The 131,460-nt window shown below is 41.0% G+C and overlaps 8 protein-coding genes and 1 long non-coding RNA gene across 12 annotated transcripts; 5 read left to right on the top strand and 4 right to left on the bottom strand.

The window, feature by feature from the left end:
- The first annotated feature begins 4,349 nt into the window (after window positions 1-4,349).
- Window positions 4,350-8,527, top strand: LOC105357216 (uncharacterized). Its single transcript, XR_002293262.3, has 3 exons — window positions 4,350-4,485; window positions 5,065-5,117; window positions 8,418-8,527. It is a non-coding gene; the product is annotated as an uncharacterized LOC105357216 (long non-coding RNA).
- On the bottom strand, window positions 8,375-39,313 carry LOC101169753 (serine/threonine-protein phosphatase 2A 56 kDa regulatory subunit gamma isoform). 4 transcript variants are annotated; one of them, XM_011491962.4, is made up of 16 exons: window positions 38,963-39,313; window positions 35,094-35,153; window positions 33,864-34,026; window positions 16,915-17,114; window positions 13,558-13,668; window positions 13,389-13,481; window positions 13,184-13,314; window positions 13,042-13,101; window positions 12,841-12,949; window positions 12,709-12,762; window positions 11,834-12,004; window positions 11,618-11,745; window positions 11,443-11,544; window positions 10,194-10,266; window positions 9,993-10,109; window positions 8,375-9,863 (listed from the first exon to the last, which is right to left on the bottom strand). In XM_011491962.4, the coding sequence occupies exons 1-16, from the start codon at window positions 38,987-38,989 to the stop codon at window positions 9,729-9,731; spliced, it is 1,734 nt and encodes a 577-aa protein (XP_011490264.1). In that variant the 5' UTR covers window positions 38,990-39,313; the 3' UTR covers window positions 8,375-9,728. The 4 variants fall into 4 exon arrangements, with proteins under 4 accessions (XP_011490264.1, XP_020570115.1, XP_011490265.1 ...); XM_020714456.3 differs by having other exon boundaries at window positions 9,993-10,266; XM_011491963.4 differs by lacking the exons at window positions 33,864-34,026; window positions 35,094-35,153; window positions 38,963-39,313 and adding an exon at window positions 21,844-22,076.
- A 541-nt stretch (window positions 39,314-39,854) lies between these two features.
- On the bottom strand, window positions 39,855-44,299 carry hsp90aa1.2 (heat shock protein 90, alpha (cytosolic), class A member 1, tandem duplicate 2). Its single transcript, XM_004083771.5, has 11 exons — window positions 44,108-44,299; window positions 43,095-43,244; window positions 42,442-42,808; window positions 42,225-42,358; window positions 41,818-42,141; window positions 41,570-41,735; window positions 41,290-41,480; window positions 41,064-41,211; window positions 40,713-40,981; window positions 40,300-40,633; window positions 39,855-40,211 (listed from the first exon to the last, which is right to left on the bottom strand). Exons 2-11 carry the CDS (start codon window positions 43,242-43,244, stop codon window positions 40,102-40,104), a joined length of 2,193 nt encoding a protein of 730 aa, XP_004083819.1. The 5' UTR covers window positions 44,108-44,299; the 3' UTR covers window positions 39,855-40,101.
- A 298-nt stretch (window positions 44,300-44,597) lies between these two features.
- Window positions 44,598-50,474, bottom strand: hsp90aa1.1 (heat shock protein 90, alpha (cytosolic), class A member 1, tandem duplicate 1). The gene is made up of 11 exons (XM_004083770.4): window positions 48,907-50,474; window positions 47,806-47,955; window positions 47,359-47,725; window positions 47,113-47,246; window positions 46,613-46,918; window positions 46,348-46,513; window positions 46,044-46,234; window positions 45,815-45,962; window positions 45,464-45,732; window positions 45,043-45,376; window positions 44,598-44,949 (listed from the first exon to the last, which is right to left on the bottom strand). The coding sequence occupies exons 2-11, from the start codon at window positions 47,953-47,955 to the stop codon at window positions 44,840-44,842; spliced, it is 2,175 nt and encodes a 724-aa protein (XP_004083818.1). The 5' UTR covers window positions 48,907-50,474; the 3' UTR covers window positions 44,598-44,839.
- A 145-nt stretch (window positions 50,475-50,619) lies between these two features.
- On the top strand, window positions 50,620-56,447 carry LOC101168835 (WD repeat-containing protein 20). Its single transcript, XM_011491961.4, has 4 exons — window positions 50,620-50,871; window positions 51,913-52,095; window positions 52,178-53,509; window positions 55,417-56,447. The coding sequence occupies exons 1-4, from the start codon at window positions 50,620-50,622 to the stop codon at window positions 55,471-55,473; spliced, it is 1,824 nt and encodes a 607-aa protein (XP_011490263.1). The 3' UTR covers window positions 55,474-56,447.
- A 7,246-nt stretch (window positions 56,448-63,693) lies between these two features.
- Window positions 63,694-93,418, top strand: filip1b (filamin A interacting protein 1b). The gene is made up of 6 exons (XM_023953032.2): window positions 63,694-64,080; window positions 82,879-83,155; window positions 84,611-84,781; window positions 85,889-86,067; window positions 88,304-91,010; window positions 92,910-93,418. The coding sequence occupies exons 2-6, from the start codon at window positions 82,886-82,888 to the stop codon at window positions 93,108-93,110; spliced, it is 3,528 nt and encodes a 1,175-aa protein (XP_023808800.1). The 5' UTR covers window positions 63,694-64,080; window positions 82,879-82,885; the 3' UTR covers window positions 93,111-93,418.
- Window positions 93,419-96,988: 3,570 nt separating this feature from the next.
- cox7a2a (cytochrome c oxidase subunit 7A2a) lies at window positions 96,989-100,064 on the top strand. The gene is made up of 4 exons (XM_004083767.5): window positions 96,989-97,146; window positions 97,440-97,529; window positions 99,548-99,632; window positions 99,802-100,064. The coding sequence occupies exons 1-4, from the start codon at window positions 97,129-97,131 to the stop codon at window positions 99,858-99,860; spliced, it is 252 nt and encodes an 83-aa protein (XP_004083815.1). The 5' UTR covers window positions 96,989-97,128; the 3' UTR covers window positions 99,861-100,064.
- Window positions 100,065-101,153: 1,089 nt separating this feature from the next.
- Window positions 101,154-112,895, top strand: LOC101168262 (snake venom 5'-nucleotidase). The gene is made up of 9 exons (XM_004083766.4): window positions 101,154-101,983; window positions 103,297-103,519; window positions 103,638-103,826; window positions 108,161-108,358; window positions 108,721-108,875; window positions 109,097-109,205; window positions 109,418-109,567; window positions 112,379-112,579; window positions 112,655-112,895. The coding sequence occupies exons 1-9, from the start codon at window positions 101,630-101,632 to the stop codon at window positions 112,819-112,821; spliced, it is 1,746 nt and encodes a 581-aa protein (XP_004083814.1). The 5' UTR covers window positions 101,154-101,629; the 3' UTR covers window positions 112,822-112,895.
- Window positions 112,896-123,746: 10,851 nt separating this feature from the next.
- On the bottom strand, window positions 123,747-125,270 carry LOC144990214 (uncharacterized). Its single transcript, XM_078943239.1, has 3 exons — window positions 125,217-125,270; window positions 125,100-125,175; window positions 123,747-124,930 (listed from the first exon to the last, which is right to left on the bottom strand). The coding sequence occupies exons 1-3, from the start codon at window positions 125,268-125,270 to the stop codon at window positions 124,281-124,283; spliced, it is 780 nt and encodes a 259-aa protein (XP_078799365.1). The 3' UTR covers window positions 123,747-124,280.
- Window positions 125,271-131,460: the final 6,190 nt, after the last annotated feature.

A 131,460-nucleotide genomic window follows, 5' to 3' on the forward strand; every position in this document is an offset into this window, starting at 1 on the left:
CTGAAAGACACAATAGCGCACCCCTTAAAATGCGCCTTGAACGGGACCCTCCTGCCAAAGACACCTCCACGGCCCTGTATGACCCAAAAACCCACAGCATCCGTATGAGTCAACCCCCATATTGGAATGGAACATATGACTATACCTTTAGACTCCTTTATCTTTTCCCATGCAGGGTCCATGAAATGTAAGTTTTTTTTATTTTTTGTAAATAAGATTGCGAATGTAAGTTAAATGTACCTAAATGTATCGTTTCTCAAAAAAGATTAATACAATCCTCATTTTTACAGTTTTACTTTTATTTTTTTTGCATCTTTTAATCTGGAGCTCCTTGAAAATCATTTCTTTAGGCACATATCTGGATGATTTGTTGCCAGGAGCTTTTGGTTATTCATGTCAGGTGCCTCCAAAGATACAAATATTAGTAGTTCAGTGCATCCACTGTTAATGCAGACAACAGGTTCTTATACTCTATTCTCTCTGAAAGCATGACGACTACATCTGCAGTCTTGCAGCTGCATGCTTCTGCACGCACAGCCTGTTTATTCTGCTGCGTACTCAGCTGTGACGGAGCTTGTGGCAATAAAAGTCAATCAGTTTGCCGCCGACACTCTCCAGACCTCAAATGCACCTTAAAATCTCGATTGAAAGAGGACAGTCAAGGCCAATCTGCCACGGCTCATGAAAGCAGCCGGAGGGAGAGGAAGGTTTTTAAGAGTTCACAGCTCAAACAAACCTTGAACTAAAAGCCAAACAGAGGAGAAAAGCATGCAGCTCAACATCCAGCTGATTTCTGTAAGTGTTCAACTAACTCTCCTGCTTTCAGTTTATTAGTGGCAGATGAAAGTCCTCTAGATCTATTCTATGATCTTATGCAGCTGCGTGACTTTTGCAGAGAAAATCGCATAGGAACTGTTTGAAATCACCTTTTTTTTTACAGTTTGTTCACATTGTTGTCGTGTATCCATTCGCCAGGGTGAAATGAGGTTTATTTATTTGTTGATTTTACACGCCGTACCAACACATGACTCATTACGCACCAACTGACACACACACATGCATCCGACGTCAAGTTGTCATGTTACAAACTCTTTTACAGGAATTACACAAAACAACCGCAAACACTGTTTAAACAGCTTTATGTCTTCAAAGAGGATATCTTTATCTTTAATCAAAAAACTGATGGCATTCTCTTTTTTCTTTATTAAATTGATGTTTTCGCTAATCTTGTTAGACATGATGTCCAATCTGTGATACATTTATGTTTTCAGAGTATATGTGTATATGTTTGTTTTTGGTGTTTTCAACTTGTTCTAGATGCAAATTTCTTAGGATGGAAATCAAATATATAGAAAAATATGCTTAAAATTGTATTTCTGAACACTGTATTTACTGCACTGTATATCGCTTTAGGGTATAAGTCGTAGCAGTCAAAAAATGCATAATAAAGGAGAAAAATCATTTAAGATCCACTGGATAAAGAGACATTTATTTTAACAAAATATGGCAACAAGAACGGATATTCCATCTTGAAAGGCAAATCATGATAACAGAATACATAACAATAATAAACTGAATATATACACGCTTCATTACTGTAACACATTGATAGTAAATTAGCGCAATAGGAACAACCTATTAGTACAGCCATTTTTCCAAACCCGTCGGCAGATTTTTGTTGTTGTTGCTTATTTAAAGGTCTATATCATGCTAAATTAACTTTCTGAGGCTTTAAGTGTTTTATAATGTTCATTCCTCACAAAAGAAACCCCAGGCAGTATTTTGATTCATTCCTCAGTATTCCTCCAAAAACCTGTGCTCTGCGTAGCAGCCTCTCCCAACATACAAAAACGAGTGGGTTTTTACATTGTGATGGATTGCCTGGATTAAAACATCCAGGATGAAACATCCAAGATGCATGAGTACATCAAGCTCAAGGCCCCAACTGACAGTGTGCTCAGTGAATGTCTCAGGCAATGGAGAGCAGAGGACACAGTGCTGGAGGACAGATCCTCATGGGAGGACAAACCCCTGCATGGGATGTACCACCGGACCATAACTGAAGTGGCTGATATCAAGAAGTCCTACCAATGGCTAGAAAGGGCTGGCCTACAGGACAGCACTGAAGCACTCATCCTGGCAGCTCAGGAACAAGCCCTGAGCACCAGAGCAATAGAGGCTCAGATCTACCACACCAGACAAGACCCAAGGTGTATGTTTACAGGGGCTCTACGGTGGCGCAGTGATTAGCGCTCTTGCCTCACAGCAAGAAGGCCCCTGGTTCAACCTGAAAACAGAACAACAATGGGGGACCTTGTTGTATGGAGTTTGCATGTGTGGGTTTTCTCCGGGGACTCCGGCTTCCTCCCTCTGTCCAAAAACATGCTTCATAGGTTTATTGGATACTCCAAATTGTCCATAGGTGTGAGTGTGCATGGGTGTGTGATATGTGTAACAGACTGGCAACCTGTCCAGGGAATCCCCTGCCTTTGCCAATAAGTGGCTGGGATAGGCTCCAGCAGCCCCATGACCCCAAAAGGGACAAACAGATAAAAATGAATGATAGAAAAAAAATGAGATGCTTCTCTCACCCAAGCTCAGGTCCTCTACCAGAGGCCTGGGAGCTTGAGGGTCCTGCAGTATCTTAGCTGTTCCTAGAACTGCACTTTTCTGGAGTGAGAGGTCTGAGGTCTTTCCAGGTATCTGTTGTAGCCACTCCTCCAGCTTGGGGGTTACTGCCCCGAGTGCTCCAATTACCACAGGCACCACTGTCACCTTCACTTTCCAGGCTTTCTCCAGTTCTTCTCTGAGTCCCTGGTATTTCTCCAGTTTCTCATGTTCCTTCTTCCTGATGTTTCCATCGCTTGGCACTGCTACATCCACCACAACGGCTTTCCTCTGTTCTTTATCCACCACTACAATGTCTGGTTGGTTCGCCATTACCATCCTATCAGTCTGGATCTGGAAGTCCCACAGGATCTTTGCCCTCTCATTTTCTACCACCTTCGGAGGTGTTTCTCATTTTGACCTTGGGGTTTCCAGTTCATATTCTGCACACATGTTCCTGTATATTATTCCAGCCACTTGATTGTATGCTTTCACTGCCAGCATCTTACACCCTGCAGTTATGTGCTGGATTGTTTCTAACAAAGTGAATCGAGTAATAGGTGTTTAAAAAGAAGTCTATAGGATTTTGGCTTCTTGGAGCCACCAGGGACAGGTACTCTCCAAGTCATGTTTGGTAAGCCATATGGGATGAACTTGATCTTGATCTGACGGAATGATCCTGAGGTTTGAAGCTTTACTGCAGCTGAAACAAGTCCTCCATCAGGTTCATCCTGCAGCCTTCACTGTGAGAAGAGGCCTATTAAGACTGGACAAACCTAAACAGGGTGTGTGTGTGTGTGTTCGTGTGTGTGTGTGTGATGCCAGGCCACTACTTGCTACTGGGTCTCATCCCAACTCCTCAGCTTTGATGATGAGGACTTTGAAGCCTAGTGTCAGGCATCAAAGACATCAGAACTGAGCTGCAAAATTGAGGAGCCTCTGTGTGTGCGTGTATGTGTTAATGTCATGGGGGTGCACGACTCAACACCTCCACACCCACCCCATCCCACCCCCAGGTGCTGCACTTCCTGAGGGGGAAGACGAAGCAGCAGTGGATCTGAAATCTCTCAGTGATGCAGTTAGTCTCTTTTTGCCCCCCCCCCCCATCACTTAAAATCTGGGGTGGTGTCCGGTCTGCACACGTGACCGCAGCAGACCTCACATACACAAGTAATGCAGCAAAAAAAAAACAGATCGCTCCCTAAAATCTGATTGGATGTGGCCACAATGGGGGTTGTTGCTACAAACTTTTGAGCTCTGTTTCCATGGCGATAAGCTCTGACATCTCTGGTCCTGATTGGGGTGGGGGATTATTTGGACGGAGGAACATGTGCCCTCTTTCAGACCGTCCAGGTTAAAACCAAAACAAAAATCCAGCCTCATGCTTCTACAGGCGAAACTGGTGAACTCGTGTGACCTCGTCCTGGAGGGGCGGGGGAGCCGTTTAACCCACCCACGCACACACCACCCATCCTCAGTGACGCATCAGCCCAAAGGGATATTTCCTTTTAGATAATTGGACTCCAATACCTGGATAATTAGGCGAGCGAGGGTTTGCGATGGAGGCCGTCGCAGCATCCTCGTTAAGCCTGGTAAGGTGGAAGTTTTTGCTTGTGAATATAAAATCAGAGGTTTGATCCAGAAGGAGAAGAAAGAAAAACCGGAGGAAGACGCGTTTACAAGCAGAAATGTGCAGCTCCTTCTCTGATCCCAGCAGGTTCATTTGAGTTCAGCTCAGAGACCAGCAGGGGTGCTAGACACAGGAGAGGGAGGGGGGAGCTGTGTTTGGAGATGAAGAACTGAAATGACCCCGACGTTGAGAAAAAGGCAGCGATGGAGAAGATCTGTTTGTGTCGGCTGTGTGAGCTCTCTGTTCAGGTTTGAAATTAAATTCTGCTAATAATCCCAGCAATTTTATTATTATTTTTATTATTCAAGACCATATGAATCCAAATCATATTTTACGTCACTTCAAGAGTTTCTCATTTTCATCCAGCAGATGGAAGCAAAGTTTTTCTTTCTCCAAGCTGAGTTGATCAGTTTTGAAGCCCACATTTGAGTTTAAATGACTATAAAATAACTTTTATTTGTATTAAACAAATATAAAGGTTTTTGAGCCACCCGAAAAAAGGCGGATAAGAATTACAAAAAATGTTTTTTTTTTTAATTTATATAAATTCCTGCATTGAACTAGCAAAAATATTTATTAGTGCAACTCTTTAAATATTAAAAAGTTTAAATTATATTATATATATATATATGTATATTTTTTTTCTTTCTTCCAAATTGTTTTAATCAACTGAACGCCAATGAAAATCTAAAATTTTGAATTTTAAAAAATATTCTAGTCTTTAACTCAAGAGTCCATCCTTCATTGAGGCTCTTTGCATGAATTCCTGCAGAATGTCTTGGTGACTCAGAGGCCGACCTAACTGACCTGCTCCTCTGTGTTGGCAGGTTTGACATCTCACACTTCCTCTACACACAGATGCCTTTAGCATTAAAGGCGGGTGAGTTTGGCGGCCGATCACATGATGGTTACTAAACCAGGAACTGGTGCTTTCAGCCATTAAGCTGTAAAATAAAAGGAAGCATGTTTGTTTAATGAGGTACAAAAGTATTTGTCAGTAAGCGATTCTGCAAGTTAAAAAGTTGAGCAAGAATTGTGTCCTTCACAAAACCCACTCCATTGAAAATTGTGGGTTTTTTGTATTTTCTTGTAGGATTTGCTCATTGAGGACATGTATCAAGAAAATTAAGATTAAAATTGTGTTTCTGAGTATTTACTTATTCAAATTGTGGTGAATCAAAATCAGATAAAAAATGCTGTTTGTAAAAGCTTGTAGTTGTTAAGTACAAACTACAATTGGCAAGTCACACGCTTCCTGTTTCCCTTCATTTTGATCATCCACTTGCAGAAAAACAGATCCATGCGCGTCTTTGTTTTCCTCGTCTGAGCTGGAATCTGGATCAAAGCCGTACAGTTTGATAGCTCTGATCTACCCCACCATTTCTGTTGCACCGGTAATTTTAGGTTGGGGGTGTGAGGGGCTGTCAGTTAGCGGGAGAGAGTGTAAACAAATGGATGATGGGAGATGAGGGTAAACTTATCTGTGCCAACGGTCCCGCCCACAACTCAGAAGTGAATTTCTAATAAACTCCTGCCGCTCTGCAGAAACTATGTCCTAAAAAAAATGACAGTTTTTTGATTTTGGCTAAAAATCACAATTAAAAGACCGACAGGGAACGCTTTTCAAATACATCAAAAGGTGATTGGAGTGCAGCTTTAACCCTTGTGCTATCTTAGATGACCCCACCCTTACTTTGACGTGTTCTCCCTACACGACAAAGGTGGATAAAGGTGGAAAGATTTCATGTAATCCGTGGACACCAGTGAAGATCACAAATCATTGAAGAAAAAAGGTTCAGAGCACGGTCTAGTGGGTCTAGATCAGTGTTTTTCAACCAGTGTGGGAGATGGTCAGGTGTGCCGTGGGAAATTGCCCTCATTAACTGAAAAATTAAACATTTTCCATCTCCAGGATTTCAGCTCTCTGTTCATCCAAACAGGCCCTGATAAAACACTGATGAGTTAGGAATATAAAAGATCGTAAAATACTTTTTCTTTGCGTTCATTTTATTTTATTGATAAGAATGACGTACCGCGATTCAGCTGCAACTCCGGCTGTATTTTGGAAAAGTCCCGCCCCTTTAACTGTCTCCACCAATCATTCTTGGGGAGCTTAATCACATGTCATCAGTCTGACCAATCAGAAGTGGTTCAAGTCTTCACTTCCTTGTCCCGATTTAGCTCGTAAAGTCGCTCAGTTCTAACAGAAATACCAGCTAAAGCTCGTCTTTATCGGTGTAGCTTCCCACAGAATCCGGTATCAGACCGTGGAACAAGTGAACAAAACAATGAAGCTCCGAAATCCGATCTCCGCCGGCCGTTTAATGCACTACATCTCCCATGACGCATTGGGTTGTGAGAGTCACAGCGCTCAAGGAGATCTGTTGTTAAACGTCTTGAAATCAACGAACACACATCAAACTGTTTTTAAATCGTCTAACTTAAATTTTATTGCATCTTTTAGAAAAAAAACAGCTGCAGTTTCAAGCTTTCTCTGCAACAATTATCTAAAAAATGCATATGAGATTGTGGAGGGGCTGTAGATCAATACAGACTATGAGTTTCTCCGTTTTTTTTTTTTGTTTTTTTTTAAATATTTGGATCCTGGTGTGCCGCGGGATTTTTTTTAAGGTTAAAGTGTGCCGTGGCTCAGAAAAGGTTGAAAAACACTGGTCTAGATGACCCAACTCCCAACGTTAAAGTGTCTAGGATAGCACAAGGGTTAAAGGATTGGGGGCATGCCATGTGATCAGATGGGACCAAAATGGTCCTCTATCACCCGGTGTCAAACATGTCCCAGTATCCAATGAGCTCAAAGCCCCACCCCCACCTAAAATTAGACTCAACCCTAGAAAAAATGTTGTGTTAAACAGACGTTTACGATTGCTGGTAACATAAAAATAATTAGAATAACTTTATTGCCTAATACAAATGAGAAAGTATTAGATCCTGCCATATTTAGCAGGATTTCTGACTCCCATCCGGTAACTATTACTTCTAATCTCAGATTAGTTGAATCAAAACTTTTCTGCAGATTTTAACTCTACTGCAAAGATCTCTGAAAGGATGTCAGGGACAGGACTGTGGATCTAAAGAGATCGGTGTTAGCATGGAAATTTACCAAGGGTGTTTACCCATTCATTTGAACAAATCGATTCATGTCGCAATTTGTGGTTTCCGATTCGATTCCTGGTCGATTTTATAGAATCCAGTTCACTGAAATAAAATGGATTCAAAAAACTTTAGTCAAAACTTCAACCAGTGTAACTGAGAGAAATACCTGTCCAGGGAGTCCCACAAGTGGCCGGGATAGGCTCCAGCAGCAATCCATTCACATTTTAGTTTCCTAAAGTTTAGCCCACTGTTGTTTTTCCACATCCAAAGAATCCAAAGGGAACATTCTTAGAGCAGTCCACCACACTGGATGGTCACATGACTTTGCTGAATTCAAAGCGTTTCCACACATTGGACTATCATGACTGATTAGTTTTGCTTACATCACGTGTGTGTTGTCTGCTTTGATGCACTTGGTTGTATTTGCTTGTAGTAACATAAATCTACTGTACCTCAATCCAAATGGTATTTTCCAAAATCGATGATAGATTTATCCAATTATGAAGAAAGAAGAAGAAGAAACTCTTTCGGCTTTTCCCATCTGGGGTCGCCACAGTGAACGAGTCGCATGGGAAACTTGGCAATGTTTTACGCCGGATGCCCTTCCTGACGCAACCCTCTCAAAGCAACCGGGCTTGGGACCGGCATAGAAGTAGAGAAGGGAACAGGGAGCAGCCCGGAGTTGAACCTGGGTTTCAGGGATGGAAGGCACCGCAAACCAGCACGAGCTAAACTGGCTCCCTGCGGATTTATCCAATTATAAAACATTTTATAATATTTGTCGATTCAGTTAACAAGTTGCCTCAGACAGATCGATCTAGTTGGATCACAGGAATAGAAATCGATTTATCAGTCAAGTCAATTAATCGTTACACCCCTAATATTGACTGAGGAATAGCTCTTTATTTTTCATAAGAAGTCAATGGGATTTCGGCTTTTGGAGCCAGCGGGTACTTCCTGTTCTCATATACAGTCAATGGTTAAACGTGTGATGGTGTTTGTCAGTGAAGGACTCAGGAATCCTTTTAGGATGAAAATATAAACACTCTTTATTTGTTGTTTATAGGTAGATGTACAACACTGGAGGTCTGGATAAAAGCCCACATGAAAAGCTCATGAATGCAGTAGGATGAAGAAAACAAGAGGATAGATTACAATGAAATAAAGGAACCTCCAGGTTAACTTCCTCTCTAAATGTTTTGTGCCACAAACAAACTGTCTGCTCAAAACTTCTGTACAAAATATGAAATCTACCATTTATTTAGAGCTAGAACGGAAAAGTACATCATATGTACAAATGACGCCTTTTAGTATCAGACACTAAAGGACACTTGTAATATTACCTCTTCAAAAATAAAAATAAAAAGTCCAGGGAGTGTTAGCTTCTGCGAAGCAGGGGGTTTGATAGTCGATCATCATGAAAACATGGAGGTCAAAGTTCACGTGTTCAGCCCACAAACAGAAGACGACGGAATAGACGAGCATCCGGACAGACTGAGCGGGGTTACCACGGAAACCTGAAGGAAGTGACAGAGCGAGGGGCTGGGTGAGACGAGCAAACTGCTCAGCTTTTACTATTCTCTTCATTCAAGTTTTATCAGGAAGTGCTTCTTTTGCTTGAAGCGGCTCGGGGAAAACACCATGTCGCCCTCCGGGATCCCTGCCTGTGAAACTCCAGAGCGGCAAACTGAGTCCTGCTGCCGACTCTGACAGAAAACACAAAAAAAAAAAAAAAGACCCAAAAACAAGGTGGAAGTCTGAAAACACACACCAGGCGACATCTTTGACGACAAAGGCACTGAGAAAGGAAAGGCTGATGTTAAAACCTTTTCCATCAAGCTCGTCTGTCCTTAAAGGGGCTAAGAATACAAATCCGTCAGTTTGAGACCTGGCCTGCGCAGCCGCACCAAACCTTTACAAGTAATGGAAGCAGTTGGCACCTTGTAGGTTGCTGCACCTCCTCCAGATTCATGAAGGATGGGATGATTTTTAGGACTTCTTTTTTTCAAGATTTTGTTTTGAAAATCCAAAAACTCATAAAAGCTTTTTACAAAGTAAAATAAAACTTAATATGTGCTTTGATCGGAGGGGATGCTACTGTAAAAGCACCTGACGAGGCAAAAGAAGGGGCCAGGAGACTGGACAGCTCACTCAGAACAGAGCACCTGAGAAGAATGACCAGAAGGGAGCAGCACAGCCCCCCTTCAGGAGAGTGAACATTGAGATCTTAGCTGAGGAAGAGGCCCAGGAGCTTCCAGCCCTGCAGACGTCTCTGTGACCAGCAGGGGGCGACAGATGTCAGCGAGCGGCAGGACAGCTCCGTGCTGGCCCTCTGCGGCCCATCTGGGGAAGTTGGCGGTGGAGCAGAGACGTTCCTTCAGTGGCCGTCGTGCGGGGTCACCATCTCCTCAGCTCTGCGGTGCATCTCCAAGGCCGTGACAGTGGAGATGTCTTTGGGGAGCTCCGACTTCTTCCTCACCAGTGGGCGCTCTCGCCGCTGATCTCTTTGGATCTGCACACAGAAGCAGAAACAGTAACAGCCACAGAAAACTACCAAAGCTCTGCTCCTCTGGATCCACCGCCTGAACAACCCGGTCCTAGTCCTCCAATGTTCTAGAACACCTTAAAGAAGGCCTCTCACCTGTGTGGCCTCCTCCTGCGCCGTCTTCTTTAGCAGGCCCACGTCGTCCAGCACCAGCCCGTCCGCCTCCACCTCCATGGGGCTGCCTGGACCCACCGGCTCGACGTAAACCAGGAACTGTGCAGGAAGGAGATAGGCAAAGATCACCACGCGCTGTGTGGAACGGGGCCCCGCCTCCTCCACATTGCAGGTGATTCTCACCTGTGGGTTGGACTTTGCGAGGTTCTCAATCTTGATCCAGGCTTCTTCTCGCTCCTTCCATTTGGCCTTTTCTCTGAGGACGCAGAATAATCCGTGATGTAAATGTGAGGATTTCTACCAAATCCAGTCGGTTAGAAAAATCTTAAAATCTAAACTAAAAGACAAGGTTAAGGCTTAAAAAAAAAAAAAAGGGTACTTAAAAACTCAATAAAAAAATCTAAAAACATTTTTAAAAATATTCAAACGTGGGTTTTCTCTGAACATCATTTCTGAGAACTCAAATTTTTTAAAAATCTAACAAAATAAAGGTTTGGAAAAAAAAAACCTGTAAAATAAATTTTTTAAAACAAATTAGATTAAGTATTTCGTTGGCCGTGAACACGTTGAGAACAGAAAAAGCTGACAGGAAAGAATGCAACCTCACTCTCACGCTATGCTTTAAATCTAAAAAAGGAGATGTGATATTATAACCATACAATAACAGAAGTAAAATATTAAACAGAAGAGACAGCACAGGAAGTGATGTAAAAATCCAAACAATGGAAAAAGAGTGATGGAGGGAAGTGGCGAGAAAAAGGAGGTGATACCTTTAAGGACGGAGTGAAAAGCGTCATCCTTGGCCAAACAGAAATCTGATAAAGCCACTAGTTGTGCTCATCTTTAACTAAACGGCACGTTAAAGAGTAACACAGTTAATTTAATTCGTGTATTTTTGTTTTCATCTTTAAAATGTAATATGAGCCTCAAATAAGTGTCGATACTTTGTGCACTATATAGGGCCTGTCTGGGAAAACTAAGGCGCATCAATGCTCACTACGTTAACAAATTTACACGATTTGTCATTTAAAAAAAATTGCATTGAAATGTATTTCTTTGACAAATTATCTAAACCGTCACCATAACAAACCGTCGATCCATAACAATTTAAATAAAGACATTTTCTGAAACGGAGTTTAAACTGGATATTGATAAATCATGTAATGAAATGGTTACGGTATAACAGGGTGGGATTATTTAAGTTCACTTCCTTCCACTCCCTTTCAAGGAATATTTATTAATATGTATAATTATCCTCAGTTTGATAGGTCATTGTATGAATGTATAACCGATGATTGTAATGTTTTTGTGCATTATTCTTATTTGATTGCTTGAAATAAACCATTTCAAATCAAATCAAATCTAAAATTCTTTTCCATATGTCTGCCATCAGGAGAAAAATGCCATGAAAACAAACAGAGTGTTGACTTACTTGCTTTTCTCTGCCCTGAACTGCTGCGTACAATCATCAAACAGCTTCTGGTTCATCTCCATGAAGAGCTTCAGAGCGTTGTAGATCAAACCGTGGATGGTCCTGAACACACAGAGACGCCCGTCAACCTTTGCTTGTATTGACCAAGACTGCATCGTTTCCACAGTCGACTCACTTGTTCCAGTGGCTCTTGGAGTTGCGATAAAGTGCTGGGAACATGATGGGCAGGATCTTGGCGGCATTGTCGCTGATTAAGCTCATGATGTATTCGTTGTTCCAGTAGTAGAGCGCTCGCTCAGCCACCTAGTGGCGGTTGGTGGCAGACCAGCATGTCAGCAAAAAACGGTTAAAGAAAAGAAACCGTGCGCTGCAGAAAAGATCGGACCAGAACCTGAAAATGCGGGCTGGACACACACTTGGCGAGCTGACGGAAGAGGGGCTCCATGACCTTCACAAACTCTGAAGGCTCGATGACGTCCAGTATCTCCTCCAGTTCGTTGAGAAACATCACCTCTTTTGGACTGTGAGTCTTTGGCCAGTACTTTAATAAAGCCATGACTGTCTGCGCACACACAAACACACAAAATGAGGATGATCAGCAGTGCACATGGTAGGTTTGGTGGTCTCCCCTGGTGAACTTCATAAACGTGTCTATTATTCTGCTTAGAAGACATACAGATAAGTTGTTTTCGTGTTTTCATGTGGCAGTGGATTCAATTTATTATTTTATTTTGCCAAACACAGCTGTGAAGGTTGTTGGACATCTGTAAGCAAAAGTAAACGCAACAAAACAGAAAGTGTTATAACTGGCCAGGAGTCTGCTGAAAAAAGAAGTCTGCACGCAGTTTCTGAACAAAACGGTGTTAGCATAGCAGGGAAAAAAAGAAAAACCCTTGTAAATGCATACTTCTGCTTTTTACAATCGCATAAAACTGTGAGGGATTGAATGATTGAATGAACAAGACTAGAACAGCACAAATACATTTTTTTCCGTAATATTTTTTCTTTGACGCATGGGATGGTTGAGACTTTGCAGATTAGGAATTAGAAAATAATCTTAATTTGGGCACAAAAAGCACACATTTTGGCCTACTATTAAAGGAAATCTGTCATAAAAATTAATTTGAGATCTTCCCAAGTATGAGCTTTCCCATTTTTTATTTGAATAAAAGATGAGAAATGTGTTGTCCATATGGTGACCCGACTAAAGCGACAAAAAGCCGTCATTCTGTCAAGTGAAGAGCTTGTTGCTAGCATTCAACTTACCGGTTCTGTGAGTGTGCTGTCCTTCTCCAAAAACTGCACCACACAGTAGGCCAACTGTGAAAGACACACATGCACGGTTATCTCCACTACCCCCTTCTGATGCAGCAGGGAGACAAAGGGGACAATATCTACCTGGGGGTGATACACACTCAGAGACTTGACTTTGTGCAAAGGCAGCAGGACCTTCAGGAGGAAGATTTTGTGCTCTTCTTTTAATGGTAACGCAAACCCATTGATAATGCTGGAAGAAGATGATGACAGTATCAAAGAAGTTCAGTTTATTTGAAGCAGGTGGACAAACAGAACCTTCTGAGGCTCCATAGAAAGTCCTACCTGCCAAGTATTTCCAATAATTCTGCTATTCCGTTATGATGTTCAGTTTCATAAATGAATCTAAAAAGGAAAACATTTAATGATTAAAAAAAAACTGTGAAAACCCAAGACAGACTTGAATTGGAGGTTTAAGTGCACTCACGTATAAAAAATGTTGTTTATCTGTTTCCTTATGTACGCTCGCAGACCCAGGAACTTCCCATAGATGCGATGAAGAGTAGTCTTCAAAAAATCTCTTTCCCTGGGGTCTTCACTGTCAAACAAGTCTAGGAGCTAAAAAAGGTTTCAGATACTTTACTAAACTCTGAACAACACCCTACACACCATCAGACTCTACCAATGCTCACCTGCATTACAAACTTCTGGTCGATGTACTTTTTGGCTACGTTTGGTTGGAAGTCTGGAGACTCTAGAAAGCGCAGGAAGAATTCATATACCAGCTGTGGAGAAAGAGCCATAATTACACATCAGTGTGTGGCAGATATTCCTGAATGTGCGACTAAGGACCTTGTGTACCTGTAGGTGAGGCCACGCCGCCTCCAGCGTGGGCTCATCCTCCTCCGGGTCGAACTCTGCGCCGGTGGGGTTGGATGATGGTGGCAGCGTCCGAAACATGTTCACCGAAAACTGTAAAACAGAGACCACAGATCTAAATGACCATTCAGGGTACCACAGCACGCACCAACCACACAGGTCAACCAAACCAAGGTTGAAAGGTAAACATAGCTCACTTTGACCCTACACAGTTTTTGGTAAGAACTTATGCACTGCAGTGATCGATTTGACAGGGAGAATAGAGGCAGAGTCCAGCCTGATTGGGTTCCAAACACCAAACCTGGTCGATCATCTTTGATTTATTCTAAAAGTGTTCTCTGTGGTCTTGTAATTATAATTTTGCTATTTTTTTACCCAAGGTCAGAAAACCTGTTGTTTTCTTGGACATAGTTTCAGGACAGAGCGGCAGGAGTTCATTAGAAATTCCCTTCTGAGTTGTGGACGGGATCGTTGGCGTGGAGAAACTTCACCGCACTTTACCATCACCCAATCTTGTCACACGCTCTCCAGGTTGCTTACAGTCCCTCACACCCCCAAGCTAACGTTACTGGTGAGCAATATCAGAGCTATCCAGTTGTACAGTTTAGATCCAGATACCAGCTCAGACCAGAAAAATGAAGACGATGGAACACACAAAGAGGGGCTCTTTTTCTATCAAGAATGTACATGCAGCTCTAACAATATGATTAGGTGTTGCAGCACTTCTTCAGCCCAAATAAATTGCTCCACAGCTGTTCTCACTTTCTTTAGAACTTTTTTTTGTCCTGGAAGTATGAAATCTCAAGTCCCAAATCCAGTTTCAGTCACGTTTCTGTCTGTGAGTCATGGGGGCGACTCATAGTGAACCAGTTGGGTTGATTACTCGCTGTTCCAAGCTCCAATCAAACTCCTTTTGCTATCAGTGTCCAGGCAAGAATAAGACGTACAATAGGGGGCAGTGTTTTCTCCTGTAGGAAGCAAGATCCATCACGATTTGCTCTCAGAGCAACCAGTATTTCATTCTTAAGCACACCTCTGTAAGACGGGCCAGATGGCACCAGAGTGATCACAGGTGCCAAAAGAGCCAGATGGACTCTGGCACGGCCTCTTCGTGGTGTACACAAAACACTGTTATACAACACTATAATTGGTGAAACAAACCAAGTCCATGATGAGGATCACCCAGACAGGAAGTTGAGGCCAGACAGAACCTAGCTACCGGTATTTCCAAAATAAAATCCAAGAGTCAACTCTGCGTGAGATTGGTTGACCCGTGAAATCCAACTGAATGGCAGCTCACACCACCGCAAGGGACCCATAAATGCCCCAAAGCATCACAGTATTCATCACTAGGTTTATAAATTCACTGAAAATGGCCCATGGAGCACATGCCTAATTTAAAGAATAATTTAAAAAGCAAAAATCAATCACATTTATTCTTAGAATGACTTTAGTACAACGATTCTCTTAACTGCGACAGATTTCCAGTATTATAGTTATTTTATGCTAAAATACAAACCTGATGTGTTTATCTAATAGCAAATGCATGCTTAAGTACAAATTTACTTCTCTTTTTACTCATTGCTGCTCATTTTCTCACCTTCTGGACCATTCTGTAAGGAACTGTCTGTCCTAAACAGAGACAACTCTCCACCAAACATAGTTTCTCTGTGGAAATGTGTTAATTTCCTGCAACAAAAAAAGAGCATGGACTCCATCTATAGACCCCTCCTAGAGCCAAAACACTAACATGTTGATGTTTAACCCACAAAAAAACCCACAAAACTTAATACGGTTTTCATAGCATGGAGGAGTTGGTTGCATCAGGCTCTGTACTTTAAAGATAAAAGCAGTCGGATGGTTTCAAAGGAGCTGCCGCCTTTAAAAGGTCAGGAGGAAGCTGCAGTTCAGAGCAGCGTTGATGCTGTGATCATCATCAGAGGAGTTTCGTTTGGCACCACGTCCAAACCTCTGAGGAACACTCGGAAACACATTTAGATGAGCTCATTCTGACTGAGACGTTTGGATCGCTGTTGATGAACAAGGAAAACAGAAACCTTTAATGCTTTAATGGCTGATGCAAACAATTTTTGCTTTTTTGTTTTTAGGAAGCTTTTAAGGTCTCATCTTTTCTAGCTATGTATATTTTTTTCTAAAATGAGGAAAAACAACAATGAATGCTGTTCTGAATGTTTCTATGTTGTGACATCCGGCTCAGAACGAGCTGTAATTGAAAAAAAAAGCTCAAAAAAACAAAACAAAACATGGCATGATGAGAAAAAAGATTCATTAAGTTTTATTTAAAGGGATTTATATTTAAGAATCTTTTTTCATTGTAAAAAAAAAGGAGACTTTTTGTTTGCACTTCATTTACAATTATTTCATTAAAGAAATTAAATTTCTTTATATATACTCACTGGCCCACCTGTCAAATTGCTAATTAATGCACATTGTTAACAGAATATATGCAACAGAAAATAGTTCATTTTAACTCCTCATTTGGAATTTGGCATGAAACACAAAGTGCATCTAAATACACAGAGTAAAATAATGCAGCAGGTGTTGTGTGAGCTGCAGCTTGCTTGAGCATCTCAGAAAGAGAAACATTTCTGACACTCGACTGCGTACCTGTTTCAGGTGTTGAAACAAATTTGTGGTACTCCCACTTTTGTAGCAACAGCCTTGAAACAGATTTTGCATTGCAAGCGTGTGTTTTATTGAAGTCACAACACTGAACCAGTTCCATATAACAGAAGAAACTGTTCCTGTTTTGGGAAGCAGCTCCTCTTTGCTAGCTGGGATTTGAACGTCTGCGCATAGCGAGAAACGGAACAATGGAAGCCCAAGAAAACAGAGTGTTAAGAAAATAAAATCCGGATTTTCCCAAAAATAACAATTTCTGTAACAACAAATTTCAAATTGGTTTATTACCTAGCCTTAGTAGCCAATCAAAATAGACTTGGCCCCAAAGTGGGTGGGACTTGAATGAAAACAGGTAAGGGGCACAAAAGGAGCAAAACAAATTAATTTATGACGTAAGCTTTTTTCATAAACACCAAATCATTATGTTAGATTCAAAGTCTGATTTAGATTTGAAAAACTTTAACAGCTGATATGATTTAGCCCGTTTTTATGTAACTTATATGATAACTAATGATGATTAATAAATAAACAAATAAACTTCAACAGCTAAGTAGAAACAAGCCTAGCAGCTGTCATCTATTTTCCATTTTATTTTTCTGTAGAGTTGCTCTATTTAGATCACAACCCGTCAGGTTGGACACAAAAGGGCACCGTCTGTAGACGTCGGTGTGCGACAGCCTGCGTTTTCGCACTGACCATATGAACCACCTCCGGGTAGATGGGCTCGGTGATGACGTTCCTGTTGTGGGTGATGTACTCCACCATCTCGCTCAGCGCCGCCCGCTTCACCTCCTTCCATTTCAGGTCGCTCAGAGGGTCTGAGATGAAGTCGAAGAGGACGCAGCACTGACGCAGCTTCTGGATGAAGAGCTTCTCCTCTTCCTCGGGGGGGACATCTAGGAAACACCAAAAGGAATGTCAGTGTTGAGAAATACACAAAGAAACCACAAACTAATGCTTTATAAGAAAAACAAAAACAAAGTGATTTTCCTCACTTTGCCATAACACAATCAGCTTTCTGCCAAACTAACAAATTCAAACTTTCCATTCAGCATCACTACAAAAAAACCTTCCTCCACTGAGGGAAAAGGGAAAGTCACATAGGGGTAGATAGATGGGGGGAGGGCTTTCATGTTGCCTTGATCCTCCCGAACCACAAAAAGCATGCAAATGCTAAATCAATCATTTAGAACGTCAAAGAGTGAATCAGGTGAACATTAATAATGCAAAGGCTTTAAATCAGCCCCACCTGTGTGCATGCATCCTCATCATCTTCCATTACTATTCATAAATATTAAATGATTGTTTTTGCAGCCTGGATGCTCCGTCTGGCTTATTAATTTGCTTCACTGCAACAATAAATGACAAATTGCTGCTCAGTACAACACAGTGTAGGGGACACTGTGTGTTTCTAAACACACTTTGTGGTAAATATTCATGAGTTCTTTTTAGGGATGCACATTATGTGCAGAGAAAAAGTAAAATAAAAAATAAAACAAGTTTGGAACTCAAGGTGAAAGTTTTACATATTTGATTTTAATACCAGTTTATACCCAACAAATATTTGAAATGACTGATGCACAAGACCAACAAATATCCCAAAATGATTTGAAGCAAAGTCATGAAAATGTCATGCAGTAGTATTTTATAAAATTATTAAAAAGAGCAATCTGTAATGTACAGAGCACTTTTGACATGGGACAAAAAATAAACAAATTGTAGCCTTAATTACACCATGCCTATGCAATAGGCTATTAACTAACCCTTTAACAACGGATATGTTGCCAGCCATAACTAAATGAGACACGCTCTATCACCAACAATGACCGTTCACATGTTCTCATATTGCTCATCGGCTTTGTATTGCCGTCCGACACATTACCAACATAAAACGTTGCAGGACGGCGCAAAGCCGCTTTTCTCTGCGACAAAATCAGCTGATTGACATTTATTGTGTAAACATTTCACGACAGGAAAGTGTTGCTTTTCTCTGCTTCAGAATCCACTAGAATTACGATGGTTGTGTAAACGGTTGGAGAGCTATGGTAGTTGAAAACACTGAAGCTAAAGCTCCAATGCTAAAGGGTTAATCCTGTTGACATAATATGTGGTCTGTTGGGTGAAAAAATTGATAAAAGAGCAAAGCTACACGAAGGACAGAAGACCGAGTTCATTTTAGGCTGGGAAGGAGCTACAATGCATTCTGAACAGGAATCATCATTTCCGTGAGTTATTTACACAGAATAGTGTTTACCAGGTTGCTTTCCTGGCAAAAGTCTGCTCGATTTATTTACCCAGATGTCTACTGACGGGGTCGATATCTGTATTTTGTGGCCACAAATTAGCATTTTCTTTGAAGTACTTCTCTTGAGTATTTTATGTCCCATTTATCTTAGAGAATTTACAAAGTTGAGGCGACTAACTAGTATTTTGCATGATAAGCTATTTTGTTTGTACAATGTAACTCTTGTGGCCACAAATGAACATTTTACTTGTACAGTTCAATCATTTTGTGACCACAAATTGGTATTTTCTGTCTGTAATTTATGTATATTTTGTACCATCCCATGGTCTCCAAAGGATGAGAGTTTCCTCAATATATTTACTTTAAAAAGCAAAAATATATCATTTAGTTTTTGAGTCTATGATTATTTGTTTAGTATCAACTGAGGTTTGAAAATGTGAAATACAAGAATTATTATTGAAAAAAACAAGCACATGTTTTCTGAACTAAACCAGAATACCATTAGTATGTTTTACATCTCCCTCCTCTTTCTGATAGTGTGTTGAGTTGTCTTTGAGTGTCAATCTGTTGACACTGAAGTTTTAGGAAACAATACAAAATCAACGGCGATTCTACAATGTTGGGGGACATATTCTGTTCAGTTACTGTTATACAAGTGCTTGGCTTGATTCAGACACTCTAACCTGCTAACCAATTAAAACAGTTGTTTGAAACCAAGATTATGTTGAGCGCTGTCACCTAATCAGAATTCAAGCAGTCACAGAATAATTCAGAGAAATCTCTGTTGTGCAGAGAAAAGATCAGATCACGAGAAGATCAGATCAGATCATCGGGTCCAACTCAAGACAAAAGTGACGGCATTTTCTCTGCCTCTTTTTAGACTTTAGGTTTCCTTAGAGCAGATGTTCAAACCTTTAGGTGCATTCAGACATTACTGCTTGTGTTCAAAGATTCCACAACCAAGCATATATACACACACACAAAATCTATTGATACTCTGAACAAACTCCATTGTCAACACTGCTTTCAAGGTCCATCCAACACTGACAATTACACCTCTTTTCTAATCCAACACCTCTTCCAAACTTTGATGTGTGGTTATCAAAGTCATATGGCTCATCTCTGCTCCTGTACTTGGTTGTGGATCCTGCCTCTGGGTCGTCTCACGCCCCCAGGCGCCCCCCACCCATCTGGATGAAAACTATCTGCTGTACTATTTAAACATGTAGTTGTAGAGTTAGATATGCTAATTCTTCTCTAAGAGTTCTGGAGGTTTCTTCTTTTTTTTTCACAGAATCTGTTTTTTAAGGAGTTTTTCCTGACAGAGAAGAAGGGGCTAAGGGCAGGGATACCCAGTTTAGCTTATTCTGTTTAGTTTAGCAATTACCCATTGAATTCTATGACTTCATTCTCTTTATGATTTAATGTTTATCATACAATTACCGGTATGAAGCCCACTGAGATGATTATTGTTGTAATGCTGGGCTATATAAATAAAATTGTATTGAACATGTGTTCAGATCTTAGAACGTGTTTGGAAATGTAAAGTTTTTGCCAAGTTTACTGAAAAAAACAAAAAAACATCTGCAGTTAAATTAGTCCAAACCGCTCATACAACATGATACTTCAGGCCTGCTCCACCTACGCCTTTCTGCTCGGTACTAAAAGTGAAAGCAAGAGCACCAAACGGTTGTTGAGCTCTTGTTATACAACAGCACTAGAGTTTCTGGGCAGGCCTAAAATATTCAAAGACATGCTGTGTAGCTGCAGGCTTCATACGCAGACGGACCAGAGCGTAACATTTTACCTCGAAAGGCTCCTGTGTACATATAAGCCCTTTAAATGTTTGCTTTTTTGTGACCAAAATATTTTTTATGTAGTAAATATTGAAGATTATATACCAGTAAATCTCCATTTCTCTCATTTCCACTGACTTGACAAAACTGATTTTCTTAATTTTGAAGGAAACTGTTTTTTACTGTAACAAAAAATTCTGTGTTCAGGTAACTAGTTACTTTTAGAAACAAACTTAGTTACTTTTTGTATCAAGTGGTGAGTAACATGAATTATTACTTTTTTATAGACCCTTTGCAATGAAAATTGAGGTTTTTGTGTTTTTTAAATGTTCTTGTGTCATTTTTCTGATGATAAAGGACTTATAAAGTAAACAATTGTGTATCTGAGTATTTAACTAAATAGTTGTGAATCAGAGGCAGACGAACGAAAAATAGCTAATTTTTTAACGCAGAAAATACACTGGCTAAGCAGCGGGCCACAAGCCCCCTCTCGCCTTTATTCTGATGCAGCCACTTGTAGACAAATACATCCATGTACGACTTTGTTTTCCTGGATTAAAGCTGTACAGCTGGGTAGCTCTGATATTGTTTGCAATTGTTGTTGCACCAGTAATGTTTGGTTGTTGGACAGTAGAGCTGTAAGCTAGCAGGAGAGTGTGTAAACACTGCTCAGTCGTGGGTGATGGGAAGGGGGGCTGGTCTTGCTTTGGATTAATGGTCTCGCCCACAACTCAGAGGCAAATTTTAGAAACTATGTCCTAGAAAACGACACAGGTTTTATGATTTTGGCTAAACTTGACAAAACCACAATTCAAAGACAACTAGGAACACTTTGACAATAGATCAAAAGATGATTGGCCACAACCCACAGTTATAAGGAGCTTGCTTACTAGAACAGCGCTCCTTTAAAACACGAGTGGGAACAACGAGATTAAGTCTCAAACTTTCCATTCCAACTGCTATGAAAAACAGTCTCTACATGACTGTTGAACAAATGGGAAACTTGCATTAAAATAAGGAGGAAGTCTAATGTTAAAAACCAGCAAAAAAAAGCTGCCACTGGACTTTATTTTGAACCCAGCCCTTCACATTACCAAACGCTATTTACTATGTCTGTGGACCGCAAATGTAACCACAAGGAGACAGGGAAAGCCCTCGATTATGAACAGAATGAAAAAGTTGTTTCAATCAGTGCTAATCAAAAATAGCTGGTTGATGGTAAAAAAGTGTCATCAGGTTTATTTTCATCTGGCAAATAGCACGTAGTGCAAAAACACATGCGCGTGTCAAATCACATCACACACAAACAGCCTGAAACACACTGACCGACAACAATGAGACATCACTTGTCTCGTAGCAGATGGGGGAGGGGGGGCAGTAATCCGTTTCACTCTCTCACTCTGCCTCTGACAAGGCAGCGTCTCAGCAAACAAACACACACTTCCTGTTCAGACCGTGACGGATATCTTCAGGTGCTAAACGCCCTCCGTCTTCTCAACAAAAGAATTTCGCTGCACGAAAGTAAAGTTAGCAGCTCCAGAAAAACAAGCAGCACTGCCCCAGCAGAGGACCTCCTCTTCTCACCTCTAAAATGCATGAGGGCCACAGGTTGGAAAGGCCCGTTGGAGCTGGGCATGTCCGGCGCCGTGCCCCCAGCAGGACTAGCGCATGCCAACATCAAGGAGCTGAGCCGGGAGATGGGTGAGAGCAGGGCAGCCCGGGCTACGGCGAGAAAGCAGCCTCCATTTTAGCACAGGGCAGAAAATGAAGCTCCACTGCTGCTGGAGGGAAGCAGCTAGTTGGAGACGTCATCCCCCACAGCAGCCACCCCATTGGCTGGATGAGGTCACGAGGGCAGGCATCAACTAACATGAGGGAAAGGATTGGCTGGTGGATTGGGGAAGAGGTGGAACAATCCCTGACTGGGACTAAACTAGATGCATGTGTGGAGACTTGTAAAGCCTAAACACAGACACACATTGGGTTATTGGAGACGCACACAAGAGTCATACCAGGAAACACACAGCCCTCAATGCTTGCAACCCCACAAAAAAGGGCAAGAAAAATCCCTAAAATAGTCTATTCAAAGTCGTTCAGCACATAAGAAAGCTGCTATTTGAGGAACATGCTTGGATAAATTTTCTGAACATTTTCTGTGAGATACATGGCCTCCACCCAAGCCCAGGTGTACAGCAACACAGGAAGCAGGAAGTCAGCACAGGATGTGCAGCTCGCTGCAAAGTTTCTAACAGAAGCACGTCTGCAGTGATGCCCACAGAAAACGCTGCAAAAGCAGCAATCGTGGCTAGAAGAATGACACGAGAGGAGGACAGATGGAGACCGAGAAGCAGCTCCATTCATGTCCATTAGCGAAGCACGACCATGAGGCTGCAACACAACAATTCACAGGAAAGAAACATGAAGCATTAAGTCTAGAAACCAAAATCAGAAAGTGTTTTGTCTTTGTTTCCTCAATTTTTTTGTCTTAAAAGACCCATTCTGATAATCTGTTGCTCTATTATAAAATGGTAAAGCGGTTTTCTAGGACCTAGATACAGAAATGCAGTATTTCATCAGAAAGTTGCCTCTGAGTTGTGGGTTGGACTATAGCTGTGGAGCTTATTTTACGATAAGGTAAATACAAGCAAGTGCATCACAGCGGACAACAAACATACATGTGATGTCAGCAAAAGTGATCAGTCCATCATTCCAGTCTAATGTGTGGAAACACTTTGAATGTAGCAAAGACATGTGACCATAGTGCACTAGAATGTTCTAAGAATGTTCCGTTTGGATTCTTTGATGTTTATTTTGACATTCATTCTTGTTTACTTGTTTGTTTGTACACATAACTAATCAAAACTTGAGTATAGGCTTTTTTATTGTTTATTTTACCTTCTTTTAACCAGGTAAAAAACATCGAGAACAAGATCTCTTTTGCGAGGGTGACCTGGCCAAGATGTCAGCAGCACACATCACATAACTACAGCTACAATATAGAACAAAACAGCTTTGTGGTGTTGCTTCTTCAAGGCCTTGAAGACGAAGTGATGAAATGGATGAAACCAAGAAGGGGATGAAGAACAAGTTGAGACATTATTTCAATCCTCTTAAACCTGGTTTTCCCAAAAAAGACCAAAAACAAAAACAGGGAAGTCTTTAACTCTGGGAATTTTTGGATTACTTTACTCTGAGGCTAAGAACCCTTTCACACTGAGCTCCTTGGCCCAAAACAAAGTACCGTACTTCTCCTGAGACAGTTTGATCAGTCTGAAACCTTATCTGAACTCAGGTTTCAGATCACACACATGAAGGACAGACCCAGCTGAGGACCTCCTCTTTTAACCACTAAAATCCTGTATATGACTGTATATGAGATATTGACTGTATGTACTACCGTATACTGACTGTAATGAGAACTGAATTGAGTGTCACGTGACCCACAAAAAATGGCTTACTTCCGGATCCAACAAAATGAAGTCAAATCAGTCGCCATTTTTTCGGACACCACAATGTTGGAGCCAGAAATCATCAGTGGGTAGTGATTTCTCCGAGTGGGTCAGAGTCAACGTATCTATGGCAACCACTCTCACCAATGCGGAGTGAGCTTGTTGGTTCACACCCCCTACCACGTGGAAGTGGGTTACACGAGATCTGTCAATCAATTGCTTCTAAGATTTTCCACTTAATAGCTTGAAAAAACTTGTACTACAGAAAAAAATACCAGGAAAAATATGAACATATTGAAAATAAAAAGAAAGGGTATTCTGACTATTATTTTCAGCAATAAAAGTGTAACAGAAGTTCAACCAGCGTGTCCTTCCTGTTTGGAAGGCGAGGGGGAGGGATCACTCGGTCCAGTTTTCATATACAGTCAATGAAAATAACCCCTAATGGAGAATGCAACTAAACTTTTCAATGTGTTGAAAAATATAACCTTGTTTTAATTCTGAAAAAAATCCTAAGCACAAAATGACTTGTAAACATAGAAACACCAAGTATTGAAGAGGTGAAGGATTTATCATTCAATGATTTTTAAACTAGTGGAACTAACCCATGTTGTGCTTTTACCGTTTCTTCCTGGTCAATTCAGGCAATATCATCCTCAACCAAGCAGTTGATTAAACCAAGTCCACTAAACTTCTTTGTTCACGAGCACTCAAACATGAAATCACAAAAGCGCCTTACCAATTTAAGAACACTTCCAAAGGGGTTAAATGTCTGTCCTGATAATACGATTCCTGCATTTTTCCATTGACTAGTCAATGGATCCAAGCTTTGTAAGAAGAAACCGAGGGCAAATTAAAAATTTTCAATATTTTCAATTCAAATGTTCCCTCGGAGAATTGCTTTTACAGATCCTCAATGGTCTTCATAAAAGCCATAGCTCCTCCCTGTGGGTTAATATGTTGGCTTTGGGGTGCAGGATCAACTGGGTCGGTTCACATTGAGGCATGTCGCCTGGTTTCAAATGCTGACAGGTTGTGAGTGAAGTCAAGTTTGACTTTGTGCCAGTGAACTCTGCATGTGTCAGGAAGTGTACGGGCATTAACCCTTCAGCATCACAGATGTCACCAGCAACACCTAAGTAACATTAGCTCTTTGACGTACCGCAACTTTTTGACGGTTTACGAGATCAACGAGAACCAGCTGCTTTGACGTGGAGAAAAGCGGCTTTTTGCATGTCAGTGCAAAGCTACAGAATATGATGGAATTACATTAATTGCGTAAACAACGGTTAAAGAGCTATGGTGTTAAAAGGTTAAATTTGTGTGCAAATTTGTGTCATTAACTGTGTAACAAGAAAATAAAGTCTCCTCTGACATAGACTCCATCACTTCAAGATTCTGCATTAGGGAGTTTTGTCTCTTGTTAGCTTTCCACAACAACAACAACTCACACTGGTGCTTTTCTTGTTCACACACTCCTGTTCGTTTTGCTGTTTCAGTTTTATTTTTGGCAGGGGAGCGAGAGTGAACTTGTGAGGTGTCACGAGTCCAAATGGGATGGAGGGAGTGCTGCTTGTTCCAGCAGAGCGGTCAGACATGCTCAGATAGGCTGATCATCAGTGCTGTACTGGAGGGCTCACTTTTTATTTGCAGACATGGACCAAACAGAACAGCTGAGAACAAAAGGCCAGTTAGACCTGCTTTTCCTGCTGTGACCACTGGAAGAAACATGGCTGCTCACTCAAACCTGACCAGTGGATCCACAGAACTGCACGGGTGTCTCGGAAGCCTTAAAACTTAAGGCCGCTGTTGGTTAAAGTGAAGAGAAGATGGCATCGGGACCCCGGATCGCATCTGTTCCAATTGTGGAAAATGTGCATTACTATAATTTAAAAAATAAGAAAAATGTAAAAACCTGGAATTTTACATGCAATGAAAGCACCATAAGAGAATGAACTTACATGAAGTTACACAGGTCCCGTCTTATAATGTCATAAAAGATTAATAAGCCAAAATAACTTTTTTTTCATGTTAATAGTTGTGAAGTGGGTTGTGAAGAAAATAGTGATGGTATTTTGTTCTGAAATATTCAATCCTATTGCTGCAGGTATGACATAATCCAAATACAGTACTTTTGGCCTCAAACAAACATAGTTGCAATACTATTTCAACTCTGTTCTATTTTCCTTCTGCAATATTGTTATCAAAACAATGTTTTGAGTTAATGCAAACATATGTCTCAATAATCTATTTGACCTGCCGTTTCTGGATTTAATAAAATTTCAGATATATTAGAATTTTTTTTTGTATTTCCTTATATTAGAGTTTGCATTATAGTTTGTGATGCCACGGTTACTACGGTGAGCACTTTCAATGGGCACCTCATGCCATAAATGTTGCTGACCCCTGATTTAAGTAAACAAAATAAAGTATTTCTGGTATATGTCGATTACATTCCTGCGTGAATTTCAACAGCTGAGCAGAGCCGGTTCCATCCCCAGTCAACTGTCGTTGTGTCCTTGGGCAAGGCACTTCACCCTCCCTGCCTCCACTGGTGTGTGAATGTGTATGAATGACCTGGTGATGGTCAGAGGGCCGTGGGCGTGAACTGGCAGCCACGCCCCTGTCAGTCTGCCCCAGGGCAGCTGTGGCTACATCAGTAGTTACCATCACCAAGTATGAATGAGGAGTGAATGAATAATAGACACACTGTAAGTGCTTTGAGCATTTTTTACTAGAGCTGGGTATCACCATTATTGTACAGAATCATTTAATAAACATTCGCCCTTTGTTCAGTTAAGAAAAACATCTATTTGGAATCCGTTTTTTCAATCCAAACAAATGTTATTTTTGATGAAAATGTGATTTTTGTTCCTCATAATAAGTAACTAGAACCATAAAACAGATTGATTTAGTATTTTCTGCTTTGATACACGTCCCTAGTGAAAAAAACTAAAAGAGTCAACATAACAGTTGCTTAAAAGCACCTGAGGCATTTAAGTTCAGAAGCAAGACATGAAAAAACAACTTCCATCAATGGTTTGACTGTTTTTGAAATTTTTGCAGAAACTCTGTTAACCTGGCATTTAGAGAGGTCACACTGACATGAAGCAAAAGCTGAAGCATTACACAACACAACGTTAAGCAAATGCGTTTCACATGAAGCATTCTTGTCCAACAGGATTGTCTCTATTAGCGCATGTTGAGCATCCAATCAAGCAGACTTCCCAAAGACGCACGTTGGAAACATTCCAGACCACTGTTCCAAAACAGTCTGCATTCATCCAGGAGAGCCTGCAACACTCTGGCAAATCCTGTCCTATCAGCCTTCAAACTTAAGAAATCCATCAAAGCATAATATGTATTCCCTAATTCACACTTTTCAAAGGGCAAAAACAATTTTCTTGTTGCCCTAACACGTTTTTGACCAATAATCTTGAAATTAATATAATTTTAGGTTTAAGAAACTATTTTTTATTTAGCAAAAGGAAAATTAATTTTAATTATTAACAGACAACAGATAATTAAAAAAAAGAATCCTGTCAGCTTTAGTTCAACTAAAATAGTGAATAAATATTTTTTGTGCCTAAATTTACTAGAACCATATTAAAATACACATTTATATCTTGAATAAATGTGTATTTTGAGCTCATATTTTAAGATAAAGCAAGTAAAAAAGTATCAGGCATCAAAATGTTTACTACTTATTACCAGCAGATGGCGGCAAACGTCATGAAAGTCTTACTGCCAGCAGACCAAATAACTCAGATGCTGACACTGCCATGAAGAAATGAGAATGAAGATCACCTGGGATAAACTGCATCATTTTTGTACATCAAAAATAGTATTTATTTAACTAACAGGGTGGAATTGGCTCAGACTGAAGGGAAATTGTGTTTCTTGGTCTCTGCAGTTTGTGTTTTTAAAATCAAGAGGAGGTAAAGAAGCCTCAAAAGAGAGCCAGACCAGCACAAGCTTGTTGGACAAGCGTGAGAACATCTACATGGTCTCTGTGGCACCGGCCTTTGCAGATCTACATCAGGCCAAAGGGACGGGAGAGCACAAGACAAGGTCTGGTTCCATGTTCTGAGAGTCAACACCTTTGTGGACAAGATGGCCATTATGGAAAATCCATCATAAAAAGATGACAAAACAAATTTGAAGTGTCTTTGAGCAAGACACTGAACCCCCACGTTGCTCCTGGTGGTTATAGGTTGGCGCCAGTGTTCAGGAGCAAAGCCACCATCAGTGAGTGAATGGGACAGTACCTAAAGCATTTTGGGCCTTTTAAAACGGTAGTAAAGCGTTATACAAGTACGTCATTTACCATTTACGTCATTTACATCATGGGGGGAAAACAGGAAAAAAAACAAAAAACAAAAAAGTGCTTAAAGACTGTATCGTACTATTCTACGTTCAAGCCAAACGTGATTCTTGGGCCAAATTTACAACTAATACCTCTTTTGACACGCATCACACAACTCTGAGGTGAAATTTCAGCTAAAAACAGCAACAGCTCTGCAATCTAAGGCTCCTTTATCGCTCTATTGCGGCTCTTGAGCTTTGAAGTAAAATGCAAATGATTTTAATCAATTAAATTTGCGTCCACCGCCTTTGTTACGACATGCATCTAAGTCGCTGCTCGACGCTTGTCCAAAGTTGTGTTCAACCTGATGCTCCTGCTGCGTGTGGGAGGAGCTACCAACAAAAGTTTTTCTCGCCTTTATTATGAGAGACACGGAAGATGTTGAGAGATCCGATTTATTTAATTTGAAGAGCTCCTCAAAGGCGTTAGAAATCATGACTCCATGTGTGGGTTCATGACATCATTCAGAGACTCTCCCGGTGCATGAAATCTTAAGTTCAACGATGTCACTTGTGCTTTGTTTATATAAATAGGCATCAATGAGCAAAAATTTGGTGTGATACATATAAGTATACTTTGAAGTACATTATATGTTTTATTAAATATGTATCTTTTGAAGCTTTTCACAAAAAAAAAAAATCATCTTGTTATTTTGTCCTTGTTTTCTCTTTTTACTGATCCAAAAAATGACCCGAACCACGACTCCAAAACCATGACACAATCCGTCAGTTTTGTGATCCGTTGCACCCCTAGTTTTGCTATATGGTCCTTTGCTATATGGTCCGGCTCCATCAAAGACCGCATAGTGCCTTACCATCCAAATAGAAGACTTCGCTCCCAAAATGCAGGACTGCTTGAGGTTCCTAGAATTCTAGAATTAGTAAAAGTACAGTTGGAGGTAGAGCATTTAACCACCAAGCCCCTGTTTTATGGAATAAGCTCCCAGCTCATGTAAGAGAGGCCGGCACAGTTTCTACATTCAAAGTTAGACTGAAAACATTCCTCTTTGGACAGGCTTATTATCAGACTAGTTAGTATTCAGAGATTATTTAACTTAATGTTAATGTGTTTAAATTAAATTTAATAACAATAACGATTAGTTGTAAGTAGGCTGCTAGAAGTTGAAGCTGGGGTAACTATGGTGCACTGGGGTTCTGTCTTCTTTTCTCATCTACTTCTACCCTCCTTCTCTTCTCTATTCTTGATCATTATTCATCATTTTGCTCCCTCTGTTTGGTGCAGTGCGATTCATGTACTGTTCCTCTTTCCCTCTCCCCTCCTTGTCAATGAGCTCTGGTAAATCGCCTGTCTGTCCTGGGGGAGGATCCCTCCTTCATGTGGGCACCCCTGAGGTTTCTTCATTTTTTTCGGAATCCGTTTTTATTTAAGGAGTTTTTCCTTACTGCAAAGGAGGGTCTAAAGGCAGGAATGTCCAGTTTAGTTTAGTCTGTTTAGTTAGTTCAATTTAGTATTTTCCTATTGAATTCATGAACCTTTTGATTTTAAGTTTTACTTTTTCAATTACCTATACGAAGCCCATCCAGACGACTGTTGTTGTGAATTTGGGCTATGCATTCATTTTCGTAACCGTTTTTCCCTTTCGGGGCTATACAAATAAAATTGAATTGAATATCACAAGATATACTGTCATCTCAATACTGATCACTAATATCTCACAAGGCGAGATTTCCTCATACTGTGCAGCTCTAACACCTTAGTGTGCACTCTCCCTTTTCTGCTGGAAACAGATGCAGGTGAAAAACCCAGAGGTCCAACACCCGAGACGAGCAATATTAGCAGGCTACACATCCAATAACATATGCACTAGAAGAAAGAAGCAGCCGTCTGTCTTCCTTCCATGCCGTTGCAGCCTTCAATGAGACATGGCAACTTTAGATTTAAAGATTTATCCGTGGATTACCACTAAATATAGACGTTGGGTTAAATCCAGCACAAAATCCATGACATGCATGTCCTTTGTTTCCGTGTGTTGTGTTATGTCATGCTCGACTTAGTGTGAAAATGACAGTGACGCAGCCCGGGATAATCAGGAACATGTGGCAGACGAAACGGTGAGTACACTGTTCGTGCGTTTGACAGCACTGCGATCCTGTGTGGGGACGAATACAGTCGATATACAGCAAGCTCCCCTTTCTCTGGTTATTTCTTTTAAACCTTTAATGCACAGACAAACATCTGAACCAGTTCTTATCTGGGTATATTTTCTATAAACTCATCTACAAACTGTATCTCTTGCCCTCAGGAGAATCTATTAAACTTAAGTTGACCACCTTTATCAGTTGTAGAATGCAACCCCTGTGTATTGTTGGCAAGTTTGTTGATGTTTCCACAGTACCGACACTTGGTCCTTCTACATCTTTTCGGGCTCTTTCTGCCCCGTGCTGATTCTTTCAAGTTTCAACGTCATGTCCAACTGCTGCTTCTGTGCATTCCTACTTTTATATCAACCACATGTTGGTTACATCTACATGTATCTACATGTACAGGGCTGGCCAAAAATGATTCATGTCTGGCAAATGTTGCTCATGAGACATTTTATTCAAATGTAAATGAAAAGCCTATTTAGTTTTTACAATGTCTCATGTTTATTGGCTCATTACAGACTCCTGAGACATTTTCAATGAAGAGAAAACTTGTTGGTCGACTAAAATGGACTAAATCAGATTTTGCCCACAGACAGGATCAGTAATTTTAGCAGTACTGTACAATTTTGCTGTAAAGAACATTGACTGTATTAAGAAATGGACTAAGTAAGAGTGACATCCCCCATAGAAAATGGCTTACTTTTGGCTCCAACCAAATAAGGTCAATTCGGTCGACAAAAGGTAAAAGAAGAGCAAGAACTGATTATTCTGGAGTCTTGGGAGCAAGGGGTACTTCATGTTTGAAATGCCGGGGGGGGGGGGGGGGGGGGGGGGGGGGGGGGGGGTCAAAAAGTCCATTTCTCATAGACATTCAATGTTAAAGACCCATGGCCTGAGCTACCTCTGGTCATAACCAGCATCTGGGACAGGCCATACCCATCACTCTAGTTCCTATCCAATGCTTGCAACAGCTGCAGGCCGTACCTAGCACAGGACACAGCTGTAGTCCATACCCAGCACAGGACACAACTCCAGTCCATACCCAGCACCAGACATACCGGTAGCTCTAGTTCATACCCAGCACCTGACACAGCTCCAGTCCATACCCAGCACCTGACACTGTTGCAGTTCATACCCAGCACCTGACACTGTTGCAGTCCATACATAGCACCGGACACAGCTCTAGTCCATACCCAGCACCGGACACAGCTCTAGTCCATACCCAGCACCTGACACTGTTGCAGTCTATACCTAGCACCGGACACAGCTCCAGTCCATACCCAGCACCTGACACAGCTCCAGTCCATACCCAGCACCTGACACAGCTCCAGTCCATACCCAGCACCTGACACAACTCCAGTCCATACCCAGCACCTGACACTGTTGCAGTCTATACCCAGCACCTAACACAGCTCCAGTCCATACTCAGCACCGGACATAGCTCTAGTCCATACCCAGCACCCGTCACTGTTGCAGTCCATACTAAGCACCGGACACAGCTCCAGTCCATACCCAGCACCTGACACAGCTCTAGTCCATACCCAGCACCTGACACTGTTGCAGTCCATACTCAGCATCTGCAGTAGGGTTGGGCGATGTCCCTTAAATTGGCCGTTGACGATGTTTGCTGTCAACCATCGGGATGGACGATGACATCGTCGGGGGGGGGGGGGGGGGGGGGGGGGGGGGGGGGGGGTTATTTTTACATTTTTCGTTCTTATATAACTGCTATTCGTTTTTTTGCTTTTTTCATTTTATTTCCCAACTGATGACTAATCCGCGATGATCCAGTATAAACGGAGGGAAGTGACTTTAACAAAAAAAGTAACAAACAAAATAGAAAAGAAGTAGTCCGCTCCCGCACTTCCGGGGGAGTGCGGACTTACAGCTTTGTGTTTGATGGGAAGGGGGGGGGGGGGGGGGTGTACATGAGCGGTATGTGTGGGAGATTTAAGACTGCGATCCGTCCCGCAGCTCTAGGGGTACAAGCAACCGAACTCAGAACCGGGTCTGAAAGTGTGTGTCTGAGCACAGCTCGGATCGTCAGCACACACACAGCGGTTTGAGCTTCAAGCAGAAATGTCGCTCAGTCCTTAGAAAACATTCAAACAATCACGCGGATTTGTGTTTCCAGTCGTGTCCCGACTAAATAAAGGCTGATGTTATTCTTACATGTTTACGTGCAGCCAGCAAGCAGCGCCACCCAAAGCTAATGTTGTTAGCCTGTCTTAGCATACTGCTAATCCTGGCTTCGTTCAGAAAAAGCACTGACCACACGGATTAAAATTCAAATGATGAGCGAACAGGTGTTTCATAATAACCGTAACATTATTAAAAGCACGTTTAGAAGATCATCTCGTATTTTACCGAGCTGACATGTCAATGTATATAGCCGCTCGGCGCTGTTTAACAATGTTTTGTATTGAATTGTTACATACAATAAAGTTTGGAAAAAAAAAGCCGCTCGGCGGAGTTTATATCCTTCCGTTTTTCAAACCCTACTGCGCATGTGCGAATGATTTATTCCGACGGAAAGTGTGACCTTAGTGAAAGTTTGTTATAATCTGAAAACATTTTTCTGGGCCCATGTACACGGTTGGATTCTAATCTGACCATTGATCCCATCAAGATATTTTGTACATGTAACCGCGGCTTATGGTGTCGACGCGCAACGTGGCGGGGGCGTGGCATCACGATGGTGGTCTCTCCATCGGGATGTCAGTCACCCATCACGATGGACGATGATATCGTCCATCGGCACAACCCTAATCTGCAGCACATCCAGTCTATACTGAGCACCTGTAAAAGTTAATGTCCCAATTCAGTGCCTGTGGAAAAAGCCAATCCATACCCCACACCTGCAACTAATGCAGGCTTTTCCTTGTTCATAAACAACATATACACCACTTTAGATGCCATAACAGGAATAGCTCCTTTGATAGTGGGCAGAGGAATGGTGAATTAAAATGTTGAATTGGTGTTTCATTGGAAAAATGGATGCAGAAGTCAGTAGGTGCATCAGGACAAATCGTAAGACACTGAACTCTGTCACATAAACCATACCATCAAACCCACTGCTGTGATAAGGGAGTTGTGACAGCAATCAAAACCACCTACTCAACAGCATTTTGGGTAAAGCAGAAAGATATTTTCTCCTGCTAGCTCCTGTAAAATGATAACTTCCTAATGTACTTCATAAAATTATTGTTTAAAACAATAGTTGATAAATATCACAGATCTATGTCTGGAAGGAGGAAGTTTTAGGGTTATCTTTGCACAGCCTTTGCCTGATATGGAGAATTCTTTCTGCATGCACCTATGCTCTGACTCCAGAGCTTATAATTCATATTCTAGTCTGTTCTCAAACCTGATTTCAGGCATTTTCATGCAGTATTTCTCCTTTTTTAAACTCTTTAAGAGTTTTTGTATGCAAAATTTCAAACATTACTATATAATTTTTTTTTCAAACGCTGTATATGACTTCTTCATAAATTACCACATGCTTTTTTTTATTACAGTCTTTAATTTGACAAGCTGCAGACTTAGAACAGATTAAAATGTGTTTTGGTCATTATTTCTGCTGAAATATCAAATCAGGACTCAGGCTGAATCTTTTTGTTTCACACTGAAAGTACCGGTTCCTCTTATTCCAAAATGCTAGAGAGGAAGGTTGCAGGTGAGTACCTTCAAATGCAGGCAGCTTCTGCAGCTCCCTGTTGTTGCTCAGGCTGAAACGAGTGGAGTTTGGCCTCTTGTCCTTCTTGGCAGACGTTTGCGATCCTGGCTGCTTTCCTTTTAGCAGCTGAGTGGTTGGAGGAGCACTGTTGCCGCTCTTCCTGTTTGAGCTCTGCCAAAAGGAAAGCCTGATTAATTTTAACAATATAGAATCAATGGGTATTTCAGCACAGCAACAGTGGTTAGCGCTCTTGCTTTACAGGATGACGGCCCCTGGTTCAAGTCCTGGCTGGGGGAACCTGAAACCGAACAGAACTTTCTGTGTGGAGTTAGCATGTTCTCCCCGTGCATGTATGGGTTCTCTCCGGGGACTCTGGCTATTCTACTACAACAAAAAAAATCCAACTTTTCCAGACATCAGATTGAATTTGACACAAATGGGAACAGACCTTCTTTCAAATGCAGGTGTGAAAGTAAAACCACAAACCAGCGGAAGCAGTTTTAAACACTCAAGTGGCTGACAACGATAACCAGCCGGGAATAAAGTCATTAGGATGACAGATTTCCTGAAAACGCCATGTTGAAAAAATATAAATATACCAAATTACAGGACGATTTTGCGATGGGTGGACATGACGTTTGTTGAGTAATGAAAGAAGTTAGTTTGGATTTTGTTGTTTTTCCAGTTAAAAGAAGGGTTTTTGATTTGTGGTTGGTGCTAAACCAGATCCAACTCTATTTTTAAAACTGTGTGAAATGTGGGACAAAGGTGATAACAGCAGATTCAACACAATCCAGAAGTGCCAGAATATTACAATTTGGGTCAGTCTGACTCAGAGATTTGTGGGATTCTCTACACTTTATCTGCAGATCCTTACAAACAGATCTACGATCATTTCAGCCAAAAGAAGATAACTGGATTAACCTTGGTAAAAGTTACATAAAAGGTCAAATGATCCTAATGAAAAAAAATACTTTTCTATTAAAAAAAAGCTTTTATTTAGTTTCAGCTATAAGGATTCATCATTTTATTGATTTTAGATACATTTTTGCTTTAGTTTATATTACTATAAATTTGAGCAGTTTTTAAAACCAGATTATTTTTGTTCCTAGTAGCAATTTTCTAATTGATATTTATTTGGTTTACTGGTTCGCTGATCAGTTAACATGTCTGTTTATATGGAGTCATTTGAGTGTTTAGGCTGTGATGGGTTTTTTTTTGGTTTCTGGTGTACTCACCTCATGATCTGAATTCTCCTGTCCTCCCCCTTTTCCTCCTCTGCCAGACTTAAAAGACTCCTGAAAAAGAAACCCTGTTAATGTCATTAAACTGAAAATCGCATATGGAAGCGATTCTGTAGCATAATTAAAAATAAAAGTCAAAACCAGAAATGCTTTTTCATTTTCAAAATGTAGCTGCATCAAATGACTCAAAATTAAAATGAAAAAGCAATCCACCAAAATGGTTTTTCATTTTATACTTAAAAGCTGCTTATTCTGTATCATAATTAAAATGAAAATGCAAAGAGGGGATTGCATTTTCATTTTAACATCCACCCTCTAAACATTGTCGCAATAATCATTTCAATTTATCATTTCCAGAGGGGAGGCGGGGCGATGACATCACTGCTTTCTCCGTGTGTCCGGCTGCTAAGAGGCACAGACACTTTGTGTTAGCGGCAGAGAAGACGGCTTGGTGATGGTTGTGAACTTCTGATGATTTTACACAGATTCTCAGGACGACGTAGCAGCATGTCCGCCTTCTGCGGTTTCTTCGGACGCACCGCGGTTCGTAGCAGTGACGTCATCGCCCCGCCTCCCCTCTGGAAATGCTAAATTGAATTGAATTATGCAACACTATTCCCAGGGTGGATGTGAAAAAGAAAATTCCATCCTCTCTTTGAATTTTTGTTTTAATTATGACACAGAAAAAGCGTTTTAAGCAGAAATGAAAAAGCATTTTGAAGTATTTATTTTTCATTTTAATTTTGACTCATTTGCATTTCTGTTAATCCATTTGAATTGTCAAATTAGACATTTCTAAATGAATTTTGCTACAAATTTACGAGAGGCCCTCAGTTCTCATCTGCCTGCCCAGCTGTTGGACAGGACAAGTTAAAAAAAAAATCTACCAGAGAACTTTTTGAAAATTAAATGTCAAATACTATTTTCATTATCATTTTAATTAAGTGACAGAATAAGCAGTGCTGAAAAAGAAAATGAAAAAGCATTTTGTCGAATTGCTTTTTCATTTTAATTTTGAGTCATTTCTGGTTTTGACTTTATTTTTAATTATCCTACATAATCGCTTCCATACACGCGGAGTTCCTCAGGGATCAACCCTTAAGGCCTGTCCACACCGGGACGAATTTCGCCGGCGATTTTCGCCGACGTTTAACGCCTCGTGACTAAACAAAGGGCACCAATGAGAGTGTGCACACCGACGCGAAAAAACGCCACGCGTTAAAGCGTCAAAAAAAAAAACGCCTCGGGTTCGCGTCGCGTCGAAATCTACTCGACCAATGAGAATGGCGCTTTTGCTCACGTGTCTGGAGCTTCTGAAGTTACAGTAAAACACAACTTGGGGGCGCTCAAACACAAAACTGCCTTGCTGAGCACACATACCAGCGAAGAAGATAGACGCCAAGTAGGGTCTACACAGCCGCGAAGCAATAATGACGGACATTCTAAAATATCCCCGAACCAAGCACCAGTTGGAGCTACTGGTGCTTGAAATATTCATGTTTTCTTTGTTTGATTCTGACAAGCGTGTAAATACTTGCTCTCTTCTTCTGAGTGAAAAGCGACTTTAAGAAGCGTAAAGTTGCGCAGCGCCACCTTGTGTACAGGAGTATTTCTGTTTTACATTAAGCGCCATCTAATGTCAGGGAATGAAATTGCATGTTCACTCCACTCATCGTCAGCGAAAATCGCCTGGGTGTGAACACAAAAAACGTGGCGAAAAACGCTGGCGAATAACGCCTGGCGAATATTCGTCCCGGTGTGTACGGGCATTCAGACATCTGCCATTTCTCATGTCTTTTGACTTTAGCAACATTTCATAGTTAGGAAGATGACACTCGATTTCTCAATAATACAATTTACTCGGTATTTGCTAAGAACAAGTAAAGACCTGGATGAAATGCACATTTACAAGTAAACTTGACAAAACAGAAGTTATTGTTGAGAACAATGAAAGGGTGAAAGTTATTGAGTCTCATTACATAACAAAAAAAATCCACTAAGTCAAATGTAAAACAGTTGAAATTCTATGGACAGCTTTCTTTAACAATGCAACAGAATTACATTTTCTAAACAGAAAATTTAGTTTTTTTAATAATCTGGGTTCTTTTATAAATGTGTACAACTTTGTTTTATTCTACTTATGCTATAAAAGCTCAAATAAATAAAGTTGGGTTGAAAGTTATATGATTTTTGAAGTTCTCAATTAAAGATAAATGTGTCGGATTTCTGGGTCAGCCCCTTTAAGATTTTGGGATCGCACTAATTCCAAGGAATTTTTCTCGACGCAACAACTTTGTTTAATCACAGCAACAGTAAATCATGTTGAGGCTCAAACATAAACGCCAGTCTAGGTTTGAACTTGGAGAGTTTAAACAAGAGAGAAAAGTCTGAAAGTGTGTAGTGAGGGGGTTTACTGCCTTAAACATCTATAGTTCTACTTTGTGGATTTCACTTAATGATAAACGAAGGAACATGACACAGAGAGGACATATGCTGAAGAACCTTTAGAACCGCTGTGAAAAAATACATATGGATGGATCTGCGCTGTCAGTTTTCCTGAAACTTTTCTATTCGAGCATGTTTGTTGTCAAGTGTCTTTACAAATCCGTCCTTGACTAACTGGAGGATCTGCAGATGAACTTAGCAGAACTTAGGGCTCTTTGAGGAGCTTGACTTGTCTTTTACTGAAATACTCAGCACTATGAGAATGCTGAAGAAAAACTGGACAAAAAGATGTCAGAAGGTCAACCAGCAGTCAGTTTTCTAAAAGAGATGAGGGTGTTTGGTCCTCATCATCTACAGATAGTAAGTAGTGTGTCAGTGACAATAAGGTTCTAGAAATAAAGAAAATACTCAGAAATGCAATTTAAGCTTCTTCTTTTTTTTGGTATATGACCTCCATTATCAAAACAAACACCAAAAATACATCTTCAAACACCAAAAAACACAGTTTTCATCAGTCTTTAAGTAGAAGCGGGACAACATTTGTTTGTTTTTGTTGACATTTTCAAACCAAAACTGTTAATTAAAGTCTGTTAAATCTTTTTGACATAAATATTAATGTTTTTGTGTAAACTGACAAAGCGTGCCCCTTGATCTTAATTATTCACAATTTCACAGTTATTCTTGCAGGACAAGGACAAAAGGTTTGCTCTATTTTAAAATAACGCTCTGCTTCATAAGGAATTCATTCAAAGATGGGATTTTCAATTGTGTTTAGTAAAACTGAACTATAATAAATAAACAAACCTAAATAAATAAATAAAAACTGCCGTAAATTGAAGCGCTCTTGTCGCAACCCAAATAAAAAAAAAAGATGCTAGTAGTGGAGAATGATGGACCCCACCCCCCAAATTTAAGTGGATTCACGCGCGCGCGCACATACACACATACACACACGTCCCACATTTGAAACGTTTCTGGAGACGTCACCGGCTCGGTTTCCGGTATGTATATTAACGGTAAACGGCCCTTTTACTTCTCTATCTGATCTATTTTCATCACTGAAGGGGAACAGCGGATTAACGAGCATGTATTTTTACTGCTGCATGAATTAAAGCTGGTTTCTCATCCTCCTCGCCTTAGATAAGACGCCAACAAATTAGACCCAAACGAATAAACAACAATATGGAAAGCGCGGGCATTTTACTGCCTTTTTTCATTTGGGCCAGATTTGAAGAAGGGCGAAAGCAGAGGCTCATAACTTAACACCCGCAAATATATGATGATTGCTCTTCTGCTAGCCTAAGTGCTGGCTGCTGGATAAATAACGTGGCCCAGTTTGTCGATGAAAACAGTTTTTTGTAACTCATACAAATTTTATTCACAACCGATATAAACTGGCTAATAGTTGGCTACCCTACCTTATCTTTCTTCGGTTTGTTCGGCATGGTAGGTCAGCAACCACCCTGACTCCTGCGTGGATCCTCTGTAAGCCGGACCCCACACTGCACGGCGGGTTGGGGCTTTCCTTGCGCTCTGATTGGCTGTGGTCGGTCAGCTGACTCTGAATCGTTGCTAAAATCGAGGAAGCGCCCCCTTTTGGAAGCATTAGGCTATTGCTATGCACACAAGTGTAAAGATAACCTAGTTTTTTCTCTCTTTTTTTCATTTCTTGTACGTCGATGTTGGATACATTTGTAAACGAAATAAAAACAATTGTTAAAAAAAAGTTTCAGGGGTGCCCAAATCCAGGCCTTGAGGGCCAGTGTCCTACATGTTTTGCAACCATTGAAGCTTCTTATTGGAGCTGATCCACCTGTTCCAGGTGAAGATCAGGCAGGATTTCTGGAAGACCAGCAGGAAACGCCTAAAACATGATTCGGTCCTTGTTTTCTTAAAAAAAACCTGATAGCTCTGTTTATAGATTTGCTGTTACCCTTATATCAAAAGGTTAGGACAAACAAAATTAGTGATAATTAGATGGCAATATTGTACTATTTATGTTGTGAGGACTTTGGACTTTTGCAGCATTTCAAGTGTTTCTCTTAACACTTCCAGTGTTTGCATGTCATGCAATTGTAATTACAATTAAAGATCCAATAAAAATAGGTTTGTTTGAAGTCTCATAACTTAGAAAACTGATAACCAGTCACTTCAAGTTTCTTATTTTTGTTAGATCTTTATCTAATTATTGGCAGCATTCATTCAACCTTCCAATTACTTCCTTTCCCAATTTCCCCTTCACAATAAAAGCATCAATACGTCTCCCTTCCAAAAATCTCTTGTATTTGAAAAGAACCCCAGAACAAAACGTTTTTGCTTTAGAGTTTTATTTCTGTGCTCTGGTATTCCAACCTCCAGTAATATTTACAAATTAGAGCAACATTAGAATGTCAATAAATACAAAAACAATTACATTGTTACATCTGAAGAATAAAGAGTTTCAGAACAGCTCTGAATGAGCAAATGCAAACACGTGAGGAATAAGGAAAGAAATGATGACAACTCGTTTTAACATTTGAACTGTACATGGAACTATCTCAACACTGCAGCCGACCGATCAGTCCACCTCCTCCATTCTGGACGCGTCGTCGTCGCCTTCCAGAGGCGGCATGTCCTCAGTGGGAGCAGAAGTGGTTTCTTCTACCGGTGTGTCGTCCTCATCAATGCCTGCAGTAAAAATGAAAAATATTAGTTAAAAATCTATCAGGATATAAAACACAAACTCAAATATTGAACTTTTTGATGGACTCCTTACCAAGACCCAGTTTGATCATCCTGTAGATGCGGTTAGCATGTGTTTGAGGGTCCTCCAGGGTGAATCCTGAAGACAGCAGGGCGGTCTCAAACAGCAGGATAACCAGATCCTTCACCGATTTGTCATTCTTGTCGGCCTCAGCCTTCTGCCTTAGAGTCTCCATGATGGGATGGTCGGGGTTGATCTCCAGGTGCTTCTTAGCAGCCATGTATCCCATAGTCGAGTTGTCGCGCAGCGCCTGGGCCTTCATGATCCTCTCCATGTTAGCCGTCCAGCCGTAGGTGCTGGTGACGATGCAGCATGGGGAGGAGACCAGGCGGTTGGACACTGTGACCTGTGGAAGGACTAAAGCATTAGGACTGCATCCTACCAGGAGACCCCCCCGCCATCCAAAGAAGCGTTCTTCTGCTTACCTTCTCAACCTTCTTTTCCAGGATGTCCTTCATGATCTTGCAAAGGTTCTCAAACTGAGCTTTCTTTTCTTCTTGCTTCTTCTTCTCCTCCTCATCCTCAGGCAGCTCCAGACCTTCCTTGGTGACTGAAACCAGGTTCTTGCCATCAAAGTCCTTCAGCTGCTGGACACAGTACTCGTCGATGGGCTCGATCATGTAGATGACCTCAAGACCGGCTTTGCGAAGGCGTTCCACAAAAGCAGAGTTGGCCACCTGGTCCTTGGTCTCGCCTGAACCGCAAAACATGACGTCAATCATCTGCTAACACTCAGGTGAAGAATCAGCTCAGATGCAGGTGGAGCAAGGCCTCACCAGTGATATAGTAGATGTGTTTCTGGTTGTCCTTCATGCGGGTGACATAGTCTTTGAGGGAAACCATCTCATCTCCAGAGGCTGAGGTGTAGTATCTTAGCAGCTCAGACAGCTTCTTCCTGTTCTGAGAGTCTTCGTGAATTCCAAGCTAAAGGGGGACATAGTATGTTAGTGGAAATGAACTGGAATACACCTTTCAGAAAGGTTTGTGGCGTCACAAAGCTACCTTGATGTTCTTGGAGAACTGTTCATATAACTTCTTGTAGTTGTCCTTGTCCTCAGACAGCTCTGTGAAGAGCTCCAGACATTTCTTAACCAGGTTCTTACGGATGACCTTCAGGATTTTGCTCTGCTGCAGCATCTCTCTGGAGATGTTCAGGGGCAGATCTTCAGAGTCCACCACACCCCTGATGAAATCTGACAAATGAAAAGTAGAATTCAGTTTAGTCATTTTGCTCCCCGCTCACCTCAGATTAGAATAGAATCCAGCAGGTCCGGACACTTACTGAGATACTCAGGGATGAGCTCATCACAGTTGTCCATGATGAAGACTCTACGCACGTAAAGCTTGATGTTGTTCTTCTTCTTTTTGTTCTCAAACAGGTCAAAGGGGGCACGGCGGGGCACGAAGAGGAGGGCACGGAACTCCAGCTGCCCTTCCACTGAAAAATGCTACAGAGGAAGGAAAGGGGGGGTTCAGAAAATGTTTCCCTTGAGACCAGATTTCCCCTCAACTTCCATCTGAATCACCAACCTTGACAGCCAGGTGATCCTCCCAGTCGTTGGTGAGACTCTTGTAGAACTCCCCGTACTCCTCGTTGGTGATGTCGTCTGGGTTGCGGGTCCACAGTGGTTTCGTTTTGTTCAGCTCCTCCTGGTCGATGTACTTCTCCTTGATCTTCTTCTTTTTTTTCTTTTTGTCTGAGGACTTGTCATGGTCATCCTCTTCATCTGACCCCACATCCTCAATCTCAGGTTTGTCCTCATCCTTCTCTTCCTCGTTCTTCTCCTTGTCTTTCTCCTTCTCCTCTTCCTCAGCCTCGTCGTCACTCACCTCCTTGTCCCGCTCCTTCTCCACCTGCAACCACAGAAGGAACAGTTTCAGCTCACTCGGATCAGAATACATCCCCTCGAAGTAAAATACAGGGTTCTGATACGTACAAAGAGTGTGATGGGGTAGCCGATAAACTGAGAGTGTTTCTTCACAATCTCCTTGATCCTCCTCTCCTCCAGGTATTCTGACTGATCTTCTTTCAGGTGGAGGATCACTTTGGTTCCTCGGCCCAAAGGCTCAGCTAGACATTGAAACCAAGAGTCAGTCAGCACACGAGAACCACAAACACCAGAAGCTGACATTCAAAAGCCTCACATTACTTACAATTGTCCAGTTTCACTGTGAAGGAGCCTCCAGCAGAGGATTCCCAAGCGTACTGCTCGTCGTCGTTGTGTTTGGTGATGACCGTCACCTTCTCAGCCACCAAATATGCAGAGTAGAAGCCCACGCCGAACTGCCCGATCATGGAGATGTCGGCTCCGGCTTGTAAAGCCTCCATAAATGCTTTAGTTCCAGATTTGGCGATGGTTCCCAGGTTGTTGATCAGGTCCGCTTTGGTCATTCCGATTCCCGTGTCCATCAAGGTCAGCGTCCGCTCCTGTTTGTTTGGCGTGATTTCGATTTTGAGTTCCTTTCCCGAGTCGAGCTTGGCGGGGTCAGTCAGGCTCTCGTAACGGATTTTGTCCAAAGCCTGTCGGAACAACGGATCCATGAACTTCCTTTTAGACGACCTGCTCACTTTTCATTTAGTACAACTGCAGCCAAAATGCAATTCTATGGGATTTAAATGGAATTTAAATTCATAAAAATAAAAAGCAGATAAAAAAAAAAAAAAAAATTCAATCAAAAAGAGACAAAGCCCAATGAGCACTGCCTAAGAAGAAACTGTCCAAGAATAATCAGTGAATTTAATAAATTAGCATTAGATTCAGTGCAGATGAAATATAGAAAAAAATCTTAGGCTTGTGTAAACTTACATCTGAGGAGTTAGAGATAAGCTCTCTGAGGAAGATCTCCTTGTTGGAATAGAAGGTGTTGATGATCAAGGACATAAGCTGAGCGATCTCAGCCTGGAATGCGAAGGTCTCAGTCTCCTCCTCCATTGGTTGGTCATGCATCTCAGGCATCTGAGTAACAAGAAAATATATCCTTTAGCTTAAGTTAACTAAAAATTAACCTTTAGTTATTGTTCCAAACACAAACAGCTTTATAGTCAAGATAGTGGGTTTAATAGAATGAGGGACACAAAAAATGAGTAATCTGGTAAAGTAGAGTCTATTATTTTGAAAAAAAAAATAATAATTCTAATCCTTAAAATTCAGATATACAATCCCCTTTTATAATCCTCCTTTAAAATTGGTTTTCAGTTCACCAAGTCCGAAACTAAAAATCTCAAAAATATAAAAAAAATTGTTTACATTTTAAATATTTAATTAAATTTGAAAAATCTTTTGAACAAGTCTCCAATGGCCTTTTTCTCCATCTCTTCCATTTGCGCAGCAGTGTCGCCCTCTGCTGGTTACCCAGCGTAAGGCGAGTTTCTAGAAGGTACCAGGAGGAGAGCAGAGCACGCGCAGCTTCACGAGGAGCAGAAAGTCGCTGCTCTCATCAACCGTTTTCAGAGTTCGTATGAATGAGATGTCCGCACAAAAAAATAAAATAAAATACCGGGACCAGCTCGCCCGGCTAAAACAACGGCTTAAAACTATAACAACAACAATTAAATAACCCGTAAGCGCATAATGTTATACTGCTGACACATGCAGGGCAGCAGCATCTCATCATTACCACTCGACTGGACAAAAAAAGTGGTTCCTTTATTAACCCTTAGAGAAAAATTAAACATTTGAGTAAATAGTTTGTGGCTAAATGCTTAAAAAGTAATTCACCCTAATAATCAACGAAGTGTGCAAAGTTAACAGATTTAAGAACCTTATTTTAGTCTCTAATCACGACGAGTCCTGCAGCTCATTGTGAGTGCATCATTTACCTTGGTCCTCCGTGGGAGTGGAATGCTCCGCTATTGATCGCTGTTTCTCGCTTTCGTCGCTCCACTGCTTCAAAATCTGTCCCGCCGTTCGTCTCTCCGCTATTTGTACTCTTTCAGAGGCTTCGAGAAAAAACCCTGACGGGGGCTTCCAGAAGCGTCTGGAATCCTCCCGGCTGCGGCTTGGTGGTGCTCGCTGATAGGCTGAGCTACACGTCTGTCAACGCCCGGTCCCCGCCCATTTCACCATATTTGGTGTTGGTAGGTGGAGAATGTGGAGAGACTATACCAAGCGAGGAACACGTGTAGGAGTGGGATCTAGAAAGAACCACGCTGTGTGCATTGAAAATTCCAGAACTAGAAAGAAAAACCTTTTCAAGTTACGAACTTTCTTAATTAAAATGTGCTTCACATTTGCAGAATTGGTATTTGACATTTTTGGCTTTGAATATTTTAAAGTTTAGCATGCATTAGGTTAAAAAAGACAAAAGGCTCTAACCATTATATTTTATTAAAAATTTTAAAGTTTTACATACAAAATGTAAAAGTTACAAAAGAAACACAAGTGAAAGCTGAGAAACTTTTTATATAGCGAATTGAGTTTTTAAATGTTTCTATATACAGTGTTTCCATTTTGGCAAAAGTCAATTAATGTCTGTATTTGTTTTGTCCAGGCAATACAACACATGTTACAAAAATAAAATAAAAAACCTTTGAAAGGCCTGAAAAAAACATTTAGTCAACTTCTTCCATTCTTGATGTGTCATCATCTCCCTCCAATACTGGCATATCTTCATCAGTCGGCTGAATGATGTCTTCAACTGCAGAGTCGTCATCATCAATTCCTACAAAAACCAGACAGCATTCTTTAGCAACCAACCAATCTGAACTGTGGGAATTGTAATTGTGTTTGCAGGTATATAGGAAGTAAAACATACCAAGACCCAGTTTGATCATCCTGTAGATGCGGTTAGCATGTGTTTGAGGGTCCTCCAGGGTGAATCCTGAAGACAGCAGGGCGGTCTCAAACAGCAGGATAACCAGATCCTTCACTGCTTTATCATTCTTGTCCACTTCAGCCTTCTCCCGTAGTGTCTCGACGATTGGATGGAGTGGGTTGATCTCCAGATGCTTCTTGGCTGTCATGTATCCCATGGTGGAGTTGTCCCTTAGGGCCTGGGATTTCATGATCCTCTCCATGTTAGCCGTCCAGCCATAGGTGCTGGTGACGATGCAGCATGGGGAGGAGACCAGGCGGTTGGAAACTGTGACCTGTGGAAGGAGAAACAAAGTTTTTAATGATGAAATTCTGGTGATTGATCAAAATTTATGAGGTAAACCCATTTTCCAAGAGCATACCTTTTCAATCTTTTTGTCCAGTATATCTTTCATGATCTTGCAAAGGTTCTCAAACTTAGTTTTGAGTTCCTCCTGCTTCTTCTTCTCCTCATCATCCTCAGGCAGCTCCAGACCTTCCTTGGTGACTGAAACCAGATTCTTTCCATCATACTCCTTCAGCTGCTGGACACAGTACTCGTCGATGGGCTCGATCATGTAGATGACCTCAAGACCGGCTTTGCGAAGGCGTTCCACAAAAGCAGAGTTGGCCACCTGGTCCTTGGTCTCGCCTAAACCGCAAAACATGACGTCAACCATCTGCTAACACTCAGGTGAAGAATCAGCTCAGATGCAGGTGGAGCAAGGCCTCACCAGTGATATAGTAGATGTGTTTCTGGTTGTCCTTCATGCGAGAGACATAGTCTTTGAGGGAAACCATCTCATCTCCAGAGGCTGAGGTGTAGTATCTTAGCAGCTCAGACAGCTTCTTCCTGTTCTGAGAGTCTTCGTGAATTCCAAGCTAAAGGGGGACATAGTATGTTAGTGGAAATGAACTGGAATACACCTTTCAGAAAGGTTTGTGGCGTCACATCAAAGCTACCTTGATGTTCTTGGAGAACTGTTCATATAACTTCTTGTAGTTGTCCTTGTCCTCAGACAGCTCTGTGAAGAGCTCCAGACATTTCTTAACCAGGTTCTTGCGGATGACCTTCAGGATTTTGCTCTGCTGCAGCATCTCTCTGGAGATGTTCAGGGGCAGATCTTCAGAGTCCACCACACCTTTAATGAAATCTGAATGGACAAAAGAAACCTTGTTCAACTTTAAACTTATTTTTTACACTGCAATATGACAGATAGTTAAGATTATAAATTAGGACTATATGTGACTATCATGTGTTGCTTACTGAGATACTCTGGGATGAGCTCATCACAGTTGTCCATGATAAATACTCTGCGCACGTATAGCTTGATGTTGTTTCTTTTTTTCTTGTTTTCGAAGAGGTCAAAGGCAGCTCTTCTCGGTACAAAGAGGAGGGCTCTAAACTCCAGCTGACCTTCCACTGAGAAGTGCTGCAGGTTCAACAAATACATGTTAGTGTTAGCCAGATAGAGCAATAAGTATCAGCAATAATAAACAGTTAGTTTAGGCCTTTTCATAGCTAAATATACCTTCACTGCCAGGTGGTCTTCCCAGTCGTTGGTGAGACTCTTGTAGAACTCCCCGTATTCCTCGTTGGTGATGTCGTCTGGGTTACGGGTCCAGATGGGCTTGGTCTTGTTTAGCTCTTGAGCATCAATGTACTTTTCCTTGACCTTCTTCTTCCTCTTGTTTTTTCCATCCTTTGTGTCTTCATCTTCGTCTGATCCCACGTCTTCAATCTGAGGTTTGTCTTTGTTCTCAGCACTCTCCTTTTCTACTTCCTCCACCTTCTCTCCTTCCTCAAGATCCACCTCCTTTTCCCTCGTCTTTTCCACCTGGAATGTAAAGGAAGATCTCTGAGTGTTTGCTGTACTCTGATTTAACTCCTCTGTAGGTAATAAAAAGCTAGCAAGAAATGTTGAATTTTCAATTAAAATGCATGTCAAAATGGTAAAGATATTTCCTGAAAATGCTATGGTTTTCTTTTTATATTTACTGTTTTTCTGTACATTTCGGTGATCAAACTTACATAAAGTGTAATTGGGTAGCCAATAAACTGGGAGTGCTTCTTTATAACTTCTTTGATGCGCTTCTCTTCACAGTATTCAGTCTGGTCTTCTTTGAGGTGGAGGATCACTTTAGTGCCTCTGCCTATGGGCTCTCCTATAAAACAAATTAAACCATCAGAACTTTGATTAAAAAAGAATTTTACTGATGGATAAATCAATCAAATGACTGAGTCAGAGAATCAATCAAAGTGGAAAATTGAGCTAACCGTTGTCAGGTTTCACTGTGAAGGAGCCTCCGGCTGCAGATTCCCAGATATACTGCTCGTCGTCATTGTGTTTGGTAATGACCGTCACCTTCTCAGCCACCAAATATGCAGAGTAGAAGCCCACGCCGAACTGCCCGATCATGGAGATGTCAGCTCCGGCCTGTAAAGCCTCCATAAATGCTTTGGTTCCAGATTTGGCGATGGTTCCCAGGTTGTTGATCAGGTCCGCTTTGGTCATTCCAATGCCCGTGTCGTTGATGGTCAGGGTGCGAGCGTGCAGATCAGGTCTGACTTCAATCTTCAGCTCTTTGCAGGAGTCAAGTTTGCTGGGATCTGTCAAGCTTTCGTATCGGATTTTGTCCAAAGCCTTGCCAAGAAAGAAAACAAAAACATCTTAAACCAATGCATCTGCATGAAACAAGCAGCTTAAATGTCACTTCCACTTACATCTGAAGAGTTGGAGATGAGCTCTCGAAGGAAGATCTCTTTGTTTGAGTAGAAAGTGTTGATGATAAGGGACATGAGCTGAGCGATCTCAGCCTGGAAGGCAAAGGTCTCCACCTCCTCCTCCATGACATGTGCAGCATTCTCTGGCATCTAAAGAAAAGCCAAGATTTTTACTAATACCAAATCATTCTGGTTCATCGTTATCTTGTAAACAGGGTACGCATTTCCCTTGTTTAATTCTAACGTAGGTCGAGTCAGAATTCCTTTATTTCTTTCTGTATTTTATAAGCCGATTTGTTGAGGTGTCAGAATCTACAATGTAAACATCCAGTTTCTTAGAAAATCTCCCAGAAGTCTATGCAAAAAAACTAGCATGCATTGATGCTCACTAGATTGGCAAATGAAGACCACAATGCATTGCTTTTGAAAAGTATTTTGTAAGAAATGTATTTACATTTATTTTCTAAAAACTATTGAAGTTTTTGTGATCGGTACACTGGAGTTATAAATAATCCATAATAAATATTTTGGGCTAAAAATAAGTAGTGAGCAGCACGTGTTTGAATCGCGTTAAAATCCAGGGCAAGGAATTTAAAGACAGCTACAGATTATTTTCCCTAACTAAGGATCCTATTGGTCCCAAGACTACTTGGCACAGAGGAACACATGGTCCATCTGACTGTCAAAGACTGGGTGGAGATCAGGCACCCAACCCCTTATAAAGTTGGAATACTTCATATTAGTTTCAAAAAAGAAACCAATCAAATCAATTCTATGACTTGTTATAAGTTTTGATAGTAAAACTTTCTGGCCTTTTTTAGCAAATGAAAAAAAAAGGTTCAAATTCAGATGCTGCTGCTTGGAATTTCTTTTCTTATGTTATTCTATGATGAAAACGTTTTGGATCTGCTGCAGTGTCTCTACAGTTCTGCTCTCTGGAAACTCAAGGTCATCTGCCATGCTGCATGCTTCCTAATGACTATACAGGGACACTGATGGTACTAACAGTTTCCTCAAATTTTACAAGGATCTGGTCCAGAAAACAGAAGGTCATGGTGACCACTGCACGGCAAAAGAAAGCTGCAGTTTCCAGTGTCTTACCTTGACTAGAACTAGTTCTGGTTGTAGAGGATGATCGTCAGATTAATGTCTTCTGTCTCAAAGCTTAAAGCGCGTCGCTGCTGCTTCTGTAGAAAGCTGAGTTTCTCTCTGGTGCGTTCAAGTGAGTGTCTTGTGACTCTATGCAGACCCCCCCATATGCTGCTGTCTTTTTATAAGTCAGGGAAGGTTTCTCGAAGTTCCTGTTCAGAAGCTTCCAGAAGAAATGTTCAATGCAGTTGGGGGGGTAAAAGAAAGGCCGGGAAGGGGGTGCGGCGATAGCTCAGCACAGGCCTAAAGTTGACGTGACCGTATAGGGCTGCAGAGTCCCAAGAAGTGCCTGTCACTCAAAAATCTAGTTGCCCTGATAGCTCGTGGCTTTACACCCCCCTGTGAGCGTCACAGCTGTGGGCTGCCTGCATCTTCAGCTGCTGTGGCAGCCACCAACGTGAACTGACACGTGCTGCAAGGCACTTTCCTACTTGGCTTCTTTTAAGCAACTACTCTCCCAATAATCAGCTACATTTAGTTCCATCAGTGAATGTGCTGCTTGACATCCTTTCACTAATGAGACATATGGTGCTTTCAAACAGAACAGACGAACATAAAATATACGCTGACTTCAAATTTATTTGCCACATTGTCATTAATAGTTATTATTACATTGTCATTAATAATAATCCCATGAATTATGTAAGACTGAACCACTTTTAGACAGTAAATCATTATATTTTGTGACACTGAAGAGAAGTTTCTCGCCCCTTGTAGAAAAACATGATTTATTCTGACCAGTAGGGGGCAGTGTACCTATCTGTCCAGCTATGTAAAGAGGATTTTAACTAGAAAGTGCGAGAAACGAAAAAAAAGTTGTTTTAACAGTTTATTTATTTTTACCGTCAGTCACTTTTTGATAAAATTGTATGTAAATGAGAATCTACGTTGACCTTTTCTGTGTCTAATACACATATACTTAGGGGTGGAAAGGATATACAGACATGGGATGTTGGGGAATTTTATTTTTTTATTAGGGTACAGCTGTGTTCGTGATTTTATGTAATTTTTTTAAGCTTTAACTAGAAAAAATTGTATTATTTTGAGTGACAATGTTTGTAGCATATTGTGCCAACTGCTTTGGGAAAAGAAATAATAATATTAATTTAATCATTATCTAAATATAAAAAAATTAAAACAAAACAAACAAACACATATATTTATATATGTTTTGAGTTCTCTACAACGAGTATATGGGTTCCTACCACAAAACGTCCTTATAATAAATCAGATCCATATACATTTGATTTGTTTTTCCTGAAAATTAGTGAGAAAACTGTTAAAGCCGCCACAATGTTATACTGCTATAAATTGTAGTTTTTTTTAATAGGTACGGTGACCAAAATTTCTAATAATCCAATAAAATTGAACATTTGTAAATGATACTTTGCCTTTTTAGGATAAGATTTCCAATTGTTTGAACAAAATCGTACGGTTGTAACATCAGATGAAGGTAAAGCACAGAAAGGGTGATTGCATAAAAATTGTATGTTATATTAAAAAAAGCTCATAACACATTAAAATGTTAATATTAAGACTTTTCCAGATGGTTCCACCAAGACACATTCGTTTTACGCATGCGCAGTGGTTTTCTCACGTTTGTCGATTTGCGCATGCGCTGTGCAACATCCGGGTCTGGGTCGAGGATGGGCGCCAGGTTTCAAGATGGCGGCGGAGGGAGGAGGGAAGGAGGTAAACGACGTTAAAAGCCAGTTCAGCACTCGGGAAGGAGTCTACAGGCTTCTCACTCACTCCGAGTACAGCCGCCCCAACCGGATGCCGTTTAACTCACAGGGCTCCAACCCTGTCAAGGTCTCCTTCGTCAACGTTAACGATCAGTCCGGCAACGACGGAGAGCGGATCTGCTTCAATGTTGGCCGAGAGCTTTACTTTTACATTTACAAAGGTGTCCGAAAGGTAAGCAGAGCTGAATGGTGTTGTTCGAAAACAGAAGCCCGTCGGCTGATGGTGTGACCACCTTCAGTCAGTTTGGACCAGACAGGGCAGTGTTAGCGCGCATCGTTGCGGTTGTTTTGAAGAGGCTACTGTCAGTGACAAGCCGTGACATGAGGTTTCCGGTGACACACATTAGAAAGGGGCCGGCCACGCGCCGGTAATTTGGTAAACAGTTGTTAACCCAGACTGTGAGTGACAGCTCTTGACATTAAGACGAGTGTTGTCCATTTAAAACATAAAATTGATATTTATGAAGTCAAATGATTCCCATTAAAAATCGGGATGAAATACATTGCAGAGCTATAACTTAAGTTACCTTTTAAGCTATAATATAACGCATGACAGATTACTGAAATTATTCCATTACTGCCTCAGGATAATAATTTGGACTAGTGAAACAAATGTAAAATAACAGAATAAGACAAGAACGAGACAAAACTTACAAAAATCTTGTTTTTGTAAGTTTTGTCTCGTTCTTGTCTTATTCTGTTATTTTACATTTGTTTCACTAGTCCAAAATAAAAAAGACTACTACTACTACTATAATGTGTTTTATGGTCACATTACTTTTATTTTGCATCCCGAACTTATTCAAAACAAGCTGCAGTACTGGTAGTTAAGTAAAAAGCATCAAGTACAAAATAAAGTGTAATAAGTTAAAGGAAACTCCTGTTTGATCAAAACTCTAGTTTTCTTTTTAAACCTCAAAAATTTCAAACTGCTAATAATTAAATGGGGTTTTATTATGTTTTTTTTCTCACCTTCTGCCTGGGTTGTTGATGTGACTTCCATGCCTTCAGCTTAAAGCTCTTTGTTTTTGCTCGTTTTAAGAAAACAGATGTTAGGGGTTCATCCATATGCGGTCTTCTGTAAAATTCTGACACCTAAGAGTTTGATTTGCCCCCCAAGATTTTCCGTTTTTCTTTATTGTGTTCTGACTGCTCGTTGTGATTTCAGTAAACCACAGTGTGCATTTTTTTTAACCCCGACTCCCCACCCCAGGCCTCTGATCTTAGCAAGCCAATTGACAAGAGGATTTACAAGGGGACGCAGCCAACGTGTCATGACTTCAACGCCCTCACAGCAACGGCAGAAAGCGTCTCCCTGTTGGTGGGCTTCTCTGCTGGTCAGGTGCAGCTCATCGACCCAATCAAGAAGGAAACCAGCAAGCTCTTCAATGAGGAGGTGGGTTGCAGTCTTTTTGAGCGACGACTGCCTAAACCTGAAAGGGGTGCACTTGTGTCAGTGAAATGCCTTTTTCCCGCAGAGGCTTATCGACAAGTCCAGGGTAACGTGCGTCCGATGGGTTCCCGATTCCGAGAACCTGTTCCTGGTCGCTCACTGCAGCGGCACCATGTACCTGTACAACGCAGAAAACACCTGTGGGACCACGGCGCCTCACTATCAGCTCCTCAAACAGGGGGAGGACTACGCTGTGCACACCTGCAAGAGCAAGTCCACCCGAAACCCACTGCTGCGCTGGACGGTGGGCGAGGGGGCGCTCAACGAATTTGCGTTCTCTCCAGATGGAAAGTTTCTGGCATGTGCCAGCCAGGACGGCTTCCTGAGGGTGTTTGGGTTCGACGCAGCAGAACTTCACGGAACAATGAAGAGCTACTTTGGCGGCTTGCTGTGTGTGTGCTGGAGCCCCGATGGGCGGTACATTGTGGCGGGGGGCGAGGACGATCTGGTCACCGTGTGGTCGTTCCAGGACTGCAAAGTGGTGGCGCGGGGCCACGGTCACAAATCCTGGGTGAGCGTGGTGGCGTTTGATCACTGCATCACCAGCGTGGAGGACGGTGATCCCGCCGGCGAATTCAAGGGCAGCGAGGAAGACGTGCATGAGCAGGAGGGAAGGGAGCGGGCAAGTAGCACGCACTCCCTGCTCTCGCAGACAAACTCTACAGATCATCCCATAAGCGCCACTTACAGGTTTGGCTCTGTGGGACAGGACACTCACCTGTGTCTGTGGGATCTGACGGAGGACGTTCTCTTTCCCCACCTCCCTTTGTCACGCACCAGGACGCACACGAACATCATGAAGTCCACAAGTCTCGCAGGAAGCGGGCAAACAAACACTACTTTATCCAAAGCTAAGGATAATGGAAGCAATAGTACAAGCACTGAAAACCCAGCTAATTGCCTTCCCAACTCGCTACCTCGGTCCCACAGCTTATCGCACTCAGAAGACGGCACTCCCAACAGTCACCGAAGCAGCAACCCCACCACCAAAGGCAGCAGCATCATGGACGGCTCCTTCATCGCCTCCAGCGTCAGCCGGTTTGCAACGCTGTCCTTCGACTCTCGCAAGGAACGCCGTGACAAGGAGCACCAGCGGAACCACAGCATGGGCTACGTCAGCATCAAGAGCGGCGACAAGATCAGCCAAAGCGCCTCCACCCGCACCACCAAATCCCAGCCGGCCAATACGCTGGGAACCACGCTGTGCCCTCACATGAAAGAGGTGCCCCTCCTGGAGCCTCTGGTGTGCAAGAAGATCGCCCACGAGAGACTTACTGTGCTAATCTTTCTGGAGGACTGTCTGGTAACAGCGTGCCAGGAGGGCTTCGTGTGCACGTGGGCGCGGCCGGGCAAAATGGTGAGTGCGTCTGCTCTCTCCTTAATGCAATTTTTTAATTCAATTCAATTCAATTCAGTTTTATTTATACAGCCCAATATTACAACAATAGTCGTCTCAATGGCCTTTCTATAAACATGAAATCATAAAGAACATGAAGTCATAGAATTCAATAAGTAATGGCTAAACTAAACATCTAGCAAAGGAGACGTCAGCGTCTTATTCAGTTCACGGAGCGGCGAGCTCCTTACACGTGGGAGCGGCTACGGATGAAGCCGTTTAGGGAAATTGTGGTTGGTGACTTTACAGAGGAGCTGTGGATCCAACAATTCCTCACGACCTCCCGTGGCGCCCGCTGTGCTCAAAAGGTAGCCAGTTCCTACCAAGAGAAATGCGTTTAATATGAAAAAATTGCTACTTCTTAACAAGAGAAGCATTGCAAGACACAGAAAAATATAGAAAAAAGTAATCATGGAGTAGACATGTCTAAAAATTAATATTTTTATTTTTAAAGGGCCTATACTATGCTGCTCTTAAGTCCTTTTACAGTTAACAGTATCTATTTATATGATAAGAAAATACCATAGGCACACAAAAGAATGATTTTTAAAAAAATTAAATATGAGTTATTTTCCTACCTGGGAATAAAAAAAGATGATTCAATCTCAGAGGCGCCCCCTTTCCCTCCATTTTATGACGGCAACCTAGAACTGGCCTCGGCTGAGTGTCCCTGTGAACGGATCAAAAGCCGCTTTGGGGTTTTTGACGACCCTGAAGTTGGTGTCCGATTCAAAGCTCCCGATTCGCGAGGGCACTAAAGGAACGTTCTACTGCATTTTTCGCACCAAGATCACCTAAAACCAGGTCCTGTTAAACCACATGACCTGTACTGATCAAACCTGGATTCAATTATGCATTATATTCTAAAAAATACATTAAACACAGTTTCTGATTTGTGAAACCTTTCTCTGATTTGTGAAAATGTGAAATAGGATAATTTTTGTCGCATTTTACGCAGTGAGTCAACCTTAGACCAGATCCTATTCAAAAACCACACTACCTGGACGCAAATGAATACAATTGCAACGCAGTATTCTTTATTAAAAAAACCCAGTTACTACTACCTATCTAACTAATGAACTAACTATAAAGGTTTTGCAGAATGACTGTGTGTGTGTGTGTCAGCGTGCTGCGTGTGTAGGAGGAAGGTGCACACACAAGTGTGTTGTGGTTGCGTGTTGATTCTTCTGCAGTGGACCGCTCTCTAGCTGCACGCGAGGTTTCAACTGTGCTCTCTGCTACAGACACCTTCTCAGAATATTATATATTACCCAGTAATAAACAGACTGCAGACACTTTGTCACCTTTCTGGTAGCCATGAAGAACACTGGGCAGGAGGCTCCGCCTTTGTTTATACAGACAAAGGCTGCACAAAATAGTTCCCAAACAAAACATGTAGTGATATTCATCTAAATCTAACAGTGTGCGTTCGGTGTTACGGAGTGAAAGTGAACAGTAATAAACCCCCCCCCAACACAAAATCCTCCGGCGGGCGGCCGTGTCGTGCCTTCAAGAACGCACGCAGCTTGTAATGGAAATAAATACAATGGAAATGAATAATTACAACGCAGTCAATTTGTCGTTTTTCCTCGCGAGACGGAAACTTCTGTTGTAGAATCAGTGAGGATGTGTGTGTGTGTGTGTGTGTGTGCCTCTGAAAACAGCAAATGACCTGCTAATCCAATGTGGGTGGGGGGACAGCATCCTCACAGAGTGCAAGTAAACAAATGATCCCCCTTTAATCTCTGAGTCAGTCATGACTACACTCAGTTTAGTTAACTTGCAGAGTTGGATCCACTCTTTGTTCATGGACATGATTGATGCAGAACCTCTCTATTCACAATCAGTCTCTCTCTCTCTCTCTGCAGGAACTGCTCTCATCTCAGAACAACCCGGCCAGCTCCCCCGGCGGGACAGTGGTTTAGTCCAGTTTCTGTCACCGTGGGCTGCTGTTGTTCTGGGTGTTGGAGGAAACACTAACATTTGGAAATACAAACACTTTCAGGCAGGGGGTGGGGGCGGGGGCGGGGGTGGTCTCTCTGAGGGAACGTCCCACCTTGAGATTAAAAATGAACCCTCCCTCCCTTCCTAAAAACGAACAACTCTTCTTTTTCTGCAGGCGGCTCCACAAACTTCAGCTGCAGTGACACTTTACTAGTTTTCTTAGAAATCTCAAAGTCCATCTTTAAGGTGGAGTTTTGCACAACTTCCGCGTCTTGGCGTTGGGGTCGTGCGATCACTGATGTGGGGGTTCAGATGCCTGTTGGGTCGTTCCGGCTTCGTGCTAAGTGATGCAATCAGAGTTTTTACTTAGTTTGCACTTAAAAAGAAAATGTTAAGGAGAATAGCTCCCTTCTTTTGTGAGGACTCTTTGACACGGACAAACACATCTTTGTACCTGTTGAACCTTTATTTTATGATTGTTTGAGAGGATGTTTGTAAATACTGTAAATGATTTATGGGGAGATGATCTTTATCGGAGTAGTTTTCAGATCTTTGTGTGAGAAAATAGGAATATTTCTAACAGGTAAAGTAATATTTAAAGGACTCTTGAGTATGCAAGTGAGCATGTCTGTTTCTGATGTGCAGAGAGAGACTTCAGGTGTATTTTTCTTAAGAAAAGCTTCAGTGAGTGCTTGCTTGGACATCAACCACCTCTCCCAGCTCAGGTGATTCTAGTGTAACTCCACCTCCTCTTACCTGAAGGCTCTCATCCATCAACATACTTGGGAGTTCTCCTCAAACCCGGCGTGCTCTGCAGGCAGGCCTGCTGAATTCTGCTCTGCAGAATGTCGCCCCCTGCTGGCAATGAACCTGTAAACCTAGCAGCCACATAGGAAAAAGCCTTTACCCTCATCGGATGCCTATTAAAAGATTTCTTTTCTTTTTTTTACCAGCATTGTTTTGTGTTTGTTGTTATTTCATCACATCAAAAAGTAAGTGACCAAACCAAGTTTTAAAAAGATTTGCTCTGCAGGGGCTGAAAGCTCAAAGCCACAGCTCAAAACATTCAAGAACCTGGAGTTTTCAAGGAAAAAGACGCAATCCCTAAAATAGAAAAACACCTGCCATGTTGTTGCCACAGTGAGTCAACTTCCCTGTATTTTCAAGGCACCAGATAGGCAGCAGCGTGAAGGGTCTTGACATTTTTTATGTCATTATTAAAGTTATATTAAAGACACATTTTCAGCTCCTAAAAGCTGAAAATGTGTCTCGTTTCCATGGAAACTATTCTAAGTTTTTAGTCTTAAAATTCATTTGAATTATTGTTTGCTATTAAAATAATATTGTACCTGCACTTTCTTTTAAAAACATTTTTAGTAAACCATTCATATAAATGAAAAATCACGATCTCCTGCAGGCACTGTGGTGACAGTAAAGTTGTGTGAAGAAATAAACTTTTTATTAGCTTTTTAGTGTATTAAAATCTTAAATCCTCACAAAAGAAACCCTAAAGCTTTCATTCCTGCATGTCTGAGCATTTCACTCCAACCCTCGGCTCTGAGCACCAGCCCCTCCCAATTCACAAAAACGCACTAGTCCTCTCAATGAGTGAGAAGAGCCCCTTCCAGGAAGTCTGAACTGCCTGCACTGCCCCCACAAACACACACTGTCTCCACACAGCTGGCAGTGTGAGAGCGGCAAAAATTATTTCCTTTTATGTGCACAATGTAAACATCCATTTTTGCAAAAGTCCAGATGTTTCTTTTCATGGGCAAATCGCAGACATGCTCCGAGGCCGGCTCTAGGATGACATCATTAAATGGGCGGGACCCAGATCGAGTCGTCTTACTTCCGGATAGAGTTCACGAAAATAACTCCTATATCATAAATAGTTTGCTCTTTAGTGTGCCAAAGGTAATATATATATATGGATACAGATGACTCTGAATAGCATATATATAGGCCTTTTAATATTGAGTAGGAATTCATCTCTAACAAATATTTATAAAAGATTCATTTTTATTGTCAAGCATTTGGTGTCACATGGATTTTGTATTGTTTTTCTCATTCAATTTTTAAAAATGTTTTTCTTCACTTATTTAAAAAACAGTTTGTATTAATTCAGTTCCATTTTTTTTAAATAAAACCTAATATCACAACAGTAGTCGACTCAATGGGCTGCACACTGGTAACTGTATAGTAAACATAAAATCATAAGGATCATAAAGTCAAAGAATTCAATGGCTAAACAGACTAAACAGGGTATCCCTGCCTTCAAACCCTCCTTCTCGGAAAAACTCCTAAAAATAAACTGATACAGGAATAAACAAAGAAACCTCAGCCTTCCACATGAAGGACGGATCTTCCTCGAGGACAGACAGGCCATGTACCAAAAGAATTAACTTATCTAACTCTACAACTGCATGTTTGAATAGTCCAGCAGATGGGCTTCATCCAAATGCATGTAGGGATGCCTGGGGGGCGCGAGACGAGCCAGACGTGGTCCACAACCAAGAACAGGACCAGAGACGAGCCAACTGGAATCTGGAATCACTCCTACTGCCCTCCGGGGAGGGACAGTACATGAGTCGCACTGCACCAAGCAGAGGCATGGAGAACTAAATGATCAAGAATGGAGGAGAGAAGTAGATGAGAGTAGAGGACAGAACCCCAGTGCACCAAACTTTTCATAGATTCTAACTTTCTTGCAGCCTGTTAACAGCTAATTGTTATTGTTGTTAAGTGTAATAATAATAATAATAATAATAATACATTTTATTTGAAAGCGCCTTTCAGAACACCCAAGGACACTGTACAGATTCAAAAGTAAAACACAATAAAATCACAACATGTTAAAAACAATAAATAAGTTAAAATCATCAATAAAATCAGATAGAAGATGAAAAATTGTGATCTGGAAAAGCCAATTTAAACAGATGGATTTTGACTGGATTTAAAAATTTGAAAGGAGTCAATATTACGGAGGTCTGGAGGAGAAAGTTCCAGAGTCAGGGAGCCGAGTGGCTGAAGGCACGGCTCCCCATAGTGACCATACGGGCCGGAGGGACGGAGCTGAAGGGAAGAAGAAGACCGGAGAGAACGAGAGGGAGTGTTATATGGAGGAGATTAGAAATATACCAGGGAGCCAGGTTATGGAGGACTTTGAACATGTAGAGAAGGAGTTTAAGTTGAATAGGTTAGTTCAAAAGGGGCCCAAGTCCTCAATTTTTTCAAAATATAGATATTAAATGTTACATGGTCTTCAAGGGGAAAAGCTATTTGATTATGTGCAAAAAAGTCCCAAGTCTGTTGTACTGTATTGACTATGCTTGACATTTAAAATGCATTAAGTGTAAAATTCCTGGACTTGGGCCTCTCTTGCATGGGTTTTGCTTTATCCCATAGATGGCAGCACTAGTTATCCAATATGGCAGCTCCCCTGTTTAATTCACGAAGGGCCCAAGTCCAGAGACTTTAGTTTGCTAGTCTTCTGAAATGATAAAAGTGAGGTGCTTCATATTATAGCATTTGTAAGCTATGAACTGGTGCTAAATCTGGGTAAAGTATTAATCATTTGGTGTAGCCTCCCTTTAAGCTATGCAATTAAAATCATTTCCTGGAAAAACAAACCTATTGGACTTGGGCCCCTTTTGAACTAACCAATTCAATTGAATCCTGAAAGCTACTGAAAGCCAGTGCAGCTGCTTCAGAATGGGAGTGATGTGATGGAAGGAAGGAGTTCTGGTGATAATGCGGGCAGCTGAATTCTGGACCAACTGAAGTTTATTAAGAGTTTTCTTGGGGAGACCAGAGAGAAGTGCATTGCAGTAGTCGATGCAAGATGTGACCAGACTATGAACTAAAACGGAGGTGGAGTGGACGGTCAGGGAGGGGCGGAGACGGTTAAGATGACAGCATGCAGACCGAGTAATCCTGTTGAGTTGAGATTGAAAGGATAATGTACTTTACCCGGGGGGAGGGAAAAACTGGAGAGGAATCAATGGAAAGTGTAAAATTTGAAACTTTGGAAAGGGTGGATTTGGAACCAACAAGGGTTTAATTTGGTTATATCGCTGTTAAGTTTGAGGAAGTTTGAGGTAAACCATGTTTTTATTTCAGACAGGCAGGAGAAAAGGGAGGCAGGTGTAAGAGAAGAGCTTGGTTTACTTGACAGATAGAGCTGAGTATCATCTGCAAAACAATTGAAAGAAATTTTGACTTTACTGAATATATTACCAGGGGATAGTAGGTAGGTAATGAAGAGGAGGGCACCGAGAACAGGACCTTGAGGAACACCAGAGAAAACGAGTGAGGATTGAGATTTAAAAGAATTCAGTTGGATATACTGAGTGCGGTTAAAGAAGTATGAATGAAACCAGCGAAGGGGGTGGACTTGATACAGAGAGGATAGAGTGGGATATGGTGTCAAATGCCGCGCTCAAGTCAAGGAGGATGAGGATGGGGATGAGTCCAGAATCAGCTGCTAGGAGAAAGTCATTAGTGGTTTTTATTACGGCCATTTCAGTGCTATGAGGGGGGCGAAAACTGGATTGAAAGGATTGAAGGATTGAAATATATCAATTTGCTTGAGATGATGGTGAAGTTGGGAGGTGACTATTTTTCGAGAACTTTGGAGATGAAGGGGAGGTTAGAAATAGGACAGAGATTATGAAAGGAATTAGGGTCTGAGCCAGGTTTTTTTGGGATGGGTTTCACAGCAGCGGTCTTGAGGAGTGAGGGGACAATACTGGACGTCAATGAGGAGTGGATGACAGCAGAAATGAAAGGAAGAAGGGAAGGGATGCAGGATTTAACCAGGGATGTTAGGAGGGGATCGAGCAGACATGTCGATGGTTTGAACTTGTGAATGAGGCGGTAAATTTCACTGGGATCTGGGAGCAGAAAGGAAAAAAATTTATGAGAAATGGAAAAGGAGTCAGAAGGGATGGGAGGAGAGTTAGAGGAATGGAGATGCTGATGGATATCTTGAATTTTCTGGTCAAAGAATGACTGAAGAGAATTACAGTTGCCATCTGAATAGAAATGAGGAGGAAAACTGTCACGGTGTTGAAAGATGTTATTCATTAAAGAGAAAGAGAATTTTAGAATGTCCCTTATTTGTATCAATCAGTTCAGTGATCGGGGTCGTACCATGTAAGGCCTTATAGGTTAACAGGAGGATTTTGAACTTAATTCTAGAATCAACTGGGAGCCAATGAAGTGAAACTAACACAGGAGTGATGTGATCTCTTCTGCTAGTTCCTGCTAACGATCTAGCTGCTGCGTTCTGAACAAGCTGGAGACTTCTTAAGGAACTCTTAGGACACGCTGCTAACAAGGAGTTACAGTAATCCAGTCTGGATGTGCTTGGATGAGCTTTTCAGCATCACTTTTAAATAATTTATTTCTGATCTTATTGCACAGGTGAACAGAAATGCAGTTTTGTATGTGATATGTGAGCCTTAAATTCCACAGTTAGTCAGTTCTAATTGGAGGTTATACTTACACCATCCAGGGAGACTATCTGATCAGACAGAGCATCTCTGAGGTTTTTAGGATTTAGTAAAATGACCTCAGTTTTTTCTGTGTTTAGGAGGATGTTACGGCTGTGGCCGTAATATTGTTGTGTTTGTATGTTTGGAATGTTTTTCTGTATGTTTTCTTTTGGGAGGGTCTGTCTTTCCTTTTCTTTTCCCTCCTCTATAGTGCCAATTAGATTCCACCGTGTCCGGACCACCTGATTGGCTGAGGACTTCCCAGCGGCCGCTTTAAAAACTGCATCCTCATCTGTTGAAGGCCCTCCCCCTCCAGCTGGCAGCAGCAGAGCATTAGATCAAACATTGTTAGAGCTTTTTGGTCCTGGTAATTTGGATTGGTTATTTTTGTATGTTTTTGAGTTGTCATTGTAAATAAATTCCCAGCTTAATTTCAGTCTGGGTCTGGTGAGGGGTTTTCGAGTCATTGGTGTACAGTGATCCCTTGCTATAACGCGGTTTACTTTTCACGGTTTCGCTACTTCACGGATTTGCATCGTGCATTGTGTTCTGCATTCTGATTGGCTAAAAAGTCACTGCTTCTTCTCTACCTGCGCGTCAATAACGTTGCAGTTTAATATGTACACGTACGTAAATCAGCTTTCCAAATTACATCCATGCAAATCATCTTACAATTTCAAGTTTCTCTAAAACCCATAGAAAAAGAGCGACACCAACTGTCAATCACTATGTTCTTCTCCCGAACAAACACACACAGCTGCACCGCGGGCTTGAGAGAGAGAAAACACTGCAGCTTCTCAGACTGAAGAGCATTGAAATACACCTGAGCCACTATTTGTCCGTTTGTACTTTGTATTTTTTTCATGATCATTTTAAATTTCCCCCCGTTTAATTCAATTACTCTCGGGTCGCGGTGGGCGGGGCTTATCTCTGCGATTTGAAGCATTCTGTTCACATTGATGATTCAAATTATTATTTGAAAGTACAGTACAGAAGTTATTTGTTGAAAAAAAAAACGTTTTTAAAGTACTTTGATTTGTGAAACAAGTGCTTGAGCCTGTAAAACGGTTTGTTCTTTCTTTTCAATGTATAATAGAGTATGTAATTGTATAATAATTGTTAAAAAAAATAGAGGTTTCTACTTCACGGATTTTGCCTACCACGGGTTCTTTCTGGAACGTAATCCCCGCGAAAAACAAGGGTTTACTGTATTTAGTTTTTCTTTTTACCTTTATGTTAATCCCGTTTACAGACTCCTAGACAGGGGCGTAACATAAATTGGGGGCTCGTCCGGGATGGGGAAGGGAGCCTTGCTGCAACAAGTCTCCACTGCAGCTTGGCCCACTTCTCCATTTTGTTTTTGTCTTCTCCACTTGTTTTAGTTTGTGTTGCACTTTGTAGTTCTTTGTAGTTTGTGGTTTTGTCTGTGCCCACTCTGTTTAGTCCTTTGGTTTATAATTTTGTTTAAGTGAAGCTGTAGGGGTGAACCGCCATTTTCTTTAGTACATGTTTTCTCCTGTTTTTGTTAGGTTAGGGAGGTTAGTGTTTTGGCTTTGATTTCCCTTTCTTTCTTTTGCAGGTAAGATTACATGTTTCAGTTAGGTGGGGTTTTGTTTGTTATTTTGGCCCTGGGTTCACCCTGAAGCCTTTTTGCTTCACTTTTAGTTCGTATTGATTGTTTGTTAATTTGTAAATAAATTTGACATATTTTGTTTGGAGACATTCGTTTGGTGTGTGTTAATTTAACTTTGGTAGCCAAACCTTTACTTTTTTATGTTATGCCCCCTCGTCGCCCCTAGACTCGGAAGGGGGCGTAACAGAGGAGGTAGTTGATTGTCATCCTGGTCTTGATGTCTCTGATTCAGACATTCAGTTTCTCCATATGGTCATTCTGGTCAGATTTAATGGAGAAATACAGTGAAAATTAATGCTGTGTTTCCAGATTATGTTTCCTAAGGGCAGCATGTAAATCATAAACAGGATGGGTCCTAAGGATGTTAAGCTTTTAATGTACAGTGCTTTACATTCAATTTTTAATTGTGACAAAGTGCTTAATAAATAAAGATGATGATGATCTAAATTATCTGTGAAATACAGCCCTCTAGTGGACGTGGAACAGACATCGTCTGTGAGAGAATTATTCATATAAATGATGTTTTTATGTAAACAGTTGGTAAACAAGCGTCGATGAACTAAATAAATCTACAAATTGTAAATGCAAATAAATACATTTGATTACTGATGCACTATTAATTTTTTTCTTCTATGACATTTTTTCATATATTTTTCCGATTTTCCAAACTTCATTTTCTCATTGTATCGGTTTTCTCATTTCAAACATATGTATAAGATGGGTGAGTGACCTGAAAAGACACAAGAATGTCCTTTTCCTTTTTATTTCAACTCTTGTGTTAATTGTTTTGATTTTTAAATGACGTCAATACTGTAAATGATTTGAGGTTAATGTCAAATGCAATTGTTAAAAACACATTTTTAAGCTATTTAAACTTCTTTTTATTTATAAGTATCAGCCAAGAAAATGGTGTCATGTAATTAAACTCTTTTATCTTTAAGATAAAGCATTTTCAAAAGGATCTTATTAGCAAGTAAGCCAGAGGATGTTGAACAAAAGCAAAGTTGTTCTCTTTGTTAGGATGAGGAGGAGGAGCTGCTGGACCACCTCATAGTTCAGCTGTTTGCTAAGGCAGTCAGTTGAGCTGCCGGCACAGACTGAGACCAGAGGTTAAATATAGAGCCCAGTCTCACCCCTGATGACCGCCAGCAAACAGGCTGAAGCAGAGCGGCCAAACTTCCTGTGGCAAGAGGAAGAGCCCAATTTGATTTCAGCTAAAAGAAGAAGTCTGTTTATTCTCAGCTCGCCTCCTGCTCCCTTTTGACTCCAACTCTGAGGCTGAGCAGACCAAACTGAGGCTGAAGCTTCTTGTCACTCTGCTGGGGCTCCTTTAACTCTGATCTGAATTGGAGGGAAGGTTAGCGCAACCACAAGGAGACCAGAACATCATGAGGCTGTGACAATCCACAGCAGAGGAGGAAAGCCAGGACCAACCTGGGATTGAACAGCAAAGAGACGGGGTGAGTCAGAAGAAACACATTCTGGAGAACAAATCCCATCTTATGGTTCAATGATTCATGAAACATGTTTTCATTTGAGCTGCATTATTGTAATTACTTTTACAAAACCAGGCATGTTTTCGTTCACAACTGAACAAAACCAAAGAGAAAAATCAAATGAAGTCATCATATTTGAATACGTTTATAATTAAAAAGAGAAGAATCATATGTAAGCCTTATCTGATTAAAAATTAAACTTTAGAAAAACGCACAGTTTTTTATGTGTTATTGACAATAGAGATATGGAACAGGTTAAAAATAACATTTAAAACCCAAAGCTAAATGTGTTAAAAATAAAGTTAGCATGTGGAAACCTAAATATGAATTGTTAATTTGAAAAATTAACAAATTCATATGTAAATACATTATTAGAAAATATCTTATGCATAACAAAGTAGTTGTTGAACAGTAATTGCATCATTTTTCAGACGTAAAGAAGACTCTACTACTCCAATTATGTTACTGTTGGTTCCAAGTGTTGCTCTTTAAGTCATTTAACCCTTGTGCTATCTTAGATGACCCCACCCTTACATTGACGTGTTCTCCCTACCATGACAAAGGTGGATAAAGGTGGAAAGATTTCATGTAATCCATGGACACCAGTGAAGATCACAAATCATTGAAGAAAAAAGGTTCAGCGCACTGTCTAGTGGGTCTAGATGACCCAACTCCCAATGGTAAAGTGCCTGGGATAGCACAAGGGATAAAGGTTTTATTATCAGTACCATATTGGGTTTCACTGATTGGAAAAAACAAAGGAAATATATTTTTATTTTTTTGCTTAAAAAGTTGATTTTTGGAACCACAAATTGACCAAAAATGATGCAACAGTAAAGCAAAAACTTACTAGTTTTGTTACCAAGGTGGTATTTTTCTTTTTTGCATAATGTGAATTGAGCTTTGATAGATGCTCCATAATGTGTTCTGTGATTGTGAAACATACATTTCGTTTGTTCTGTTGGAGTCTGCTTCAGATATCCACTTCTTCTTTCTCTTGTGTTCACATCCACTCCCTGGTTTCCTTTGGCTCGTTTCAGTTTTCTTTTTCAAAATAACCGTCTGAATTGTTTTCTGTCTTTTCCAGTCTGTGTGATAAGCCTCTTTTACTGAAGGACAAAACAAAGTGGAATCACTCACTCCATCACTTTGAAGCCACAACCAACCAGAAAAAGCTTCTTGTTGTCTGATGTCATCGAGCTGAAGTGCAGCAGTGTAGAAATGCACCAAAGAAATGTTAGAAGCTTGATTTTGTTAACATGTGGAAAAACGTAGTAATCAAACAGTCCTTTTCTGACCAGATGTAAGCGCGGCTCCCCCATCAGTAAGGGCACGCTCAGCTGTCATAGTTGGAAAATAAATGCTTATGGCCTTGGTGATGAAAGAGCTGAAAAAAATCTGCTTTTGTTGTTGCACAGCACTTCAAAGATAAATATATATTTTAGCATTGTTCATTTTAAAAATATTTAATAAATTGTTCTAATCACTTCAAAAATATAATTAGTTTAAAAAAAGTCGGAATTTTCTGTTGATAAATTGGTCACGAAGTTTTCATCTGGAAAGTGAAATTGATTGCTTTTTATATTGATAAAGTCCAGATCTAAAACTCCGTTTTAGAAATATTAGATTTCTCGTATGAAAAATTGTTGAGGAAACATGCTCTCATAGGTTTGTGTGCATGAAGGACAACACCATTTGGAGAGGTGTGAAGTATTTGGAACATCTGGTTGGTTTTCCGCTATAATTCAGCTTTTCAAACTACATCCTGACAGTATCTGGCACATGAAGGAGGAAGTGTTGGGCAGGATATGCCTGAGATGTTGTCCAGATATCAGAGAAAGGACAATAATAAGTCACGCCCCTGAGGTCGAATTACAGCACAACATGCTCTTGGTCTCAAAGCCAGAAACTTTTGTGTAACAGTCTCTACAAAGTTTTGTAGTTTTGTTTTGCCACTTTATATTAAGTTCTTGTGTTCTCATCTAATATTTGTCATAAACATGGGATTTTGAGTGAAGGAAAGACACAAAATTTGTGGTAACACTTTCTTTTACAGTACAGTACCTACAGTGTACTCAAGTGGTATTTACATGGTACTTATTGTGTAACTACTGGGTACTTTCAGGGTACTTACATGTTGTTTTAGTAAAAGGATTGAATTACGGGATGTTTTTAAACTCTGACAAGTACAGTTAAGAAATGGCTCCAGAAATAAAAATGCATAGTGATTCAAAACAACATTTTTACAGTTTTTTTTTAATTTACTCAAAAAATATACTGTTTTAGAGCTTCAAATATTAAATACTGATAAAATCGCTGTTTAATTAACAGAACTGGGTGTGAATATACTGGCTTGTTTCCTGATAAGTGTCTTATACTGTTCACAAAGATTTATAAACACACGCACACAAAAAATCCTGAGAGTTCTTCCCTCCATCCAGATGTCTACCGTAACTTTTTAAAACGTCTAACAGGCGCAAGAAATACCAAAAACCTTTGCTAATATTCTACAAAAAAATAATCTATTTGTCTATTTTACAAAGCCACCTAATCCTTAACGGGGTCACAGGCAGGCTGTACACAAAAAAACCCCGAAATCTTTGGTGGACAAAATCCACATTTGTCCACTTGAAATTTGAAAACAAATTCTTAAAAAATGCAAACATACTTTGCTAAGTTTTGCATCAATATTTATTGCTTATCTAAACGTATTGACAATAATATTTGGTTTTAAAGCTGATGAATTAAGAAAAAATAATTTGACTTTGTGTTTGAGGTATTGGGAATTTAAATGACGCTCAAAATATCATTTGGATGGTCGAGTCAACCGGTAGACAATGTTATTTTAGAAGCTGAAGTATGACAAATAAGGATCAAAAGTTGCGTTGCTCCTTTTAGTTTGAAACGTTGACTCAAAGCAACTTTGGCTCCCTGTTTGCATGGAAAGTCTGCAGCAGAGTTACAGTCATCCAGCTGCAGGCTGAGGCCATCTGATAAGACCAAACCATGAGGTCATTCTTCGAGTTCGGCTCGCTAATCTAATCTCCGTGGGGAGTTCAGCAGTCTGCCGTCTAGTTTGGCTTCGTAACAGCTCCTTCTGTTCCCATGACAGCATAACAGGGAGCAATGAGGAGCTCTGTGTTTGTTTGGGTACAATCCCATGGTCTGAGCCCAGCATATATCAAACGCATGATAAGATCAAGATGTTATGATGGTGAAGTTAAAAGCTGTGATCTTCCGTCTGAGCATTAAAAGAGCTTATGTTTCTCTCGGATTAAAGAACATTTTGTCTTTCAAAAAAGGTACAAAAATACAATAAAGCACGAACTTCAGGCTGACGCTAGGGGCAGTCAGGCTTTTGTCCTTCATTCCTGTTGTGACTTTAATAAGAGTAGAAGAACATCAATTCATTGACTTGAAAAAACAATGAACTGACATGCCTGCCAACAAAATTAGGACTAAGTCAACTCTGAAAAAAGATTTAAATCCAAGAAAAAAATCGTAAGATTAAATAAAGTTCGACTTGCTAATTAAAATATTAACTTAAATTTAAGAATTTTCACTTTTCTTTAGGAATTCTTAAACAAATCAAGTTTTGTATCTCAAAATTCAATCTTTAAAAAAACATGATTTTTTTTCCTTTCTGAACTTTTTAAATCTGGCATTGTAAATTTTCTTCAGAATGTGGACATTGATGTCAGGAAAAAAAAACAAAAAATCAAAGTCAGACTAAAAATATTCAAATCATGTTGGGATATGGGGTGATGGAGAAAACAGAGTCTGCAACCTGAAATTGTCACAATGTACAGTTGAGGAAATATCAACCAAAAACTAATAAAAAACAACAACAACAAAGCCAATAATTTGACGAATCCCATAAAACAAGAAAAAATGCCCTAAAGTGCATAAAGGTAGAATGTAGGCCTTAATCAGGGATGTAATTATTTAAAACAGGCTGAAACTGTTTTATATTAACTAATTCTGAAAAAGGTATGCTACAAAATCCATTCAAATATTTGAAAATTTTGATTAAACTTTTTTTTCTACTGAAAAATTCAGGTAATTTTTAATTTATTTTATTCATGGAGTCATATTATATGATAAATTTGAGTTTAAGAAGCAGAAATTATTTAATTCTTCAGCGTCTTTGTTGCACTTAAAAATTGAAAGTTATATTTTTAAAGGCTAACCTTCTCCAACAAACAGAAAAAATACTTTAAAGAGATATTGGGGAATGATTTACATTTGTATTGGAGCTAAAGCAGAAGATAGACTAAAATTGCTATGGGTAGATCTTGAATCAAGGAAAAAAATGTATTTTAAAGACAAAAATCAACCAAATCAAGCCAAAAACCCTCTTGTAGGTCTGATAGGGTGGATTCAGAATGGAAACATTTGGTTCGCCTAAAGTGAACCAGAGTCTGTTTGCCCCGATAATCCCAAACAAAGTTTCAGTCTGAATACACCCAACAGGACCTTTAACATGATTCAAATTTCTTCTCACTGTTTTCCCGACAATCTATATGTCATGAACACTTCTCAGTGTATCTTCTTAGCTGTCGTCTCCATAGTAACTGTCTTGCAGCATGATGCCTCCACTGTACCAAATTAAAGTGTTGTACCGGATTTTGATACAGATGTTCAAAACTGGTCAGCAAAATATGAAGTTTGAATGAACTATCCCCACATGGACTTCCATCATTTCTGCCTCTAGTTGCTTTGCCCCGCCGTCGTAATCCCTGACCGATGATTGGAAAGATCTTTAGTCACATAGTTTTGGTTTGAAACAGGAAAAATTGCTTGACATCAGTCTGAATACAGACCAAACGCAAGGTTTAGGACTCGATCTGGACCAACAGACTTTTCCAGTCAGAAAACACCCGTGAATAAAATGTAGAACAATGTCAAACTAAAATACAGAAACAAGAAATATTGTAAATCACACAGATTTTAATTTTAAAATAAGTCGAGTTCTACTGAAAATATAATTGTTTTACAAATGTTGTGTTTTTAGAAAACTTTACTTTTTCTTTGAAAAATGTATTTGCCTAAGTTTTTGTAAAAATCCACAAGAACACAGGGACCAAACAAGTGAACTTTCTTAAAATATCAACTATCAGTTTTTCTAAAGACGAGCCACCTCATCTTAAAACCTGGGAAAAAGAAGAGGCTTTTCACCGCCTGCTGTCTGTACAGTTTTGTCCAGACAGACTTTGTGATTAGTGTGAAATTGTCACGTGAACAAGAAACATTCTGAACCCTTCATCACTTTTTCAAAATACCTTTATGATGAGACTGTGTAATACGAGTCGCCTCCTCCCACAGGAGTTTCATCACCTCTTTGGTTATACTCTCTAGACTGCATCCAAGTCCCCTTCTCCTCCCTCTCAGAGTTTAGGAGAGAAATGACTTCATACTGGGTCCATTCAGAGAGTTGGCTGTAGTTCAGCTGCACACTGAGCATGAAATCATCTCCCTCGATTGATCATTGCTGATTAAAGCTTTCGCACAAACTGCTAGGAAGATGTAAACCTGCCCAGTGTCAGCCTGAAAAAGTTCAAGGATGAGCGACATGTTCTGGGAAAGGCCAAAAATATTTGCAGCTGACACCAGTTTGGCTGATTAGAGTTTATGTTGGATGCAACAAAAGATTAGCTCTGAGAAAATCTGTGCAACAACGAACACATTTAGCTCCACACATGGAAAAAACAACTGCTGAACCAATCCATGAACATGAGTTGAACTTTTATCACGAGCTTTTACAAGAAATGCATATAATTCTAGGAAATGTCATACTGTATATAATTTTTCTTTTTTTTTTAATCTAAATGCATAAATTCATTACAGATTACCATAACTCGAAGAAGCCAAATTAAATTAAATTGAATGAAATGTTATGGTGGTATAAGCCCCAAAGGAGAACAGAATTTAATTGCCCTATTTATGATGACTCTGTCTGCAGCTTGCCTCGACTAGTGATGGGTAGATGAGGCCTCGTGAATCGTTTCAGCACATTGCTCAAACTGTATTGACACTGTGTCACTTAATACTGACTCCTGCTGGATCAAAAACGCAATTGCAGGCAACTAAGTTTTGAGAAACTCTGCTGATACACTTATTAAATTTAATATAAGCACAATGGGAATGAGGAATTGAGGAATGTAGTTCTTCACTTTGAGCTCTACACGTCAGCCGACGCATCGGTGTTGCCCAGACTAGAGCCCTGCGCTGGACTATTTTTTTCATCCCGCTCCCGCTGAATTTCTGACCAATCCCGCCCGCAACGTACGCGTGACACTCTCGCCCGCACCCGCAAAACTCATAGAATTTAGTCCCGCGCAGTAATAGAGATGCATTGATTTTGTATCGTCTCCCGTCCCGCAGAAAAAAAAAAAAACGTATTTGTATTGATATTATTAAAGAGATTCATGTCCCTCCTCCAGCCTCATCTTTTCATGCATTCCTCTTTTATGTAATGTGCAACTTAAATATTACATAAATTTTACCAAATCCTGTTCGGTTAAAAGTGTGCGTGTGTGCGTGCGCAGACAGACTGCCTGAAGCGCGCTCTTAGTAAGAGGCGGGGCGGGGCGTTGCACACCCCCAACAACAGGTTAGATGACAGAGGCCATTGGGCGTCTCGACCTGGTGCCTTCACGGAGCTTCAGTACATAAGAATCCAACAGCCGCACAGCCTAACGTAGTCCGCTAATATATATTCATGACATATTCATGGCAGCACTGATCCCGCGGGGTTTTTTTTTGCCGCCCGCTCCCGCCCGCAGCACAATTCAAACCGCCCAATCCTGCGAGATTTGGGTTGGGTCCCGCGGGACCCGGCGGGACCCAATCCCAATGCAGCCCTCTAGCCCAGACCCATCGCTAGCCTCGACTGACTACCCTGTCTCTCCTCTGATGAGCTTATGCCTGTTATCGACTCCTGCCTGCACAACCCTGATTTAGCTTTGTGGACTTTTAGCTGAGCTAATAAACCTGTTGCAAGTGGATCCACCTGCCCACCTCATGACCAGACTGGCCTCTGACAGTGATAATCTACAGTGATAATGAACACCTAAAAAGGAGTTCCGGTCACATAGCTTAAATGTTCTATATCACTGCGCTGGCTTCTTTCAACAAACTTTAGCTTCATCTGGAGAAAACAAGCAGTAAGATGTGAAATTTCACTCTGAACTGATGCTTTATTAAACCCATTGTGATGACCAGCATACATATCTTTTTCTTTGCTGCTGCACTCGAGGTTGGTGCAGGTTAAGCGGCGCGCTGTTATTTTACCATGACAACATGCAGCACCATGTAACAAATAGTCTACTTTTTGTGAAAAAATCCATCTAAACTGACGAAAACAACAAGAACAAAGTAGTAAAAACGGAATATTTATTTATTTTTTTAAACGACAACGGTATAAGCGTGTTTATGGCCTTCGAAGTGTGCATTTCATCAGAATGAACGCACTTGAACTGCCTTGTCATTAGACCACAACCAACACAAGACCAAATAGCAGATAAACAAGGTAGTTTTTCATGAAAAAAAAACGAATAAATAATAAACATAATTTTCAATGCACTTATATGCTGGATCAGGGCCTTAAATACCAAACAAAAATTAAGCAGACACCATAAACCAACAACAGCTTCCGTTTAAAGAAACATAAACATTTACAACACAAGTACAAGTAAAATATTTATAGAAATGTTTGAAAAATAAAATATAACAATATGGGAGACTGCAAGTGCTCAACCAAAAGCTATTGCAGAAATACTAGTGTAGCTACATTTACTACTGATTTTATTAGCATGTTAGTTGAATATAAATATATTAAAAATCTGACAAATATACAACATACTTTACAACAGCTCCAGATGTATCATGACTGATCACACACCGTGTGGATTCTGAGATGCCTTTGTGTCCCCCCCACAGCAGATGTCAGACATTCGAACTGGTAACTGCAGCCCGACCTCGGCATTACAAAGCTTGAGACTTTTCTCAAAGGTTTTATCTTTGAAAGAACAGATTTTTATGCAGCTGAGGGACACTCTTGCAGGCATACCACACAACACACAACTATCTGAAATCGTTCAAACATCTGACCCCAGATCCACGATTGGTGTTATGCTAAACAGATACATTTATTTTTACTGCAGAACTACTCCGCTCCAATCTGTCAAAGCCCCATGAGGACACAGGCAAAGGCTGCAGGTCAAAACACAGAAGCTGAATGCAAACTTTTGGACCACAAACTTAAATCACATTTACTTTGTCTAAGAAGTGATCCAAACAGAAAGAAACAAAAATGGGAAGAAATTGGACAAAATGTGAAAACAAAGCCAGATTGATTTCATTTCTAAATATCACAGCATTAACCATAAACTTAATTTTGTCTTCTTTATATCACATATCAGTCGGAGAACACGTAATTGTCCGATTTGTATTGTGACTACTTGAAGGTAGTAATGCAATCCTGCAGTTACACCAGCATTCAAACTGTAAGTGTGTCTATTTCAGGCACGTAGATTGGAATGAGTCATGTGCTTCACATGCTTATACCTTAGTGGTAATTTCAGATTTTAAGGATAAGGAAGTGTGCTCTGGTTGGTGCTTGTAGAACAAACCCCTAAATAGGCTGGACAGTCCTCCAGATGGAGCTGTGTTTAGACTCTCTAGTGGTGTAGAGATTTTAGATTTGCTTTATTGTCATTGTCCGTTGTATAATGACCTACAACATTAAATTTCATTATCTCCTCTTGGGAGCTGGCAACTAATCTATTTTTCCTAAAACCTCTTGATGCCTCTTTGTCGAGCATCAATTCGGAAATATCTTGGGTTTGGCGAAATTTCAGGAGATCTTGTTTTAAAATAGAAAGTGTTGACTTTTCTGTAATTTTTTGTAGCATTTGGCACTAAAGACGCTTCTGGCATCCTACTAATTTTGGCAAATAAACATTTTCTGTTGTTTCATAGTTGGTATATTACTAACATTAAGTGTTGATAATATATATATTGATAATAGGGATAAAGGAGATGGACAGGCAGTCGGAGCAGCGTCCAAAGTTATGCGATCGCTGTACCGGTCCGTTGTGGTGAAGAGAGAGCTGAGCCAGAAAGCAAAGTTCTTAATTTATCGGTCGATCTTTGTTCCAATACTCACCTATGGTCATGAGCTATGGGTCTTGACCGAAAGAACGAGGTCCCAAATGCAAGCGGCTGATATGAGCTTCCTCTGTAGGGTGGCTGAGCGCTCCTTTAGAGATAGGGTAAGAAGCTCGGTCAGCCGCGGAGAGCTCGGAGTAGAACCGCTTCTCCTCCACATCAAGAGGAGCTAGTTGAGGTGGCTCAGGCATCTAGTCTGGAAGCCTCCCTGGTGCTCCGGGAATGTGTCCCACTGGGCGGAGGCCCTGGGGAAGACCCAGGACACGCTGGAGAGAATTTCTCCCGGCTAGCCTGGGAATGCCTCAGAGGAGCTGGAGGAAGTGGGCGGGAGAGGGAAGTCCGGGCACCTTTGCTTAGACTGCTGCCCCCGCAACCCGGTCCCAGAGAAGCGGGATGGATGGAAGAAGATGGATGGATGGATGGATGGATGGACGAACAGATGGATGGATGGATGGACAGATGGATGGATGGACGGACTAATGGATGGATGGATGGATGGATGGATGGATGGACAGATGGACGGATGGATGGATGGATGGATGGATGGATGGATGGATGGATGGGTGGACGGATGGTTGGAAGAATTGATGGATGGATGGGTGGACGCACGGATGGATGGATGGACGGACGCACGGATGGATGGATGGATGGATGGACAGATGGATTGATGGACGGACGGATGGATGGATGGATGGATGGATGGATGGATGGACGGATGGTTGGAAAATGGATGGATGGACAGATGGATGGATGGATGGATGGATGGATGGATGGATGGATGGATGGATGGACGGATGGATGGATGGATGGATGGATGGATGGTTGGAAAATGGATGGATGGACAGATGGATGGATGGATGGATGGATGGATGGATGGATGGATGGATGGATGGATGGACGGATGGATGGACGGATGGTTGGAAAATGGATGGATGGACAGATGGATGGATGGATGGATGGATGGATGGATGGATGGATGGATGGATGGATGGATGGATGGATGGACGGATGGTTGGAAAATGGATGGATGGACAGATGGATGGATGGATGGATGGATGGACGGATGGTTGGAAAATGGATGGATGGACAGATGGATGGATGGATGGATGGATGGACGGATGGTTGGAAAATGGATGGATGGACAGATGGATGGATGGATGGATGGATGGATGGATGGATGGATGGATGGATGGATGGACGGATGGTTGGAAAATGGATGGATGGACAGATGGATGGATGGATGGATGGATGGATGGATGGATGGATGGACGGATGGATGGATGGATGGATGGATGGACGGATGGATGGATGGAAGGAAGAAGATGGATGGATGGATGGGATAAAAGTAAATTGAATTGAGATTTAACCTAACGTCGTGCCTCATCAGCTAGAAAAAGAGAAGACAGGAAAAATTATGTTTTATGAAGCGTGTTGCACAATTGAAAGTAAACTGTATTTTAGTCATTTAAAATACACCTTAGAAGAATATGAGCACTATATTTAAAAGCAGCACAACTTACGCAAATTGCTTGGAACTTCTTTTCTTTGCTTGTTTTAGCTTGGATATTTGTATTTCCCTTTGTTTATCATGTTTTCTTGCTGTGACATTTTTTACTTCTTTCACAAAAACAAAAATGAGTGACATCATTGTTTGTTTGACATGTATACTGGCATAAATGAATTGCACAAATGCTAAGGCAAATTTCTGGGTAAAAGAATGCTTATATTCTGACGGCTTAAATGCTTCTCCCTTCGATCAGCTGCCACTGAAATCAAATCCACCAGGTCAGTTTATGAGCGTCCTTGTGGCTCTTGCAGCTGTTTCCTTTCTCTCTCCTTTGTGGGGCTGTGGGAGATTAAGTGAGTATTTTTAGGGTCTCCTTCTTGTGCCTGGAGTCTAACATTGAGAAGTCCCAAGAGCTATCACTTTATGTACAGTAAGCAAATATCATGGAGGTTTTTATAACAGTCTGTCATGTAAAGAATCAAAAACATGGGCTAGCTGGTGCGTGTCCCTACATGTTTCCTGGATATCTTTGGAAGTGTTTTGGACTATTTATGTGTTGATTACTTCTATCAGGTGCATCTACAGGGGTCTGCAACCTGAGGTTCTGGAGCCACAAGCAGCTCTTTTGTCCCTCCATTGTTGCTCTCTGACTTTGAAGAATAACGCTAATTATGATTGACATGTAGTTTAAGTTGATTTGCTGTGTTTAAGTCATATATTTTTAAATGGAGGCGATCTTATAATATTAAATTAAAATGTGTGTGGGGTTTTTTCTGGATTTTTTTTTTTTTGGCTCAGTTGGCTGTGTTTAGGACTGGTGCCTCGGAAACCAGGGTTTGTTTCCTAGGGGTGCAATGTGCTGAATCCAGAGTGGGTCTGTAGCCAAGACCTGTCACACCTCTGCCTAACTACAATATGTAGCCACAAAGGGCCCAAGTTTGGGTCTCCCTGTGCCAGTCCCCAGCCTGGATAAATGCACGGTTGTCTCAGGAAAGGCATCCTGCGTAAAAAACCTCTACCAAACCACCTGTGTGAGTAAGTGAAAGCTGATTCTCTGTGGCGACCCCTGATAGGATATGCTGAAAGGTGAAAAACAACAACCACTGCTGACGTTATACTAAATCTAGAGGCACTATGTGGTTTATCACTCCTCCACTATGCCCACTCCAGTAAAATGATGGTAAAAGGTTTTTTACCATAAAAATAAGTTTAAAGCACATCATGTTATCTTTCGCTGCACAGCAGTTTCTAGGTTCAGTTGCTTACCTTACAAAGAAAGACAAAGAAAACAAAAAGGATGCAGATGACATATTACTGTTTTTAAGTAATATACATTCTGTAAATGAAACGGCAACAATCATTAATGAATTCTCTTCTATATCAGACTATTCCATTAATTGGAATAAATCTGTTTTATTACCACTGAACAGTAATGCGGAGCAAGGACTCACAATACCAGTTAAATCAGGCAATATAAAATATCTAGGTATTTATTTTTCCCCCAAAATATCAGAACTGGTGCTGCTAAACTACACCCCATTACTGAAAAACATACAGGACGATCTAACATGCTGGACCAACCTGCCTTTGTCCCTTATGGGCAAGGTAGCCACGGTTAAAATGAAAATCTTACCCAAAGTTAATTATCTCTTCTCAATGATTCCCACACAACCGCCATTAAAATGGTTCAAAACATTAGACTCATCCATATCAAGCTTTCTATGGAACAATAAACCTGCAAGAATTAGTCTAAAAACTTTAAAATCTGCAAAAAGCTGTGGAGGATTAGAATTACCTAACTTCCACAATTACTTTCTTGCAAATAGATTACAATACATCTTAAAATGGTTAAAAAATAATCCAGAAACCAACTCATGGTTAGACTTGGAACAGGCGTTATGTGGAAAGATCAACCTGTCAGATCTTCCATTTATTAGTCAAATAGTTAAAAGACAGGATTGTTTCAAAAGTATTAATATAAATGCCACTTTAACAGCCTGGTGGGAATTTCTCAAAATATCAAAATCATCAATTCAACCGTGCAAAATGACACCCATCTGGAACAACCCAGACATCCTCATAAACAAAAAAATTATCCACTTCCCAGCTTGGCAAGCAGGGGGCATAAAACAACTAGAGCACATAATTATTAATAGAAGATTCATAACTCCCCAGGAACTTCAAGACAAACACGGAATATATAACTTCTTGGAATATCAGCAACTTAAATCAATTATTACTAAAAAGTTTAAATACAGAGACAACGATTTAAAGCTACCAGATGTAGTTACCACTCTGATCAATTTCTCAATGAATAAAACTCTCTCCAAAATATACAAACTTTTATGTAATTTAGATAACAATATTTCACTTCCGACAACAAAATGGGATGCGGATTTGAGCATCAGCACAGATGAAAGTTTTTGGTCAGAACTTTGTCTAAACACCTTTAAAATGACAAAAAATCCAAATCTGCAGCTAATCCATTTCAAAACTCTTCACAGAATTTACTACACTGGACAGAGGATGTTCAAGATGGGTCTCAGTAACTCAGACATTTGTCAGCACTGTGACAGTAATCTACCCGACAATTACATGCATGCACTATGGTTCTGCACGCCTGTCCAGGCTCTCTGGCAGCAGGTATGTGCCGATCTATCAGTCTGGCTTAAGGTTTCAATCACAGCTTCACCGTCACTTTGTGTGCTTGGTGACATGAGTGCCATCGATGTAGAAGGAGGATTAGGCTCTATCATTTTCATAACTCTTTGCATTGCTAAAAAAACTATTTTAATAAATTGGAAAAGCAAAAAAAATATAAATATAAGTCAACACAGAAATCTGCTGCTTGATCATATCAGCTTGGAAAAAATGTCAGCCCAAAGTTCAAGTAACTTTGAAAGAATTCGGTCTCTCTGGTCTCCCATAGCTAACTCCGTGACTTAGGGGGTGGGGGGGGGCATGGTCGTCGCTGCTCCTTGCCCTTCTGCCGTGGGCCGGGGTGGGGGTCGGGGCGTCCGGTGCCTGGCCGGGGGTGGTGGGGGCTCCGTTGGTCGGGGGGTCGGGTCCGGCGCCTGGGTGGGGCGGCCTGGGGCGCTGCGTGGTCCTCTGGGCTTGGGTGTGGGGGTGCGTGGTGGGGGGGTGGGGTGGTGGTCTGGCTTGGCTTGGGGGGGTGGTCCCTTTGCCTGTGCTGGGGGGGGTTGGCGGGGGGCGCTGCTCGGGGGGGGGGCCCAGCGGCGCTGGATGGGCTTCCCGTCTACACCTGGGGCTGGGATCGGCCCTTCCCTGGCTCTGGGGCGGGACGGGACAACCCTCTTGGGGCCCCCGGTCGCTCTGGGTGTCATCCGCTTCGGCTGCGGGGTCTGGGGGTGGGGTGGGGTGGGGGTCTTGTCGGCCCTGTCCTGTGGGGGGGCATTCTGGGGGAGGGGGGGGGGGCACTATTGGTACGGGGCAGGGGGGGTTGACGGGTCGGGGTCTCCGCTGAGGCCATCGGCGGTTTCCCCGGCCGGTTGGCTGCCTCGGTCCCGTCGAGGCCTGACCAGAGCTCTTCTAGGGCCGGCGTTTGGGGGTGGGGGCCTGGGCTTGCTCCGGGGGGGGCCGGCGCTTTCTGGCTCCCCTCTCTCTGTGTGGGGGTGGTGGTGCTGGGCCTGGGGTTTCTGCGCCTCCGGGGGTGGGGCCCCGGGGCTGGGTGGGCCTGGCCCCCTTGCTGGGGGGGGGGGGCGGGGGACGGCTGTTTGACCACCGGGGGACAGTCTATCATCTGTCCCCAACTTACCCCCTTCCTCATATAACCTCATAATAGGGTGAGGGGGTGGGGGGCTTAGCCTGCGATGAGCCTTGGGGGGGGGGTTTACTAGGCAGTGACCCCCCTCCTGTGGTTGCCGTATGGAGTGGGCCCCCCCTCTTTCGGTTTTATTTGCACCTTAGACATGTAGGGCCCTTGGTAGGGGGGGTGCTTGGACATCCCTGCCAGCAAGCAGCGGATGTCCTCCTAGCACCCTACCCGCCAATTTTAACCGCACCTTAGACATTTAGGGCCCCTTGGTGGGGAGGGTGAGGGGACGTCACTGTGAGTAATCAGGAGACGTCCCCTTAGTGCCCTACCCGCCAATTTTAACCGCACCCCCCTTAGTACACACACCCCTCCCCCCTCAATATATACATCCCAACATAAACACACACACATGCACACACACACTCTCTCAAACACACATACACGCACACACATTTTGCAAGGAAGGTGGGACCTAGGACCATCTGTCCCCTGCCTCTTCCCTGGTGGGGGGTACGGGCCCCTTTGCAACGGCGGCTGTGTCCCCGGGGTGCCGGCTTCCTGGGCCCGGCGGTGCTCTCTCCGCGCGGTGGGGGGGTTCACATTACATCTGAGCCTGGGGTGTTCGTGTCCCTGGGGGGTGGGTTCTGGTCCTTGCTCCTGAGTGCTGGGCCCCGCCAAATTTCCAACTGTGGCCGAGCCTGGTCGGGCCATATTTACAACACCCCTTGTGGGCCCTCTTTTTTCCCCGGGGTTCCCCCCTTCTGGGCGGGGGCGGCAGGCCCCTGCCTCGCTCCTCCCTGGACCAACCGTGGGCCGGGCGGATGGCTGCCTGGAGTGCGGAGTGGGTCTCCCTTGGGGGGTCCTGGCTCGTACCTGGGGTTGGGGCGGGGGGATGCCCGGAACTCCTGGGTGGTGGTGGGGTGCTCGTCTGGGGCTGTGGGCGTCCTTCTCCGGTGGGGCCCTGCGTTGGGTTCTCCCGGCGCGGCGGGGGGGCTGCTCTCCTGGTTGGGCTGGGGCGGCGCCCTCTTTCCCTCCTTGCCTCCCTGCTCTCTGGCTCCGGGGGCCTTGCGGCGGCCCTGCTGGCCCTGGCCTGGGTGGCGGGCTTGGTCGCCCGGGCGGCGGTTGTTCCCTGCCGGTTCCCGTGTGGCGTTGGGGGGATTCCGGCTGCCGCTGCTGGTGCGGTGGGGGTCTTGGGGTGGGGATGGCTGGGCACTCTCCCTCCTTCTTTTCACGTTCCACCATCCATTTTAGAAGAACATAAACACTCACCTGAGCACAGGTGTTAGCTCAACAGACTGAATGACTGAAATATTTCACACTAGTTGGTTTTAAGGCATAAGTATGCGTGTGAACACTATCTGTTTTGTGTACATGTCGACAGGTGGACATTTTTGCAACTAACAGGTGTGTTTATAACATTTGAGTGTGTGTGTGGACAGGCTCCGCCCTTTTTTTTTTGTTATTTTTTTCATTTGAACCTTACCATAATGATTAACAACCAGTAAACTTGCTGCTTTATGCTGCTTCATGGTCTTATCCCCCTTCCCCTCCTATTATCACCCCCTACCCCCCCTCTCTCTAACGTCCCTCTCTCTTCTTCCCCTCTTTCCTTTTCCGTCCGGTCCAACACCAAAGATTTTCAGACATGTTTGAAATTAATAAAGTTTGGCCTCAATTACAAAAGGGGTTTATTCAGACATACCTTTGGTTTGTCTGAAGATTAATAACCCCTCTTGTTAAAGTAAAATATGTCCAACCCAAGAGGCCCTCAGCTCTCATCTGTCTGCCTAGCTGTTGGACAGGACAAGTTAAAAAAAAAAATAAATAAAAATAAATAAAAAAAAAAGAAAAGAAAACAAAAAGGATAAGAATGCAACAAAGTAGAATCCATGATAGAAAATGCCATTTTAGCCTTTTTACATCTTTATTTGAATCTCTGCTGCAGTAGGATGATCTTGTTTGACAGCAGGGTGGATTTTTTTAAAGGAAGCCTTGTGTGTTGCTTTCAAAAGTAAAGAAAACAATTGTAACAATTGTTACATAAATTAATATTGTAAATATTCAAAGTTACAGTTTATAAATGAATGGCTTAATGGTCATAAAAGCATTAATACAGTGTATTTTTCTAAATCCTGAAGTGGTGCTGTCTGGCTCTTGCTGTTTTTGTGTCAGTGAGGAACTGGTCCAAGTGGCCCTTTTGGTGTCAAAGGTTGCAGACCTCTGGTCTAGCCATTTAGAAGATTCATTGGCAAAGTTTGATGGAAAATCCACTGAAATGTGGCTCTCTGTGCCCACATCCTCTGGGTTAGAACAGGCTTGGGGAAAAAAATTACCTGTAAAATTTGCAAATATTCATTGGAGTAAAGGCAGAACTAAGATCTCTACCTGATCTGTATCTGAGAAGAAAAAGCAAACGTAGGCACTGGTAAACACTCACTGGTTTGTGTTAGACTGGAAAGCTGTTTGATGTGGCACACAGGCAGAGTTCAAACTTAAAAAAGAAACATGAAATGATAAAAGTGGAAGCTGGCAAGTAACTTTGAGTCATGCATATAATTATTTTGAGATATTAAGCTTTAAATGTCTCATTGCTGATACCCACATCTCATAAATGCATGGTTTTACACTAGCTGTGAATATGCTGACTTCCTGTTTGAAGTCGGAAAATGAGAGTAACTGGAGCCAGGGCAGTTAACCAGCTAACCACGAGGTGAAGTGTTCCACAAACACATCAACTGCAGGCGTCTCCAACCCTGTTCCTCGTGGGCTGCTGTCCTGCTTGTTTTGCAGCTAAGCCTGCTTCAGTAAAAACTGGTCACCTGGATCAGGTGTGTTCAGACAATCAGAAACTGGGACACTCAATCCAGCTAATCAATGATTACTGAAGCAGGGTTAGCTGCAAAACATCAGCTCACAAGAAACAGGGTTGGAGACGCCTGCTAAAATATACTTCATCAAAAAATGGTCAGAACACGCAAACAAGCACACAGTACTTTCACCATGGTTCAAAAACCTTTTTTTGGCTTTGTGGTGAGATTTAATATATAAGAAAGATGGGAAATTAATGTTTCCGTGAGCCTCATCATCCTCAACATTTACAGTTTTTTTTCTGGGAATATTTTGATAACGATTAATCTTGTTTCCTATGTCTTTTCAACTTGCTTTGGATAAAAAAACAGGGTTCAGTGATGTCATTTCCTGCCAAGATGACTTGCTGTAAACTTGCTCAATTCAAAGCAGAGAGCAAAATCACATATGATCTGTCTACAAATAGTCATTTGGTTTATAAATTTCTTATTTCAAAGAAAGGTTTAATGCATTTTCTATTTCATTCAAATTACACACTATTAAAAGTTCTTTATTAATCTTTCTCTCAAGATTTGAGCAGACAATTTTTTGTTGTTTCTGGTTTAGCTGCTCCCTGGAGTTTTCCAGTTTTCACTATTTTTCCCATCAGATGTTTTTTAAAATCTCTTGTGGACCTTTCAGTGTTTAATGATGGGAGGGATGAAAACCTAATATTTTCAATATTTTCTCATTTTCTTTTAAATTTAATATTTTTAAGACTGCATTTATATGTTTATTTCTGCATAAAATTGGTTTGGGTTGGGACTTCAGAAGACACGTTTTCCATTGAGTTTGAACTTGTTTTCGTTCACAAAGGCCATTTTGAATGAGGTCTTGGTGTCACAGCACTTGAGAATTATTGACCTAGGCCATTATGTGACATGTTGCATTGATGCTTTGAGAGCAAAGTAGGGCCTAATTGTGTTACGATTGCTAAACCTAATTCATGAACCACAGCTCTGCCTGTGAATTCCACAGAATCCAATCCCCAAGCTCTAATATTGAGACCTGCTGGCTAAATTCCACATGTGACCTCAACAATTTTGAATGTGCTAATGAGCTAGCACCTCAGTGCTGCAGTGGCGTGCAGAGACTATCCTCAGCTAAGACCTTTAAAACCTTTTAGGTCAACACTTGGCAACCAGAATCAAAACAACACAACCTGTAAACAAACACTTTAGACTCTATTTACAGACCCCTTACTCACTAAATGCTCCGTTTCAGCTGCAGCAATTGAGTCACTTACTATTTTCTACCTCTTATCATCAACTTCTGTCAACAAAGGTTTAGCCTTACATGAGCTCCATGTTAGCACATGCGTGTTTTTACTTTCATCCTAAAGTCATAAATTGCTTCCAGCTTATTTTGCTATTAAACTGTAGCAGAAAATGACAAATATAATTTTAAATCAATGTGGATGACAAAAAAAAATGTCATCATCTGCTTACTTTTTCGCTCGCAGGTTCAAAATGCGATCAAGAAGTTGCACTGGAGAGGAACAGGAATGTGGGCCCATCCAGCCCACAAAAGGCTTCATCTTGCAGGAAGAAGAGGAGCAGATACCACAGCTGACAAAAACAAGGATGAAAATTCCAAGAGAAGAGAAGAGCGGGAGAACAAGTGAGCCCGAAAAGGCAAAGAAATCTGAAAAAGCAAAAGAGGCTTGGAAAACACAAACAGCAAATCTGTCAAAGGAGCATTTGGTACACCTGCTGGGAGTCATGGAAGGAGAAGTTCAGGTAAAATGTCTGAGCTTATTTTAAGCTCGGGGACTGGTGTGGTTTCAGTAGAAACCCACAAGGGCTGGCGTTTGCCTTCCCTTCTGTGAAATTCTGAATAAGTGCATTTATGGGGGATTTTGTACAGATTCAAATCCAACTCTTTGCATGCCTGTGAGCATGACATTTACTTTCAACTTTAGCCGGGAAGGACTGTCAACACTGGCTAAAAATACCATCAGAAGCACATAAACAGTTCAAGTCCCAGCAAAGAAAGAGTAGGAGACAGAAAAAAAAGAAATTAAAGCCACAAATATACGCGCACACACACACACACACACACACGCACACACACACACACACGCACACACACACACACACACACACACACACAAACCCATACATACGTACAATCTAATCCATTGTATGTCTGATAAAACTGTGACCTTCACACAAGGAAAGGTCTCTTGTGAAAATCTATTTATGTTTGCAAAAATACATGTAAATTTTATGCATATATATATATATATATATATATATATATATATATATATATATGTCACTTATGTGTCTTTTAGCTTTTGTTACTGAGTTCTTAGTTATATCCATGTAACCAAACTTCTTAGCTTATAGTGTGCGTTAGCAACAAAACAAGACAATTTTAGATTTTTATCATTAACAGTGTTGCTCAAAAGTGTTAATGTTTGCTGGTTTATCCACATGAGCAATTATTTTTTTCTTGTTTTTAAAAAAAGTCTAGTTATTTTAACACAATAATCACTTCATTAGCTTTATATCTAGTTTTGATCCTCTTGCTTAGAACGTTGCACTGGAAAGAAACCCTAGTTTTGTTTTTAAAGTTCTAGGCAGTTTAAAAGACTTTCTTTTCTTCTTTGTTGGGTCTGCATCGCTGAACTTGGCAAAGATTTAGTGTAATTTAGTGTAAGAATAGAGGATGTTTTCTGAAGACTGGTTACCATGCCAACAGAGGAGTTGGCCTTTGGGAAAAGCCCTTGTCTTAGCCATGCAGGATTTGGAACTATCACCGAGTTTAAAAAGACACATCTATATTTAAAAAGATGTAAAGATTGTGGTCATAGGACACTCATAGCCACCCCCTCCAACGATGTGTGGTGTTGGTGGAAATAGCTCACCAGAAGTTTTTTTTTTTTTTCCAATCACATCATTGTTTTTCCAACAGAGGTACAGTTATAAGCTCATCTCCCAAAAGAGCAGGATGCTGCTGCCTCACCCATTGTTTCCACCCTGCTCATCTGTTAGGGCCTGTTTAGTTTTTCCATCCTAGAGGGAAAAATAACGTTTCACGTGTAGAAACTGCTCTGCTGTCTTTGACTGTAAAATACAATAAAAACAAGGGCCGTACTTAAATATTAAACCAAAAAAAGAATCCAAAGTTTAAAACTGTTGGAAAGCTAAGAACTTACCGTGGTTTCTGCTTCTGCTTTGCCTTTTCAGGCCAGAGAGGACATAATTGGTCTGCTGGAAACTGAGAGAACCAGACCAGAGACTCTGGAGGCCCACTATGGCTTTGCTGTTCCCACCAAACCCCTACAGGCTCTGCAGAGAGACGCCCAGCTCTTCCAGGGGAGCAGCGCAGAAGACGTGTATGAGAAGCCCATGGCTGAGGTCGGTTCAGAGAAACCCCTGCTGGCTTAAAAAAAGGTTTTGTTGTTCCTTGTCAGTAATTGTCTGTATGGATTTGCTGATGAACGTATTACAAAGAAAAGGTGGAGAGCAGGGCTCAAAAATAGATTCAGAGATGTGATGCACCATACACACCGGGCATGTGACGAATGCGCTGAATGTGTGTTCTTGAATGCGGTTTCTTGAATGCGGTTTCTTGAATGCGGTTTCTTGAATGCGCTTTTAGCTTAGTGGTATTTTCCAGGTGATTTATGATACCTTTTGCTTGCCATTCAGAACTGGACACTGGACTTTCAATACCCGATACTGGTGCATGTACTCACAGTTGAAAGAGGCTTGATGCGAAATGTTAACGTGGTGCAAATCTTCCTCCAGGCTTTTCTTTCACAGTTCTATTCTGATATTTCAAAGACTTGGTGTCATGTAATTCTGGCCAGGAAGAAATCACAAATATTGATTTACTCCTTCATGAACAATTTTCAAACTGTTGGTACTTCACACAAATCACACAAAAGATTCAGCTATAAGTTGTTATGCAGTTTGTGATGAAGAAACAAGCTCATTACCAAAAAAATGTTAGTTTTTGGTGAATTGTGATTGAATTAGTCATAGATGGTTTGCAACGTTTAAATCTGCATGCATATCCAGTGCAAAAACATGCAAAGGGGGACAAAAGGCACAATGAAAAATACATTTTCTTAAGAAAACATGTCATTTTTCCATGTTTTAGAAAAGACCGCACAGGCATATCAGTCTTGTTAAAGTTTGTTCCTTGGTGGTGAAATTCAAACCAAATATATGCAAATACAATTGTTTGGCATGATAAAAAACTGCAGGCTCCCATTCAAATTGAAAAGGGTGATGCTCACTGAAACCTGCTGCGTGTACCAAGTGGGAAAAAGTTGGAACAAATGTACTATGAAAGCCTGAAGAAAATCTGAATACAGCTCAGAACTGAGTGAGGAGAGCCTCTCACAGTAATACAATGCAACCACAAGCGTAGCTAATGGTTTTGGGATATTGTGTGAGCAGACATGGTGCTGGGCTTTGACATGTTGGTGGTAATGAGTGTTGACATGTTTCCTTCAGTTGGACCGGCTGGAGGACAAACAGAAGGAGACGTACAGGCGGATGCTGGAGCAGCTGCTGCTGGCAGAGAAGTGCCACAGGCGGACGGTGATGGAGCTGGACAACGAGAAGCGCAAACACGCAGACTTCATGGACAAGAGCGACGACTTCACAAACCTGCTGGAGCAGGAAAGGGAGAGGTGACTTTTTCATTAAATCAAAAAGTTTCATTCTTTCTCTTTAAACTGCTTTAAAATTGGAAAAAAACAGCTTCAAATATTTTTTTTTACCTTAAAAATAATGTTAAATTGTTAATCATTCGGTATGTGATATTTAATTCTATGCAGATTCTGTTCATGCACTGTTAGACTCATATTTCCATTGCTCCTGTTAAAATGAGGTTATTTGTAATTCTAATCAGGAATAACCCTAAAGGCTTAAAATGTTTTGCCAATGTCCAAATACAACATTTTCAAACTCCTCCAGAAAATTTGAAAACGTGAAGTAAAAGTAAAGAAAAGTGTCAGAACTATTGTGGATAAATGTCCTGCCAAGATTATATTCTGATGTCAGACATTCTCATTTTCAGTCATGCTTTTTTTGTTGTTTTTCCATTTTAAAGCCTCCTAGTTTTATAAAGGAATGCTTTTCATCGAATCATCAGGATCCACCAGAGGACTGCATCTTTTACTACAAACTGTGATTTTTTTTTCTTATCCTGTACCACTAACCTGAGCAAGAAGTGAAGTAATAAAAAAAACTAACCTGACAGCATAAATTGGATGATTTCCTCAGATTTTCCACCTAAACTGATTTAAAGCAAATTCCCCCCCCCCCCCCCCCCCCCACACACACACACACAAACAACAACCAATATTTTGTGAAATGTTTGTTTTCTAAAGATCCATTTTCTCTAAAAACCTTGGGGAAAACCTATAGTCTGCTGTGTTTGCTTGAAGCACACTTTTCTTTGTGTTTGTAGATTTCACTCAAACCAGTCACCTTTCAAACATTACCTTAAAGTAGTCATCTGTTCTTCGTCTTATGTTGAAGCTTTAAACAAAGTGATTCTGTGGACCATCTTCAGTGATTTCAGTGGATCTCATACCTGTTCCATATGCTCACAGCATAATACCTCAATTTCTTCTGTTTATGTTGGGAAAACACTGAAAACCATGAAAGCCATTTGATAATCATCTTGTAGGAGTAACAAAATCCAGTCGTTATTCAATAACATGCTTTCAGGGTCACTTTCAGGTCTCTAGTTTGGAGTATTTTTGAATGATTTAGGCTTAGAAATGACTGTCCTTGAGAAAAAGGGTCTTTTTTGGTCTGAAAACACATTCCTGCTGTGCAGCAAGCAGATTAACTGCAGCGCAATCCAAAAATACTCCAATGGCGTCATTCCTAACAGAGACGTGGATGATTTGTGCTCCTGTACAGCAGCCTAAAACCTTTCACAGAGAAATAAAATAAAAAGCATCATTGATGGAATAAAACTAAGCAGCACAGAAATGGAGATGCTTTGACTTCTCTTTGCAGTTGCTTTCACAAAATCTTCTGGAGGATTGCTGATGTTTCTGCAATTCCAAAAGGTTTTCTTTATAGGACTGGTCTATGGAAGTCGCCTCAGGAGGGGCATTTATGAACCATTTCTAATCTCCAAGTGGTGCCCTGAAGATGGCCAAACTACTAAACTCCCCAAACTTTTAGGGATTTTTTAGGTAACTAAACTTCTTACTGTAAACTTGGAGGTGAGCTCAGCTGCATTTCCTTTTTTTGGTCAAAGCCTGAAGCACACAACCATGGATAACAGTTAAAAAAACCGTCACCATCAATCAAACCCTAGGCTACTTTACCTGCTACATTTCAGACATCAGCTCCTTTTACAATGTCTAAATACTCGATTCCTTGTTGAAAAACTCAACATTTCTGTTCCTCTCAAAGATAACACATCAAAAACCAAAGTCTTTGCAGAAACCGCCACTGTGTAGCTACTAAAGGATGCTAAAGATTAAACGAAAAACTACTGAATTGGGAATCTCCTTTTGAAAACAAAACCTGTGTTTTACCTGGTTGCTATGGAAACTCTGCTGGTAGACTGTGACATTACAAGTAACAGAAAATAAATCCATTTGTTAACTTGAAGAGATGTAGCAGAAAACTAGCCAAGACAAAGGATAAAAATAAAGAAAAATACCATTAATTGAGCTTGAAACCATTACACTAGTATGGCATTCTGTTACAGTAAAAACTATTTAAAAAAAATCTTTTTAAGTATTGTTTAATCCTTATCTAAATGAAAAAATCTAAATAATTCAAATTTGAAAATCTGGGTCATTAATTTTTTTACTTAAATGCTCGGTTAGTAAAGTCCATTGTGTGTTGAACTCATTTATGTGTTTTAATATGAGCGGCTTCTTCTCTGCTTCCTAGACTCAAACTGCTATTGGAGCAAGAGAAGGCCTACCAGGCACGAAGGGACAAGGAGCACAACAGAAGAATGGAGAAGGTCAGGGCTGAGCTGATTAAGCTCAAGTCCTTCGCCCTGATGCTGGTGGATGAGCGACAGATGCACATCGATCAGATTGATCAGCAGAGCCAGAAAATTCAGGATCTCACTCAAAAGCTGCAGGACAAAGAGCAGCAACTGACAGCCACAACTGACGCCGCCAGCGAGGATGGGCAAAAAGTTCTGAAGCTGCAGGCTGAGCTGGAGCACCAACATGCCAAATTCACACAAGAGCATGGAGAGATGGCTGTAAAGTTGGCTGACCAAGAGTCCCAAAGCCGGGAGCTGAGGCTGAAGCTGGCTGAAAAGGCCCGTGAGGTCGAGGAGCTAGAAGAAGGTAAAGAAGAGCTGCAGAAATCAAAGACTGATCTGCAGGAGCTGAGGGAGAAGATCGGCAAAGGAGAGTGCGGGAATTCCTCGCTCGTGGCTGAGTTGGAGAGTTTACGAAAAAAGGTGCAGGAGATGGAAGGAAAAGATGAGGAGATTACAAAGATGGAAACTCAGTGCAGGGAACTGGGGAAGCGGCTACAAGCTAAGGAGAACCACAGCAAGGAGCTACGGCTGGAGGTGGACAAACTCCAGAAGAAAATGGCTGATCTAGAAAAACTGGAGGGGTCATTCAACAAGAGTACAACCGAATGCAAGCAGCTCCATGCAAACCTGGAAAAAGAGAGGAGGAATGTGAAGGATTTAGCTTCTGAACTGGAGAGGCTGAAAGCCCACCTGAAGGAGCTCGAGTCTTCAGGAGCAAAACTAGAGAAGACGGAAACGACCCTGAAAGATGACCTCATGAAACTGAAGTCCTTCACGGTCATATTGGTAGACGAGAGGAAAAACTTAGCTGAGAGGCTTGAGCAGGCAGAGCAGAACAGGAACGACCTGAGTAAGATGTTTAAAGAGGAGCAAAGCAAGGTTACAGATGTTACAGAAAAGCTGATCGAAGAGAGCAAAAAGCTTCTCAAATTTAAATCAGAGATGGAAATCCAAGCGACCAATCTCAACAAAGAGAAGGAGGAGTTGAAAAGCAAATTCGCAAGTGAGGAAGAAAAATGTTTGGAGTTGAAAAACTCACTAAAAGAGATGAAACTCCAAATAGATGGACTGGAGGAGAGTAAGTGTGCATACATGGGCAAAACCAGAAATTCAGAGGACAACAAGGTGAAAGAGCTCATGGAGGAAATCGAAAGGCTCAAAGGCAGACTGAAGCAGCTTGAAGTGGTGGAGGGAGATTTAATGAAAACTGAGGACGAGTATGATCTGCTGGAGAAGAAATTCAGAACGGAGCAGGACAAAGCAAACGCTCTCTCGAAAATGGTGGAGGAGATGAAAGGTCAGATCAACAGAAACAAAGCCATAGAGAAAGGAGAAGTTGTGAGTCCAGAAGCTGAGCTGAGAAGTCGCTGCAAGATGGAGGAGGCAAAAAGCAGAGAGTTGCGTGCAGAAGTGCAGGCACTTAAAGAGAAAATCCACGAACTCATGAACAAGGAGGACCAGCTCTCGCAGCTGCAGGTGGACTTTTCCGTCCTCCAGCGTAGGTTCATTGAAGAGGAGGAGAAGAAGAAGAGCATGAGTCAGGAAGTAGAAGAGCTTATCAAGGAACTCGAGGCCACAAAGCTTTACAGTCGTGCATTTAGACCCAGCATGAACGGCAGAAGAATGGTGGACGTTCCAGTTACCTCCAAAGCCGTCCAGACAGATGTCATGACCAGAAAGAGTCCTGAAGATGAAACCACAGCTGGTTTCATTCGTCAATCCGTTCAGGAGGAGAACCACTTGATGAGTAACCTCAGACAGCAGGATCTGAAGAAACCCTCGGTGTTGGAGCGGTACCCTCCAGCATCGGCAGACCTCGGGGTGAGAAAATCCTCACTTCCCTGGATGAAAAAGAAGGAGGCCACCAAAATCAACTGGTCATCTTCACCTCATCCTCCTGCGGCGGCTCAGAAACAAAGCCAACCGCTGCACATTCGCGTCATGCCCGATCATGACAGCAGCACAGCCACCTTGGAGATCACCAGCCCGCGAGCGGAGGACTTCTTCTCTAGCACCACCATCATCCCAACTCTGGGACCTCAAAAGCCTCGCATCACAATTGTCCCTAAAAACTCAAAACCCAAAGGCTGTGATGCATCAGGAGGTCTTAATCGAGCCAAGTCTCCGGTCACCATAACTGCCATTTCTAGAGCCAAGAGTCCAGAAAAAAACAACAGTGGCAGCTATCAGTCACCCGTCTCCATCATCACAGTCAGCGCAACACCTGTGGCTGAAGCATGCGTGTCGTCGGACCTTCATGAAATCCAAACGGGGCGCACAGGGTTCAAGCTGACTCCAGAGAAGCGGGCTGGGACCCCACCTGCCAGGAAATACAACGACAGCATCATCATGACGGAGGACAACAAGATCCATATTCACCTGGGTCCACAGCTGAGGCAGTCCTTTGACGGCTGCACCAGGCCTGTGCTCACTCTGAGGCCCGCGGGGCAGAACTCTGAAAGCAAAGGAGTAGCGGCAGGAGTGGTACTCCAATCTCAACTGCAGCCCTTGGCAGTGAAGACGACCCAGGGCAAAATGACAAGCAGCATAACGATCACCCCCATCACTGCCGCCGCCGCCAAACCAACGCAGTCTGTGGTGAGCCTCTGTCTGCTCCTGAAATAGTCTGATAATGGCCTTAGTTTAAAAAAAACCTCTGAGTGACATGCATTCTCACATGTTACAGCTGGTTCTGAAATAATGCAAAATGAAATCAGGTGCCGTTTGCTTCCTTCATAGCTCTTTTTCCAGGTATCACAAATTTTAAAAAAAAGTGGACTAACACTGGAATGATCTCCACCTCATCACATCTTAGCAGGTTTTAATAGTCACAAAGAAATGTCACAACTGACAAATTCACAGCTACAAGCACTGAATGTTTAACGTGTGAGCACCTGTTTTCACGAAGAATCCATCAAAGTCACAAGTTATTCCTGATATCCTGGACTAGTATGGAACGGCTTCTGGAACAAAGATCTTAAAAGCACAAAATTTAAACTTTAAAGTCCCATATATTCATATTTTGATCTACAGTATTTTCAAAGTGTTCCCAGTTGTCTTTAATGATAGTTATGCCGTTTTTAGCCAAAATCTAAAAACCTGTGACGTTATCTAGAACATAGTTTCTGCAGAGCGGCAGGAGTTCAATAGAAATTCCCCTCTGAGTTGTGGGCGGGAGCCTGCCACTACTTCCCATCATCCACCTCTTGTCATGCTCTCCCACGTTCTACGTCATGCCTTCAAGCTTTTTCAAACAGCATTTTTTCGTCTGCTTCTGATTCTTAAAAACTTAAAAAGACTTTATCCTTGGTTGAATGTCGGAAATTTGTGCACTAAAGATCATTAAGAATAAGAATGAATGTCTTTTAGCTCTTTAGATCTAATTTCCTTGGTTGGGATCAATTAAGCATCTCTATCTTATCTTTTCTTCAGAAGAACGACGGGTAAAGTGGCATAAACACTTTAAAATAGCCACTACAACCCCAGTTTAAAGACCCAAGCTGGTGAAAATCCTGTTTTTAACATCGTGGCATTTTTCTTATGATGGAGGACATATATGACAAAAAATTAATATTAAAAATGCATTTCTGAGGAAGGCTTTATTCAAATAGTTGAGAATCAGGAGCAGATGACAAAAAGCTGTTTGAAAAAGCTAGCCGTGACGAAAGTGCTACAATCGGTGGGTCAAAAGCTCCCTGCTCTGCTCCATTCTGATGCATCCACTTGCAGACAAATAGATCCACGTCTTCGTTTTCCTCCTATGAGCTGGAATCTGGATCAAAATTGGATGGCTCCGATATTACTTTCCATTTTTGTTGCACCTGTAATTTTAGGTTGGAGTTGTGAGTGGTTGTAAGCTAGCGGGTGAGCATGTAAACAGAGAGCTCTCATCAAAATGGAGAGGAAGGGGGTAGTCTTACTCAACGCAGACAGTCCTGTCCACAACTCAGAGGTGAATTTCTCTTGAACTCCTGCTCTGCAGAAACTAGGTCCTAGAAAATGACATAGTTTTTTTTTTTAATTTCCTAAAAACAACACAACCATAAGTAAAAGATCACTGGGAATGCTCTTCCTTCCTAGACTCAAAGGAGGAATGGGCTACATTCTTGTGGTTAGTTCTTGTCTGATGAAACTTTCACAATCCAGCAAATTTAGAGTTCTTTTTTATCACTGACGTGATTCAAATTGGTTTAAACTTTGCTTATATGTATGATAAAGATGCTCAAGTTCAAAAGGTTTTAAGAATATAATGAAACTTTCATCAGTTTTCCATTAAAAATTAAAGAAATATGAAGAAATATGCTGTTTTTTTTAATAAACTTGTAACTTTAATGTATAAATTACTTTGAATCTCAAAGCTTAATCCTTTTTTCTATAAATTTAACTATGAGATGTGGTCATAGAAACCATGCTTACCTAAAAGTTTAAGTGTTCTTTAAAAATGCAGAAATGTTTCAACGTCTTCCTCTTTTTGTCTTGCCTTGTTCCTTTTTCCAGCCCAGTTCAGACGCACAGGCAGCTCGAAACACAGCCACACGGATCCCGGTGTCAAAATGTTCTAAAACGTGCGGGAAGGCCGTCCTGGGCTTGTCAACAGTGACGAGGTTGGAGTCACGAGCTGAGGCACAGGCCATGAAAATCGAGCTGAGGAGGTCGACTGTGTGCAACTGTTCCTCTGCAGCAGGAGGCAAAAGCTGAAGCGGTAACCAGGAACCATGACTACAACAAAAATCTGTTGGCCAAATGGGATGCAGGCCATACCTAAAAAGTATGGGGGATTTCACTTACTTTCAAAATAAATGATCCTATTTTAATCTTTTATGTTAACTGCACATAAAGCTGTGCTGGGTGCACATTGGTTGATCTTCCTGTTTGTTGTCCAATCATGAGTTTTCTTATATTCGTAGCATGATTTCATTGCTCTACAACGCTCTGGGAGGTTTCTATTCACCAAAACACTGTGCATTTGGGACAAGCACCAAAATAAAACTATTTATCTAAATAAAGACTTTGTGTTATCATTTCATTTCTTGCATAAGAAGCTCCATGCTGTCCTGCATGTGTGAAGATGGGTTTCAAGATTTTTCATTTTAGTGTAAAGACTGCCAAAACTACACTCTTTATTAAAAAAAGAATTCTTACCCAATATGTAATATTACAAAAGAGATAACAGAAAAACAACTTTCTTACAAATAAAGTTGTGAAATAAACAAAACTTTTATATTCAAGAGCCCAAAATAGTACAATTATTTTTGTTTTCACACAGCCCAGAGCAGAGCGCATAGCAGGTCTTTTTCTGGTAGTTTACAGCATAGTTTTTGCAAGCAGCAATATATTCACATAAGAAAAATAAATGTTCAAATGTTTTTTTTCTTAATTTTATTGTTTCTTCTGTCAAGACAGTGAGAATCTGTGTGGACTTTAAACTTTTTTCCTGAAAACCTTTTTAGACAGTGAGCAACAGGAAGACTGCTATGCCTTTTGGGGTGTGACAGTCAAATTCAATTTTCTTTCCTGCGTCTTGTTGTCAGATGTCAGAGCTCTGTCTCCCCCTCTGGTCACCGGCAGGCGTTCCCAAAGTTCTAGCCACACCAACAACCCTAGCACACAGTTCCTGGATGCCGCACACCTGACTCTCACTCATTCAATAACCACAGCGTACTTAACCCTTGTGCTATCCTAGGCACTTTAACATTGGGAGTGGGGTCATCTAGACCCCACAAGACAGTGCTCTGAACCTTTTTTCTTCAATGATTTGTGATCTTCACTGGTGTCCATGGATTACATGAAATCTTTCCACCTTTATCCACCTTTGTCATGGTAGGAAGAACACGTCAATGTAAGGGTGGGGTCATCTAAGATAGCACAAGGGTTAAGATCAGTGCAAAGTATTGTTTGTGCCACTCTGCCTTCATCACCAGGCGTTGTATTTGGACCTGATCTTCTGTCTCCTGACCATGCGTCTGACTTTTCTTGCTGCATGGATCCTGACCACCCTGTCTCTCCTCTGATGATCTAATGCCTGTTATCGACTCCTACCTGCCTGACCCTGATTTAGCTTTGTGGACTTTTAAATGAGCTAATAAACTAGCTGGGTTTATATCCAGCCGTCTGCCTGCTCTTTTGAAATGCTGGTCAACATTTTTGTTTGACAAAAACTGCTTTTTTGAACTGATGACTTGACAAGAGGGATAATGTTTTTGTTTTTTCTCTTCACAAGTTTCCTCTGCTTATTCTTAGCAGAGACTCCTTGCACAAATTAACAGGGCTACAAAAACAAAAAAAAAAATGAATCAAATCAAGGATAAGACCGAAAACCCTAACTCCCGTGATGCCCCTGAGCCTAAATACACTGTACACAGCTCTGTGTCCTGACTGTCTTGATGACAGAGAAAGATTTTATAGTGATAAAATAGAATAAAACCAGTTTACACTGGATGATGTGAAATCCTGTGACCTCTGCCCCCTGGCGACTGTCTATGAACTCATATTCTTTAATATTACTGCTGTCATGCAATTATATTTCTGTGTGATTAATCATGATAATAAAAAATAATTAATCAAATTGATGTATTTTTAAACTAACCTAATATATGCTGTGAAAAGCCATTAATTAGAATTCATTTAGATTTGTGACATTGTGGCTCAGTAAAAGATCAAATTAAAATTTAAAAAGTGGCTTTGTAAAGTTTTCCTAATATGACAGACCTTTACCTTTGGACCAACAAGGGGTATTTTTTCAATCTCAAACAAAAAAAAATGAGTAGGAACAGTGAGCACTGTTTTAAACAATATAAAAAGTATTGACCACAAAGTTATTAATACTATAACACATGTTAACATACTTTAGTCCACAGCCCTCCACCTACCCCATTTAATATAACGAACACCTCGTCCGGCTTTATCCCTTACAAAAGAGAAAATAACTTGTTCTGTAAGGAACTACAATGACGCACTTTGATGACGTTACAATACTGACGCGGCACACGCCCTACAAGTCATGCACTGACCAAGACAAATGTAAGAGGTGTTTCATAGTATTTTGATACTGCTACTAAAAAATCTGTGAACTCTTTAAAAAATACTGTACCTAATGAAAATATCTCCTTCTTATCTCTAAGTGATACCACTGTTGGAAAATCCTGTTTCAACTTTGCCCGAAAGAATAACAAAGTAATATGTGCCAAATGTCATTTCTGTTCCCTCTGCTGTCTTCTGTTGGAAATGTATTCCTGACTTGCCCTGGAAAATATTTGGACCCTATTAATTGATAACACGATGAGAGATGTCTCCTACAAACATCTACATAGAATCTATCCTAATAAGTAAATGCTAAAATATAATAAGACAATTGACCCCAACTGTACTCTTTTTAAAGATCAGTCACAACAATTAGTCACCTATTTTGGAATTGTAACATTACTAAAAAAAATTTGGAAAGAATGTACACGTTTTATAAATCACAAAGTTGACTGACAATTTCAGATGAAATTTGAATATATCATATTTGACCTACCTGAAAACAACACAAAATCAAACATAATATTGGCAATTAATCTTATTATAATATTGGGTGTTATATTCACAAATCAAAATTTTCTTCATCACAACTTTTTCCCCCTGAAATAATTAAAGAATAAGGATCTTATTAACACTCTATTATAGTTTGAACAAAAAAGCCATACATATATATGAAAACTGTCTGTCTTTGAACATTTAAATTCGTTTTATGACATTTTTATCTAATATTGCGATTTCTTAATAGTGATGGTAATTGTGGTATCATGGGTTGATATTAGGGCGGCAGTGGCTCAGGTGGTTGAGCAGGTCGTCCAGTGATCGAAGGGTCAGCGGTTTGATCCCCACTCCCCCCAGCACAACTGTCGTGTCCTTGGGCAAGACACTTCCCCCTCCTTGCCTCCAGTGTGGCTCCACTGGTGTGTAAATGTCCCGGTGATGGTCAGAGGGGCCGTAGGCAGCCACACCTCTGTCGGTCTGCCCCAGGGCCGCTGTGGCAACATCACCAAGTATGAATGAGGAGTGAATGAATAATGGACACATTGTAAGAGCTTTGAGCGTCTGGAAAAGCCCAGATAAATCTAATCCATTATTTGTATTATTATTATTATTACAACAGTGTACCTTTTCTTAAGTGAATATGTTCCAACAGAATAGCTTTGATTATTTTTGTATAATTTCTTTGGCATAAAATTATGTTACTCACAAAACAGCTCATGGCTGAAAAGTTATATGTACTACCCAAAATTTGAAACATGGACCCAGTGTTGTTTTCATCCTATTCACTAAGAAAAAGTGATATGTTCCCATGTAATATCTAACTATTGTTTTCAGGGTAACAAAATGTGGTGAAAATTAGGTGAAAATTTGTCAATGACAACTGGTAATTTGTTTATATTGAAATTTGCTTGGTGAAGAATTCCAACCCTCCAATTTTATGAATTATATATCGAGGCTCTCAGTACCAAAAGGAGTGATAGTTTCTATATGGTCTTTCAGCCAAGAGTCTACCAGCTCAGATGGTCATCCCAGACTCGAAAGTAGATTCCCTTTTGCAGTGTAGATTTACAGTGCTCACCTGCAGGTGGCGGTAGTAAACAATGGCAGTCTGTCCGAATACGTAAAAGAAGAAGAAGAAACGGAAGTTAGATCATCCGGTGTCCTTGTGCCTGATAGTTACGACCAGGGATTAAAGAAAATGTACAGACACATGATTGTAAGTGACTTTTTCCATGTATTCGGTCTTTTGTGTGCAATTGCTTAATGACGGGTTAGGAAAGTGAAGGTAAAGGTGTTCGATGAGGTGTTTTTAACCTACAACTAAGCTAGTAGGTTCATTTGCCGGGATAGTTAGCCTTTAGCTTAGCATAAGAACGCGGTCTCCGTTGTATCTGTTTTCAGATTGTGTTTTATTTTCCGGTAAAAACCATGCTGTTCTTATATATTTATTAAGGTTTGTGGCCACTGCATTGACCCATGTATGACTTTGACCCTTCCTGCTGTTTTCAGGCTCTCCGGCAGGTGGCGCGGCGGAGCATCTGCAGCTCTGCTCCCCGCCAGGTGGAAAACAAAGTCCCCCAAAAACAGAAACACTTCCAGGTAAGACGACGGAACTAAGAACGTCTGCTTGAATTTGGTTTCCTTAATCCAGAGAAATATGAAAACGAGCTCATGAAGTTCTGCTTAAGAGCGAAACTATTACGTTTAAAGACATAACGGAAACAAGAGTGGAGTTTATGATCTGATCATAAGTGTTAATCTAGTTGTCAAAGTAATCAAGCATGAAACTGACAGCCTTTCTCCTATGAGGCATGGAAACAATCGGAATACTTATGTTACCTTATAGTGTTTACCCTTCAACCTTAATATATTTAAGGTTACTTGCCTATTTCATTTAATAGAATAAAAAAATAAACTGTTCCTTTGACTGCATTTGAAAAATATTCAAGCGTTATGCTTGTTTACAAATAATTTGACAGAAACCCCATATTTGTCTTTGGGTTCAATAAATTGTGTGTTGTCTTTTCTTAATTATATCTTTTTTTCAAAATGTACTAATTTTAAGCAGAGCTTAGTCAGGAAATAGGTTAGTAAAAAAACAAAACAATTACAATAAATATTTATTAGTCCGATGAGAATGGGGTGGTTGCGTTTTTGATTTATTGTGCAGCTTTTTAGAACAAAGCAAGCTAATATAATATGCATAATAGGGTTGGGCGATGTCCCCTAATTTGGCCGTTGACGATGTTTGCTGTCAACCATCGGGATGGACGATGACATCGTCGGGGGGGGGGGGGGGGGTATTTTTTACATTTTTCGTTCTTATATAACTGCTATTCGTTATTTTGCTTTTTTCATTTTATTTCCCAACTAATGGTTAATCCGCGATGATCCAGTATAAACTGAGGGAAGTGACTTTAACAGAAAAAGTAACAAGCAAAATAGAAAAGAAGTAGTCCGCTCCCGCACTTAACTAGCGAAGTGGACCGGCGGAGGGCGGATTTACAGCTTTATGTTTGATGGGAAGGGGGGGGGTACATGAGCGGTATGTGTGGGAGATTTAAGACTGCGATCCGTCCCGCACCTCTAGGGGTACGAGCTATCAAACTCAGAACCGGGTCTAAACGTGTGTCTGAGCACAGCTCGGATCGTCAGCACACACAGAGGTTTGAGCTTCAAAGCAGAAATGTCGCTCAGTCCTTAGAAAACATTCAATCAATCACGTTGATTTGTGTTTCCAGTCGTGTCCCGACTAAATAAAGGCTGATGTTATTCACAGCATGCAGCGCCACCCAAAGCTAATGTTGTTAGCCCGTGTTAGCATACTGCTAATCCTGGCTTCGTTCAGAAAAAGCTCTGACCACACGGATTAAAATTCAAATGATGAGCGAACAGGTGTTTCATAATAACCGTAACATTATTAAAAGCACGTTTAGAAGATCGTCTCGTATTTTACCGAGCTGACATGTCAATGTATATAGCCGCTCGGTGCTGTTATCGTTTTGTATTGAATTGTTACCTTCAATAAAGTTTGGAAAAAAAGCCGCTCGGCGGAAGTTGTATCCTCTTCCGGTTTTCAAACTGCGCGTGTGCGAATGATTTATTCCGACCGAAATTGTGACCTTAGTGAACGTTTTTATATTCTGAAAACATTTTTCTGGGCCCATGTACACGGTTGGATACTAATCTGACCATTGATCCCATCAAGATATTTTGTACATGTAACCGCGGCTTATGATGTCGACGCGCAACGTGGCGGGGGCGTGGCATCACGATGGTGGTCTCTCCATCGGGATGTCAGTCACCCATCACGATGGACGATGATATCGTCCATCGGCACAACCCTAATGCATAATGATAAAAAAAGAAAAAAATCCACACGCTGTAAGACAAAGCTGTTTAAGTCCCACTTTATTTAGAAAATACCTGCCAAGAAATGTGATTTTAAAGACAAAGCTGTGGGCTCAAGTAGTTGATTTTTCTTTTACTTTTGACTTCCTCTCAACCTAACTGCTCTCTAATCATTTAGTTTTTTTGGAAGTGTCTTTCTTTATTTTCTTAAAGGACTGCAACATCATTTTGTTCTATTCTTAGCTCTTCCTCCTCTTGTGCTACAGGAGGACAATGGGATGCCTGTTCATCTAAAAGGAGGCAGCGCTGATGCTCTTCTGTATAGGATGACCATGGCCCTCACCGTTTTGGGTTAGGAAATCTTTAGTTAGCCTTCACATCTGCAGAAAACCTGCATTGCTTCCTCTGGCCTTAAGACGACGATTTTATTGAAAAACCTTTACATTCAAATATCTATCTGTGATGTTTCAATTTCTGTTTATCCTGTTAGATGAACTGACTTGCTGAAATGTCTCTACAGGAGCCGGGTATGTTGTCTACGAACTGGTGAAAGCTTCGTTCCCTCAGAAGAAAGACTGACGTCTTTACTCCGGCTCTTCATTCGGGCGGTCAGAAACCATGCAGGTGCTTCACGCTGTATCTAAAGAGGCTCCTTTGTCCGCGCCGGTAAAGCGGGTTTGCTGTTGTCGTTTCTTGTGTGAGGAGTAATAAATTATTTCTTGTACACAATCTGTTAACCTGAGGATCAATAAACAAAACATACCTCTCCTCTCATGACCAAAACACGTTTTTGGCTGTTTTTATTCCATCACTTTCAAAGGTTTTGTCACACTTTTATGTATAGAAGGAAACTTCCCACTTCCAGGATAAAATGAATCCTGTGTAATTTTACGTTATAAATATGAAACAACTCCCTGATTTCCTTAATCTAAGAGGAGTGAATAAAATAAATCCTGGATGTGTTTCAGTTTTTCAGCCAAAAAACATTTTTCTCCAAAAGAGCACATAAAAACATTGGGAGGACTGTGGTCTCAAACATTTTAGTGGACCTTTTGATTAGAGTTCAAGCAAGTTTGATTTACTATTGGGTTTTATAATAAATAGTTTTTGACGTGAACAACACAGTTTTTGTTAGACTAGATAGAACTTTGTTCTTTACCGGGAAACTGGCAGCTTGAAAACAGTTTTCTCTTTTCCAGACTAAACAGCTTTTTTTATTCAAGACATCAAAGTCTTCCACCTCTACTCAGTTTTGATCACAAGTTCAGCAAAGAATTGTTTAATAACCAAAATAGATCAAGGTTGATTTCATGGAGTTCTGAAAGATGTGGCCGTGACGGACAGGTGACCAGGGTGTACCCCGCCTTTGCCTAATGATTGCTAGGATAGGCTCCAGCAACTCTGTATTATATATTACAGACTGACAGGATGGTAATGACGAACCAAGACTAAAATGATTCTAACGTTTTCCCTTTTCTTATAATTATTGAGATCATCAGAAGAAACTGTAAACTGTGATTTTACTGTATGTCCACTAGGGGGTGGGATTGCACAGAAATAAACTGAAGTTAAATTTGTTGTTTTTACCATTTTTCATATGAATTCGTTGACTGACAATATCACGAAGTTAAAAATGCTAGTTAAAAAATAGCCACTATATAAATTCCTCAAAATCAATAAGCCTTTTTTCTCAATTGACGAAGACTCTAAATATTGTATTTTATGGTTTTGTCTTAGTAATGAGATTTAAAAAAAATCCTCATTCGTTTTGCCTTATATTTGTACGAAAATAGTCAGCCAGCCAGTGGTGAGCGCGAGACCAATCTGACTGTTTAAGATACAAGTAATAAAAAAGTAGGATATGATTGTTGCCATGACAGGGTGATGGTCGTCAAAAGCGGATGACTTATCGTTACTTTCCAATAAGGTCTAAAATGTAAAGATAATGGATCATAATTGACTTTTTGTTGCAGTTTAGGTTTGTTTACGCTGCAGTGTTTTTAATCAAGAACAAGTTGAGCGTTGTCCGCATTTTTCCATCCAACCCTCCTGTTTTCCTGTGTTTGCCTCATAAGACGCATAATTAGACTCCTACACCAACCCCCTTGTGAATCAACTACTCCCTCTGATATTATTCCCGTAGGAATTATTTACATGCGTGAACAAGTCAAGAAAAGGAGCGAAAAACAGGAGCAAGGGAAGTTACTTCAGAAGGAGGGCGGTTTGAGTCTTCGGGGGCTGATAAGAAGGGTTAGAAAGTATTTTTTAAAGGGTCGTGTGAGAAAAGATTCGGCCACAACCTCGGCTTTGCTTCTCCACTGAATTGCGCACGACGTTTCCAAAAAAAAATGGATGCGGTGCGCCCGGAGCGCAGCGCCGCGCAGCTGCTCCGTTTTTGCCCTGTTCTCCTCATCCTCTCTGGACCCTGCATGACGGCTGCCTGGGACCTGGTCCTTCTGCACACCAACGACGTGCACGCCCGGATAGAGGAGACCAGCGTGCACTCCGGGAAGTGCGGCGCCACCGGCGGCTGTTACGGCGGGGTGGCGCGGAGAGCCACGGCGATCCAAAGCATACGCGGGTCCGAGACCAACGTACTGCTGCTGGACGCTGGGGATCAGTTCCAGGGAACAGTCTGGTTCAACTACTACAAAGGAGCAGAGGCAGCGCACTTCATGAACTTGCTGCGATATGACGCCATGGTGGGAACTGTTTTATTTTAAAACCCATTTACTAATTTCCTTAAAACTGATCTTAATTGATATTTTTGTAGTTTTGAATCTGACAATAACACTCATGGCGTCTGTCCTAAACTAAAGCTGTCTGTTTATTTCACACCAGTCAAAGAAAAAAACAGCAAAGCTTTGAGGATCAGTAAATATTGATTCATTTTGAACTGAAAGGACTTGAACCACCACCCTTTCTAGGCAAGCATCACTACCCTAATAGTGGACTTATTCTGCTTGTTGCTCAACCAATTTTAGACCCCAGAAAACTGTAGTCTGCCTGCAATGTGTGTACAAAGATTAGTTACTATTTTGCATGTGGTTGGCATTTTCACCTAAAAATATCATAGCAAGACATAACAGGAAGCCATGTTTTACACACATATCCAAAGAGAAATAAAGCGTAAACATATTTAAAATTAAAGTTATTTTTTAAAATACAAATAGATCTGAAGAAAACTGAATTAAAATAGGACAAACTGTTTATATTAAAGCTTTGAAGAAATGGGCAAACATCAGACAAAAACTAGGGTAAAAAGTTTTTGCTCAAGTAAAAAGTTCAGGTTTCTAAATAGAGATTCCCCCACAGGATGGAAAAGTTTGCAGCTGAAAACATTTGGTTTTCATTCAGACTTGTTTTATTTGACTTAAGGACAGAGATGCCCATGTCTCAAACAGCTGTAGTTTGGTTTAAAAAATCAACAAAGAAGCAGTTGTGTCTCAGTCTGTTGCGGTCAGGAAAGACTTGTATAGTCTACATTTGTCAGCCTTTAGAGCAGAATTTTGGATCTGGCTCAGTGGGGTGGAGAATCCACCAAAATTCTGCACACCTTCATCAGAAAACGTCCTCAACAACATGTTAAAAACACCAAAAACACGATTTTAAAGCCACATGACTTTCAAGAGCTACATTCTGTTTCTTCCCTTTGCATTCTAGCTGTACCTCAGAGGGAAACTCTCATATTTCTGTCAGCGTTCACGAAAGTGTAACTAATGAGAAATAAACAACTATCTTGCCTCTTGAGTGAGAAAAGCAGCAAACCCCAAACTGAGGTGGCCTCTCAGAATTCCAGAATAACGTTCATCAAACTACAAAGAACCCGAATGGGCTTGAAGGCTTTTCTGTCTGCCTGTATGGTTTGGAAAAGCTCTTGCTCTGCTCCACCCTGTTTATTCTGGGGCAGAAGGACAACAAATAGCTTGCAGATGTGTGTTTTTTTCTTCACAACATCTGAGAATGATACATGTTACATCACTTTGAGTTTCTTCTGTTATCCCGTGTTTTTCAGGCTTTTGGCAACCACGAGTTTGACAACGAAGTAGAAGGACTCATGAAACCGTTTCTGGAAGACATCAAATGCACCATCCTGAGCGCAAACATCAAAACAGACACAACTCTGGCCTCCACCTTTGGCACGACATATGTACCTTTTAAGATCTTCACATTTGGTACTGAGAAGGTGGGAGTGGTGGGATACACCTCAAAAGAAACACCCACTTTATCCAGACCTGGTAGGAAAAGCAATAATAAGCTTTGATGTAAACTTTGTCTGCATCTTTTTTTTGACATTTCTGCACTTTTTAGTTTCCTAAAATTGTGTATTTATTTATTTATGATGTTTCCACGCAGGACCGCGTTTGCGCTTTGAGGATGAGGTGAGCGCTCTGCAGCTGCAGGTGGACAAACTTCAAACTCTGGGGATTAATAAGATTATTGCTCTAGGCCACTCTGGCTTCACAGTGGACAAGGAGATCGCTAAGAGGGTCCGTGGAGTGGACGTGGTCATCGGCGGACACACCAACACGTTCCTTTATACGGGTATGAAGGTGCTGATGAAAAGCTCTGTCAGAGGATGGGTCTTTGATCGGCTTTAATAGAGGGAAATGTTTGTAAAGTTGGAAGGTAAGTAGGTTTCGGAACTCTGCTGGACCAGGAGGTCACTGAGTTTTGGAGACTTGCTTGGTGTTTTTCTAGAAGCTGTGAGGATTATACACCAAAGTTAGTCTTTTCTGTGATAAATTTGGGGGATTTTGGCCACGTTCTGTTTTGAGCTTTCCCCCGTCAGAACCACTCCAGGTTCTTAAGTTCATTTTTTGTCATTTCTGTTAATTGTTTTCAGCAGATAAATGTGTGGTTTCCTGGTCTTCATTTTCAGTGCTTCAGTTTAGTCACCCTTCTGCTGTTCCCGTAACCCTTGTGCTATCCTTGGCACTTTAACATTGGGAGTAGGGTCATCTAGACCCACTAGACAGGGCTCTGAACCTTTTTTCTTCAATGATTTGTGATCTTCACTGGTATCCATGGATTACATGAAATCTTTCCACCTTTATCCACCTTTGTCATGGTAGGGAGAACACGTCAATGTAAGTGTGGGGTCATCTAAGATAGCACAAGGGTTAAAGCCGTGTCACACAGCCGCTACATACATTTTGCGCATTCTGCGTGGAGGAAAATTGGTCATATGTGTATAAACGTGGAAAAAGTGAGAAAAGTTGGGGTTTTTTACATGAAATTTTTTATAGAAGTATCACGAATGAACCACATTAAAACCACAGAAGTACAAATAAATCACCCAAAAAACACGTAGATCAACATAAAACATAATGCATAATGCGTCAATTACATAATTTTAAAGTGACATGTGCTGTTTACGTGATATAAAAGTTATAAATTTTGAGGTACATGAGTGAAAAGTCTGTTAGACATGCGTGGAACGGTCGTGGAAAGCCACAAATTTGCCTGTGCATCTAGCAAGAATCACACACAATTGTGTATGATTCATGTAATAATTGCGTATAAACTATGTAAAATATGGATGAACTGCGTAATTCTCAACCTACCCAAAATTTTAAATAGCTCCAAACCGAATTCAGGTAAAGACCCATTGATGGACATTTGCGCACATCAACGAATGAAGAACACTAGAAAGAATTATATCACGCATGTATCATGAAAGACCAAAATGTAATTTGTGGAAAATGCGTAAAATGTAGGTAGTGGCTGTGTTACACGGCGGGATCAGTCATGTCCAAAGTCTGTCTTGTGGGCCACATTTTGGCTGAAGTTCAAATTTCTACATGTCCACAGGTTCATGTCATGAAACTGATAATATGCAGCCCTCAGCACTTTCTAAAAAGTGTGTGAACAGTTTCTTGGTTTTACATTATTAGCCGTTTTTAAACCTGTGGCAACAACCTGTGGCTACTTGACCTTCAGAGCCTTAAGAAAAAACCTTAAGCCTTAAGAAATAAAAGGTATCCCAATGCAATTCTTTTTTCATTAATTAGTTCATTTGCATTTAATGTTATTATAAGTGTTCAAAGAATGCAGGTCAGATGGTTTGCCCTCAGACATTTTCACCTCACCAAATCTAGCCCTCTTTTGGGTTGGGTCAGTCTCGTTTGTCGTGTTTAAGTTTATTTGTTAAATGTTGGAATTTCTGCCACCAAACCTGGTCTCCTCCATTTGGGTCCCTACACCACCAGTTTCAGACAGGATGATCTAGAGCTGTTTTTTGAGACTTGTGCAGGAGGAGACTGTGAGTCGTTAAAGTTGTGGTTTTTTTAAGACTCAACACCCTGCCGCCTCAGGGCCCGTCATAAAGTTCAGTCATGTCAAAAATAGCCAGCAAACAGAAGGCGGGGACCGAGCAGCTGGGTTCCTCGACCACAGAAGCGCGCTCCGTGGTGACTGCTGTTGCTCTGTGGGCCCTCCGGCTCTTCACTGCTTAGACTCAGTCAGGAAGAGTTTATGTGGAGGCTGACAGTGTACATTATAACCCTCAATCATGAACTAATTGGTACACTTGGAGCGACTGAGGACACATGTAGGCGTCCTTGAATGGTCCAAAGAAGAAATATGCTTAGTATTAAAAGAAAAGAAAAAAATCAAACACAAAAAGCTTCAAATGAGAGAATGTGTTGCATGTCAAATGATAAAAAAAAACAGAACGAACTGATGTTTATTGTGGTTTTCTTGATTATAGTTTAGCGTGGACTTCCAGGTTTGAGTCAGGATATGTGTGGGTGCTTAAACTCTGCTTTGCAGCCACAAGAAAACCTCAGCCGTCTTTTTCTTTGAGCCTCTGACACATTTCAGTATCTCTCAGAACTGTCAAAGAGATTTATATTTAATCCATGTATGGCCACGTGTGGCTGAGGCATCTAACATAATGATAGCTACAGATTTAGGTTAGGAGTAAAAAGCAAAAGTGCCCTTTGTGGGTATTTTCTGTAACACATCATGAACCTTGGAAAAACAGATTTCACCATCATTTCAGACTCATCTTCACACCTTGTCTCTTCTGACTCCACATTTTTTGGAAGTTTGTTTTGAATCTTTGAATCTTTGAGTCACCAGGCAGGGCTGAGTTGAAAGAAAGCCCTGTATTATCATTGGGGAGGAAGCTGGAGGCATGATGTCAGAGCTTCTGAGCGTGAGTGGAGGCCTTTTTGGAATCTATTCTGGGCATTTTGGAGCATTTTGCACATGAATTTACAAATGTATGTGTAGGAACACACCATCATAAACCAAAAAGAGGAAATAAATCTGAATTTGCGGGGACTTTTTGAATCTCTTGTGTGTTCAGTGAATGCATGAGTGCTGAAATGTGGCATAGAAATATCTTTTTTTTGCAAGTTTAGAGAATGTGTGGGGACAGTTTTTCCTTTTTGGTTAATAAATGTTGGAAATCCCATTGAAAAGTTTAAGATTTTAATGATTCTGTTAGTGAGATACTCTTGTCCAAATAGTTCTAACTAAAACTGTCTTCGTTTTCAATAATTAACATGCGCCCCAAATGTCAGCTTCAAAATCAACTTCTTTTAGGTCAAACATTTCCAAGGTTCGGCATCTGCCATCAGTTATCTTATCTTTCATGAGCATTCAATACATATTTAGTTTTTTTGTGCGAAAATAAGAATCGTCATTAAAATTACCGGGTGCATTTAGTCAAATGTCAGGCCCTATTGGTTATTCAGAACTTTAAAAAAAGCAGGATCCAAGACTAAATTCTGAATGGTTTTATTCCAGACAGTGCATGAATCATACAGCAGGAATCAAACTCTTTCTTTTTCATGCTGGTCATGCTAAAAGGCAGCATTGTTTTCCTGCTGAAAGGATTTCCAATAATCCAAATAAATTAAGGCATAGATTTAAAATGCTTAAATTGCCACTTTGATTTACGGTTTTGACGACAGCTTAAGAAATAGAAATGAGAATTTACAATTACCACTACCTAAATCTGCTCATATGTTTAAAAGCGCCAGGCTTAGAAAAACTGGTTTAACCCTTGTGCCATCTTAGATGACCCCACCCTTACTTTGACGTGTTCTCCCTACCATGACAAAGGTGGATAAAGGTGGAAAGATTTCATGCAATCCATGGACACCAGTGAAGATCACAAATCATTGAAGAAAAAAGGTTCAGAGCACTGTCTAGTGGGTCTAGATGACCCAACTCCCAATGTTAAAGTGCCTAGGATGGCACAAGGGTTACCATCCAGAGACCAACGGTCCACTGATAGTATCTGGATCCAATGCAACATCCTCCTTCTTTCTTTTAACCCTTGTGCTATACAGGGCACAAAGGTTAAATGAAGGAGTTTAAAAGCCGTCCAGCATCCAACACTCCAGCTCCATTTAATAGATCCACAGAATTAAAAAAACACTGTTTTGATTGTGCAGCCTGGCAAATCCTGGGAACTTTTTCCTTACATGTAAATAAGAGCTGAGCCTTTCTGTTCCACCATCGCTTATGTCTGCCAGAAAGTTGCTGGTAAAAACAATAGTAACTTGTAGTTGAACTTTAATAACATTTGGGAGCGTTGTACACCAGCAATTTGCTTATTTCTTTTTAAAATGTACTTTTGCTACTTTATCTCGCTACAGTTTTACCAGAATTAACATTCAGTGAAAAAATAGATTAAACCTTTATTCTTTTATTTGTAAAGATGATCTCTGTCTGTTTATCAAATAAAGTGCATTAAAGGGATCTAATATTTACTTAAGTTCTATTAAACTGCTTAACTTGCTGCAAATGCACAGCAGTCTGTAAAGTCTCAATGAACCACAATGTTTTGATGGATTCAAGTCAAAGTTTTCTTTCATTTCAACTTTTTTTGCATTTTTCCCTTTTTTACTTCTCATCATCAGGAACTCCCCCTTCGACTGAGGTCCGAGCTGGTCCTTACCCATTCATGGTGACATCTCTAGATGGACGTCAAGTTCCTGTGGTTCAGGCCTACGCCTATGGAAAGTATCTGGGTAAACTTAAAGTGACCTTTGATGAGAACGGGAACGTGATCAGGTCCAGTGGGAACCCCATCTTACTGGACAGTAGCATCCAACAAGGTATAAAGATCTCAGCCTGGATTTTATATTATGCATTTTATTTGATCAAAATCATGTATTTCTACTTTTTTGTGGGTTTTTTTGGGGTTTATATTTTTATTTTCTTTGGAAGGGCAAATTGTGTTTTGGAATGTGAAGAATTTCCTTTCCCGCCTTTGTTTTGAAAAGTAAATTTCCTGTCAGTAATGACTTTTTTTGGACAGGAAATGTGTCAAATATTTGCTGAATTTAAGTTATAGCTCCTAAACAAGTCTCAAACAAAAGAACATATATACCTATTGATACTGTACAGCACTATAAATAAGAGTAAAAGGTGTCTGCAAGACTGGAATAAAAAGCTTTCAGTTTGAACTCGCCCACAGATCCAGTGGTGCTCAGTGATGTGGAGGAGTGGAAGAAAAGTCTGGCTAATTACTCATCCCAGGTGGTGGGGAAGACTATGGTGTTCTTGAACGGATCAGCAGAGGCATGCCGCTTTCAGGAGTGCAACCTTGGTAACCTCATTTGTGACGCCATGGTGAGACTTTTGTGGGTTGTGGGTTTCATATTTGCACACTTGAGAAAAAACCCTTCAAGGTTTTTGGCTTACCATGATCCACTTCACCTCTGATCCAGGTATGACAGGCCTGTTTATCAGCAGATATTTGGTCTATTTCTTAAATACCCCATTCATCCAGCCACCGATTCTGCAGACGTCTGAATGAGGCAAAGCATTTGTTCCACATCTCTGCTCTTCAGGTTGAAAACAACATCAGGTTCTCAGGTGGAAATCAGTGGAACCATGTCAGCGCCAGCATCTTTAATGGAGGTGGAATCCGGACGTCTATAGATGAACAAACTCGAAATGGTAACTCTGATTAAAAAGCAAAACGGATGTAGAGATTGTTTTTCCCAGCTGGCCCTGGAATATATTTTCCTGGAAGAGGGAAGTCTGAGCCTCCTTGCTGAGAATTTGTTAACAAGAACCAGATCTGGTTGACCATCCATCCAGATGTGTGAATGAATAGATGGAGTTTAGCAGGAGCTTTTATATGTCTAAAATGTTGCATCCTCTTGCAGGTTCGATTACCATGGAGGACCTGATCTCCGTCTTACCTTTTGGGGGAACCTTCGACCTGGTGCAGCTTTCTGGTTCAACGCTGAAAAAAATCTTTGAGTATTCAGTGAGACGCTACGGCCAAAGAGCCGGAGAATTCCTGCAGGTGTCAGGTATGTGCACCCGTTGCATCTGCTTAAATTCATGAAATACATTGGATTTGATTCCGCTCTGATCTGCTCTGCTCGGAGTCCCCCCGCCCTCACAGCAAGGAGGTTTTATTACCCGAGATGTGTAAATCAAAGTCATGGCATACAAGGGCTTCGTGTTCCTCCTTACAAGCACAAAGTTAAGAGACCAGCCGTTCCTGGTACGAATTACAGCTATGATCGCATTCCTTCAGCACAGACAAAAAACAGAAACCCGTTTCAGCACGGACTTCACACAATGTTCATATCTTTACAGAACCAAGTGAATGCGTAATCAAAAAGTATAAAAGTAGAATAACATGCGTGATGAGTATAAAAGTATAATCAAATGCGTCATAATAAAATACGTAATCATGCTACAATGCTACAAGCCACAACTTCCCGACTCAGCATTTCACTTGAAGGATACTCCTTTGAAGACAACAAGGTTCCTCTGAACAAAGAGGAAATGAGGAGTCAAGGAAAGATCTGACATTTCCTGTTTTCCATAATTCTGGCATCTGCCAGCATTACATAGTTCTTTCGCTTTTTGCCACGCCCCTGAAGCAGTCAATACGTTGATAACTAAATTCCACATCAGCAGTAAAAACTGAAGAAGCTGCAAAAAGTCTTCTAGATCAACCAGAATTTAGAAAATGTTAACAAACCCAAAACACACTACTCACAAATACTGAATTTTAATCAAATGAATGAAAGTTTCCAGCTCAGTGGCCTTGTGAGTGTCCACCCTGTGACTAAAAGGTTGTGAGTTCAAATCCACGCCGAGTCTCACCAAAGACTCTAAAAAATGGGACCCAATGCCTCCCTGCTTGACACTCAGTATGAAGAAGTTGACTGACCATGTCAATGGATATTTCCACCATTTGCTTCAATGACAGTTTGACCATGATGTCTGTTCCTTACTAGCCGCGTGATGTGGTCCTGAGGCATTGGACTCTTCCACAAGTGCTACTTCTGTTCTGTCACTTGGGGTGGGGTACGACCATCCAGTGTCTGCTTCAGCTGACCCCAGAACTAATATCCCTCACATCTGGTAAACAGGCCTGTGGCTGTGTGGCATTTGCTAGACCATGTCAAAGTGCAGAGGTCTTTAGGTACTGGTCATAGTTGTGGTTTGTCACAAACCTTGAGATTCACCAGTTCAACCCTTTGGGTTGGTCGAAGGCAGATGAGCAGCACCACCAGGCGCTGTGGCCTGGTGGTGCTGCTCATCTGTTAAGCGATGTTGTGTGTTCATGGTGTTCATATTGTGTCTTCATGGTATTTATGTTCCTGATGATGAACTTGAAATGATTGACTGACGAAAGCAGCTCTCTATAACCACAGATTGTAGAAATTGATGCCACATTGAAAAGGTTAACTTTTCTTTGGTTTTGTCCCCAATAAGTAGGACTCACTGAACTCAGAGACCATTGTGTTGAAAACACAAGATGAGGTGTGTCTGTCACCTCAGTACAACTGTCTTCCTATCCAGACAATCTGGAAAGTGAAACAAACACTGTGTAGACCAGGGGTCACCAACCCTGTGCTCGCGGGCGCAAATATTGAAGCAAATATTCAACAAACAACCACGGCATGTCCGTCAATGACAACAATATCAATTCTGAGATAAAGGTAGACAAAGAAAACCCAAATATGTAAACAAATATAACTTAAAAAATAATCACTAAAAGTAAGGGTCTATTACAAAAGTTTAAATAGATCAAATAAATTACACAATTTCTGGACATTCTTATGATTCATGTAATGTAAAGATTTTGAGAATAGGTTGAGGTGGTTGAGTAATCCATTAATGTGAGGATTAATATTCCTGTCTGTTTTTATTTACATTTATGTTTAAAAAGTTAAAATTAAGTTAAAGTTACAAAGGTTTAAAAGTTTAGCTTTAGTGTGTTCAATAAATATTTATCTTGTTCGGCTGCAACCTAAAGTCTGTTTTGAAATTAGGCTCCCTCTGCAACTGAGTTTGACCCCCCCCTGTAATACGAGTCTAGAAAATTCATGCATGTTTTTGTGTGTAAAATGAGCAAATGAAAATAGGGCACAAAAGGAAGTCCTCAAATTGTGGGGGTTTTTTTTGGGGGGGGGGGGGGGGGGGGGGGGGGGGGGGCTAGGAGGTTTTTAGTGGCGCCCTTCATACCACTTGGTGTCCATGAAATAGCCCTCGGTCTCAAAAAGGTTGGTGAACCCTGGTGTAGACAACATCCTCAGTGTTTGTTTTTCACAATTGTCTTGCTTATTATGAGTAGTGTGAGTGGTGTTTTGCACATCGCCACCATTCCGACCTCACTTCTGAACCCCCTTTTGACCTTTCAGCCTGTCACCTCCCCCTCTCCTATAAAAGCAGATCTACAAAGGATTTCCTGGGTTTGTCTGTGGATTACAGACATCCTCCTATCTCAGTGAGCAGTGAGCCCCTTTACGAATGTAAATGCAAAGGAATGTCAGATTTGGTGCACGTCTCATGGATTTGTGAAAAACTTAAGGAGAGCATATTCACTCTGAATCAGCACTCCTCAGAAAGCTAGTAACACAAAGACGCAGCTTAAGCAAGTAGAGGCCTGAGTATCTGACGCACTGAATGTTCAGAGTGTCATCAACATGAAATATAATCCTTTTTCCAGTTTCATATCAAAAGATAAGCAAAAAAGTCAACATTTTATCATTATTTGTTTCTTTTTAAATAGAAACTGGTTATTTTTTTTAGTTTGTACATTGTGTTAAGGTTAGAGTCGAACGACATGAGTAGATTTATTTATTTGTGCTCTCCAATAGGATTTCACATAGAGTACGACCCTTCCAAAGAACCAGGAAATCGCGTAAGAAGCCTTGAAATCCTCTGCACCCACTGCCGGGTTCCAATGTACGAACCAGTTCAGGACAGCATGGACTATAAAGTGGTGATGCCGTCCTACCTCGTGACTGGAGGAGATGGATTTAGCATGATCCCAGAAGAGATGAAAAAACATGACAGTGGTAAAGTTTCCTTCATAATGCTTTTTAAAAAATATTCTAGCTTTCCTATCCCTCTTTCATCTTTTGTTCTTTCAGGTGATCTGGATCTTTCCGTTGTGTCAAACTACATCTCTCAAAGACAAAGAGTTTATCCTCTGGTAGAGGGACGCATTAAAGTCTGGAGTTCAGCTCCTGGACTTCAGGGGCCGACAGTTCTACTGATCTTAATGGCTTTGCTCTGGAGTTTTCATGGAATCATGTGAGGTTTGGAAGTGAAAGTCCTGTGAGGAGGCAAACCGCTCTGCACAGTGGCACAAATAAATTCATGTATAAAACATTTCAAATAGTTTGTTCTGAATTTTTCTGAAATTTGAGGTAAAAATTGACGAAATTTACTCCTCAGATTTGTGTTTCTGGACAGTTTGAGGTTTATTGTGGAATTGTTGTGTAATTTAATAAAAACATATATGTAAAACAGAGAAGAGAAGTTTGTAGTCCATTCCTGTGGCGAGTTATGATTTTTTAAAGAAATAACCGAAATGCGTAATTCCACCCTAGGGGGAGCAAAGGATAAGCAAAACAGGTAAAACAGCATATCTTTACACCTGCCAAAAGTGAAACCTAACGGCTTTGTGGCTGAATAAGATGTAGTTTGGTTCCCCGCAAGCCCCACTGCTGTTACATTGTTATAAGAATGATCAATAGTGACACCCTAATAACCAAGATGTTGTCAAAAAGAAAAAAAGGGTTGAAGTGAAGGGCTGAGCTTTCCAGGAAAAATCGACAAAGTTTTATTTGTTTACGGAGTTGAATGCAAAACCTGCGTGCTTGTTATGTCATCAACAGGTGGCAGTGCTCAAAGAATATAACATTCAGCACCACTATGAGACAATGAGAAAAGTTTCACCATTTGCAGTTAAGAAAAGAGAGGATTTACCAACTAAAAGCTGGACTGAAAAAACAACCGTCGGCATTTACTGCAGCGTGACATCAGTGATGGAGCAGTGACAGACACCTGATTGCAGACAAGTTGGAGCAAACATCCAAACCATTTTCAGATGGTGAACTTATTGAAAAATGCTGAAGGCTGCAGAAGTCTTGTGCCCCAAAAAGCAGTCTGTCAAGGATTACAGATACAACATCTCTGAGGATACTTGGGTGCCAAATGAAGGAATCCAGTCATTTATTTTATTTTCGGTCACTATTAATGAAAGTACAGATACAGATATTGCACAACTGTGCATATTTCTTAGAGGTGCTGAAGAGACCGTCATAGCGGAGTTTCTTGAGACACAACAACTTCTGATAATATAGTCAGCTCTCTTGTTACAGTGCTGGACTATGTTGGAGTGAACTGGTCACTGATGGCGCCCATTGAAGGTCAGGAAGAAGGCATGTGTTGCCACAAAATTCAGGCAGAAACCAGGAAAAGATTCTTATAATAATGAATAATAATAATAATGGACATTTCATTGTGTTTTACACACGTGAATGACAGTAAATGTGTTTCTGCACAGGATCTGAATCCTGATATTGATGGATGGATGAAGTTTGAGGAGAGAAAGGAGGTTAACTCAAAATTCTTATGTTCACAAACGTTTGCATGTTTAATTTAGCTTAATTATTCATTGATTTGTACATTTACATTTTAGGCAGGTGTTACATTTTTTTTCTGTAGCCCCTCTTGAGTTTACTATAAGGATTGATTCAGTCTCAGATGTAAAATATTCAGTCTGAATGAAATTAAATAAACCAATTTTTTTAAGTGAAATGCATTTTATTTTACATCCATTGGCCTCTGTGAATGAATGTGTAATAATAAATGATTAGGCTATCATGTTGGCTGAGGCATTTTTTTCCAACTGAGTAAAAACAAAACAAAAAAAAACTTGTTTTTGCTTTTATGTTACTGGTCCGGCCCACTTGGGATCAGACGCCTTGAATGCGGCCCCCGAGCCAAAATGAGTTTGACACCCCTGGGTTAAAGTGCTGGCAGAGCTTCCTCTATCTATCCCTCTGTCCATTTGCAAAGCCGAAAAAACTTATCAAGTTGTAATTTTTCCATGATCCTAGTGTAGCAGCTTTTGGAGAAATTCGTGAATAAAACCTTTTTATGTTCTTCTTATTAAGGTTGGAAACATGGCAGTCACCGGTCTGACTGCAGTAGTGGCCGGCTCCATTATTGACCTTTTTGTTTTTAGTTTTAGTTTTTCTCTTTGCCTTCTAAAGCTTATCATTTCCCTAAAGACTCAGGAAAACATTCAGTAAATCTTTTTATTTATTTTTTGAATTTGTATTGTTTAAATTCCTTTTTGAAGCTAAATATATTTTTTATCTACAACAAATAAAAATTCTAATTAATAAAAATGTTTCTGTTGTTGGACTATAAATAAACAATGAGGATATGTATGTCTCAAAAACTTAGAAATAAATCAGTCCTTATTAGTATAGAAATCTGTTTTAACTGTTACTTCCTGATACTTGACAAAGTACAAAGATAGTTACTCTATTTTTAGGCATACATGGGCAAAAGATTATTTGGTCTGAGATAAGAGGAATTCCTAGAAATTAAGATCTAGATCCTCAGTTTGACAAGAAAGTAAAAGTATTTTTTCCTGTATTGCAGTGTTGGTTTAATAGGAGAGGTCTCAGAAATTAGGTGATTATTTTCTGTCCAAAAGCTAGTGACGACCTCTTTTGGGCCTGTCCTCAGGACACTGGTTGGGCCATGCCAGAATACATTTGGTGCCAAAGTGGGGCTCCTTTGGTAGCTGTGATCACTTCGTTGACATCCCCCCATTGACCCGCCTTTAGAGGTGAGTTGTGCCCCTTGCACTGGCCTCAGGACTCAAGAACAGGAGAGTGAGAATGTGAGCATGAGCCAATAGATCCTGTAGCCAACAGAGAGAGGCGATCAACCCTCTATAGCAGGGGTGGGCAATTCCAGGTGTCGAGGGCCGGTGTGTCTGCATGATTTCCAGATAGTCTTGCCCTACTCATGGCTGATTACCTGGTTCAGGTGTTTCCAGCCAATCAGAACATGCCAGAGGACGGTATGTTGGAAAACATGCAGGAATAGGGCCCTCAGTGCCCACCTCTGCTCTATGGCAATGTGGGTAAAGCCCAACTGGTCAGCTGTTCGTAGAACCGAGCTTGTCGTCACACCTAACCTTCCACGAGACCTTCCACAGCTCTCACCTCCAAGCTGATATTATTGAAGGATAATATTGTTAAAAAAACATGTGGTCAAAAGGAGAAAAAGGCCCAGGTAGCCTAGTTTCTGACATTTATTCTTGAAGGACTTGTTATCTTTGTGAGGTCACTGGACGAGGTCCAGGTTTGTTGTAGAGAAGGAAAACACGAGTGCAACACTTGAAGTACTTAATAATGCTGATGATTAGCACAAATGAACAATTTATTAGAGGCAGGATGGAGGAACTCCAGAAGCTAATCCACAAGATGGTCCAAACCATGTTCTGGTTCCAATAAAACTCAATAGAATCTGAAACCACAAAAGACCTTGGGAAATGTTTACGTCAAAATTGAACAAAAGTTGTAATTTTTCATTATGGAAATCTGAGTTCAATGGTTCTGTGAGGAATGAATTCTTCCTCAGAGTGCAAGACAGACTGTGGCTTTGCTTTGCAGACCTCTGCTCTGTGACACCAGCTGTGTTGAAACAAAGGCTTCGCTGTGTGAGCCATCTGCTAAATAACAATCACTGCCTACTAATCCCAAAGGAATTACATTTAAATTGTATTTCAGGAAAACGCTCTATATTAGTCAATGTGTCACTTTCTACTTTTCCTGTTGTTGTAGCATGGCACTACATGAACTACCTGTGTTTACGGGAGGTTCATATTTCCCTCACTACAGATCCGACTTTAGGTTTACATGTAAAGTTTATTGGGTCTTTTCTACTATGAGGGCTAACAACATAACAATAAAAACAACAACAATAATAATAGTAACAATCTAAAGTGAGCATTAACAAAAAAATGCATAGTAAATTGATGATATAGCAGTACATAAAAGACACTATATTACCAAAAGTATTGGCTCATCTGCCTTGACTCACATATGAAGTGGAGTGTCATCCCAGTCCTAACTCATAGAGTTCAATATGATGTTGGTCCACCTTTTGGAGCAATAAAAGCTTCATCTCTTCTCGGAAGGCTGTCCACAAGGTTGAGGAGTGGAAAATTTTAGGAAATTCTGAACATTCTCGCTGTGAAGGAAATTGTTTTATTATTATCATTGTTTAAATGTATTTGTTTAAATTTGTTTAAATGTTAACTCAGATTGACCTTTTTATAAAACAGTTGTGTGTTTGTTCATCTGGTTCTCATCCCTAGCAAGGATGAGGGGGTTTTACGACACACTGTCCTGAGCTGATAAAGGATACTGTTTGAACTTAGAATCCACCAAATAGGTCATTATACGACACCCCCTAATGAACTTTTCTGTTTGTCTTGAAATTGTGACCTCCCACTTGAATTCTTAATTACAGCAGCATAAGGAGAGGCAGATGAGAAGAGAAGTGTGGTGGTTGTCTTCTGTCACACTGGCTTCTTCTCCCTCGTGCATGAGAAACTTGATTCTTGTTGTGGTCTGTTGTTTATAATTGTGTTTTTCTTTAATGTCTAGATACATTTATCCGACACACGCAAAAGCATATTAGTGAGGTCACACACTGATGTTGGTGGAGAAGGCCTGGGTCTCAGTCTCCACTCTAATTCATCCCAAAGGTGTTCTATGGGGTGCAGGTCAGGACTCTGTGCAGACCAGAAGTCCATTCACACCAGACTCTGTCATCCGTGTCTTTATGAACCTTTGCTTTGTGCACTGGTGCACAGTCATGTTGGAAGAGAAAAGGAAAACGCTCCAAACTGTTCCCCTCAAGGTTGGGAGGTTGGAATTGTCTAAAATGTTTTGGTATCCTGAAGCTTTCAGAGTTCCTTTCACTGGAACTAAGGACCAAGTCCAAGTCCAGAAAAACAACCCCACACCATAATGTCTCCTCCACCAAACTTCAAACTCGGCACAATGCAGTCCAAAATGTACTGTTGTCCTGTCAACCTCCAAATCCAGACTCATCCATCAGATTTCCAGATGGAAAAGCGTGATTTATCTCTCCAAAGAAAACGTCTCTACTGCCCTAGAGTCCAGTGACGGCGTGCTTTACACGTGAGCGAATACTTTTGGTAATATGAACATTCATTTAGGTCTCTCATGCCCCCCATATGTTTTCGACCTGTATCGTTAAAATTTCAAAATATATTTTTTTTCTATTGTAAATAAGGGTAAAATGTGGACATGTTTTGCTTTGTCGCATCAGTAAAACACTTTTCAACATTGAAAAAATGGTTAGTTAAAGAGTTGTACTTATTGTGCTTTTTAATGAGGATTATCATTCCCAAGAAATTGATCCATCTAGAGAATTATGTGACTATAACAATTGTCAGGGGTCGTTTACAGAGGAACTTTGTGGACAGTTGAATCTGGGACACAAACTCTGTGTGTCTTTTCCTGTGTAACTTTTCCTAAAAAGTGGAAATTAAATTGTTGTCAAGCTGGGGAAGTTCAACAAGAAAATCCCCAAAAGTCATCCTACTTTGTGAACACAAAGACTAGTAAAATGATGTCCTGGGTAAAAAGTTGATGTTTGAAGGAAGACATGCTCTAAATACGCCTCTGCATCACCTCCTTATCACTAGAACAATTACAATTATTAATCAACTTGCCAGAAACAAGGGATGCTTCAGGCCGACCTCTAACTAGATCTACAGAAAAAGAAAATCTTTAGTTTGTTTATTACAAAATGTTTTGAATAAAAACATTGTTTCTGTTGATTTCCTTTCAAATTAAAATAATGCAAAAATTTATAATAAATTTTTATCCAGTAGCATCAGTCCACGTCTAAAAAAACTCCGGAACCTAAACCACTTTGTCTCTGCCGTGTTAAAACTCAAATACAGGAAATAAGGAAGCCTGTGCTTTGCACTGGTTGACATCAGGCAGACCTTTATTCAGAGACTCAAAGAAGTCAGAAAGTCTGACAGCAGTTGGTAATTTCTGAGCTCCAGATGTTTCAGTAGTTTCCACACAAACACAATTACAGCAGGACCTTAACAAAAGGTAACAATAAGTGCAGTTGTTTTTTCAAAGAAAACTCATTGAACTGTTTGATTTGATTAGAAACACAATAACAATAAGATCTGGTTAGTTTTTATGCCATAATGGTAAACGGCTTTCCACGTCTTTTTCTATCTACATTTGGGCAAATACAGTATCTGACATTCTGCAAGTTGTCCCACTTGAAAAGATGAGAGGTCTGTAATTTCATCACTTCTTCAACTGTAAGGGACATACGGCAAAATCACCGTACGATTTTTAAAGAATTCATTTGTATGATTGTGCAGAAAACAAGTATTTGATCATAATAAAAGTTCATCTCAGTCATTTTTAAAGTAAACCTGTTTGTCAATTACAGAGATCCAACATTTTCTGTATGTTTTCAGCAGGTTTCCACTGTAGCTGCTGTTTTGCTCAATTTTTCCATGTGTTTGGGATCATGTATCTATCTATCTATCTATCTATCTATCTATCTATCTATCTATCTATCTATCTATCTATCTATCTATCTATCTATCTATCTATCTATCTATCTATCTATCTATCTATCTATCCATCCATCCATCCATCCATCCATCCATCCATCCATCCATCCATCCATCCATCCATCCATCCATCCATCCATCCATCCATCCATCCATCCATCCATCCATCCATCCATCCATCCATCCATCCATCCATCCATCCATCCATCCATCCATCCATCCATCCATCCATCCATCCATCCATCCATCCATCCATCCATCCATCCATCCATCTATCTATCTATCTATCTATCTATCTATCTATCTATCTATCTATCTATCTATCTATCTATCTATCTATCTATCTATCTATCTATCTATCTATCTATCTATCTATCTATCTATCTATCTATCTATCTATCTATCTATCTATCTATCTATCTATCATCCATCCATCCATCCATCCATCCATCCACCCATCTTCAGAACCTACTTTATCTCTTTCTGGGACATGGGACAGCTGAAGCCAACCCAGCTACTGTTGGGTGAAAGGTGGGGTCCACCCTCAGATGGTTGCTAGTCTGTTTGCAGGGTCATGTAGATACCAAAAAGTTCCATTTGATCTTATCTGATCACATGACATTCTCCCAATCTCCACTTAGCAGGTTTTCTTATTTTCATTCTGTCTCTAACAGTTAAAGTGAACCTATGATTAAAATTAAAGACTACTTTCGTTTTTTTAAGTGAAACACTTTGCTAAATCAATGCAATGCTTTTTGAAATCAGGATTTACAAGAAAGTATATAGAAATAAACAATCTTTTTAAGAATTCAAACCTCTTATCAATGCAGCTAAATTATGAGATATAAAAGAAACTGAAATGAAGTCACACTTTGACATCTCTGTGGTTAAATCATCAACAGTTGTTTATCATCAGATCTGATTACCTGCAAATAGGAATTCATCCTCTTTTGATTCAAGGCACTTGACTCATTTTGGGTCCAGTGGAACTTCTATATGAAAACTTTGCATCTCCAAATCTGCCTTCAAGGTGTCCACCATTGTAGGTAGGACTGAACATGAACTACAACAAAGAGAAAAAAGTTTGAACCTTACAGTTTTTCTCAGTCGCTTTAGTACAATTCTCAGATCAGAATTGAAGTTTGCAAATACGTGTGTGCATTTCTCCAAACAATTTGTACAAACAGCAAAACACTATGGATTTCTTTCAAAAGCCTGTAACTTGCTCAAAATCTTTAGTTCATCTCTCAAAACTAAGTCTTTATGTCATTGAACATGTCAGTGCCATCAGAATGTCAAGTCCTTGTGTCATTGTCTACGAACAAGACAGTCAAATTACTTAGTCATGTTGTCAATATAACTGTGTTCTTTAGAGGGAGGTTCTGATGTAAAGTATGGCGAAAGTTTTGATGACAATTATTGTAAAATGTAAGTTACACATTTTTTGTTTGATTGCAAGAGACTGGACAAGATTCACATTTACACTTTTACTGTTCATTTTGTAATTTGTTGGCAGACCATGTCATACCAACATAGAAAAAAACCACTGCAAACAGTAACACAAAGGGGGAAAAAAAAGAGGACAATATTCTGTAAAACAGTACAGGCAGTGCAGTAGGAATTGGTGTGGTCCTCCTACACCTCTTTTCGTTCCTGTATGTTAGGCCACACATTGTCATCCACATTACAGCGAATATCCTCTCTTGCAATGCAGCGTGGAAAGAATCTTTTAGAGTGTCTTATACAGCCTCTGCAGACGTCTGCCGTGATGTCATCACACGCTGCATCCATGGCAGCCAGGAGGGTCATTTGTGTATGTGGCTGGCGATCATAAACTTTCCATTTCCATGCTGAGAAAAATTCTTCAATAGGGGTAAGGAAAGGAGAGTAGCGTGAAATGAACTCCATCCGCATCTCATCAGGAACACGTACATGTCTTCGGCCTCTTCCTCGGTTTTGCCCCCTAACTCCTCCACCACGCAACCTCACTACTCTTCCTCTTCTTCTTCTCTCTGGCTGTTGACCCCGCCCAATTCCTTGTCCTTCCATTGTCAGACATAGAACATTGTGTTGTGCTTCTGCCATATACAGTATATACTTGCCTATTCACTGTCAATGAGATGCACCTTTGTTAGAGGAAGTCAAGTCACCTGAGAGCAATTTACCAATTCAGAACAGATTTAGACAAAAACATATAATGGAGATGTATAGAAATATGTTTGTCACATTATGACAACTTGGTAAACCATTTTGCAATTAATGACTTATACGATGAACTAATGACTAGGTGTTTTGAGGAGGAAGACTATTGCACAGTGAACTAGATAATACATTTTGATCAACATGACATAAACAATTGATAATGTAGCAAAGAGCAGAGAATTGTACTTAATTATTTGCATGGATGTACCAAAGCAATTGCAACTTGTTCAAAGAAGTGAGAAACTGCTTATATGATGTGCACAAGTGACATCATGATGTGAAGATTGAACAAATAGTTTGGGGAATTTCATTCTGATCTGAGAATTGTACTAAAGCGACTGAAAAAAACTATAACACAGTTATTTTGAGAGTGATTGCTAGGATTTCATGTTTTATTTTAATAAACTTATAATCCCAAAAAGAATTTGTTGGTCCTCAGAAATGTCAGTTATCTGTGTTAGAATAATCAGATCAATCCTTTTTTAATATTGATACTATGTATTAATTATTTGGTTGCATTTGGTGCCAAAGAATGTTCCTGTGGCAACTAACAGAAGAAACAATGAATTAAAGTTCAAACAAAGCTGGGAAAAATCTGTCTGAAGAATGATTTAATCTGTGTGAGGGAAATCTGAAATAATAGATTAATTATGTCTTTATATTTTTAAATATTTCTAAGTTAAAACTTCACCGTGACATTTGCCTAGCTGTTGCTGATTTCCTTCACTTGGGACATGTCAAAGTTAATCGTGTGCTTTTGGAACTTGCAAACATTGATTTCCCCAAACTTATGGCTGCTTTGAGCTCTAGAGGTGACTGTTAACCCTTGTGCTATCCTAGGCACTTTAACCTTGGGAGTTGGGTCATGTAGACCCACTAGACAGTGCTCTAAACCTTTTTTCTTCAATGATTTGTGATCTTCACTGGTGTCCATGGATTACATGAAATCTTTCCACCTTTATCCACCTTTGTCATGGTAGGGAGAACACGTCAATGCAAGGGTGGGGTCATAGGATAGCACAAGGGTTAGAGCTATCCAGTTGGTGATCTCAGAGGTACAATGGCAGCCGCTCCACAACCGCTTCCTGCTTCAGAACAGTCACTGAAAGAGCAGGTCCTGACGAGTCCTGACGAGTCCGTCAGGTCCAACTTCTGCATCTGCACCAACTAAAGTTATGTTGTAGTCATCCCCCTGTCAGGAAAAACGTCACTGATGAAGAAAAGCATCACTTTTAGAAATAAACCAAGGAAGCCTTTTTACTCTGTGTTAAAATTTGTATTTTTTTTTCTCCACTAAAACCCTTTGACAGGAAGTGAGATAGTCTCAGATGGCTTCCTGCTGTTGCTGTAAACACATTTCTGCATAAATGGAACCAGCCGAGAAGGAGGCTCTGTGGTGGGTTGTGGATAAAAACACACGACTAGTCAGGAGGGTGTAGAACACAAAAGCTACTCTGTAATATACTGGCATATATTGGTTTGGGGTCAAGTGAAAATTCCATTATTTAGGGTGAGCTGGATAGGATTTGTGGTAGGAAATGTGGCCCCTCATTTTCTGCAACGTGTGCAGAAACGGCAAAAGTGATTCTGTTTGGAATCTCTTATCTTTTTAGGTTAATACTATTGATCTTTTCATGCTTAAAGAGCCACTTGGGTCAGTATCTTACCAACCAAAACCCAGCAAGAGCCGAAAAGTCCCACCTCACCATTTAAAAAACGTAATTTATGTTTTTTGTAGCCGTTAACACGTTCATTTATAACATGTAGTATTTAAACATTTACAATAATTGAATTACAACAGTTTTATGTTATTTTTTTTCAAAAAATTTTAACTTATTTTATTTATGACAGCAGCACATTCAAATTCCTTTCAAAATAAAACATATCGTGAGTCAAATAAATTCTCCTGCTGTAGCAGATTTACTTGAATAAAAACATAAGAAAGTCAAACAGGAAAGTTTCTATTTAGTACACCTTCATAATTTTTTTTCTTTTTACTATTGAATATAAACACAACAACAATGTTGTAAAATCCAATTTAAAAGAAAAGCAATTTGTGCTTTGAGCTTATTCTAAAAATAAATGACTGATAATAGATTATCTGGTGACTGTTCAGGAAAGGCAGACTCAGGTGAAGCACTTTGTTTTGTCTACAAAAGCAGACCGCAACTTTGAATTTGCTGGTAATTTACTACATTATAAACATTTATTTTGTGTGAAAAACAAAAAATAAGGGCAGATTATATTCATGACTATGATTAAAAATAGCACTATATCAGATAGAATAGACATAACACTGTTTCAAAAATCTTCATAGCTGTCAGGACCAGGTCTTGAGGACCAACAAAATATGACAGACCCAGGAGTAAGAACTTCAGAGTTTATTTGAGGACCAGAGCAGGCAGGATGATGGCTGAAACTTGACACCAGAGGGAGCTGAGGCAGACTTGTGGGTGATGAGGAATGAGAGGAGGGGAACGGAGCAGAGTCCAGAGCCGGTCTAGGAATGAGGAAGTCCGTGAACACAGAGTTTTGTAGATGAGGAATGTCTTACTGCTTGGTATCTTGAGAGAGGACTTGGCAGTGAGAAACTGGAGGTCGCAGGCAGGTAGGTTGATTGTTGGAAGCTTGAGGCAGGCAGGCAGGCAGGCAGGCAGGCAGGCAGGCAGGCAGGCAGGCAGGCAGGAGATCTGAGAGCGTGGAGCAAAAAGCAGGCTTGCAGACAGACTGAAACCACAAAGCATGAGTAAGCTGGGAATCAGGCAGAAGACTTGACGTTCCAGCAGTGAGTGGAGCTGCATGGCAGCAATATATACTCAAGTGAACCGGTGGAGTGAATCAGAGGTGACGAGCAGCAGCTGGGGGGGCAGGGCAGCTGCTGTCATGACAGTACCTCCTCTTCAACGACCGGCTCCAGACGGTCGTGCGGGTTGATCAGGATGGTCTCTATGGAACTCCGCGATCATGGTGGGGTCGAGAACAAACCGAGCAGGGACCCATGAACGTTCCTCCGGGCCATAGCCCTCCCAATCCACCAGGTACTGCAAACCCCTTCCACGACGACGAGAACGGAGCAGCCGTCTCACGGTGTAGGCAGGACCCCCGTCGATGTACCGAGCTGGAGGCGGGGCATTGGCAGAGGGAACAAGGGGACTGGTCCTAACCGGCTTCACCTTGGAGACATGGAAAGTGGGATGTATGCGGAGGGGTCTGGGCAGGCGTAGACGAACAGCAACTGGGTTGACCACCTTGGAGATAGGGAAGGGTCCAACAAACCGCGGCGCCAGCTTCCTGTTCTCCAGACGGAGGGGAAGATTAGCAGTAGAAAGCCATACTTTTTGGCCCACCTGATAGGAAGGAGCTGCAACTCTTCGTCTATTGGCAGCAGTACGGTAGGTCTCCACAGTCCTCAGGAGAGTCTGCCGGGCCCTGCGCCAGGCCTGCTGACATCTCCGGACAGAAGCGTAGGCTGAGGGAACAGAGACCTCACCCTCCTGGGAGGCAAACAGAGGGGGCTGGTACCCATACACCACCTTGAAGGGAGACAACCCTGTGGCAGATGAAGGAAGAGTGTTATGGGCGTATTCCGCCCAGATGAGGTTACGGGACCATGAAGCCGGCTCTCGGGTGCAGAGGAGGCGGAGGCTAGTCTCCAACTGCTGGTTAAGCCGTTCAGATTGGCCGTTAGACTGTGGATGGAAGCCAGAAGATAAACTCACAGACACTCCCAGTAGGCGACAGAACTCTGCCCAGAACTTGGCTGTAAATTGGGGACCTCTGTCCGAGACGATATCCCTAGGAATGCCGTGGATGCGAAATACATGGTTGAGAAGGGCCTCAGCAGTCTCCTTAGCTGTAGGGAGTTTAGGAAGAGCAATGAAGTGCACCATCTTTGAAAACCGATCCACCACGGTTAGGATAACAGTCTTCCCGTCAGATGGTGGAAGCCCTGTGACGAAATCCAAAGAGATGTGGGACCAGGGTCTTCCAGGGACTGACAGCGGTTGTAGCAACCCAGCGGGAGGGGATGTAGAAGCTTTGACTTGAGCACACTCTGTACAAGCAGAGACATATTCAGTGATGTCTTTTCTCATGCTTGGCCACCAAAACCTCTGTCGTATAATAGCAAAAGTTCTCCTCTGACCAGGATGGCAAAACATGCGGGATGAATGGAACCATTGTATTACCTTTGCTCTGAGGTTATCTGGAACATAAATACATTCTGTGGGACAGGCTGACGGAGACTGGGAGCCCTGATTAGCAGATCGTACCTCCTCCTCAATATCAGTATTTATTATTGCTAGTCGAGCAGAAACTGGCAAGATGAATTCCGGAGTCTCCTCCCGTGATGGGCAGGCATCCCTTCGGGATAGTGCGTCAGCCTTCGTGTTCAGAGAGCCTGGTCTATAGGAAAGAGAGAAATCAAACCGGTTAAAAAACAAAGCCCAGCGGGCTTGGCGGGAGTTAACTCTCTTGGCTGTTCTCAAGTACTCCAGATTCTTGTGATCTGTGAACACGACGAAAGGAGTTTCAGACCCTTCTAGCCAATGACGCCATTCCTCCAGGGCGTCCTTGATGGCCAGCAACTCTCTATCCCCGACGTCATAGTTCTTCTCAGCACTAGACAAGCGGCGGGAAAAGAAAGCGCACGGGTGGACCTTATTGTCCTGGCTCCGCTGAGAGAGGATGGCGCCAATCCCTGTGTCTGAAGCGTCTACTTCTACAATAAACTGCCTACCCGGGTCAGGTGTAATCAGAACAGGAGCTGAAGTAAAACGGTACTTTAATTCCTGAAAGGCAGACTCCGCTTCCTGGTTCCAGGAAAATGTCCTTTTGCATGAAGTCAAAGCATATAAGGGTGAAGCAATCTTACTGTAGTTCTTAATGAAGCGCCGGTAGAAGTTAGCAAATCCAAGAAACCGTTGAAGTTGTTTACGGTTCTCGGGTTTCGGCCACTCCAATACTGCCTGCACCTTTTTAGGATCCATCTTGACCCTCCCCTCTGAGATGACCAGCCCCAGGAACGAGGTAGTAGTGACATGAAACTCACACTTCTCTGCTTTGACATAAAGTTGGTTTTGTAGTAGTCTGAGAAGGACCTTGAGTACATGTTGGACATGCTCAGTCTTAGAACGTGAGAAGATCAGTATGTCATCCAGATAAACGAATACGAAGTGGTTAATCATGTCTCCCAATACGGGGGGCGCTAGCGAGCAGGCAATGGAGTAGGTCGCATGTTTAGCGTGCTCTGCATAAATTAGCAAAAAAAGCCATAATACTCTAAAAAGTGCCAAGAAAACTCGTGCGGCTTAGCAACCTATCTTCTTTCCTCATCGCCTGGATTTTATTCTACAAGCTGAAATGGCAAGTAGTCTCCGCAAATATAAATATACGGGCAAAGCTGCTGCCTCTGCTAGCAAAGCGTGCTCAGACTCAGCTAGCTCCACACCTAGCACACCACCTGAAGAGCTAGGAGCACCAATGGAGCCGTGTGAACTGTCTGAGACGGGACTTCTAGATCTGAAGAGCGACATACTGGCCTCGATCAAATCAGAAATCACCCAGCTCTTCCAGACGGAGCTCGCAAAAGTGATAGCGAAGGAGTTCGGGGAGGTGAAAATGGAGATGCAAGCGGTCCGAACAGAGTTGGCCAACAACACCGCCACAGTGCGGTCAGAGTTGAAAGCAATTCAATCTACTGTGTCAGAGATGGAGCGAGGACTTTCAGGGTGTTCAGATGACATAACAACTTTACAAAAATCTGTCCAGCAGCTGGAAAAACACATGTCGATCCTCCAAGGAAAGTGTGTGGATATGGAAGGACGCATGCGGAGATCAAACATTCGCATATTGAATGTACCCGAGGAAGTTCCGACCACACCCGATTCAATCTCCAAACTACTCAAAGAGGTGTTGAAAATCAATAAAGAAGTGCTGATTGACAGATGCCACCGCGCTCTACAGACGAGACAAGCAGATGGGAAAGCCAGAGCGATCATCGCCAAGATGCACTACGATCAGGATTACACTGAGATCTTCCGCCGTGCCAGAGCTGCAGGTCCTCTCCTCTACAAAGGTGCCACCATCCTCATTTTTCCCGATTATCCACCGAGTGTAGCCAGCACCAGGGCGGCCTTCAATGAGGTAAAAAAGCTTCTGCGTGGACGCGAGAACGTGCGTTATGGGCTGCTTCACCCGGCACAGCTGCGGATTACACACAATGGAATTGAAAAACGATTTAAGGATGCAGCACAAGCCATGACGTATGTGAAGGGAAATATTCTTTGAGGAGTGATTATTTTTTACTATTTTCTCTTCTTTTTTTTCCTCAATTTTTTCCTCATCTACGTTATTCCTGTGTTTTTTTTGTCACACCGGGAGACTGACGGAAATGCTCATCTGTCACACACAAATCATACTTCCACTCTATATGACTACTAAAAGGATGGTAATCTGAATAAATAGGTAAACTATGATCGGAATGAACCATACCTTTTCCTCCCTTTTTTTTATTATTAAACTTTTTTTAATTCAATATATATATATATATATATATATATATATATTTTTTTTTGTGTGTGACCTCTTCACCTGCACCATTTTTGGACATTTAATCTGAATGTCAGATGCTAAAAGGCTTTTTGGTATTTCTACTCTTAAATATTTTTGCAGAGCAAACTGAACGCTAGAGTTCTAACAAGCACATAATGTGTGGATTTTGTTGTAAGAGGGTTGTTTATGATCACCATGTTCTTGTTGGTGATGGGTGGGGTGGGTTACCTGTTGCACCTAAAGTTATTTTATTTTCATCTGTTGCATCTATTTCTGTTAAAGTGATGAGATCTCATGTCTTACAGGTTGTATTTACTTGCCCAGATTAATACCTTAAAAATACTGTTTTTCATAGCCAATGGCTAGTCAGTTATTCAATAATCAGTATGGCTGTTGCCCAGTTAATTTTGTTAGCTGGAATGTCAAATCACTAAATCATCCATTAAAACGTAGGAAGGTGCTCTCACATTTGGAGCAGCTGAATACTGACATTGCCTTCCTCCAAGAAACTCATCTAAACACCTTTGATCACTCCAAACTTAGAGGGGGATGGGTGGGACATATTTTTCATTCTACCTTTCATTCTAAATCCAGAGGTACAGCCATTCTCATTAAAAAATCAATTTCTTTTAACATGACAAAAGTAGAAGCTGACCCGTCTGGAAGATATATAATAGTAGTGGGAAGATTGAATAATACTCCTGTTATACTGGCAAACATATATGCTCCTAATTGGGACAATGGTGTTTTTTTTACTGAAATTTTTTCCCGAATACCAAACATAGATTCGCACCATCTCATCCTCGGAGGTGATATAAATTGTGTACTAACTCCTTCCCTTGACCGTAGTTCGCCTAAATCCACACAACCATCACAGGCATCACAAGTGATCAACCAGCTTCTTAAAACATATGGAATGTTTGATGTCTGGAGATTCCGGAATCCCAATAGCAGAAGTTACTCTTTCTACTCACCAGTACACAAAACTTTCTCACGAATTGATTATTTTTTCCTTGATAGCAACCTACTTTCTCTAGTCAATAAGTGTGAATATCAAGCAATAGTTATATCTGACCATGCACCATTGTTAATGACATTGAAAATGCCAAGTCCAGGTAATAAATATCGACCATGGCGATTTAATACTCTACTGCTTTCAGATAGAGAGTTTGTTAAATTTATTTCAAAGGAAATAAAGGAATATATCACACGTAATAGCACCCCTGGAATGTCCTCTAGCTTAATTTGGGAATCATTAAAAGCTTACCTTAGAGGCCAAATTATATCTTATAGTGCTAGAACGAAAAGACTTCTAACTGAAAAGATTAAGAGGATTGAAAATGATATTCTCCAATTAGATGATATGCTAGCTAACTCCCCTTCATCTGACCTGTTCAAAAAGCGCCTAGCTCTTCAGACCGAATATAATCTGTCGACTACACGGCAGATTGAAAATCTTTTAAATAAATGTCGATATAAATCATATGAACATGGGGAAAAGATAGGTAAAACACTCGCCCATCAGCTTCGTCATCAGCAAGTGGCTCAGGCTATTATAGCCATCAACACTGAACAGAATGTGAAGTTAACTGACCCTTTAGAGATTAATCAAAGGTTTCATACATATTATACACAGTTATACACCTCAGAATCTAAAAAGGATCAAGTACTTTTTGACAAGTTTTTTAGCAAGCTTAATCTGCCTAGAGTAGATGAGGAAGTATCTCAAAATCTGGAGAGACCTTTTAAAACAGAAGATATTCAGAAGGCCATAAATTCTATGCAAAGTGGGAAATCACCAGGACCAGATGGCTTCCCAAGTGAATTTTTCAAAACCTTTGCAAAAGATTTGTCCCCTATATTACTCTCAGTCTATGATGACTCCTCCCTCTCAGGTTCTCTCCCAGAGACTATGAGACAGGCTGTTATCTCTTTGATACATAAAAAAGGTAAAAGTCACTTAGAGTGCAGTTCTTACCGGCCTATCTCGTTATTAAATGTAGATAGTAAAATCTTTGCTAAGATACTAGCACATCGCTTGGAAACTGTTTTGCCCTCTATCGTATCTGATGATCAAACAGGGTTTATCAAAGATCGTCATTCTTTTCATAATGTTCGAAGACTCTTAAATATTCTTCATCATCCCTCTCCACCAGATACATCTGAAATAGTTCTCTCGCTTGATGCTGAGAAAGCGTTCGACCGTGTGGAGTGGGACTACCTTTTTTATACACTTAAAAAATTTGGCTTTGGCCCAAGGTTTATCTCATGGATACGTATTCTCTACTCTTCCCCAGTCGCAGCAATTCGTACCAATAATAATCTTTCACCTTTTTTTAAGCTGGGACGTGGAACAAGGCAAGGATGTCCCTTATCACCTTTATTATTCGCTTTGGTCATTGAACCTCTAGCAATTACTCTTCGAGGTGATGATTCTATTAAAGGTATTCAGAGAGGGGATTCTGAACACAAAGTATCTCTGTACGCGGATGACACATTACTATATATATCTGATCCCCTATACAGCCTTCCTCATTTATTCACACTTTTGCGTGAGTTTGGAAAAATATCAGGTTATAAAATAAATATGCACAAAAGTGAACTGATGCCCATAAATCCTGTTGCACTAAAAGATGTGTCGAATTCCATACCATTTAAATTAAGCCAGCATAAATTCAAGTATCTAGGGATTTGGATCACAAGCAATTATAAACATATGTACAAAACAAACTTTATTCCATTGTTAGATAGTGTAAAACAAGATCTGCAACGCTGGCAATCCTTACCAATTTATTTAGGAGGCAGAATTAATGTTGTTAAAATGAACATCCTACCTAAGTTTCTATATCTTTTTCAGTCTATACCTTTATTTTTAACAAAAACATTCTTTTCTAACCTAGACAAACTGATTTCATCATTTATATGGAATGGGAAGACTGCCCGCATTCGCAAAAATATTTTACAATACCACAAAGATTATGGGGGAATGTCACTTCCCAATTTCCAATACTATTACTGGGCAGCAAATATCCGTACATTACTTTATTGGCTAGAGACATCAAGTCATAAGGATCTTAAATGGTTAAATTTTGAACGAATGTCATGTCAATCTGCCTCTTTACACTCTCTACTTTGTTCAACAATACCACTGTCACAATCCCTCGACAAAATTTCACAGAACCCAGTAGTTAAACATGCACTTAAAATCTGGGCACAATTTAGGAGAAGCCTGCACCTTAAAAATATGTCAATCTATGCCCCAGTTGTGAAAAATATTATGTTTCTCCCTTCCATAACTGATAACTCTTTTACATATTGGTCCACAAATGGTCTGAGAACCCTGAAGGATCTGTTCATCGAAGGTCAATTTGTTTCATTTCAGAGACTAAAAAGTGAATTTAAAATTCCTGATGTTCACTTCTTCAGATACCTTCAACTTCGAAGTTTTCTATCTACCACATTCACCCATTTCCCTTCGCGACCACCAGACTCACTTCTTGAAAACATCTTGACCTTTAATCCACAGTC

Source organism: Oryzias latipes, chromosome 24 (genome assembly GCF_053564925.1).
Source record: "Oryzias latipes strain Hd-rR chromosome 24, Olatipes_Hd-rR_3.1".
NCBI lineage: Eukaryota > Metazoa > Chordata > Actinopteri > Beloniformes > Adrianichthyidae > Oryzias > Oryzias latipes.

Bases quoted from the DNA above. Each gene is read 5' to 3' on its own strand.
- filip1b (XM_023953032.2), top strand. From the start codon at position 82,886: ATGCGATCAAGAAGTTGCACTGGAGAGGAACAGGAATGTGGGCCCATC. The intron at 84,782-85,888 runs GTCGGTTCAGAG...TGTTTCCTTCAG, and splicing joins ATGAGAAGCCCATGGCTGAG to TTGGACCGGCTGGAGGACAA. The intron at 86,068-88,303 runs GTGACTTTTTCA...TCTGCTTCCTAG, and splicing joins CTGGAGCAGGAAAGGGAGAG to ACTCAAACTGCTATTGGAGC.
- LOC101168262 (XM_004083766.4), top strand. From the start codon at position 101,630: ATGGATGCGGTGCGCCCGGAGCGCAGCGCCGCGCAGCTGCTCCGTTTT. The intron at 101,984-103,296 runs GTGGGAACTGTT...CGTGTTTTTCAG, and splicing joins TGCTGCGATATGACGCCATG to GCTTTTGGCAACCACGAGTT. The intron at 103,827-108,160 runs GTATGAAGGTGC...TCTCATCATCAG, and splicing joins CAACACGTTCCTTTATACGG to GAACTCCCCCTTCGACTGAG.
- LOC101169753 (XM_020714456.3), bottom strand. From the start codon at position 38,989: ATGCCGAACAAACCGAAGAAAGATAAG. The intron at 13,669-16,914 runs GTCAGTGCGAAA...TCTGTTTTACAG, and splicing joins ACCCGGAGGTGGTTCATATG to TTTTCGGTGAACATGTTTCG. The intron at 12,005-12,708 runs GTAAGTTGAATG...GTGTGTGCGCAG, and splicing joins ACAGCACACTCACAGAACCG to ACAGTCATGGCTTTATTAAA.
- LOC144990214 (XM_078943239.1), bottom strand. From the start codon at position 125,270: ATGGTGCACTTCATTGCTCTTCCTAAACTCCCTACAGCTAAGGAGACT. The intron at 125,176-125,216 runs GCCCTTCTCAAC...CGGCATTCCTAG, and splicing joins CAGCTAAGGAGACTGCTGAG to GGATATCGTCTCGGACAGAG. The intron at 124,931-125,099 runs GTGAGTTTATCT...CATCTGCCACAG, and splicing joins GTCGCCTACTGGGAGTGTCT to GGTTGTCTCCCTTCAAGGTG.
- hsp90aa1.2 (XM_004083771.5), bottom strand. From the start codon at position 43,244: ATGCCTGAGATGCATGACCAACCAATGGAGGAGGAGACTGAGACCTTC. The intron at 42,359-42,441 runs GTAAGTAATGTG...TTCAATGTCTAG, and splicing joins CACAGTGAAACTGGACAATT to CTGAGCCTTTGGGCCGAGGA. The intron at 40,982-41,063 runs GTGAGGCCTTGC...TTTGCGGTTCAG, and splicing joins ACACATCTACTATATCACTG to GCGAGACCAAGGACCAGGTG.
- hsp90aa1.1 (XM_004083770.4), bottom strand. From the start codon at position 47,955: ATGCCAGAGAATGCTGCACATGTCATGGAGGAGGAGGTGGAGACCTTT. The intron at 46,919-47,112 runs GTAAGTTTGATC...TTTACATTCCAG, and splicing joins GCTACCCAATTACACTTTAT to GTGGAAAAGACGAGGGAAAA. The intron at 46,235-46,347 runs GTAAGCAACACA...TTGTCCATTCAG, and splicing joins GCTCATCCCAGAGTATCTCA to ATTTCATTAAAGGTGTGGTG.
- LOC101168835 (XM_011491961.4), top strand. From the start codon at position 50,620: ATGGCGGCGGAGGGAGGAGGGAAGGAGGTAAACGACGTTAAAAGCCAG. The intron at 52,096-52,177 runs GTGGGTTGCAGT...TTTTTCCCGCAG, and splicing joins GCAAGCTCTTCAATGAGGAG to AGGCTTATCGACAAGTCCAG. The intron at 53,510-55,416 runs GTGAGTGCGTCT...CTCTCTCTGCAG, and splicing joins GGGCGCGGCCGGGCAAAATG to GAACTGCTCTCATCTCAGAA.
- cox7a2a (XM_004083767.5), top strand. The intron at 97,530-99,547 runs GTAAGACGACGG...CTTGTGCTACAG, and splicing joins AAAAACAGAAACACTTCCAG to GAGGACAATGGGATGCCTGT. The intron at 99,633-99,801 runs GTTAGGAAATCT...ATGTCTCTACAG, and splicing joins CATGGCCCTCACCGTTTTGG to GAGCCGGGTATGTTGTCTAC.